The sequence below is a fragment of the Fringilla coelebs genome (assembly GCF_963513975.1).
Source record: "Fringilla coelebs genome assembly, chromosome: 10".
Classification (NCBI taxonomy): domain Eukaryota; kingdom Metazoa; phylum Chordata; class Aves; order Passeriformes; family Fringillidae; genus Fringilla; species Fringilla coelebs.
The window spans coordinates 4,587,224-4,725,187 of NC_140036.1; the positions used below are offsets into that span (position 1 = coordinate 4,587,224).

At 49.8% G+C, this 137,964-nt stretch overlaps 8 protein-coding genes across 8 annotated transcripts in view; 6 read left to right on the forward strand and 2 right to left on the reverse strand.

Annotated features, from left to right (window-relative positions):
* Window positions 1-1,030: 1,030 nt before the first annotated feature.
* On the forward strand, window positions 1,031-3,343 carry NRROS (negative regulator of reactive oxygen species; the record flags this gene model as incomplete). The annotated part of the gene is made up of 2 exons (XM_084212201.1): window positions 1,031-1,153; window positions 1,388-3,343. Exons 1-2 carry the CDS (start codon window positions 1,046-1,048, stop codon window positions 3,341-3,343), a joined length of 2,064 nt encoding a protein of 687 aa, XP_084068327.1. The 5' UTR covers window positions 1,031-1,045.
* Window positions 3,344-6,962: 3,619 nt separating this feature from the next.
* CEP19 (centrosomal protein 19) lies at window positions 6,963-10,654 on the reverse strand (the record flags this gene model as incomplete). The annotated part of the gene is made up of 3 exons (XM_084212146.1): window positions 6,963-7,873; window positions 8,575-8,736; window positions 10,495-10,654. 3 exons carry the CDS (start codon window positions 10,652-10,654, stop codon window positions 7,512-7,514), a joined length of 684 nt encoding a protein of 227 aa, XP_084068272.1. The 3' UTR covers window positions 6,963-7,511.
* A 171-nt stretch (window positions 10,655-10,825) lies between these two features.
* Window positions 10,826-18,018, forward strand: PIGX (phosphatidylinositol glycan anchor biosynthesis class X). Its single transcript, XM_084212183.1, has 6 exons — window positions 10,826-10,901; window positions 11,523-11,586; window positions 12,011-12,143; window positions 12,921-13,134; window positions 15,563-15,663; window positions 16,649-18,018. Exons 1-6 carry the CDS (start codon window positions 10,829-10,831, stop codon window positions 16,790-16,792), a joined length of 729 nt encoding a protein of 242 aa, XP_084068309.1. The 5' UTR covers window positions 10,826-10,828; the 3' UTR covers window positions 16,793-18,018.
* A 1,590-nt stretch (window positions 18,019-19,608) lies between these two features.
* On the forward strand, window positions 19,609-62,592 carry PAK2 (p21 (RAC1) activated kinase 2). The gene is made up of 16 exons (XM_084212627.1): window positions 19,609-19,749; window positions 40,202-40,409; window positions 45,312-45,412; window positions 45,897-46,047; window positions 46,613-46,644; window positions 46,973-47,080; window positions 48,336-48,468; window positions 48,874-48,937; window positions 49,390-49,438; window positions 51,269-51,381; window positions 51,546-51,663; window positions 53,473-53,572; window positions 56,051-56,247; window positions 56,917-57,054; window positions 57,964-58,078; window positions 59,172-62,592. Exons 2-15 carry the CDS (start codon window positions 40,226-40,228, stop codon window positions 58,048-58,050), a joined length of 1,575 nt encoding a protein of 524 aa, XP_084068753.1. The 5' UTR covers window positions 19,609-19,749; window positions 40,202-40,225; the 3' UTR covers window positions 58,051-58,078; window positions 59,172-62,592.
* A 3,732-nt stretch (window positions 62,593-66,324) lies between these two features.
* On the forward strand, window positions 66,325-68,842 carry LOC311157489 (aquaporin-12-like; the record flags this gene model as incomplete). Its single annotated transcript, XM_084212208.1, has 3 exons — window positions 66,325-66,931; window positions 67,757-67,873; window positions 68,661-68,842. The coding sequence occupies 3 exons, from the start codon at window positions 66,325-66,327 to the stop codon at window positions 68,840-68,842; spliced, it is 906 nt and encodes a 301-aa protein (XP_084068334.1).
* Window positions 68,843-99,517: 30,675 nt separating this feature from the next.
* Window positions 99,518-113,085, forward strand: TF (transferrin). Its single transcript, XM_084212247.1, has 17 exons — window positions 99,518-99,628; window positions 101,672-101,835; window positions 102,013-102,121; window positions 103,306-103,497; window positions 104,349-104,484; window positions 104,759-104,814; window positions 105,806-105,975; window positions 106,096-106,282; window positions 107,601-107,755; window positions 107,881-107,974; window positions 108,618-108,647; window positions 109,305-109,463; window positions 110,578-110,722; window positions 111,186-111,250; window positions 111,362-111,546; window positions 112,254-112,440; window positions 112,845-113,085. The coding sequence occupies exons 1-17, from the start codon at window positions 99,586-99,588 to the stop codon at window positions 112,880-112,882; spliced, it is 2,115 nt and encodes a 704-aa protein (XP_084068373.1). The 5' UTR covers window positions 99,518-99,585; the 3' UTR covers window positions 112,883-113,085.
* A 2,141-nt stretch (window positions 113,086-115,226) lies between these two features.
* On the forward strand, window positions 115,227-121,432 carry SRPRB (SRP receptor subunit beta). Its single transcript, XM_084212260.1, has 7 exons — window positions 115,227-115,361; window positions 115,487-115,581; window positions 116,384-116,461; window positions 117,494-117,576; window positions 118,122-118,258; window positions 118,861-118,915; window positions 119,629-121,432. Exons 1-7 carry the CDS (start codon window positions 115,256-115,258, stop codon window positions 119,843-119,845), a joined length of 771 nt encoding a protein of 256 aa, XP_084068386.1. The 5' UTR covers window positions 115,227-115,255; the 3' UTR covers window positions 119,846-121,432.
* A 2,339-nt stretch (window positions 121,433-123,771) lies between these two features.
* The window catches only part of SLCO2A1 (solute carrier organic anion transporter family member 2A1), a 22,288-nt gene continuing 8,095 nt past the window's right edge, over window positions 123,772-137,964 (reverse strand). The window contains exons 2-14 of the mRNA XM_084212527.1: window positions 135,734-135,871; window positions 133,495-133,657; window positions 131,809-132,024; window positions 131,230-131,328; window positions 129,595-129,722; window positions 128,083-128,164; window positions 127,058-127,222; window positions 126,579-126,768; window positions 125,394-125,553; window positions 124,895-125,058; window positions 124,678-124,742; window positions 124,453-124,576; window positions 123,772-124,348 (exon numbers count right to left, since the gene is read on the reverse strand). Of these exons, the coding sequence (XP_084068653.1) occupies window positions 124,228-124,348; window positions 124,453-124,576; window positions 124,678-124,742; window positions 124,895-125,058; window positions 125,394-125,553; window positions 126,579-126,768; window positions 127,058-127,222; window positions 128,083-128,164; window positions 129,595-129,722; window positions 131,230-131,328; window positions 131,809-132,024; window positions 133,495-133,657; window positions 135,734-135,871 (1,815 nt within the window). The 3' untranslated portion in view covers window positions 123,772-124,227. The remainder of the gene's footprint in view (window positions 124,349-124,452; window positions 124,577-124,677; window positions 124,743-124,894; window positions 125,059-125,393; window positions 125,554-126,578; window positions 126,769-127,057; window positions 127,223-128,082; window positions 128,165-129,594; window positions 129,723-131,229; window positions 131,329-131,808; window positions 132,025-133,494; window positions 133,658-135,733; window positions 135,872-137,964) is intronic.

Genomic DNA, 137,964 nt, shown 5'->3' on the forward strand with positions numbered 1-137,964 from the left:
GCTGCGGGCAAGGGTTTCCTGCTAGGGCTGCTGCCTCCTCTCCTGGCTGGCCAGGTGCCATCCCACCTGCTCCAGGGAGCACTGGGAGGATGGAGGTGCTGCTGGTGTTGGGAGAAGCCAAGGAAGGTTGAGGTGGGTGAAGGAAAGTGGGAGCTTCTGCAGAGAACCAAAACCGTGTCCTTTGGGTGCAGCAAGGTCCAGGAGAGCAGGGTCCATCTCCTGCCACCGTGCCTGGGTATGAGCTGCTGCTGGACTCCAAGGACTTGAGAGGGTGAAAGGTGCTGTGTGTCAGTTGCAGCCTGGAGAAAGGGGACTAGCTCTCCATCTCCCCCAGAGTAACAAATCCTGCCTTGATAGGGCACCAGCTCAATACTTTGGCTGTCCCAAGGAAGGACACAGCCCGGGACATGCCCTGCTCCCTCTGTGCTGTGAGGCTCTGGCTACCTGGGCTGCCCAAAATAACCCTGTTTCTCCTTCATGCAGCGGCAGCTGTGAAAGTGCTGTGTGTCAAACACTGGCTGAGCCCTCACTGCTCATTTGCCTGAGTTTCAGCTTTTCCCCAGATGCAAATGCCGTCAGCTCCGCTCCCACCAGGTCAGTGATGGGGCAGCTCCTGCTGGAGAGCCTCAGCTTCCCTGGGAGGGTCTGCAGCAGGGATGGGCACTGGGGGGACTTGGGGGGGTGGGTTGGTGTCCCCTGGGGGAGTGTTTGGTGCCAAGAGGGGGCACACGAGCCCTGCTAGGGGGACGCCCTGCTGGAAGGATGCAGCTCAGTGGCCTCCACGAGCAGCTGTGCAGCAGTGACGGTGCCTTCCCCCTGCGTGCTGCCACCCGTCCCTGCCCTTCCCCTGCCTCCCAGGCTCAAACTGGGGGAGCCCCACCAGGGCTTCTGCTGGGGTGGGTGGGCTCAGTGCCAAGGCCCTGTGCCCCTTCTTCCAGGGGCAGCTCACGGTGGCCCAGGTCGCCTGGGCCTTTTGGGGGGAACAGTTTGCAGCTCCTGACCTCCTCCCCTCTGCCTCCCTCTCCACAGGAGTGCCACCACTGAGATGGAGGCCCCGCTCCCTGGTATCTCCCTGCTTCTTCTCCTCCTGGCAGTGGGATGGGGAAGCAGGATGGACGCAGCCTGGGCATCATCTCCTGGGGGCTGTGAGCTTGTAAGTCCTCTCTTGTGAACCCTCATCCCTCTGAGTGCATTATCCTGCCTGGCAAAGCCCAGGCAGCTCAGCATCTCCAGACCTTTTCAATCCCAGCTACTGGCCTGGAGTGGACTGGTGTGCCAAGGCTACAACCAAAGAGCTGCCTCCTCCCCCCCTCCTGTGCTCCCCAGACTTGTCCCTCTTCACCTCCTGCCTCCCACGGTGGTGTTAGATATCCTCCTCTTCCTTCAGGTGCAGAGCATCATGGACTGCACTGGCAGATGGCTGAGCTCCATCCCAGGAAACCTTCGAGGCGATACTGAGGAGCTGTTTCTTGATGACAACACTATCCAGGTCCTGGGCAATGCCTCCCTGCTCCTGTATCCCCAGCTCTGGCATCTCAGCTTGACCAGGAACCGGCTGGAGCTCATTGAACCCGGTGCCTTCCTCAGCAGCCAAGGCCTGGAGGTGCTCTCCTTGACAGACAACCTGCTCTTCACCAACTACTCTCTGACAGCCGCTGCTCTTTCTGCTCTGCCGGCCTTGAGGATGCTGGATCTGGCTGGAAACCAGCTCAGGGAGGACATGGTATCAGTTTTAGTCTCAAACCTCTCTTCCTTGGAGTCACTATCTGTGGCCAGGAACATCATCATGAGGTTGGACTCATCCATCTTCACAAATCTGACAGAGCTGCTGGAGCTGAACCTGGAGAAGAACTACATCTTTGAGATTGACAATGCTTTCGAAGGGCTGCAGAGGCTGCAGAGGCTCAACTTAGCTTACAACTACCTCCCGTGTCTGGTGGGGTTTGACCTGACCCAGCTCAGGGTGCTCAATCTCAGCAACAATGTCATCGAGTGGTTTCTGACCATGGAAATTGATGACCTCTTTGAGCTGGAGGTGCTGGACCTGTCCCACAACCGCCTCCTGTTTTTCCCTGTGCTGCCCCAGCAGAGCAAGCTGCACTCCTTGCTGCTGCAGGACAACAGGATGAGCTTCTACCAGCGTCTGCCCAACGGCACCTCCCTGGCCAACGTCACCATGCAGTTCCTGATCATTGACGGCAACTCCACCAACATCACCACGGTCAGGCTCTGGGAGGAGCTCTGCCACAGCAACCTCTCCTCCCTGCGCCTCCTGGACATGAGCCAGAATGAGGTCTGGGGCCTGCCAGATGATTTCCTGGCACAGATGCCCTCCCTGACCCACCTGAAGCTCAACCAGAACTGCCTGGAGGCATTTCACCTGTCGGAGGAGGACCCCTTGGCCATGCTGACAGAGCTGGACCTCAGCCAGAACCAGCTAGTGGAGCTGGGGGTGAAGGTGGGCGCTGGGGACATCTTGCCCAGCCTGCAACACTTCAACCTCAGCACCAACAGGCTGCAGGCTCTTCCTCCCGGGGTTTTCACCCACACCAGGAAGATCACTACCCTGGACCTCAGCTACAACCGGGTTCACCTCTGTCCCCAGCCAGGTGAGGCCAAGAGTCTCTCCTGCGTGGACATCAGGGGTGTGGAGACCTTGACCCACCTCTCCTTGGCTGGCTGTGGTCTGCAGGGGATGGGCGGCCGCCCCTTCCAGGGGACATCGCTGATGCACCTGGACCTCTCTGACAACCACCAGCTGCTGTCCGGGGACCTGGGCTGGCTGCAGGACCTTGTCCTGACACTGCAGGTGCTGTCTCTGAGGAACACCAGCCTCTCCTCCACCATGGACTTCTCTGCCCTGAGCAGCCTCGTGCGCTTGGACCTTTCCAGGAATTGCTTGGCCGCGTTCCCCGGCTCGCTGGGCGCGCTGAGGCTGCGCAGCCTGGACCTGCGGGACAACTGCCTGCCGGCGCTGCCGCGGGACCTGCCGCAGGCGCCGCTGGGCAGGAGCCTGCGGGAGCTCTACCTCAGCCAGAACCCCTACAACTGCTGCACGCTGGGCTGGTGGGACGCCCTGCAGCAGGCCGAGGGGCTGCGTGTGCCCGACGGGCCGCAGGTGACCTGCAGGCACGGCTCCCGCGCGCTCAGCCCCGGAGCGCTGCCCCAGCCCGTCCTGCAGAGCTGCCGATGGCAGACGGCCGACCTGGCGCTGCTCTACCTGGTGCTGGCTCTGCCCACCTGCCTGACGCTCCTGGTGGCCTTCGTTGTTGTCTTCCTCATGCTCAAGGAGAAGCTGTTGAAAATGGTGAAAAACCGGTGTGGGGTGTCCAGCTCTTACTAATGGCTGAGGAAGAGGAAGGGCTCGGGAAGAGTCAATAATAGGGGGTGGTCAGGAGTGCAGGTGATAACCCCTCCGAGGTGGTCAAGATGGAAAGCTGATGGATGCAGGACAGGAGGTGCTGGGAGAGCTGCCATTCCTGCCCTAATGGTAGCCAAAGAGTGAGGGCTCTGTCTGGTGATGGAGTGCTGGGAATCCTCAAGGAATACGTCTGCAGCAGAAACCTTCCGCTGGTGCTGGGGAGAGCTGAGTGGGCACGACATCAAACATTCCTTGGCCGAAAGGACAAGTTGCCCAGAAAATCTGTGGATGCCCCATCTGTGGAAGTGTTCAAGGCCAGGTTGGAATGGGCTTGGAGCAATCTGATCTAGAGGAAGGTGTAGGAAAGTATTGTAACCAGATGGGTTTTTAAGGTCTCTTCCAAACCAGACCACTCTGGTATTCTGTGACAGTTTTCTCCAGCACTGTTTTGCCCCCCACCTTCCAGCAGTTCTTTTTATTTATTCCCACCTGTAGCCAACTCAAAAAGTCTTCCAGATCTGCAACCAGCCTCCACAAAGTGCCCCAGGCTGGAGCAAACATCACCTGGGTGCTGTAGAGAAAGGTCTCTGTAGCCACAGTTTTCCACGCTGCTCTTGCCAGCACTGCCAAACTCGCAGGCAAACCTGATCACACAGCATGTGTGTGTGCTGATAAAGACAGGCGCTGTCAGCAGGCCTGAAAGACACATTTTGGGGTGTTGTTTCTTCACTAAGTCACAGTCTGGGTTAGAAAAGTCCATTAGAAACAGCCCAAGTTGCAACAACAGGAAATATTGATTGAAAAGCAGGAGAGTAAATTACATCCCTCAGTGATATTTTATCATGGATTTATATTTCTCCAGTGACTGCTGGATTAAACATACAATGGAAACAAGAGAAATCCTTCCTCCTTGTTGTGCAAGCCCTGCTCCCCTGGGCAGTGCCTCGGGGTTTCCTCCACCCAGCTCTGCTCACAGCAGCTCTGCCTCTCCAGAGCAGCAAGCACTACCTGGGGAAGTGCTGCTCTGTTCCTTGGGGGTCACTGAGGGGAAAGGAGAAGTGGTGGTGGTTTGTGCTAACTCAAAAACCCTTCTGAGAACTGGAGTGGCTTTATTCCTGTGGCACTGTTGGGATTTTTCTAGTGAAACGTGTTTAACGGGAACCGGGCACAGGGAAGTGTGCAGCAGTGCTGGAGTGGGAATTCTGGGGGCTTGTCCTGCCTGGGTGTGGGCAGGCTCAGCTGGTGATGTGGGGTGTGCCAGGGACCAAGCCCAGTGGAGGTGTCCTGTGAGGTGATGGAGGGAGATACCCAAGGCTGGCCTGAAGCCAGGAGGAAGCCGGGGATGGTGCAGGCAGGGAAGCCAAGGCTGGCAGCAGGACAAACCCTGCCCAGGCACGGCTGTGGGCCTGGGGTCATGGGGGAGCCTGGTGTGGCTGGTGTCTGTGCAAGGCTGGAAAATGGATAGGTCAGACCCTGCTAGACCAGCCAGCAGCTCCACTGGGGCTGAGTGCAGTGGAAGGCTCTGGAAACCCATCTGTCACATCTGGCTGGGAAATGACCGCTTTCTGCCCCAACTTTAGATTGAAATGGCCAAAACCAAAGCAGGCCCCAACTGGGGAATCCCTCAGCCTATTTCAACCCTTCTTTTGCCTGTAAGCTGCACCCTGGGGGACAGCAGTGACCTATAAATACATCCCTGCACCATCCCCCAGCTGCATTCCCGTGTCTCCCTGCCACAGGCTGAGCGGTGCCCCCGAGAGCTCCCCTCTCCCTGGGGCTGGGATTGGGGCTGGGCTTGGGAGGGATGTGTGTCCTTCCACACCTCCACAGCTGGAGAGGGATGTGTGTCCTTCCCCACCTTCACAGCTGGAGAGGGATGTGTGTCCTTCCCCACCTCCACAGCCAGTGCTGCTGCTCCATCCGGCGTGGGGTGCAGGGTGCAGCTGTGGGAGAACAGGTAGGGATGAACCCAGGCACCTTGCACTGCCCAGGGCATGGATAAAAAGGGAGTGTTCTTAATTGTATGGAGCTGATGGGGATATTCAACATTCTCTCATCATGGTGCCTGGAAAGCCATGGCTCAGCTGGAGCTGTGCTGTGAATGGGATGTTGGGGCAGCAAGAGGAGATTCCACTTTCTGAGGTGTCCTTACAAAGCTGCTTTCAGCATTTTTGCAAGGCCATGGTGATCAGGGAAGGTCCTTGGTGACTGGAGAACCCAGGGGTCCCACCCAGCTTCAGTAATGGCCAAAAGGCCATCCCAGAGAGCAACAGGGCAGTCACCCTCGTGTTGGGAAAGCCATGGAATGAATGTGCTTTGTTTGGAGCACAGCTCTAGAAAAAGAGGGTGGCTGGAAGAAGCCTGCATGGACGGCTGAGGCTAAGTTATTCCTACCAACCTGCTTTCCTCTCAGGATGGAATGGATGGATCTGTAGGCAAGGGGAGAGTGGTGGATTCCCTGTGCCTCAGCAAGGCTTTGGACACAGAGTCCCACCATGTTCTCCATGCAAGTGCAGATGTCAAAGTCTGGATGGGTGGGCAGCCAGGCAGGTCAGGATCAGCAGGAGTGAAGTGCAGAGGGCTGTGGCCAGTGGGATGTGCTCTACCAGGAAGCTGCTGAGGGGACTCTTTTGGGATCTGTCCCATTTCATGTCTTTATGCATGACCTAAAGCTGGCTGTGAAGTGCCTTCCTGTCATGTTCCCAGAGGATCCCAAAGTGGGAAGACCAGTCTGGCTCCCTGCTGAAGGTCTGGGGTGGGCTGGAGCAATGGGCCAGCAGGAGCCTCACAATCCAGGCACTCCTTTGGCCTCATGTAGCCCTCACTGGAGAGGAGGCCATGCCTGGGGCTGGGCACAGGCCATGTCCTGGTCAGGATGAAGCTGGGGGCAGGCTGGAAGTGGAGGAGAGGCTCCCAGGAGTCCTCTCCCTCCCAAGTGGGAGATCTTCCTGTGTTGTTATGTTGCAATTGTTGAGGCAAGGCCTGTGCCAGACCCCTGCACACCCTTTCCTGTCCCGGGAGAGCTGAGTCAGCCTTTACATTTTTTAAAATTTTGGCAAGTGAGGCCTCAGCTTTCATTTCTCTCCTGACTGAAGACCCCCTTGGCCAAGCGTGAGCTCCTTTGTCCTCTCTAGTAAAGCACTCTGGTTTAACTGACACTTGCTCCATGTTTTTCATAGCAGCAACTCATTTTGGGGTGTAGGAGGAGAGCTCTTCCAGCTGCTCCTCCAGCCACTCCTCTTAGTTATGTCAGGCAGCAGTTTGTTGAGGCCCCTCAATTTGGAATGAAGGCCCATCTCACCCTCAGCCCTCACAGCTGCCTGGGTTCAGAAAGCCAAAACCCAGGAAGCTTTTGGAGTTGTAAAATTTCCCAAAGAATTCTAATCTCAGTCCTCCAGTTCTCACATGAGAGCAGGATTGATCTAGTAGAGAACAGCCAAGGCAGACAGCTGGATTAGAACCTTCAGTGGGATGAGTTTGTCCTACTCTAGAACCACCCCCAGCCTTTGAGCTTCTACCACTCTGGTTTTTCAGATACTTTAAGCACATTCTCCCCGAACTGAGCACTTATGAGGAAGCATCACCCAGGAGTGTAAGGATCCAATCATCCCATTGAAGCAGTTTGAAATCACTGTGTTTTCAAAAGTACTTTCAAGACTAATTCATTTTCAAGATATTCCTTCTCTTACATGTAAGGATTTATTTTTGTGTAAGCTAAAACTGAAGATTTATGCATTGCTAGGGAAATGTGAGAGTAATATTCTCAATGCAGAGTTGATTTATCCAGAATGACTGATACATATTTAACTTCCCAGCAGGCAACAATAATCACCCTATTTGTACAGTACAGCTTTAACAGTGTCCTCAGGACATGAATATTTAATGCCTCCTTTTCAGCCAAAGCTGACTGAAATGTAAAAAATTGAAAGATTAAATAATTTAAAATTCTTTTATGTAGGAAAAGACTAAAACCAGCCAACAATTTCAGCTATGCAGTTTCTATTTAATCATGTCTGGCTTCTTAAATAAAGTTCACTTAAGCCTGGGAGTGCTGTGGCACCTTGGGTTCTCCTGAGCCAATGTATGGTGACATTGTTATCTCTGCTGGGACACTGAGATTTGTCTCTGAACCGCCCATCTTTGTCTGGAATCACATTTCTTCATCTGACTCAGTGTCCCAAGTGCAGGACTCCAGCTGCTCATCCTCTGGGAAATCCACCTCAACGTTGTAAACGAAGTCAGGGTCATCCTGCCTCTTCCTGTTCTTTTCAAAGAGCTCGTCCATGACGCTCTTCCTTCTGGCCAGTTCCGTGTCATCCAGTAGGTTCATATCCTCCTCTGGGTCAATGGTGTGTTCATGATGATACCTTCCCAAGCTCTCAGACAGGCTCTGTCCTTCCAAATGATCTCTCAGCAAGCTGTAGAGCTTCTGGAGCTGGCGCAGTGAGACCCCTTCCAGGTAGGCCTTGTGCCGAGGGTTGTTCTTCATCTCCTCGGCAGCCATGCTGCAGTCTGGGGAGAGCCAACACAGGCACCTGCAGCTCCAACAAACCTCTTCCCACTGACACATCTCCTCCCAAACCCTCCCCAGGGGTGTCTCCAAACCCTCCTGGCTCAGAGAGCCATTGAGATGTGCGCTCCTTGGAGAGGCAACATTACCCCTCTTGTCACATTTCTCTTCACAGAGAAAAGCAAGGCACAAGTCATCTCAAAGATTTCTGAGATTTACACTCTCTGAACTTCAGAGAAAGAGAAAACAAAATTCTCATCACTTGCTGTGCCTGTGTTGTACCAAAGTAGAATGCAATATGGAAATTGTTTACTCAAAGTGAAGATGTTTTGTTCCCTTGGCCTATCAGGCCAAGAGTGTGTGTGTGTGGGACTGTCACGGGACAGTCACGAGAGAATCAGAGATGAGGGCAGTTCTGTGCAGTGTAAGCAGTTGTAAGAGGGAGTGCATGGCAGATTCAGTTCAGATACAATGTACACAGTAAAATAAACTAATTAATTAGCCTTCTGATGATAGACTCAGATGAATCATTGTCTCCCCCTCACCTCTGATTTACAATAACCCCAGCACAGCCCCTCCCTGCACGCTGCTGGGAGGGCACTCAGTGTGCTGCTACCACTGGGCTCCTCTGCATGCAGCTGGAGAAGAGTGAATGCATTCCTGCAGACAGGAAGGAATGCATTCAGGAAGGAATGCCCCTCACCTGAGAACCTGTTGAAATTCCTGACGGGCATGATGCGCTGGCGAGTCTTGCCCTGGATGTTGTCTCTGTAGATGAGGATGATGGAGGGGGGCTGGAAGCAGACCCCACATTTCTGTGCACTGAAAAGCATCCCGGCTCCATAAGAGTCCCCGGCAGCTCTCCCTGGGAAACAGGGAAAAGGAAAACAGAGGGCAGAGTCTCTCAGTTGTGGTATTTTCTGGGGTCCCCCATGGCAGGAAGGGAATGATGAATCTGACTCCATGTTCTTAGAAGGCTAATTTATTATTTTATGGCATTATATTAAATAACGCTATACTAAAACTATACTAAAGAATAAAGAAAGGATACAGACAGAAGCCTTAACAAGATACTAATGAAAAACTCATGACTGCCTCCAGAGTGCCAACACAGCTTGGTCATTAAGTAAAAACAATTCATGTGTTGGATAAACAATCTCCAACCACATTCCAAAGCAGCAAAACACAGGAGAAGCAAATGAGATAATATTGTTTTCCTTTTTCTCTGAGGCTTCTTAGCTTCCCAGGAGAGAAATCCTGCTGAAGGGATTTTTCCAGAAAATAGGACAGTGACACTAAGTGGCGCTCTTTTTGTCAGTAGTTCAGCAAAATCACAGAAACCAGAGTGGTTTGGGTCAGAACAGGCCTTAGAGCCCATTCTAATTCAATAATGAAATTAAATTAGAGGGGACTTAAAAATCCAAATGTGTTGCAGATCCCGTTCCTAGCTCAGTGGACAGCACTGAGTACAGGTGTTACTTTTATTCTGAATAAAATAAATTTGTTAAAAACCAATATTTTTATTGATTTAAATGTTTTTATTGGTTTAAATACTTTTATTGGTTTCAAACTGATGAAAGAAATGGTTTTAAATGAGTGAAAATATATCAAACATGAAGGTGATTTCCAGACTGCAGTATGGCAAAGTAACATATTTTACCCCCAAAAAATCAATGTATTTCTCCACATCAAGAAAAATCGCATTAGTGTTGAAAAGCTGCTTTGAGGCAGAATTGGAAACACTTCCTCCTTTGTAAAAAATCACATAGGGAAGAGTTCGAACATGCAATAATGTCCTTAAAAGTGAAAATTTCCATTGCCGGGCTGGGGGGGATTTGGAGGAACGTGGAGTAGTGGAAGGCGTCCCTGCCCATGTCAGAGGGTGGAACGAGAGAGGCTCTAAGGTCCCTCCAAACCAAACAGTTCCGGGATTCTACGAAGCACAAAGGCGAGCAGCTCTTCGGATCTGCGGCAAGGAGCGTTTGGATCTCCCGGTAACCCGGGCTGAGCCCTTCCCTGCCGGCGTCAGCGGCGGCTCCGGCAGCACAGCCGGGGGTGGCTCAGCGCCCGGGGCCGTTCAGAGCCGCTGATCGGCCGCACGAGCGGCCGGGGGGCGAACGCTGGGCTCGAGGGGCAGCGGGGCAGGGCCGGGTTGGTCCCTCCTGCCTCTCCCAGAATGGGCCAGGCTGGAAGGGACCGCAGTGGGTCCATCTGCTCCAGCAGAGCCATCCCAGAGCCCATCGTGTGCAGACAGCTCTGGGATATCCCCAGCGAGGGAGACTCCACAGAATCCCTGGGGTCTGTGCAGGGCTCAGTCCCTGCCCAGGAAAGTTCTTCTCATGTCCAGGTGGAGCTGCCTGGGCTCAGGCCCTGCCCGTGGCTCTGGTGCCATGGCTGGGCCTGGAGCAGAGCCCGGGCCCTGCTCTGCCCCTCCCTGCAGCCAGGGACAGCCAGGGCTGAGGGCCCCTCTCAGCTGGGGCTCCTCTCCAGGCCGAGCAGGCCCAGCTCCCTCAGCCTTTCCTGGGCACCCAGATGCTCCAGGCCCTTCAGCATCTCCGCAGCCTCTGCTGGCCCCGCTCCAGGAACTCCCAGTCTCCCTTACACTATCGCCCGGTCCCCTCACCTCGGGGGGCGCAGAAAGCGAATTCTTCCTCTTCCTCCTCCTCTTCTTCTTCTTCTTCCTCCTCCAGCTTCACCCTCAACTTCGGTTTCTGCTCCCACCCCTCCGGCCGCTCCCGCTCCTCCCCCGGGGCGGTCCTGCTGTCTCTCCGGGCGGTTGCCATGGCTCCGGCTCCGCCGCCGAGCCCCGGTGGTAAAGGCCCCCTCCGCCCAAGGCCCCTTCGGGCTGCCCTCACCAACGCCTGCGGGACACGGAGCCGCGGAGGAAGCGATGGGCGGGCCCCGCGCGCTCAGGCACGCGGGGGACAGCCCGCGCGGGCCGTGAGGAGCGGGCCGTCATGGCGGGCGGGCGGCGGCGGCCGGTGCGGGTCGGGGTCGGGGTCGGGCTGGGCGCGCTGCTCTGCGCCCTCCGTGAGTGCCCGCGGGGAACCGCGCTGAAAAAGGAGCGCGGGGTGGGTGGGGTCCGGCCACTCTGCTCTGGAGCCAGGCTGGGAGAGCTGGGGGTGTTCACCTAGAGAAGGGAGGGATCCAGGGAGAGTTCAGAGACCCTGTCAGTGCCTAAAGGGGCTCTAGGAGAGCTGGAGAGGGACTGGGGACAGGGCCTGGAGGGACGGGACACAGGGAATGGCTGCACACTGCCAGAGGGCAGGGCTAGATGGGTTATTGGGACGGAATTCTTCCGTGTGAGAGTGGTGAGGCTCTGACACAGGTTGCCCAGGGCAGCTGTGGCTGGAAATGTTCAAGGACAGACCTGGAGCACCCTGGTCTTGGGGATGCGTCCCTGCCCAAAGCTGAGGGTTGGAACAAGATGGGCTTGAAGGTCTCTTCCAACCCAAACCATCCTGAAACTCTGGATTTGGGAGCTGTGGCTCAGTCAGTGAACCAAGAAACCTCTTCTGCTCTTTGATCACAGGCAAATACTGCTGCCCTTCTTCCGGGAGAGGGTTTGCAGTGAGGCATTCGTGAGTTATAAAACTTTTCCAGCCCTTGTGGTCGCTGTGCTGTTACACTGTTGGCTCTGTGTCACCTTAGATGTGCAGGCAGCCTGTCAGGACACCACTGTCACACAGGAGCTCCTGAAGGAGGGGTTTCACAGGTGAGTGAGTCCTCACCCTGCCCTCCATCACCATAACGTGCCACAGGATCTTCTGTTGGAAGAAGCTTCTCTGCTTTTCATGTGCAGTTGGATCACCTCCCTGGGCTGTGATCCCTGGGCACGTGTCAGGAATGTATTAACAGCACCAAGGGATTAACCAGCTGTGGTGGAAGGAAAATAGGAGGCCCCTTTCTAAAACCATTAGTGGAGGCGATTTGTGGTTCTGAGACATTAACAAAGAAGTGAAACTTCATTTTGGCCGTGGATGTGGGGTTGAGGTTAAGAAGGCTGGACAGGGAAGTGTGATCAGAATGAGTTGCACTCGGTGTGAGAGCTCATCTCATCTGAGAGATGTCTTTTGGGGGTCATGTGCCCCACTTTTGAAGTGTGGGTGTAAGTTTTTTGCTCCTGTTGCTGTTTGAAGGGACCTGCTGGTGAAGGTAGAACTGGGGGAGGATGCAGGAGGATGTGCAGTGGCAGCTCAGGTTCATCTGCCACCAGGAATCTACGTGGATCCCTACGAGCTGGCAACGCTGCAGCAGCACAACCTGACAAAGGTAATGGCCCCAGCACCAGGAGATGTGGCAGTGAGTCAGGGAAGGACTCAGGGACTTGGAATGTCTGCTCATTGTCTGGCTGATTGAACCAAGGTGATGAATTCCTGGAAGGGGCTGCCAAGCAATATAATCTGCCTGGTGTCTCCTTGTAGCTCAGCTTGCTTGGCGTCCCCTGGTGCTGCTGGTGATGTACCAGGGAGCTGCTGCTCCTTTCTTAGCCCCAGGTGAGCAGCTGTGGTAAAAGGGTTCAGAAGGTGGAAGGGAGACCCCCAAAGAGGTGCTGGTGAGCTCTTCATTTTCATCCCAGCTTTGTTTTCATCCCAGCTTTCTGTGCTGCTGTCCAGTCTTTGCTTCACATTAGAGAGATGTGCAAAGGCTGTGGCTTTTATCTGCTTAGGTGCTTAATTGGCTGTGGCTTTTATTTGCTTAGGTGCTTAATTAGCCTTTGCACCCCTGTTTTAGGGTCCAAAGCTTGCCCACAGCCTTTGGACCCTAAAACATGGGTGCAAAGGCTGTGGACAGCTCCTGCCCTTGGCATGCCTGACATGCAGGTGACACTATGGTTGACCTCACAGGTCTGGCTGTAGGCACAGTGACACTGTGAACTTTTCCCACACTCCTTGAAGATAGTCTTGGAAAAGTATTTTGGAGCAGCTTAAGGCTGGAATTCCTAACCTGATCATCCTGACCACAAAATCACTCTCAGTGTTAGAACGAGGGGGGGAAGCACTTTCTGATTTCCATCACAACCACTCCTGTGTCTCTCCCTGCTTGCAGGCAGTGCTGTCCCCTGATGTCATTGATGTGGAGGCTCCTGAGTACCTGGCCAAGGCTCTTGTGCTGCTGCTGTTCCTGGAGCCGGAGGCGCGCTGCTCCCGCTGCTTCCGCGGCACCGTGCCCATGCACGCCCGCTACCACCGCCCGGCCCGGGGCACACACCAGGCCTTGGTGGCTCTGGAGAGCCCAGAGGTGCTGCTCTGCTGCTGCCACGGTGAGATCCTCATTGATGCTCCTGGGCAGTCCCAAATCTGGTTGTGTCTCAGGGTCTCTGGCTGGTCAGAGTGACCCTGAGATGCGTTAGAAAGTCTCTTTTCCCAGCCCGGCGCTTGAAGAAGGAGTCAGAACTCTTCATTTCTCAGTCTCAAGGTTGTTTATTTTTCCTTATCTATAAAATTCTTTCTCCTGTCCTGCTAAGGTCCACTCAGCATGACAGTCAGAGGCACTCTGCCTGCCTCAGAGGCAGTGTTATCTTTTTATACTAAAACCAGCATGTAGAATATTTACAATTACTTCCCAATACCTATCACCTATGTTAGACAGTGAGCTTCTACTCTGAACCAATCTAAAAGTGTCAACATCACAGCAGAAGATGGAGGCCAAGAAGAAGAAGGAGAAAGGCAGGACATGCCCAGATCCCTCAATCTTGTCTCCTGAACCCCCATTTTAAAAACCCCAAAATCTACTTTTTCACCCCGTGATAAATTCACTGTCGTTCTACTTAAACTGTCATGGCTTGCAGATCCTCATCTAAGGTTGGTAACTTGCTCCATGGGTCATAATCAAAACCACAGGCATTTTGGGCTCTGTGCCAGGGTCTCTGAGCCCCCTGGCAGGGGTCTTGGCAGTCCAGGACAGCCAGAGGGATGTCCTGAATTCCGACAGTTGTGTCTGAGATGGGGCTCTTGGTAGTTGTGGGAACATAACCAGAAGGTGTGGCCCTGATAAAGACCTTCCTCCCTTCTGATGCTAAAATCTAGAAACTTTTTTCCTTCAGGAATATGATAAAGATTATCTTGCTGGATACTTTTAAGTCATCATCATTCCAAGCGTCAGAACTTGATCAGGTGATCCCATTTCCCAGATTTATAACCACATTTTTCCATAACCAAGCCAGGGGAATTTGGAAGGTGAGGAGGAGGTAGAGGCAGCTGCACTGGATCCTTGAGGTGGATGTTGGACTAGAAAAGGCTGCTGTGGTCCTCTGGATAATGACAGAATGGAGAAACCCCTATGGTCAACTTCCTAGCATCCTCTTCCCTTCAGCCTTCCCTCTGTACCCCACTGAGCCCCTTCACACCTTTCACTTGCTCTGTGCTTACTGTGAAGATGCATTTTCACTGCCGAGAGAGTTTTGAAGTTCTGTGAATTTTTGTTTCCATCCTTTTGGTTCCTTTGGTTCCTTCCTGCTGCTTTTTGGCTGAATAGCCCTAATGGTATGGAAAAAAAAAATCCATGCAGTGCCTCACTGTAAACCTGCCTTTTAGGCATTATATGACTGCTGGTCTGTGACCTCCCATCCTTCTTCTTGTGAATTCTCTGTGATATGATAAAGGTCTTCCTCACTGAGTGCTGCTGCCTGGCCAGAGGCAAGGGGTTGTCAGGCTGCTCTGTGTCAGAGGCTGCTCTGTGTTGTGCTGCTGCCACTGTAGCCCTGTGCTGCTTGGGCTCTTCCAGCTGGAAGACGTGGCAGTTGTCATGATCCGTGTTTGTCATGATCCTGGTTTGCCAAAGGCCCCTTGCTCTGACCACTTTTCCTATGGCTGCTGGAGCTGTGCAGGGTGTGCTCAGTGCCACTGTCACCTATTTATAGTATTCAAAGTGCTCAGATGGTTTCTTACACTCTGTTGCTGCATTCCCTTTATATAAAAGGGGGATGTAGGAAGCTGTGCCTGAAGCTTGGAATGGTTGGAGTCTCAAACTCTGGTGAAACAAGAACATGATATCCACTACGAATAATGTTTCAAGTTATGTGAACAATGAAATCCTTTAATTTTTGTTACAAATTTTGTGTCCCTTCACAAAATCATTCCTGCCAAGTCAAGCACACTAATGATTTTCAACTCCTTTTTCTTTACTTTTTCATAATTTGAGCAATGATTTTTTGGGATAAGCATAGGGACAGGCAGGACTACCTGATCACTTTAAAAAGGGGTGTTAAATCTTCCTGGCACATTTACTAGTAATGAGCAGGAATTCATTTCTTATTAATGATTAATGGAGAAGGATTTAAAGTATTGGAATGGAGATCTTTTGTGTCCTGACAGGAGGCCAAGAGGAGAAATGGCTTTACTTATTTTGGGGGAAATTCTAACTACATGGCTAAAGTTGAGGGGTCTGCAGACTAACCAGGAATTCTTTGCCCTGTTAAGGACAAAAGGGCCAAGATACCACACAGCTGAGATTCTTTCTTGGGTACCTGGTGTATCAGGAAGGGAAGAGTTGTAAAGTCCACAGCAAAGACTGCCCAGTGTCACTTTGGCCATGCAGAGGTGTTTCACCACTTGGCTCCGAGGGAATAGATTCTGTTGAGCTGTTGTAGGGGGAAAATCCCATCTTTGGAAATTCCATCTTTGGAAAAAGCTTGCAGGCTGATTGCTTATCCTGCCTGGCTCCTGGTGATGCAGGAATGCTTTCCCTAGGTCACCCATCTGCAGAGTGCTGGGAACCTGCTGAAGTGGACACTCCCTGCTCATCTGACGCCACCAGTCCCTGTCAGTGGCACACCACAAAACACAGACCTGTGAGTTCTCCCTCTGGTTCTTTTTAACAACTGCTGCCTTTTTGCTGTGATTAACACCTTTCTGGATTAATTTTTAATAATTTTTTCTTTCTGACTGGCTTTTAGTGGGCATCATCCTGCCCTTCTGCTGTGTTTACAGGGATTGTGCTCTTCTGGTCCTTTAGCATGGCTGCTCTTCTGACCTTTTTTTTTTCCCCCTTACTAGTTTACTTGGAATCCTAAGATATAATTGGCACTGATCAAATTAAGAAAAGTCTTTACAATGTTGGTGCTTCAGAGGAGTAGCAAGGTGGAAGATGTTAATCTAGCTAAAGTAATGGTAAAACTGCAAAGATTTAAGGAGTAGCATCCTAAAAAAAGGCCACTTCTGTTTGCTGGGTTGTTACCTGGTTGGGTTAGTGTTTAGGAAAAAGTGAAGTTTCTTATTGTGTTCAAAACCAAGGAAAGTTGGATCTCTAGTGTGGCCAACAACTGTCTTTGATGCCCAAAAGTGCCACAGCAGTGTAGAGATTCAGAAATTCGACTAATTTATATAATAAAATAATCTGTTGTTGTTGTAGCACATGTGCCTTCCTGTATTTAAGGTACCTGCAGACAACTGGCACATCTGTAACTGTTGTCCATAAACATTTTGCAGCTTCCTGTATCAATGAAAAAACCAAATGGTTGTTGACTTTGGAGAAACCTGTCTCCTTAGTGGTCTGAACTCAGCTTGGGAGCTGCTCTCCCTGCAGAATTCCAGACATACCCAGAGTGGCTGCAGTAGGAGCAGAGATTCAGGGATACAGGTGGCAGCAGATCCATTTCCTGAGCTCTGCAGTGCAGCAGTGGCTGGGAATTAAAAGGAGATGTCCCATCCTGGTTCTGATACTGACTCTCAGAAGAAGCTTTAGCCAAGGGCTAATTAAATCAGGGTCTGGTTCCTCATCCTCTCAAAAAGAAACAGCTGGTCAAATGAGTGTTATATATTTATTTTTCTTTGTAGGCATATGAGGAGTCGATGCTGAGGGTTCCTGTGGGGCTCAGGGAGCACAGTTCCCTGGTGTGTGCCCTGACCCTGCTCACCACAGGGCTCTGCTCTGGCCTGATCCTGGCTGCTGCCTGCAAGTATGGACACTTCTCACAGTGAGCTGAGAAATGGGGGGTGTCTGCCCTCCCTCCAGCACAACTAACTGCACATTACACTGGGCTCCTGGGTGGATCCTGCTCTGCTGTTATTTATATCTTAGGGGGTGCAAGGTCCCATGATGGGTTATGGTCCCTTTGGCTCATAATGCTTACAAATGCCTTTCACGGCCCAGAAGATATTCTGGGTGTGTTGTCCAAAGCAGATGGAGAGTAGGAAAAAGCCTCAAAAAGCTGAAAGCACTGCTGTGGGCAATGAGGCAACAATCAGGAGTGGGTTTGGGGCTCCTATTCCCTCCTCCTGGCCCAGAGCCTGCTTCCAACACACTGCTGCCTCTCACAGAGGTGTTTGTATTTCTTGACTCAGGGATTGGTTATTAAGGGTATGAAAAACATCATTGAGTCATTAAAATTTTTGAATTTTAAGCTTGTTGTGCAGATGGGTTATGTATGAATTTGTGAAGAGACATTCTGTGCCTACCTGGAACACCTCAATAATCTCTCCCATCCTAATGACTCTGAGGGATTGGCTGCTCTTGGCCTAATTAGAATCACAGAGTCATTAAGGTTGGAAAAGCCCTCTAAGATCATTGAGTCCAACCATTCCCCCATTGCTGCCAAAGCCACTCCTAACCCATGTCCCCAAGTGCCCCATCCACAGGTCTGTGAATCCCTCCAGGGATGGGGACTCCACCACTGCCCTGGGCAGCTGTGCCAGGGCTGGACAGCCCTTCCCAAGAGTCACCTTTCCCTATATCCAGCCTGAACCTCCCCTGGCACACCTTGAGGCTGTTTCCTCTCGTCCTGTCCCTGTTTCCTGGGAGAAGAGCCCGACCCTCACCTGGCTCCATGTCCTGTCAGGAGTTCTGGAGAGAGTGAAGATTCCCCTGAGCCTCCTTTTCTCCTGGCTGAACAATTGGTCAGAATTAAAAGAGTTTAGAAAATCAGAAGAAATTTCACCTTATTTCATGAATGGAAAGAGACCCTCGGAAGATGAGAGTGAAGGACAGGATAGTGACTAGAAGCAAATATTTAGAAGATGTGCATTCATTCTCCAGGACAGTTGATAAATAGAAGGAAATGGAGAGGAAATGACCTAATGGAAAAGCCGGGAGGCTCTGGAGCAGCAGAGCTTGGGCGCTGTCTGCAGCTGTCAGTAGGTGGCACTGGGAGCCCACGGGAACCCCTGTGTGGAGAAAAGAGATTTTATTCCCCATTAACCTCGAGTAAATGAGTCAAAGCAGGGAGTCTGGGTGAATGTCTGTGTGAGAGGGTGAATGAAAATTCCTTTCATCCATGTCCCCTTGGGCATCTTTCTCCTGCTGGAATTGAACAGCGTGGATTCCTTGGGAAAGCATCAAAGAGAGATTTGGGCTGTGCAGCCCTGTCAGCACTGGGACCAGCACTGTGTCACTTGTCTCCAAGTGGGATGTTTCATTCCCAGAGCTCAGTTTGTGCTCTGGAGGTGACTCTGGGCTGGAGCCTGACCCTTGGAATGGCAACATCCCAGATTGCCAGAGCTGAGGGACAGGATTTCATTGCCTGTGTTTTGAACATCACAGGCTGAATCCCTCAGCTAAATCAATCTCCCTGACAAAACCTAGGGAATGGGAATGGAAATGGTAAAAAAAATATTGCTGGTGGAAAAATATGGAAATAAAGTGTATATCAAGATTGCCATCAATCACCTTTCCAACTGAACCTAAGTAATTGATTCTGATTAATGTAAAATATGAGAGGAATGGCAGGGCTTCACAAGGGGTGGTTTTTGTTGTGGCAAATATTTGCTGTTTTTAATTCCACAGCACTTGTATTATAAATATAGCAGAAACATTTTTCCTTACAAGCTGTAAATAAGTCTGATAACCATAGCAGTGTTAATTACAAAGGAATTTGCCAGTGAATCTCTCTCTCAGAGCAGAAACTGCTGTCACTAAGCAGCAGAGAATTTAGCAGGTGTGCCATGCAGGAGGATTCAAGTGCCAGCTCCAGAGGGATCACAGAGATGAGAGGAGGAGCTGTGCAAAAATTCTGGCAGTTTTGGAGACAGGAATGAAGTGTTGAGGGGTTCTTGGCAAGAAACCACCACAAGGAGGGTTGGACACAAACATCCCCATCCTTAATATGTGTAAGGACTGAATCAGAGCAGGGAAAGAAAAGGGAATGGGGCATTAAAGGCTGAGATCCAGCCCCCAGGGCAGGTGGAAGCTTGGAGAAATAATAAAATATAATAAACCAACATATATTGCATATGATACAACCAATACTATTTGTAATGTATTTTATATGTATTATATAATAAAGATGATGACACTTATATATATAATAAATTTTTATATTTATATATATGTATATGTGTATAATATATATTATGCATAACCTTCATTATATATAATAGATATTGTATATTAAATAACATATATACATTAAAAAGAAGTATTTCATAGATCATATATATATTTTTTTTTTTAATGTTGTTAGGCTCTCTTCTTTTTCTCTGACCCTGGTCCAGAGAAATATAACACTTTTTAATATATATTTTAAAAATATATAAAGAACCGATATATATTTATATACTTTAAAATAAATATTTATATAAAAATTTATTTATATAAATTTATTGTTATATATTTTTATAGAAATATATCTATTTATAAATAAATGCTGGGGGTAGTTTATAGATAGAGAAGACGTTCCCCGCCAGCCAGGAGCGGACTACAACTCCCGTCATGCCTCGCGGTGCCTCAGCTTCCGGCGCACGGCGGGCGGTGCCCCCGCGGCAATGCTCCGCCCCGCCCCCGCCCCCGCGGGCTGTGGCCACGCGCGGCGGTTCCGCTTCCCCTCCGGCCCCGCCGCCGCCGCCCCGCCGGCTCCCGGTCCCGCCGCCGCCGCCCTGCTCAGCCCCGCTCCGTCCGCCCTTCCGTCCGTCCGTCCGCCGAGGCGGCGGCGCCGCCCCACCCGGTGAGTCCGCTCACACCTGCCGGCCGCGCCCCCCGCCCTTTGTGCGGCCCCGGCCGGGCCGGGCCTGCGGCGGGCGCGCCCGGGCCGCGGATCGCCCCTCGCTCCTTCCCCCGCTCTGCCCCCGCTCTCTCCGGCCCGGCCCCGCTGCCCCCGCCCGCCCCGGCCGCGGCCCCGCTGCTCGGCCCCGCTTCCTGCGGGCCCCGGCGGCCCCGCCTCGGCCCCCGCCCCCGGGAGCGGCGCGCCGGGCGCTGCGGGCAGCGGGGCGAGCTCCGGGAGCGGCGGGGGCAGCGCGGCTCCGGGGCCCCGCCGGGAGTCGCCGCGCTCCGGGCCCCGCGCTGTCAGAGCCCGCCGGCCCCCGTGCTGCGGGCCCGCGGCTCTCCGTCCCTGCGAAAGCTGCTGCTGCTCCCTGTGCTCCTGCCTGCTCTCCGCGGCTGCTTTTTGTGTTTCTGCCGTGAAAGCCAAGCAGGACGGGTTAGAGTCACAGAAATGCAGCTTGGTTGGTGTTGGAAGGAACCCTAAAGCCCATCCATTTCCACCTCCTGCCAGCGGCAGGGACACCTTCCACTATCCCAGGGTGCTCCAAGCCCTGTCCAGCCTGGCCTTGGACACTGCCAGGGGTCCAGGGGCAGCCACAGCTTCTCTGGACAGCTGTGCCAGCATCCTCACAGAGAACAAATTCTTGCTAATATCTGATCTAAATGTACTCACAGTAGGTTAACAGCAGTGGGGAGCCAGGAGAGTAAAGCTGGATGTAGCCTGGTCCATGTGGCAAGTGCCCAAAGGCTGATTTGGGAGCAGAGAATTCATCTGCTGCTTTCGAGGAGCAAGGCTGTGCTTTGCTGTAGCCAAAATAAACCAGTTCACCAGCTGCCCTACGGCCAGCAATGTCTGGATATGGAATATAAACATTGCTCTGGATGTCCTGCAGTAGTAGCTGTGTTAGGTGCAATTCAGACGTGGTATATTGTGAAGTTTTTATTGTTTCTGTTTTTCTCAGGTTTTGCCTTTTTTTTGGGTGTTTTTATAATACTTCAAAAAGCAATGCCTCCTCAGGAGAGTCTGGGATTTGCTTTGCAGTTGGAGTGCCCTCATAATGTGAGTCCTGGGGTGGTATCTCCTTAAAAAAACTGGGATTAGCTACTTTGTGCTTCAGTTTGTTCATTTTAGAGACAATAGTAATTAAATTTACAGGGATATTGTGGAGGCTGGTTAAAGCATATGTTACCAGGGAACTGGCTGGTCAGTACAGACTGAAATAAAATAGAAGGAAATTAGAAATAGAAAAATGCAAAGTTGCTTTTTTACGAGCTTTTGAGTAGAATCTTTGAGATAGTAAACAAAATGCTCTGGGTAATGTATTTTAGAAGCAGGAAAAGCCTCACTCTAAAGTTCACTGGTTGGATTTTGCAGTTCTGGAGGGCAGAACAGAAATGCTTGAGGGAGAGTACCTTGGATTTTCTGAGCTAAGTTGCAAATGGAATTTGGCTGGTCTTTGTACAGAGGTGGTTGTTAAAAACACCAGGCTGTTAACTGTGGAGTATTGGCTCTGTCTGTATATTTTGCACTTTTTTTTCACCACAGAGCTTATTCAGTGCATCTGAGGCTTGTGCTCTGCTGGGCAGCTGCTTGTCAGAGGCAGATTTACTGGGATGAAATTTGTGCTGGGATACATCTTGGACCTTTGACCAACAATGGGAGTTTATTCTTGCAGGCACCTGCTGGTGCTCCTTCTCTGGGCTGGAGGCTGGGCTAGGTGGGTGGATGCTTCAGCCACATAAGGCAGCTCCAATCTTGGGCACATTTTAAATTAATACCCTTTTAAAATCCCAAGTTTTAAAACTTGGTTTGTTGTTGGTCAACATTCTGGTTGTGTTTAAAGGGGGAAATTATTCAAGCACCTTTGGTTTCAAAATAACTTCATAATTAAGGGTATTGGTTGGTGCTGCAGTTTTGGTTTTGTTCTTGTGTCAAGAAAAGCTGTAGGGACCCCAGTGTAGGTCTGTGTGTTATTAGTAAGATTCTTCTGCTTCAGAGCCCTCACATCTGTCTTGGGTTGGTTTTGTTTGGGTTTTCCCTGCTTTTATCTGTTCGTGCATGAGGAGGTTTCTGTGCTCTGAGGTTTGTGCCAGTGTTTTCTGGTCGCTCCCAACACACACAGTTCCCGAGTGCCTGTGAAGCAGCTCTTTGTTCTGCAAACAAGCCCCAGTCACAGCGGCTGCTCCGGGTGGCCCGGCCCAGGGACAGCACCAGCACAGCTCCCAGTCCTGCCTCCCACACCGGGACAGGCTTTGGGAGGGAGCTCAGCCTCCCAGGCATCCCTGGGGAGGTGGAAGCAGAGGGCTGGTGCTGGGGAGAGCCAGGGGAAGGAGGGGACATGAGCAGCTAGGCACCTGCAGTGGGTTACACTCATCCTGGCCACTGCTGGCAGCTGGGAAGAGGCAGAAGTGAGGTGGTGGGGGAGCTTTGCCTTCTTTTCCTGGAAGGAGGAGCTGGGATTGATTCAGCAAGGCCTGGACCATGCTCCATTTTCAGTTTCCTTACAGGCACCTCCTTCCTAAATCTGAATTCACAGAATCACCAGGATGGAAGAGACCTTCAAGACCATGGAGTCCAACCCAGCCCCAGCCCCTCAACTCAACCCTGGCACCCAGTGCCACATCCAGGCTTTGTTAAACACACCCAGGGATGGGGACTCCACCACCTCCCTGGACAGCCATTCCAGAGCTTTATCACCTTTCTGTAAAAAACTCTTTCCTAATAGCCAACCTCAATTTCCCTTGGCACAGCTGGAGGCTGTGTGCTCTGGTTGTGTCAGTGCTGCTGGAGAAAGAGCCCAGCCCCAGCTGAGCACAGGCACCTTTCAGGAGCTGTGCAGAGTGATGAGGGCACCCCTGAGTCCTTTTCTCTGAACAAAATGTGTCTGGCCCTGGGCTTGGAGGGCACAATGTCCTCTGGGAGAGGTTTTTGTGCCAGCCAGGCACCGAACGTTTGCAGGTGCCACTTGCCCTCCCAGCAGGGATAACCAGCCAGCTGGGTGCCAGGCTGAGCTGCCAGGCTGGCTCCAAGGAAGGATAAAAGTCCAATTAATGCCGAGCTGGATTGGTTCTGCCTCTTGGCAAGGGCAGTGTGACCGTTGGAGGAGCAGCATCTCCTGCCAGCTCTCAGGAGGAGGTGGGGAAGAGAGGAGTCCAGAGTTCTCACCTGGGGGCAAAGGACGAGAAGCCCTTGGGCAGGGCACTGGTTCATTTTAGCAAGGAAACTCTGCAGTGTTCCCTGGAGGCCTCAGGATTCTTATCGCGCTCTGCTTTTCTGTGTCTCGAGCTTGATAAGACTTTTGAAAGCTCTAATTTGCATTTAAATGCAGGTGGTAAGAGGTAATAGACGCTTTCGGGTGAGAAGAAATCTCCTAGTGACCCACTAGGTGTGAAGTGCAAATGGAGCTTAGTTCAAGCCTTATTTCACTATTCAGGGTTTGTGAGAACTCAGAGCATAATTTTACCTAAAGCTGTTAAAAGTTGTTTCCTTTAAAGGGAAAATACTTCAGTGTTTGTGTTTTGACTGATGTAGTGTCACTGCGAGCTGGAAATGCTGGTTTTGATCCTCCTTCTCTATCTGACTTGCTGGTTTTTTTAAGTGGATCATTCTTAATGTTTTCTCAGCTTCTTTCTGTTTTCTCAGCTGGAAATGGGGATTAACCAGGCTTTGAAAATGTCTCACCTGGCAGGCAGGGATGTGAGTGTTAAGAAGATGATTTAAAACTGAGTTTCAGTTTTTCTGTTGGGATAAATTTTGATTAGATACATTGTGAATTCATAGTAGGAATTCCTCGTGCTCTCTAAAGGTTACAGTACGCTGAAATGCTCCAAAAGTTGGTGAGGCAGCTCTTTACCTTCAGGCAAAACGAGTAGATTTTGACATTTTCAGATGGATATATCTAATTTCTCTTTCTGAATTCGAAAATGCTTTTAAAAATCTTCAGCTTCTAATGATGTATTGGTGCTTAAAATTGTTCGAATGAATACATTTTACTAGGGAAATACAGTATTTTTAATAGTCATGGAAATAATGGGGACTTTGTATAATTTACAGATCATTGTTTCCCAAAAGATCTGAACCCAGCACTGGTGTTGGTGTAGCCCAAAGCTGAGTGATATTTGCACCTTAGGTCGGGGCTGTTCTCTCAGCTAATTAGCAAAAGTTGTTTAATATCTTGAAAGGAGTTACTTTGATAAGAAAAGTTTGATTATTTTTAATTCTGCAGTTTGATTTAACACAGAAGGAGCTGTGGGAAGGAGCCAGCATACTGGGGCAGTGGTGAGTGTGCTTTAAGTGGTGCTCAGTGTTCAGAGAGGGATTTAACATCATGTGAATCAGAGTGAGGGCAGTTGGCAGGTGTAGTAAGGAATGGAAATAACACTGAAAAGTTTTTCCAGTTCAACTTCAACTTTTTTTTTTTTTTTCCCCCTAAAGTTTTCTGCTTCCTGTTTTAGGTGCTGGATGTTTGACTCAGTGTGTACCCACTGTCAGCTTTCCCACAGCTTCTTTAACGAGTAAAATTAGAGTTATCTGATTGTGTGGGGTTTATTTTAGAAATGGGGTGTTTCCTACTCTATGCATTAGTTTACTGTCATTTTAGAACTGCTTTAGCTTGCAGAGGTGTCTCCTAGACAAGAGCAAGAAAAAACTGCTTCTGGAAGATGCTTTTTAAAGTCACCTTTGAATATTGAACCCATTTCCTTTTGAAAAGGTCTCCAGTAAAGTGAGAACCTGGAAGGATGACAGTATCTTTCCCTTAAGCTTGTCTGCAGCAAAAGGCTGTTTAAAGGGATCTGGGGATTTGGGCTCCAGGCAGGACCTGGCTGGGCAGATTCTTGTGGAAATAGCTCATTGGCAGGGGCTTCAGCTTGTGAATTATCTGCTTTACTGTGAAATAACCAAAATAATAAAATAAACCCAAATAAAATAAAAATATATTAATGTTTGAAAGCGAGCAACTTTTAAAATTCAAAACCATTGCTTAAAAGCTAAAGTTGGTATTTTCTACATGTGTTAAATAAGCTGAGTGATTGAGATTTTACCAGGACATTAAATCCACCTGCTGGTATAAATTTTGACAAAAATACGTGACCATGAATTTGTTACTTGGGGCCACCTGGGCAGGTGGCACCAGCCACAGTTTGGGTTTTGCCCTCCCCTGGCCCCAAACCAGTTATTCCAGTCATCCCAAAGTCCCTCTGTGGGAATTGACTGCTGGAAAAGGAATCCCTGATGTCAAACTTGGCTTGGGAATGTTGCTGAGTGATCTGACACTAATGCTCTGTAACAACCTGGGAATGTGTCTGGATTTTCTGCTCCTCCTGCCTTTTTCACGTGTTTGCTGAGCTTTTGGGAATGCTGCTTTAGATCAAACACACAAAAACGAGCAGGATCTCACAAAATACTGCCATCGTTTTCTGTGGCATAGCAAATAGGTCCCTAATGTTGTTAAATGATTTTTGGCTTTGAAACAGCCTTTTAGTTCCAATGTGTGAAGTGCTAGCTGTCACTGCTATAAAAATAAATTATGTGAAATCTTTGATTTGTCAGAGCTGGGGCATTATCACCAAGTGTGAAATACTTTCTGCTTCTACCCCTTCAGTGGAAAAAGCAAAGAGAAGAGGGAAGTCGGGATTTTCAAAGCTCTTTAGCAGCAAGAACAGTTAATTTTAATCTGATGCCAACGTGCTAAGGCTCTTTGATAGCAGTGCCCAAGCTTAGGAATTAATTCTTTGTAGTGGAGAGAGCCTTGACTGCTGCAGCCAGGAAGTTCAGGCAAGTACCTCCTCCTGATTTTTGGGATGAGGTTATTTTACAGTAACCAAAGTATGTGTTGGCTGAGGACTCGTTGCTTTTTCTTTTCAGCCCTTTTGGGCCTATTTACAGGGATTTTATATTTTTATAGATATATTTTTAGAGGGAATTGGTTTTGAGATTTTTAGTTGTAGATTATTTTCCCAGGTAGCTGCTGGAAATGAAAAATAAAAATTCAGGATAGTTCAGTAGAGCTGGTTTGGGTGGTTTCTTCACAAGCAGGGCTGTGTGTTTTAATGTGTGGTTGTGATGTCTTTTATTTCCTTGTTCATTAATAATTATTCCATTGTAAAATATTTTACTTCTGAGAGGCATAATTCTCATTCTCCTTGGCTTGTTGTGTGCATGCTGGAAAGTCTTTTTGCAGCACAAGGAAATGTACTCAGTCTTGGTAAACCTGGATGGAGTTTTGCTGTGGAAAGTTAAGAAGTTAAGATTTCTGGTCAACCTATACATCCACATCAATCTGACTACAACTTGGAACAGCTCATATAATAAAGTTTTAGTGTCTTAAAAGAAATAGAATGAAGAGTTAGGGAATTAACTGAAAGAATGAAGGATAAGTGAAAATATTGAGATGAAATGATTTTTAATTTGGTTTAATTTGTGATAATGATGACTGTTATTTTTACCAACACCATCAGGATTTAAATGACTTTTTTTTTTTTTTTTTCTTTTTTTTCACCCCCTGGTTGCTGCTAAGAGACACTTGTCAGACACATGGCTGGCACTGAGTTTTATCTTGTAACACTTTGGGCAGGGCTCCTTGGAGATCTTTCTTGCTCTGGGATTGAAGATCTTTGGCTGTAAGTCTTTGGCAGCACCTTTGTGCCTGCTTGTGCTTGGCTGAGAGACTGATGGTGGATGCACTTCACTTCCTCAGCACTTCTGAAGCCCATGGACCAAAGTGAGAGGCAGCTTTCTAAATTTAAACACATCTGAACTGGAGAATTCTTTGTTTCCAGGATCTTGGTCAAGATTTGAAGTAAATGTGACTTTCATTCCACGCTGCTCTGCTTAACAAGAGTGACCATGTATCCTGCACTGCTGAAGCAGTTTTTGCTGCCCAACCCTGAAGGGTTTTGTCAAATAACTTGTCAATAATCCTCAGCACTTGGGGTCTTTATTTCCCTTTCTCTTGGCCGTGATTTTAATTTCCTAAATGAGATGAGGATGCCATCAGTGCTTTCTTTTGGGTTCTCACTCCTCTGCTGCTCTCTGTTCTCACACACACCTGGTTGTAGAATCCCAGGATGGTTTGGGTTGGAAGGGACCTTAAAGCCCATCCAGTCCCACCCCTGCCATGTGCAGGGACACTTCCCAGTGCCCCAGGTTGCTCCCAGCCCTGTCCAACCTGGCCTTGGACACTTCCAGGGGGATGGGGCAGCCACAGCTGGTTGGCAGTGGATGATGGGTCATTCCCCAGTGAGCAGAGTGGGACAAGCTGGTGGCAGGGGGCTGCTCTGTGGGCTCTATTTTTGCTGCCAAGTTTAATAGAGATCTTTATCTCTTGTTTTACTCTATTGAAATGGCTTACTGAAATTTGCTTCCTGTTTTCTTAACAATTGAAAGGACCTGAGAAAATTTTCCTTTAGATGACAAACTCTTGGAAAGCTGACCACTTTTAAAGAGATGACCTTCTTCCTTAGTTACAATAAAATTTATTAAGACAATAATTTATTTAATTAAAAAATATAAGCATTTGGATTTTCATAAACACAGAAAGTGTAAGCCTTCCATGCTCATTTGTTCCAGCAAAAACGTTTTATGATCTTGTTTCTGTGTCCATCCTTGCTGGTAGCAGCTACTGGTACTGTGAATTAAAAAGAGGAAGATTTGAAAGGCATCAAATTGTTGTGCTGGGTGATGTGAGTTGCCCCATGTGGTGATTCCAGTATCATTGGGATGTTACCAGCTTAGTGGGAGGACTCTGTTAAATGGGTTTTTGGAGCTGGGATGTGGCCCAGGATTTTCCTGGGCTGCTATTTGTATTTTTCTGGCTGAAAGAATGGTTTATTAGTGCTGCCTTCCCTCACCCTCCTGTGATGAGGGCTCAGTGAGGCTGGAGGTGAAGGCAGTGCTGTGATGTCTGATGTTTTTCCATAATTATCATCATGCATCCCTTGCAGTGGAATCAGACCCCTCAGATAAGTGCTGTCTCTCTTATTTCTATTTAAATAAACAGCTCTAGTTTGGAATTGGGGTGGTGTCTGTGTGTGAGGACATCATGGGCAGACACCTCAGTGTTGTCACCTCACTGAGTTTGTGTTCTGTGGCTGTCAGACATTGGTCTTGGAGGTCTGTTTTACACTAATCTCACCCTCACAAACATCTTCATCTGCTTTAGAATTGCACAGTTGTTACTGGGGCAAGAGAATAAGGTAGAGCAAGGTCTGAGAGCTGCATTCTTTTGGTGTGTAAATGCCTGAGTCTCATGAAAATGCATTTTCTGGAGCTTTACTCCTGCTCTGTCATATTTCACTGAAATCTTCTAATTCTGCCTATAGGAATGGCATTCATTGTTTAATGAACAGGCACAGTTACCTGTGCTTATGTGTTAAACTCAGAATTTGCACAACAATATCAGTAGATTTTTTTTCAAGTCTTTTGCAGCTTTCTAAGTGCAGTATTATGTTTTGTCAACTGTTTCAATATTATTTTAACTTGACAGCTTCCTTTGGAAGCTCTTCAGATTCCCAGGGTGCTGGTTGTAGTTTTCATAGGCCTTCTGTCTATTCAATTGGTGACTGTGTTCTTAATTTTGTATTTTTATTTTTTAAAAAGTATTTCATTCTTGAGGTGTACACTAAATTTTTGTGGCTGTGGTGCTACTGCATCCTATATAAACAGGATAGTAACTCCCTCAAAGTGTACTAATATTGGTGGGATGTATTAAATCACTTTGAAAATTCAATTTGTTTCACCACTCACAGTTGGTGTTTAAAGCATTGTACATTTATTAAATATCTGTGTTTAGGGCATTTTTATTATATATTTGATTTGCAAATTGTAAGTAGTGTATGGGGTACTCATATTAACACAAATGTTGGGTCTTTTCATATTTTTTCCCTACTTACTGGCTTCTGTACTTGTCCTGTAGGCTTGACAAAAATCAATTTCCACATCAGCATAAGAATTATTTATATATTTTGAATTATGATGTAGTTTCAGGCTTTTTCTGGCTGCTTAATATATTTTGATGTGTAGCCTGTGTACAGTTCTAGTTGATTTGGATTATTTTTCTTTGGCATTTCAGATAAAAACCTGTTTATAGGCTAGAAGAGTGAGAGAGGTAGTTTTGCTAGGAATGACTTAAAAAAGAAAAATCAGAAAGTTAGTTTAAAAACTCATTCTGGCAGCCAGCATTTTAAATGGAAATGGTTATTTCCAGTGTCCAAATGAGTGCTCTGGCTCCCTGAAAGGCACACAAGGACATTCCCCCAAATTTCAGGGAATTTGCTGCATTAAGCTGTAAGTGAATGTGTTGCTTATATGTGTGTAAGTAATTTTAAAGTAGAAAATCTGTAAGAGCACACAAGGAAAACTCTGGCAGTGTCACAACAGGAGTACTGGGGTGTGAACTGCAGCGAGGGATTTCCAGAACACCTATGCCTTGCTCATTTTCCCCCCTTTTTAAGGAAAACATGATTACAATGTTTAGTTTTTCTATTGAGGAATTCAGGTCTAATGTTCAAGATTTGTATCTGAGTATTCAGGATAATTTGAATTTGTGGCAGCTGTGCTTTGTACTTTTTGTTATTTTTATTTTGTCTTGAAATAATGAGGAAGGGGTTGCCTGGGGTCCTCTGCACTGGCTGCAGAATTGGTTGTAAACCTCATCTAGGTACTTCACCTCTCCTAATAGACCTAAATATGCCAAGAAAAAACAAAATAAGGGGTTGTAACGTTGTATGAGATCTGTAAACTTCAAACCTCACTGGTGTAATGAAGATGTGTTTCAGGCAGTCCTGAAACACTGGTGCAGGAGTGTGAGCACACCAAGCTCTGCCAGTATTTGAGTAAGATCTGATTTCATCTTGAGCTGCCGTTGGCAGGGAAATATTGGGATGATCCTTCCTGTGTTGCATTCTCATTTAATGAAAAGATCCCACTGGGAATATTGCATCCAGCTCCACAGTCCTCAGCAGAAGAAACATGGACCTGTTCAAGTAAGTCCAGAGGAGACTGTGGAGATGCTCCAGGGGCTGGAGCTTCTCTGCTCTAGGCTGGGAGAGGAGGGGATCTCCAGCCTGGAGGAGGGAAAGCTCCAGGAAAGACCCTCCAGTGCCTAAAGAGGCATTATAAAAAACAGGGAGAGGCTTTTTACACAGTACAGTGGGGAATGGTTTTAGAATTAAAGAGGGCAGATTTGGATGGCATGCTGCAAAGAAGTTCTTCCTTGGGAGGGTGCTGAGGCCCTGGCACAGGGTGCCCAGAGAAGCTGTGGCTGCCCCTGGATCCCTGGAAATGTCCAAGGCCAGGCTGGACAGGGCTTGGAGCAACCTAAGGTGTCCCTGCCCATGGCAGGGGGTAGAATGAGCTGAGGTTTATGGTCCCTTCCACAAACAGCTGTCAGCAGTGAAGTTCCTGGTGCAGAAGTGGGATGCTGCAGGGAACCTGTAGAAGTTTCCATGTGTGAAGAAGCCAGTGTAGTCTGTTGTGACACAAATGGAATAAAGCTCTCCCAGGAGAAATGGTCTCTAGGTTCTGTGTGGTGCTGCTGGAATACACTTGGGAAATGAGCTGAGTCCACCAGAGCCATCTCTGGAGGGGATTTGTTTTTGCCATGCTCAAGTGCTTTTGGTATTTTCACCTCCTGCCTTTGATTTCTTGAAGCCTTTGCTCTCTCTCTGCTGGGTTTGTGTCCAGTGTGGCTATGAGAAAGGAAGCACCTTGAGCTTGTGTGGTGCAGGGGTTTCAGCAAACTGCTGAACCTTTCCCAGGGGCTGTGGCTGTGTGGTCAGCACCTGTGCTGGTGTCCCTTGGCATTTCCCCCTGTGGCATTTTGTGGCAGGTTGGCATTCCTGTGAGAAGAAAGGAGGTTTGGCCCCAGGACTGCTGTGCAGAGCTGAAGTTCCCAGTATCCTCTGGTTACTGTGGTTGGAGCAGGCCTTGGGCAGCCACTAGAGAGAAACAAAGAGCTCTATTCTGAGTGCCTGTGAAAAAAGAGAGCTCTTCTGGAGGGACATGTTTCATCTTTACCCTTTGTCTTCTCCCTTATTATTCCTTTTTCCCTTAGCTGACATTTGACAGCTCTTCCAATGTGATGAGGGAGTACCAGATCCCTTAACCTTGGATTCTTTCTGCTTTTGCCACCCTCATAAACACCTCATGCTATCTCTTCTTTTTCCACTTACCTCTAATCTGGATGGGGAAGCCATGGCCTTGTCTTACCATTGCCCAATAATATTTCTGGTAGTTAAAAAAAAAGCTTAAAAAAGCACTTTCGTTCTGTGTTGGCATTACTGGTAACCCTTCTGCACTTTGCCAGCAGCCTGAGGTTTTTAGAGCTCTGTTGCATGGTGAATCTCCAGATTAAAGAGCTGGGAATGCTTTTATTAACACAGAAATGTCCCAAGCTGTACAGGTGCCTCATGCAGGGCAGCCTTTAGTCAAATAACTTTTGCTCTGGAATGTGTGGTCCCTCCCTGCCTCTAAATGTCAGCTTTAATTAAGAGAGAATCTCAACAATGAGATGCAAACTTTTTTTTTAAATTATTTTTTTTTTATTTTCTTGTAAACTTTCCATAGTTGCCCTTTCCCCTATTCTCCTTTGATCTTTAGAAAACCTCAGCTATAAAAATAAAGGCTGAAAAGCGTCTGCTAGGTGGTGAAATATGAGTAAGCACAAACACCCCCGACTCGACTCAGGGATTTGCATGCGCTGCGCCCGCCGCCGGCTGCCTCGTCTGCCTTTAGTTGACTCAGGATTTTCAGCAGGCACAAGAAGGATAATTTCCTTGTTCGTTGCTGAACAGGCTGGTTCAAACACCTTGGAGCACGTGTTATCACCGTGCATCTCTGCACCATGGTTCCTTGAAGGAAATCTCTGGCTGCAGGCTGGATAAAAGGGAGCGTGGCCTGAATTTGGTGGGTAGGCGGCAAATCACTCCCCAGCCCTGCGGCAGAGGCTGGGAATGGATCCCTCGGATCCCTCTTGGTTTCATTCCTCCTCCACCACGCTCCTCAAACCTCTGTGTTCCTGCAAGAGCTGCCTCAGAGAAAGGTGGGGATAGGACTTTGTGGCCATCAGCGCATCCCTCTGGCTTGTTTCTGTGCGCTGCTCTCATCAGCTGCCTTCCAAAGTGAGCTTTCCTGCCAAACTTAGGGGAAATGGGAAATCAGGGCAGTCAAAGTCACTGCTGTGTCCCATCTGGTGCTGTCACCTGTGGTGTTTGAGGTCTTTCAGAGGCAATAAAGCAGAGAAGAGGTTCCTGGTTTGCTGGTGGTGAAATGCCACCACAGTTCAGCAGAGCCACATTTATTTCATGAAGCAGAAGTGATGACTCGGGTGGCTGTTGAGTGCTCTGCAGGGTTCAAGGGACAAAGTGAAGATGAATCACAGCTTACAGGTGGCCCCAGTGTTCAGTGAGCCAAATATTGTTAATTTGCTTAAATTTGCTATTACTAATAGCTAATAACTTACTGGTTTTCATCAGGACATTTGCACATCTGGGCCAACTCAGATTTTCCCTGTTTATTTTTTTCAGCCATGATCCTCCTCAAAAGATTGAGATCCCTTTTTGATTTCAAAAATGACATTTTTCCAGCCCAGTTGCTCATTTTAGGTGCAAGACTTTGCACATCTGCTCAGTGCCTTACAGAGTCGATAATTGCTTCAGGTTGTAATGGACTTTGGCAGTGGGTTTGAAGAATATTTTCCTTTAGGAAACCTTAGGAACCCTTTCAAATACCCCTCAATACACATTTGTCTTGTGTAACTCAGTTCATGGTAAGCACATTTATTACAGTTTTGGCTATTCCTTCTTCTGTGCTAATTTCCTCTCCACTTTTTTTATTCCTGCCACTCAACTGTGATTTTTATCTTCTTTTTTTCCCCTAAATCTCTTTTATCACTTAGAATTAACAGTTGTTTGTGCTGTGTTTTCCTTCTGTTTGTGTGACTCAGCAAAAATCGTAAGGAAATCAATGGGTTGGAAAAAGAGAAATTGGAAAGTATTTAGCTGGGTATGTTCTGTGTGTCATCCAGTTGGATTTTACCAAGTCAGGCTGAGGTTGTCCTAGACCCTCATTAATGAGTGAGAATATTAAGTGTTTCCTTTGCCACTTGTAGCAGTAAAGCGAAGAGGCAAAGAGGGACCTGACCTGTTTATAAACTTCATGGTAGTTGGTTTGGTTACTGTGTCCCTTTGTAAATCTTAATGACAGATTGGTTTGGCTCAGATATTTTTTATTTCTGGGTTTTTTTTTCAGCTGTTCTCTTAACTGCATCATTTGAAGAGCGAGTGTCTTGCCTGTTTGTGGTTGTAAATCTGAGCTTGGTCAGAGTATTTTAGGTCAGAGTATTTTAGGTCAGCGTAGGTTCCTCTGCGCTCCCTATAAAGAAAAGCTAAATAAAAATAACTTGGTTTTCACGGGTGTGTGGTTTGGCATTGACCAAATCCTCTTTTCTGAGACCCCTTAAAGCCGGAAGGAGAGGTTCCAGCCCATCTCATGGAAGTACCTGCTTTTCCAGGGGAGGGCTGGCTCCGAGCGCCGCGCTGGAGCGGCCGCGGCTGTTTGCAATAACCGTAGGTGGAACAGATGATCCCGCTGCCTCTTCCTGGCCACTATCACAGTTACTCTCGTCCGTGCTTTTGCACGAGTCCTCTCTTGGCAGGCAGAAGATCCAGGACTATGTTTGCCAAGTCTTCAAGAAAGCAATTCTTTGTCTGCCTCTGCTGTTTTTTTTTTTTTTTTTGCAGCGTTTTCTCAGTTGAAATGATAAGTATTTTCAGTCTCTGAAGGTAGTCTCATTCTGTTCCAAAAAACTCCTTTTTGGATCTAATTAAATAAATCTCGTGGATCCAAATGCTTCAAGTTGGAAAGGTACACATCCCAAAAGGTTTGTTTTGTTTTTCATGGAGAAGACAGTCTGAGATGTGCTGGTTTTGTGAATTTTTCTGCAGCAGCGAAATAATTTCAAGCTGCTGAGCTGCTGAACTAAGAGGCTGTTAGTGATGGGGCAGGAAGCTGTGGCTAGGTAGCACCATCTGAATAAAAACTTGTCAGAAAGCTGCTTTCTGCTAATCCCTGGGAGGAAGTGAGCTATAATCAGCACTAAGTGAGCTAATCACAGGAAATCTATTGCTCAACAGGAGCCTTTGAAAAAAAAGGAGGGGGGCAGGGAGAAAAGAAGAATACCCATGGAGATTTTTCATTCTGCTTTTGGACACCAAAATCTGTTTGATCTAAGAAAATCGAATATCTGATGAAGTAAGCAGCCCTCCAATCTCCAGTTTTAAACTGCACCTCTTTTCCAGAATAATGAAATATCGAGTCTTCTCTCTTCCAGTGTGGTGATTTTCAGGTATTAGGAGGTGGTGGAGTGGGGAGGCTGTGTTTAAGCGAACTACCAAAACCACTGGAGTCCTGGGGTGGGGATGGGAATGAGTCTCTAGGCATTTTCAGCAAGGATTTTTATAATATAAAGCCAGAGTGGGACATGCCTACCTTAAATCTGCCTTGTCACACCAGTCTTCCCTTGGAGCATCACACACTAGCTCTTGTATTGTTGTTACTGGCTCTGTGCTCCTTTCCACGTGACACCTTCTGCCTTGGAGATTTCTTTCCCGGACACCTCCTTCTCTCTTTTCCTCTGCTCTGCTTGTGGCTGTCTCTGATGCAGTGACAAGTGTGGCCAGTGGCCCCATGAGGCCCCCGGGGCAGTGGTGAAGCTGCTGCCTGGAGATCTGCAGTGGAACCCTGGTGTCCTCTGCAGGGACTGCGCCCAGCAGCAGCCCTTCCTTCATTTTTGGTCTGTTCTCTTTTCTTCAGTTCCTTCTGTCAGGCCACAGACAGTTTTGCTGTGTTGCCTTCAAGCTGTGTGCATGGCCCGAGTGTTTCAGGTGTAATCCTGCAGCTGTAGTGGCACATTAAAAGCAAAGTGGTTGTTTCTTAATGCCTTACTAGCCTCAAATTTGTTACTCCTCCTTTTTGGTCAGTCATACCAAATGGACTTAAATCTGATGTTTGTGCTGCTCCTTCTGTGTTGTGCTGCTGGTAATAAATGAGCTGAGTAATATTTACCTGCAGTGAAGAGGTGAGTTCAGTGTGCAGCTCTCTGAGGCTCCAGTGACAGATTTATTTGGTGTATTTCACTGATTCAGCTTGGCTCCTCAGAGATCAGTGGCAGTGTAAAGCACAGCATTGTGTGCCAGGAGCAGGAATTTAGGGACATGTTATCAAGCAGCTCTAATCTGGATGTGTTTTGTTTTGGTTTCTTTTTCCAAGCAGTAGCTTGATGTAGTTTTGCATTGCATCCCAGGCAGTGAAATACAGGTGCAGCCTAGACTGCTCAAATTCATGAATTTGAAAATCTTAAGAAGACAAATTCAGGTCATTGTGATGTGAGAACTTCCTACACCAGCTGTTTGGTTTGGCACACGGTGCCATCTTCCTACCCCTGCTCAGGGCTTTGTAAGGCTCATGTGTCTGTACTGTAATCTGGATTTAAAACTGAATCTGCTCAAATACAAGTGCTCCAGGGAAAATGTGAGTGTGCACTAATAGCAGATAGCAGAATGATTGACTTCTATTTTGTTTTATTTCCTTTCATCCTTTTATTCAATTTTCCTTTTATTTCCTTTCCTTGTCTGCAAGCAAGCTGGAGAAGAAAAATGTTTGTTTTTTTCCAGAGTCAGGGAGGCTGAAGAGCAGCACAGAGCTTCAGCTGGGATGGGAGTGCGTGTCAGGCTCCATCCCTATCACGAGGGAGCTGGGCTGGCACAAGAGCTGTGCTTAGGAAGTCCTTCAGGAAGCAGCCAGCTTTATGCTCACACAAGGGGAACTGGGGGGGACAAACAACAAAAAAGGGCAAGTCAAAGCCAAAGCTTTCAGACTGATGTGCTGCTGCAGTGTGTGTTTGTCAGCTTTGTGAAAGCACTGCCCCAGCCTCACTTCAGCTTTTACTCACTGGCAGGGTTATATTTCTCTGGGTGTTTTCCCACCAGGGGCAGGGACAGGAATGGCTGTCTCTCTGCTGTGACCTGGCCATGACCTTGGGTTTTGGGGCCCTTTCCATCCCCAAAAGAGGAAAGACAGTGAGCAGCAGGATGTAGATTGTAGAAATGAAACTTGGAGCTTGGGAACATGGTGGGCAGGTCCCTTCAGGGGCTGGGAGGGACAGGAGGTGGGTTCAACCACCCAAGGAACTCCCTGTGCTTGTCTTGCCTCAGCCTCTCTGGGCAAAGGTGGGAAGGTTAATGGTGCTGAGTTAACTGTTGGACTCAATGATCTGATGGGAGAGAGGAGTTGCAGTTGTGAGGAACATGGTTCCAGGTCTCCAGGCATTGGTGGTGAGGGATTTAGGACACCCAGACCCTTCAGGATGTTCACTGCTGCCTCTGCAGAAGAGCACATTTGTTCTTTGGCTGTGTAGGATGGAGAGATCTTAATTCACTGTCCCAGTGCAGGGCAAGAAACCTTTGTCAAAAGGAGGGAGGAGTGTCATGTACTGGGGCTGAGGACTGAGAATCAGAGCCCTGTGGTCACCAGCACTGGCACCTGTGACTGTGTTTTGTGGGTTAAGCAGCAGAACTGTGGGGAGAAAAGCTTTTAGCTTTTTTTGTCTGTCTTTTTCAGAGTGTAATGGGCTGAAGTTGTGTCCTGTGGTGGGACTGAATCTGTCTGAAGGCTGTAGTTAAGTGTTATTTGCAGCTTCTCAGCTCGTCTCTGTGGTTCAATACATTGCTTTCTAGTTCTTGTACTAAATGTAGTGTGAGTAGTGATTGTGGGGGAGCTGCTGATGTGCTTGAATACATTATTATTACTGGCATTTCCTTCACTGGCAAAGATGAAAGTGAATCCCTCTTCCTTGTATTACCTTTAGCATATTTTTGTAGGGCTGCTCAAATTCAGGTTAACTATTTGGGTAAATGTCTTTCAGCCAAGCTAAAAAACCAACCATTACTTGTGTTGTCTGATTGTGTCAGAGAAATACGAGCCTGACATCCCCTTTGCTGGGTTACAGATTCCTGGCAGGCACTGGAAAAAAATTCCCCATGTCTTTGCAATTCCCTGCAAATCAGCAGGGCAGGCAGTGGGTGATGGTGCAGGAGTGATTCCGTCTGGCTGCTGTGATCTGAGCAGGCTCCTTCTCCTCTTTGGAGCTTGAGAAAGCAGAAACAGAGCTTTGGAGGGTATTTACACTCTTCTTTTAAATTTCTTTTTTCCTTTTTTCAGTCCCTGCTCCAGTCATTCCCTATAATGCCAAACCTATGTAGCCATTTCCAAAAACTTCCTGACACTGTGGAAGCATTCCTTGCGTGATGAAGGCAGGATAAGGATAAAGGAGAGGGGAACTGCTCTCTTCTTCAGCTGAGTGCAGAAGAAAGAGGCCTGTTTGAATTTCAACCTGGACAAAATGATTGATTTTTCACTTCCCATGATGACTGAAGAATCAGAACTGTGCTTCATGATGTTCTTGGCCTGAGTGGATCTGTTGTCATTTATTTAAATGATGAATTGAAAGCTTTGAAATGGGCCTTTGTGCAAACTAGGTTTGGATTCAGCACTTTATTTTATTAATGATCTTTGAAATGGCCACTCAGAAATTTTACCATGTCTTGTTAAATAAATCACAGTTTAAATTTTTCCTTGCAGCTGAGGTTTTCCTAGACCACAGATTTAGTGAGCTAGAAGGGTTTTGGTGCTGGAGCCTGTCCTCTAGGTGGAAGCTGATTCCTGAGCTCTTTCTGTCACTCCAGTTTGCTCCACCAGTCCCACAGGTTGTTTTGCTGCTGTGGAGCTCCTGGGCTGTACTTTGAGTGAGGTCAAGGATCTATCTCTGTGAGCACTTGGAACAGTCAGCATCTGATCAGAGCTGCAGCTCTCAGGGCTCTGCTCAGATGCTCCACATCAGTTCCTTGGAGTGCTGATTTTCTCCTGAAATAGATTTGGATTTCCATATCCTTCCTTCCAACTTGTGATTTCTCTTGAGCGCACAAGATACTAAGGAATAATTTGTTTTGGATCAAGACTGAGTATGTGATGAGTTGCTTGTCACTGAAAATGAAGGATTTTTACTGGAGTGAGAATTTTATTTTAAAATTACATCAGCAGAAGTGCAGTTGGTTGGGTTTTTTGGTGTGTTGCTTTTTTGTTTTTTTAAATCTGTAGCCTGAATAACACATGACAGTGTTGTTAATTTAGTGACTGGCCTCTCTAAGGGAGTGTGTGGGGAATTGCTGTGGGTTTGGAGTCCCAAGTCTGTTCTTGTCCAGTTTCAGATGCAGGTGAGTTGTTTCTCTTTACATCCTGCTCTTGCTGTTATCAGACAGCTCAGAAAAACTGCTCAGATGGAGGAACTAATAGGGTTTGCTTTAGAAAAATACAAAAGGCCACTCATGATGTTGTGTTCTTTGCCCAGTGTACCATTTGGGCATACAAGCAGAAAGGATTATAGTTCCCTGTATTACCATCGCTCCAAGCTTGACTTGAATATATATCTGTATATATAAATATACATGTATAAGAATACATACATATATGAATATATCAGTTTGATTTGGTGGATCTATTATATGCTAATAAAGCAAATACCTGATTTGATTTATTCATCTCAAATGGGTGGCATGTCCTTGCTGCAATGTCTTGTAAGGGAAGCATTTGCAATTAAAATCCCTGTGGGTTGGCTGCTCAGGCCTGCTGTTGGATTGCAAGATACTTAATTTTTGTACCCCATATTATGGTGGAAAAAAGACAATCTTGCAGGTAACTTGCCTCATCTGAAAGAGCAATCAGTAAGTGGATTTGGAAGAGTGTTGGGAATCAGTGCCTGACTCCCAGCTGCATCCCTGCAGCCACGTTCAGGTGGCAGGTCTGTTTATAATTCCATCAGCAGAGAAGGGCTCCAAGGCAGGGCTGTGTAGGTGGGTGCTGCACAGCTTGGAGTGCTCTTCCTCCTGACTTCCAAGTCATGGAGCAACCAGCACATGTCCAGTTTCTGCTGCTCTGCCAGAACATTGTGCTGCTTGTGCCTCTGATGATATATTACAGAAATTATGTTCTTTCATGGTCATTTATGGGGATAATTAATGTTAATCTCCTTGAGCTTCACAACATAAACCAGAGTGCTGCTCCAGTCCAGGCTGCTGGCCTGACTTGTGTCTCTCTGTTGGGATTTGGCAGCATTCAGCCACGCTGTGAAGTGCCAGGGAATGACAGCCCACGTTGTTTTAGTTGAGCTGCTGGGCAGGATGCAGGTGTTGTGCTGTTTGGAGCACAGTAATTGAGAGGGGATGGCACTGCCTTGTCGTGGCTCTTGTGAATGGCACTGATCATGTGAGTCATGCCTTGAGATGTGATGGGAAGCTGGTGGGCACCAGGAGGCCATTCATTTCCCAATGAAATTCCCATTTCCCTCTCCAACTGCTGTGAGAGGAGAAGGAAGTCAACACAAAGATGTGTTGGCTCCTGTCCCAAAGAGGTAGCTTGTCATTTGAGTGAGCAGAGGAACTGAGGGTACATTTGTTACTGTTTGTTACCTGTCACTGAGAAGTATTTTCTGTACATCTTTCTTTGTGCTCTTTACTCTCTAGCAGAGAGGCTGCCTGTTTCCTGGTGATCAGAAAAAAAATCCTGAAATACTACAAGGAGGGAGGAAATGCTAGCAGAGATCTTTCTGAATGGGGAGTGTGTCACGTAGATGTTTTATTGTGCTGTGGTTGCAGCTCTAGCAGCTGTTAGTCCCTGTTTTCACTCATGTTTTTGTTGAGGATTCAGAGCATTGTGGTGATACTATGTGTTATTTTCTGCAAGTGGAGAAAGTTTGGCACCAAGTGGAGAAGCAAAGCAAGCCTCATTCAGAAGTGGATCCTGTGGATCTCAGTGCTGAGCTCTTTAATGTAGGCTGTGTGATTTGGGTAGAGATATTAAGAGTGCCACTTAATGTGGATAGTGTGCTGAATTATGGCTTACAAACATAAGCTGTTCCTTTGTCCCCGAGGTCTTGTCTGATAAATGACAAGAAGGAAAGCATCTAAGGCTTTTAAAGCTGTTTGACACTAGAGCATATGAAGCTGTTTGGCACTAGAGCATATGAAGCTGTTTGGCACTAGAGCTACCCCCAAAGGATGTTGTACTTGGGCCATTTGTGTGAACAGAGAACCAGATTTGGGAATTGTTCATTTGGTGTGGATTACTTTTATCACTGGAAATGTTTGTGGCTCCATCCCACAAATGCTGCTGCTGGCACAAATGAATGGGTGGCCCAGAAGTGGGAATGAGGAAGGGATTTGCTTCCTTTGGTGGAGGCGGCAGTGTCTGCGTTCCTCAGAGTTGAATTCACGCCTCCTTCCCCTCTGCCAGCAGGAGGAATGGTACATTCACGTACTCCATGCTCTTTTCCTGTGTTCAAATCACTTTTATTTTTCTCTTCCAGGGCTTCCCCTAGCTATTGAGAGCCATGTCTGACAACGGAGAACTGGAAGACAAGCCCCCTGCCCCTCCCGTCCGGATGAGCAGCGCTATCTTCAGTGCAGGGGGCAAAGACCAGTTACCCACCAACAACAGCTTTAAACCCCTGCCCTCTGTCCCAGAAGAGAGGAAACCCAGGCATAAAATCATCTCCATATTCTATAATGAAAAAGGTAAGATGCCTCCTTTTTCCACTCCTACTTGTATTCCTTTACTCTCCTTGTAGGTTTTGGTGGTGCTTTAGATGTCAGAACCTGTCCAAGTGTAGGGGATTGGAAAACCAGCTCCTGTTTGCAATGCATTTCCAAACAGCCCTAATCAATGTTTGGCATTCCTGGGGATCATGTTACTTAGATGCAGATTTCTGGTTCAAACTGAGCACCCAGCTGGTTTGGAAATAACTTCATGTTGGTGGTCATTTATGTGGTACCTTGAGGAGGAAAAAAAAAGTCAGTAAAGAAATAGTGGTGAAGGTGCAGTTGCATGAAAGAAAACTCAGAGAAATTACATATTTTTGTGTGTGGAACTGCACTCTTAGGATTGATTACTAGTGGAGATAAATCTGGGTTGCTGTAAAAAAGATGGTTTCTGAGAAAAAAAATTGCTATAATGCATACTAGACTATATTTGTATGTTATTTGTCCTCTTTTCTGTATGGGGAGTGCACATACAGCAGTGGAACTCTTTCTCCTGGCTCTCCAGAACATGTCCATGTACAATAAAACAGTGCATAGATAAAAACACCTTCTGACATCTGAGATGGTAAAAGTGCCCAGGGACTTAAGCCTGACTTGAATCTGCTAAACATTTTATTAATCTGCTGGTTAACATGACTTTTAATATGCACCTTGGAGAGGACCCTGCTGCTCTTGATGCCTTCTGTGCTCTTGGCTCCCTGTGCCTCTCTGCTGGTGTGCTGGGCAGGACTGGTTCAGTCATGCTGACACAGGTTTGGTTGTTTGAAGAGATTCTGCTCCTCTGGTTGATTATTCTCTTGGCTGAGTGTTTTCCCCAGGGCTGGTTTTCACTCTCTCTCAGCTTTGTGAGCAGCTCTGCAGCCTGCCTTTCCCTGGAGATCAAACCCAGAGAGACAGGTTTCCCTCTGTTCCCAAGATCTGGCTTTCTGCTCTCAACAGTAGAAGGTGTGTTTCCTTTTTTGGAGGATGGAGGGATTTGGCCAGTGGAACTTCTGGAGGCAGAATAGTTCTTTCACAAGGTCATTTATTGTGAAATAGCCTGTCTGTGGCTGGCCTACAGAAGTAGCAGTGGTGGTCTTTCTGCTGACATGGGTGAGCCCCAAAGTACAAAGTCTGTAAGGAGAACATGAGAAGCTACCCCAGGTTGGTGGCAGCACCCCAAGAGAGAGTCCAGCCCTTGGGGTGCTGAAGGGGGCAGGTCTGGGTGCTGCCAGGTCAGTGCAGTGCTCTGTGTCTGCAGCAGGTTCTGCCTTAACCCTTCAGTCCTGCAGAATTGGGTGTTTTACCATGTTCTTGTTGGTCCCACAAGGAAATACTGCAAGAAAATCACATGGAAGGATCAAATCTGTCCATCTTCAGGCAAAGAGAACAGTTGAGGAGCTGGGATGGCACTTGTCTTTATGCTGTTGCATTGGTGGCTCATCAGAGCATTTGAGCCCTTTCACAGACAGGGATGAAGTAGAACATAAATCCCACATTAAGGAAGGTTTTCCTTGCTCTGCATTAGTAACAAATGAATTATGAATGCAAGTGAGAGCTTTGTGACATTCTGTGACACTTTTTTTCTCCGTGGACATTTTCTCTTTTCATTTTGATTGTGGCTTTGTTCATTGCTGGAATGGGAAGTGATTGAAGAATTATCTAAAGAAGTATTGGCTCATCTCAAGTTGCTTTGGAGTCCTTTGATGATTATTCAGACCACTCTAGATATTGTCAAGTACCAAATTTAGGTAAATTAATCTGCATATTTATTTAGCCTCTACCTACTGATACTTTGTGTTGCAAACTGAAAGTAGGAGAAAGGATTTCTGCTGAAAATTACATTTTGGAGGAAATGAGTGTCAGTTTGTGTTTTCTAGATGTTAAAAAGTAATTCAACTAATGTCCTCCTGAAAGAAAAGCAGGCTTTCCTGCATGGCAAGATATTAGGAAAAATGGAAATTGCATTACCCAAATTATTCCAGAAACTCTCTGGAAGTTGTATCTTTTTAATTTGGAAGAAACTTGTCTATTGCATGACCTGCAGCAAGGCTTATATAAATATCCAAAGAAGGGATTTTGTCCCTCAAGTCTGCAAAACTGGCTGTTGAATGTAAGCAGAACAGAAGTGGGCACAGTGTCTTTCTGGCACTCACACAATAGTCAGATGTTAGTTGTTTTGTTCATTAGCATGGCTGGGACCCACCCTCCCCAGAAATGCCCATTTAAATCCTTCTTTTCTTTAAATTCAACTGCTGAGAAGCTTTGCAGAAATATTAACTTCATGCTCAGATTTAAAAAATATATTGGGATTGGATAAAAATAATTTGTCAACCTGGGGTAGAAATTTTGTCATGGGAAAAATGTCTGTCCAGGCAGTGTGTAAGTTTAAGAAATCACTACAGAAATGTTCAGTTTTCCTTTTCAGAAAATGAAAAACTCCTTGCCATTATCCAGGAATGTTGTTTGGCTTTGTCTGCACATCTCTGTCCATATGATTTTGCAAGGTCCCTCCTGGCCAGCCTCATCTGCTCCTGGATCCTCTCTTGGGAGGTTCTTGTGCTTTGGGGGACTTGCAGATGAAGAGATGTAGCAATTACACAGTTTCTGACCCAAGTCTGAGCTAGTTCTGTGCTGAAATAATCCTAAGGGTTTGAAGGGATTATTTAATCACCAGTCATGGAAGATTTTTTTCCCCCTGGTTCCATTGTTTAGGATAAATGAAGCGATAGTCATCTTCTTACTAGAGCACTTTATTGCCATGAATTTTCTTGGCCTGACTTCTGAAGTGAAAGGAACCTCTGTGTGGTTTTGGAAAGCTTTAAAATAGTCCCCTAAACCCAGAAATGTTTGTCTTTGAGCAGAAAGTATTGAAGGAGGTGCTGAGGGCATCACCCAGATGCTGCATATCACGTGTTTGGGGGCACATTTCAGTGCGGTTTCAGCTGGAGCTCAGCAACTCCAGGTGCACATCTGGAGCCAGCTGCCTGCTGCCTCCAGCTGTTGGGAAGCAGCTGTGTTTCTTGCCTTGTGGATGGGATCTGGTTGGTGGGAAGCAAGGGCAGCCTGAGGATGGCTTTGCTCTGGGAAGTACCGAGGCTGACACCTTGCTGAGTGCCTGGAAGGGTCCAGTTGTATTTGAGGCACCTTCTTAATCAGACAGAGCCTTTCTCCAGCTCACCCAAATCCTTCCAAAGGACCTGTGTGGCTCTGCAGGGCTAAGGGCCAAATTTTGGCTCCCATGACTGATAACAAAATGGTCAAACAGCCATTTCTGCAGGATTGAAGGGCTAAGGCAGAACTTCCTCCAGACACAGAACCCTGCATGGGCTTCCACCAACCTGTGGTAGCTTCTCGTGTTCTCCTTACAGACTTTGCTCTTTAGGGCTCACCATGTGCAGTTGGGAAGGAGCACTGCCCTGCACTGAAGGGATTCCTGTTTCAATCCCAGGGCTGGGAGGCAGCGTGGCCTCACCGTGGCCTTGTTCTCAGAGCTGAGGATGTCCTGCCAGCACATGACTCACCGGGCTTGCCTCTGGCTGGGGCTGTTTGTTTGAAGTGCTGCTCTGCTGTTCCTGTGGGCAGAGCCATGGGTTTCAGTCTCCTTGCCTTGCCTACTCATGGGATCTGTGTATTTTTGGAAGGAGTGGGTTTATTTACCCAGCACATGCTGAAGGGCTTGAGCACCAGCTCCTGTTCACTGCGTGTCAAGTGCTCCCAAACAGGAGCCTTCCTGAGAAATACAACTTTATTTATATATATATATGTAATGTTCTCCCTTGCTTCCACAGAAAAACCTGCAAGAAATAGATCAGAAATGGTTCTCACAGCAGTGAGAGTCTCTCCTGTGCTGTTAATGAAACATCTGACAGGCTGTTTGCTTTTTGGCTCTGCCCTGTGCAGCCATATTAAAGATATCCTGTTTATAACAGCCGTGTCTTTCCACGGCATTGTTCAGCTGCAGGCAGCCCACATGGCTTTTCGTTTGGAGTATTGTCCTCTCTCCCGTGCTTCCCTTCCCAGCAGGAGGGGATTTCACATGGATTCCTGCCTCTGAGCAGCACCATCTTTGCTTGCTGTCTAGTAACCAAGAGAGTGCTGCTTTACCTGCTTTTTCTATACTCAAACAACAGGACTTTTTAAGGTGAATTTAGAAACAAAGCAGAAAAATTAAATTAAAATAAACCTCCCCCAAGCCACGCCCTGAAAACTCCCAAAACAAACAAACAAAAATCCAAAGCCCGAGGTGTTAGAAAATATCTTATAAATTCAATTGACTCCAGGTTGGATTGTGCATGTGGTCCTGCTAATTATTTGTTCCTGCTTCTGGTACTTATTATGCTTCCCCCACCTTTAATTTAAATTAGGTAATTGCTCTGAGGCTATAAACTCTTATCTTCATCACAGGAAGTCCTAGTTTGCATTAATTACCTTGAATTTAAGCAGTGAGGCAACTGAGTTTTAAGTGTCTTTAGGGTGAACTTGAGGTTGAACTGAAGTTCTCTTTTCTGCTGTTCTTAATCTATATTAAAATGTCCTTTTTTGCATTGTAGACATTTCATATGTTTAGATTTCATATGCTCAACAGAGCACTCTGGTGCTCTTAATCTCTTGTTTTCTTGCTGCCAGAGTATAAATTATTTGAATGGAACAAGGAATCACAGAATCCCAGCACAGTTTGGGTTGGAAGGGAATTAAAGCCCACCCAGTTCCCACCCCCTGCCATTGGGACACCTTCCACTCTCCCAAGTGGCTCTAAGCCCTGTCCAGCCTGGCTTTGGACACTTCCAGTGATCCAGGAGCAGCCACAGCTTCTCTGGGCACCCTGTGCCAGGGCCTCAGCACCCTCACAGGGAAGGATTTCTTTCTAACATTGAGATCTCTGAATGTCTTTTTCAGGAAGCAAGAAGAAGGAGAAGGAAAGGCCAGAAATCTCCCCACCGTCAGATTTTGAACACACCATCCATGTTGGCTTTGATGCTGTTACTGGAGAGTTCACTGTGAGTATTCCTGCCTTGGGACAGCTCAGGGAGCACCATGGGTCAGAGCTGCAGTGAAGCCAAGGCAGAGCTGTAGAATAAAGTGCAATTTAGTCCTTGTTTCTGCCAAGGAACTGTTTTTCCTTTGTGCTTGCACGGCACACTGTGACCTGTTAGTGCTTCTGCAATGCCAGTGGCACATCTGATGCTTTGTGTCACCTGGAAGGACCCTCCCTGACAAACCCTCTTCAGTTTGCCCTCTTTACTGGGTAACACTGGATCTGTTGAGAGTTTTTGTGTTCCCACTCCTCACATCTGGCCCAGCATACCTGGAGGAGTTGTGTCCTGTGATCTGTATTTCCATCTTTGGCTCCCCATCCTGCTCACTCATGTGTGCAAGGCTGTCCTGTTATACTTTTATAGAGGCAAGAAATTTGTTTTGCTTTCAAAAATCCTTTAAAATACAAAAAGGATGCTTTAAATCCCCTGTTGTTTTTTTTTTCAGGGAATGCCAGAACAATGGGCTAGGTTGCTGCAGACCTCAAATATCACCAAGCTAGAACAGAAGAAAAACCCCCAGGCGGTACTAGATGTGCTGAAATTCTACGACTCCAAAGACACAGCAAAACAGAAATATCTGAGTTTTTCTGCTCCAGGTGAGAGCCAAGTGTGCAAGACCCTGGAGTTGGGAGTTTGGAGCACTGTCTTCCTCTATGTCAGAGTGATAAATTGGGTTCAAGTGCTAAAATCAAGGTGCATTTCAATGAGGCACAAGTATACAAAGATGGATTTAAAACTGACTGGAAACTGGCGTTGTCCAGTTAATTTCCTGTTTTAAGTGGAGAGGGGAAGAAAGGGAACTGCATCATTCAGAAGAGCAGCCAAAATGAGCTTGAATGGGCTGTGTTTGTCCATCTGGGGCTCTGGGACTGGGATGAACTGGTTTTGTGCTGGAGGCCTTGCTCCTCACAGCTGTCTCTGAACTTGATGTCACCAGCTGGTGACATCAGCAATGCAGAATAATTTGTGACTCCTACATGGGGGGCTGAGAGAAGGACTGTCCCACAAACAGGTGCAGTTTTACAGCTTTTCTTCTAAATTCTATCCAAAAGTAGTCTAGTAGTAAGACTTTGTAATATTCTTATCCTGTACTCAACAAAGTTCACTTTTTATTACTTCTTTTCTGATGATTTTATGTATTCTGCTATTTGTCCTGTTTAGAAAAAGATGGTTTCCCTTCAGGAGCACCAACGGTGAGTGTGTTTACTATTCTTTGGATATTCTGTGGTGCATACAAGTTCAGGTTTTCTGTACTTGTTATATCCTGAATCTTGAAGTATTAAACTGTACAAAGATTAAAAGTATCAAAATTAAGATTTTTTTTTTTTTTTTTTTTTTTTGTGGAATAGAAACATAAATTTGGGGGGTCAATCACATATTTCACTGCAGCAGCAGTGTTTGAGTCTCATAATAAAATGTAATAACTGAAGGATAGACTGAGTGGTTTCAGTTATTTTCTTTTGACATTGGTAAGAATTATTTTCTCTTAATGTGTCTTTTTTAACTTTGGTAAAAATGTAGACCAATGCCAAAGGATCAGAACCATCAACAGCTGTGGCAGATGATGATGAGGATGATGAAGAGGCTCCTCCTCCTGTGATTGCTCCACGGCCAGATCACACAAAATCGGTGAGCAGCTGTAAAACTGACAGACCTGCATTTCTCAGCATTGCAGAACTTCTGCTTTTTAGGGAAGTGGGTTTTTTTGGGCAATAAGCTGCTGTTAGTTTTTAGGGAAAAGTTCTGTTTCTTGAATTTGCTAAGAAAATACCCAATTTCTGAATATCAGTTGGATTAGAAGTCCTGTAGTTAATAGAATCATAGGATCATTTAGGTTGGAAAAAACCTCTCAGATCATTGAAATTTGTCAATTTGTTTGTCAGCTTGTGTTGAAGACATCCAGTTATGCTTATCCTTCAACCCAACATGTGAGTAGGAGGAGGATTCTTATTCCTAAATAAAACCTGTAGGCAATTTGTGTAACTTTGTGCAGCACAGTGATACAAGTGTAATGTATTTGCTTTCCTTTATTTGATTGGGTTGCAGTGTGGTAGCCCCTCCAATTAAACCACCTAAACCCTAATCAATGCCAATTTTAGATTTGAAAGCTTTTTTTCACTCACAAAGCACTACAGGAATAGTGAAATGCTAGATAAGATATTAATTAAGTTTTAGGGCAGCCCTCATCTGCACACCTTGGTAATGGTGTCCCACGGGTCCCACTTACTCCAGCTCCTTCTTTTGCCTGTGGGAGATGTACATTTTCCCTCTTCACTGCCCACTTTTTCCTGGAGTGCAAATGTCTATTATGTTTATTTGTCTAGGGACATTGCTTTGTAATTTCCCACTCTTGGGATTTAGACCTATAAAAGGTGAGAGGTCCACAGCTGGATATTTCTGGAGTAGCTGTGTATATCTGTGAACAGCTCAGGAGGAAATTAAATAAAGCTCCAAGGAATTAAATCCCTTCAAAAAAACTTAAATTAGGGACAACTGGGAAGTATTTGAGAATCTCAATCCTCCTTTTCATGGCAATTAAGCATCTTTTTCCTTTAGATCTTAGTAGAAGTTGATCTCACTATTAAATAGTGGCTTCTGCTCTGTTAACTAGTATGGATCATAAAGAATAAGCAGATAAAAGTCTGAGAAACCCACTGTGGAATCTCCTGGCATCCTCTCTGTTCAGGAGGTGCCTGGATCTCTTTGAGGGGTCAGTAATGTTGCCAGCATCTTGTTTTATGGAGCTTCAATGTGTCTCAGCTCTAATTTCTGCCTCATACCTGTTGTAAAATGTTGCTTGGGGATCTTTGCAAGGCTGTGGTGGGTTTCAGCTGCAGGTCAGTGGTGGCAGAGCAGGTGCTGAGCTCTCTGGTCTCCCTTGCAGATTTACACCCGCTCTGTCATTGACCCCATCCCTGCCCCGGCCGGTGACACCTGCGCCGACAGCGCCTCCAAAGGAGGGGACAAACAGAAAAAGAAAACCAAGATGTCAGATGAAGACATCATGGAAAAACTACGTAGGTGCCTTCATTTCAGATGAGCAGGGGAGCAGTGTTGGAGTTTTGGCCTCACCCTTGCTTTGTGAGCAGTGCTTGGGTGGCTTTGTGTCCAGCTGAGAGCGCTGCGCTGGCTTGGGGGGTTTGTAATGCTTGGAGCCCTGTGGGGTGGGAAACAAGGAGAGAACAGGTTTGGGATTGTATCATACATGCACATCACTGTGTCACAACTGGGCTTCAAACCACAGTAACACAAAATAGTTTCTGCTGTTGCTTGCTCCATAATCATCTTGGTGATGATTTTTCACTGTGTTAATGTTCCCCTGCAGCTTTGGCTTTGCTACTTGAGCTGACCCACTCTTGGACCTATTTTGGCCAGAGGGCAGTGGGATTGGACTGACTTTTTGGTTGTTTGTTTTCTTTCAGGCACTATTGTAAGCATAGGAGATCCCAAGAAAAAATACACCAGATATGAAAAAATCGGGCAGGGGTAAGTGCTGACCCCAAGTTTTATCCCCAGTGGGCCAGTGTTAGCAGCAGGGTGCTGTTCTCTGCCTCACATCACTTCTGTGCAGGCAGAGATGTTGGCTGCATTCAGCAGTGAGAAATCACAGAATCCCACCCTAGTTAGGGTGAGAAGGGACCTTAAAGCCCATCCCTGAAAGTTTCACCCCCTCCCATGGGCAGGGACACCTTCCACTATTCTAGGTTGTTCCAAACCCTGTCCAGCCTGGCCTTAGACACTTCCAGGGATGAGGCAGCTGTGACCTATCTGGGCAGCAAACAGTAAAGTAAATAAACTGTGAAGGCATCACTGGAAAAGTGGTGGAAATTTTGAATTGAAAACTGAAACAATTTTGTGGTTTTGACTTGGCTGTTCACTTGTGTGTTTGCTACACAGGGAGATGCAACTTGCTGTAACATTTTTCTTTCTCTTCACAGGGCTTCAGGTACAGTTTTCACAGCTATTGATGTGGCAACAGGGCAGGAGGTAAGATTCCTATGTTCATTTTTTGTTTAAATGTTCTTCTGTAGGTGGCCAGAATGATTTGAGTGATTTCCTCCAGTGGCTCCCATTGCTGCTATCACCTGTCAGATCTGTTTGTCACAGTCAGTTGTAAGAGTGTGCCTTGTTCTATAGTAATCAGATGGTGAAAGCTAAAAACAGAGACTTGTCTTTCCAGTGAAAAGCAGAGAGAGTGAGGTGTTCCAGAAGTGAGTTTGTAAAATGGTTTACCCTTCAAGAATTGCAGGCATTGTTGTGTTATGTTTTCAGGAATAAAAATTTGTTTAGTCTTGGCACACTTGGCTGTCTCTAGGGAAGCAGCTTGTCTCATGTGATGCCCTCAGAATGTCTTCTCCATATCCTGCTCTTTATTTTCATCCCTTGGTTTCTCCAGTGAAATCTGTGGCATCAGCAACTCTCTGCATGTTTGTCACCCAGTGGCCATAGCTTGGGAGACAGAGGGCTTTTGGGACTCAGATTTGAGGAATTATTTGTCTCTGTTTAACTTCAGATTTCCTTCATTTTCTTTCAGTGTTTTTATTTAAATTCTTTCCTAAATTTTCCTTTAAATATCCACAAGCAGGCATTCTTTAGGTCACTGATAAGTAAATGCTCTTTCAGCACTGACCACATTCAGCAGTCCTGCAGTGGAGCACTACATCTTGATGAAACATGAGCCTTGCCATCACCTCAGTGTCTCTTAGTGTGCTCTCTACACACTGCATTATTTCATGTCCTCTTACTGATTGCAGAGTGAATTTTGGGGTCCAGGGCATTTCTTTGACCTGCTTTGCACTTTGCCACTTCATGCAGTGCTCAGGTTTCCTCTGCTTAATGCCTGAGGATAGAGTTGGGTTTGTTCAGTAAGAGGAGCACTCCTCTTAGAGCTACACAGTGACAGGACAGGAGGGAAAAGACAAAAACTGCCATGAGGGAAATTCTAGTTAGATATTGGAAATGTTTTCCCTCCCAGGCAGGCACAGGAGCTCAAGAGGGGTTGTGGAATATCTCTGCTCATTGAGGCCTCCATTCCAAACTCCCACAAGACCCTGCTCCACCTCCAGTCATAGTTATTTTGTCACTCTGTGCTGCAGAATGATGAGAATTTCTTCCTTTAATGTCTTTAGCAATATAATAACAATAATTTCTACAGGAATATGTTGGTTCTTGTGTTTGCTTTTGGAGTCAGCCCAGGTTGTCTTGCAGAATTCCAAACTGCCTCCTCAGAGTGTTGGAGTTAACAGAGCTGGGATGGTTTTTCCCCATTGTAAACTCTGTACTTGTCCTTGTTACCTTATTTCCTGGGTGAGGTTGGCCTTTATCTTCCCTTTTCTGTCTTGGATATTTCATTAATGGCTTTGAGAGGAATTCCTTCTGCCTCCCAACATTCCTTATACCCAAACACCAGTTTGGTCAGAATAAAGAACAACAAATTGTCTCATCTTGGATTGATGGGCTCCAATTTTATCTCTGAGTTGTTACAGGATTCTCTTCTGCTTCAGGCCTGTTGATGTGGAATTGAGTGAATATCCTTCTATCTCCTGAGTGCCCTTTGCTCTCTGGTCTGGCCTCTTGCTGTTTGTGGATCCTTTCAGCTGCAAGAGGATGATGTTGGCCATGAGTGCAAGTTGTGTGCTGATCAAGCTGGATTCTTTTAAGTTGTATGCTGATAAATTAACAACTTGCCAGCCACAAACTGTTCTAAACTCCTTTAACACTGTTACAGGATTCCTTCTGCCTTTTCACTGTATTAAGTGTGACTGAAAGGTTTGGGTACTGAGGTTTGAGATGGCTGTTTTATTTTGCCCTATTCAGGTGGCTATTAAACAGATCAATTTGCAGAAACAGCCCAAGAAGGAGCTGATAATTAATGAGATCTTGGTAATGAAAGAGCTAAAGAACCCCAACATAGTCAACTTCCTGGACAGGTAAATGCAGCCAGCTGGCTGATTCCTCATCCCAGGGGTTGCAGGAGGTTATCCCTTGCACAGACCTGCTCTTCCTCTACCTAAGGGTCTTGGAAGCAGATGAGGCTCTGTGTAGACTGTCACCCTGGTGGCACAGAGACATGCTTTTGGTTCTCTCTTTGTAGTTACCTCGTAGGGGATGAATTGTTTGTGGTGATGGAGTACCTGGCTGGAGGCTCTCTAACAGATGTGGTCACAGAGACATGTATGGATGAAGCACAGATTGCTGCTGTCTGCAGAGAGGTGAGTGTGAGGGGCTGGGTCCCCTAAATTTTATGGCATGCTCAGGTTAGCACTAATTGCCACAATTGCTGCTGAAGCTGTTGAGTAAAGAAGGAATGGTACCATGAGCAGGAATCAAAATTGCAGAAAATAACAGAATTAGGTTAACTCAGAAAACTGGGGCTTTGCAAGTTGTAGGAAAAAAGAGCTACTGTGGTTTTTGAGAATGTTTGGTGATGGAGCAAATAAAATCTCTGGGCTTGGTACCTTGGGTGCCTCGTCCTGCAGACAGTGTTAACAGAAAGATATGAATAATGTGGACTGTTATTAACAGAATAATATGAATAAAGTCAGGGAGGAGCAATACAGAAGTTTAGCAGCTGGAAAGAATGGCTTTTTAAACTTGGACTAACAGAGAACATTCAGAGGCACTAAGAAGAAATCTGCATATTCGTGTATGGGTAATAAAGAAAGGAGAAAAATAAAAGAAAAATAAAAACTCCTGAAAGCTTTGAAGTGTTTTCCAAAAAGAGGAAGGGGAATGATGTTTGCTCACAGTTTGAAAGTGGATCTGCTGAAACAGGAGTATATTAAACATACACTAAAATAAAGATGAACTGGGTGCAGACCATCCCTTTTCCACTTTAGTCATTCCCATAGTGTGGCATCTATAGTTCTGTGCCAGCTAAACTTTCTTGATGGATTTCTCAGGAAAATAATGCTGCAGAAGGCTGTAGATGGAATAACTTTGAGGTTGCAGTAAGATTTCAAATGAAAGTGTTAAAAGCAGCCAATATCACATCTTATCAGTGATTTCTGCCCTGAGCAAGTGCCAGTATCCAGCTCAGGCTTGATTTTATCATGGCAGAAGGAGAATTGTGTTATCTGCTGTGCAGGAGGAACTGGAGGCTTTTAAAAAGCCCATCTGACTCCATCAGCATGAGGAGAGGTTTTGTGACTCACCCCAAGGGAGGGGAGGGAAAGCAAACTTGCACAGTAACGTGTATGGACAGGGAATGGTTTCCAGAGAAACCAGAGCTGGAAGCAGAGAACCAAAAGAGTAACTATTTACTGTGACAGTAATCAACTTTTGTGAGGAAGAAATCACATACTGAACTATTGTACTCCATCAAAACTCTGCTGCCCAGTGTTTTTAGATACATTTAGTTTTGCAAATCAGTGTCACTTTGTTAAAGCAAACCAAGGTTAAAAAAAAAAACCCTCAGTGGGGACATCTGTGCCAAGCTGCAAATGGCAAATGTTCTGCTTAGATGGAAAGAGAAAAATCTGGCTTTTGTTCTTTTGCCTTTTATTCTCAAATAACAAAAGTAAATTTCATTATGGTTTTGGGCAGCAACTTAGTGTGAAAGGTTTTCATCTGAAAACAATGCAAACCAGTATTAGTGCCTTTCAGAATGGAGATGTTTTACAGCCTTCACTGTAGAAGTTGTGTGGAGGTTGGACATGAAGCCTCACCAATTCCTCTTGGTGAGATCTCAGCCTGAAAAGTTCTCACTTAATCCTTTATGAATCTTTGGGATGTGCTAAAATTAACATCAGGGATTTCTGAGAGCATCTTGGGTGATGAGGAGTTAAAAGGATGCATTTGTTAAGATAGAGAAACTCCATGGTGAAATGATTTTTTGAGCTCCTGAAATCCAGAGTGTATTTTTTTAGCCCAAGAGCTTCCTCTGCTGGTTATTTTCAATAATACCTTTCTATTCTTGCACTCAGAGCTGGCTGAGGGTGTGAACTTGGCTTTGAATTTGTGCTCCAGTGCAGCAGCTCTGTTCCTGGATGCTGAGTGGTGTTTTTTTCTCTCCTATCCAGTGCTTGCAAGCGCTTGAGTTCCTCCATGCCAACCAGGTGATCCACAGGGACATAAAGAGTGACAATGTGCTGTTAGGAATGGATGGATCAGTTAAATTAAGTGAGTAGCAGACAATTGTTCCACGTTCTGTTTTCCCTTTTCCAGCAATCTCTTCCTAAGAGTGTGTAAATCAGTAAAAGGAGAATTGGCAGAGAAATTTAAGGTGGTTTTTATTAATTATGATAATAGAAACCAATTCTGTTATACAATATGTATCAGACAGCAGGTGCTGATACTCTGAGGGCCCTCAGATTGGGGCTGGGAATGTGTTAGCCCAGAAGGATGATGAAGCAAACCTGTGGCCCCATGAATTCGTTGGTAAATGGGAAGTAACTGGCACAGACAGTGAAGCAAAAATGGGAATGACTGCAAGAGCAAAGTTGCAGCAAACTGCAGTGGCTTTGTTAGGATGCTGGGACTTGATATTAATGCTTTGCTCCATACATGAAAAGGCCACTAACAGGAAAATTGGGCTTTATTGGTCATTTATTGCAGTCTAGTCTTACCCTGTACCTTTTCTTGGACTGGAAGTGTAACACTTTTATGAATATAATCATGACAAAACAAACTACTTGGTTTTCAGGTAATGGTTATGCATGTATGGCCTTGGACAGTAAATCCTTTTCTGGTGTGTGTAAATAAAAATGATGTGAAAGCACTGGTAGCTGTCAAGACTGTTGAGAAAGAGGTGCATTATCTGCCTTTCTTGTATGTAGGAACATACGAAGCATATAAAAATCAAAGAGTTAAGGCAAAAAGGTGTGAAGCAAAAAGTGTTTTCAGTAGGAATTCGAAGTGCCATGAAAATGTGTCTTAGCAACATTCCTACTCTAGATGGTTTGCAGTCTCATTTTATTTATGAGATGGAGTGTGAAGAAAGATTATCAGCAATCTGATTTGCATGCCAGCATTGTTTGCTTGCTTGCACAGGAAATTTTATTTTAAAGATGTGGTGGGTCTGTGCACAAACTGTGGATTCAGAGGCTGAAGAGAAGTGGACAGTTACAGCAGAGGATGTGGCTGAGAAGAGTTAGCTGGAGAAGGATCAAAATTGTAAAAGAGGTGTCAAAGCAAAGTGGCCAGAGGACAGAGTTAATATCTGAGTCAAAATCATCATGGCAGGAGTTGGGGGAGGATGAGGAGGAAGGAGACACAGGAGAAGACAGGAGTCAGCTGCAGAAATTCCCTGTATGAAGGGGAGGTGGTGTAATCAGTGCTGAACAAGCTGTTCTGGGGCTCTGTGGTTATAGTGCTTTGGCAGAAGTTTAGGGTGGGAGAAGCTGCACCTTCTTTTTGAATTCTTGCCCTTCTCTGAGGGAGTCTGCTGTCAGGACAGGTGTCACCACTGCAGCTGCACATGCTGCTGGTGGGTGAGACTGGATTCCTGCCTGTCTTCTTCCTCTGTGCTGGTGGCTGGTGCTGGAGGCCTGGCTGGAAGGTCTGGAGAACACAATGCTGCTGCTTGCCTGGGCTGGTCACGGAAATGGGCCATGCTGGGAGGTGACTGTGACACCTTGATAAGGCCAAAAAGTGCAGGAGGAGCTTGCTGACTCTTATAGGGTTGGTTTTGGGGTTTTTTTTTTTAAGGCATCATTTTGACTGTCAGGGTGGGTTAGTTCTGTGTTAAATGGTCTTGGTACAACTTGGCACTTCCATGACTTGGCTCTTTCCTTAGCACTGCTTGGCATAACACTTCCAAAATCGCCCTGGAATTTAAATTTCTCTCTCTCTTCTCTCCCCCTCTCTCTCTCTCTCTTTCTCTAACTTAGTGTCAATGATAAGGTAATATCTGTCTCCTGCCTTAACTTTGTTCTTATTGATGCTTTACATGCCTGGGAAATGGGAGTGCTGCAGCTGGATAAAGTAACATGATGGGACATGCATTGCTGCTGCACCTGAAGGCTATAGGAATAGGTGACTTTTCTCCTTTTCTTGAGTGTGGTTGTTCTCTTTGGTAGTTACCTTGTGGAAAGGTTTGTTTGTCCAGGTTCCTGCTGCTGAGTGGGGTAGCACTGCACTTCCCTGGAGCCTTGTTTCCATGTTTGTCGGCTGTAGTACCTGTATAGATGGCCAAAGTGCTGTGAAATGTTGACCTCAGTAGCTGCACAAGTACAATCTGTTTAGCAGGGCAGAAGCCATGGATTGTGGATGGAATTCTTCTAATTCAGGCTGTATAACACCCCAGATGCAGAACACTCTGCCTGTGTTCTGCCAGATTGCTTATTTTGGCTGTTACCATTGTAGAACTCTTGAAGGAAGGGCTGGGCAAAACACCATTCTTCTGCAGGGTAATTCTTGTTTCCAGAGGACAAAAGCCTTGTCTTCACTCCATGGAATTCTGCCCTGCTTAAGCACCTTCAGGTTTTGTATTTTCATTGCACGTTGGCTTTTTAAATACGGAGAATGTAATGGGGGAGGAAAGAAGAAACTGCCCCCAAACCCCTCTCAATGAACTGTATGTGTAGCAATAGAAAAGTCTTCTAGAAAAACTTCTTGGGGTGCACCAGTTTAACCTGTTAAACTTCTGTTGTCCTGCAGCTGACTTTGGGTTCTGTGCCCAGATCACCCCTGAGCAGAGCAAGCGCAGCACCATGGTGGGGACTCCGTACTGGATGGCTCCCGAGGTGGTGACACGGAAAGCCTACGGCCCCAAAGTGGACATCTGGTCCCTGGGCATCATGGCTATTGAGATGGTGGAAGGAGAGCCCCCATACCTCAACGAGAACCCCCTGAGGGTAAGAAGTTCCTGGTGTTGCTGGAACTGGGTGTTCAGCACTGTCAGTAGTTCATTAATTGCATCTGCGTTAAAAAGAAAATGAAATGGAAAAGCCAACAAGCTTCAGCAGTACAAGAACATTTCTCCAAAGGAAGACAGCTGTCTTGAGTTTGCAGTCAGCCTTACCCTGACTCCCCATCCCTGGAAGTGTCCAAGGCCAGGTTGGACGGGGCTTGGAATAACCTGGGATAGTGGAAGGTGTCCCTGCCCAAGGCAGGGGGTGGAACAGAATGGGCTTTAAGGTCCATTTCAACCTAAACCAGTCTGGGATTCTGTGATGGTACTTAGAAGATTTGCCTGCCTGTAGATAAAACACATGACTTTCACCTCAGACCTCTGATAGTCTGGGGAAAGTAAACCCAAGATATTGTGGAAAGTGCTGCTGTGTCACAAACTGATGCTTTCTTTGCTAAGGTCAGTATCTATTGCCAAAAGATATTGAACTTTATTTTGCTACTGGCAAGAATAGGTCATGAGTGCCTACACATGTGGCATTTTACAATTCTAACCTCTGAAGTTGAGGAGAAGTGGCTGCAGAGCCCGCTCATCTGAGGGCTTGCCACAAGGCAGGTCAGTTTGGCATCTTTTAAAGCTTGGTTTGGGCTCTATCTTATTCTTTATTTTACAGGCTTTATATTTGATAGCAACTAATGGCACACCAGAACTCCAGAACCCCGAGAAACTGTCGCCAATATTCCGGGATTTCCTGAACCGATGTTTGGAGATGGATGTGGAGAAAAGAGGATCAGCCAAAGAATTGCTACAGGTGAGACTCTGCTGCTTCTCACAGTGAGGTCCAGAAGGCAGAGTATGGTCAGCCTGAGATGAGCCACACCACAGACTGACACCCTTTCTTCTTTTTTTGTGTGTGTTTTCTCCTGGGAACTGTAGTGAGAGCAGTTGGCAGGAAAGATTTATATAACATACTCCAAAGTTACTCCATCGTAATCTGTGATTTCACTCTGCCACTGCCAAAGTGTCCAGCAGTTTAGGAACTCCTTTCAGAGGGTGGCCATTGATAGCATTTGCATTGCTTTTCATTCTTCCACTTGCAAAAGTCCCCCTCAGAACTCCTGATGAAATAATCTGCTGGTTTGACACCAGTGTTCAAGCCTTGAAAAGAAAAGTTTCCTTTCTCCCTGCTGGGTTCTGCCCTACAAGCTGAGCAGCTGGAGCAGTGACACCATTTCTCCTTTTAGTTTGGATTTTAAATACTTTCTGTGCACTGGAAAAAGGCTGGTTTGGTGCTTGAGATCTGCTTGTAGGCAGCATTGTGTGAAGGTGTGAGAGAATCACTGATGCCATTTCAGGGGGGAGAACAAGGAGTTGCTCTCAGGCAGAGGTGTAGAGGCTTTCCCAGTAAAGCCAGCTGCTGCTTCTTATCTCTCTGTGATTATTTCTTGTTTAGATCTTTGTTTTGCTCATTGCAAGTGCAGCTTCAATACTCACCTTTTCCAAAACCAGTGAGATATTCCAGGAGAAACTCTGTTGGGAAAGGCAGTGTGATCCCAGCCAGCTTGGGATCATGTTGTCCTTGTAACCATCAGGAGAAACACGTGACACAAGTTAAAATGCAGTAATTGCTGCCTGGCTCCATGGAAACATGAATCCTGCTGGAAATCAAACCTTAAAGTGTGTCTTTCACTGATTCCTCATGTTTCTGTCTTCCTGGCAGCATCCCTTCTTGAAACTGGCCAAACCTCTGTCCAGCTTGACGCCACTGATCCTGGCAGCCAAAGAAGCAATGAAGAGTAACCGCTAACATCCTGCCACAGCCTTCTTCCTTTTTTGTTTGTTTGTATTTTACAAATCTTTATAATATATGAAATTGTTACACTTCGGGGGGGGAGGGAAGGGATTTTTGTGGGGGTGGGAAACGTCTACAAAAGGGAAGAAACTCTCATCCAGAAGACACCCAAATACATTGTGGCGACTCTAGAGATCCCTGTCTGGGGTCCAGAAGGAATTGAGGGCTGAATTACTGGCCTTTGTGGGGTTTTTTTATTCTGATTTTTGTTTCCCAGACAGCCCAGAAATACCACTTGCTGTGCCCGGGGCTTCAAGGGGTTTTAACGACTTCGCTGTAACAGCTCCCGTTGTACCCTCTGGGTACTTTCAATACTTGAATGACAGATTCAAGCTTTCAGAGAGCAGTACTAATTTTACCTGCTGATCTCTTTGACTCTCCTCTTCCTCCCCTCTACCTGCAATCCCTGTGGGAAGCTCCCAGTGACCAGATTCACGGCAGGTGTGGTGAATGTGAAGGTACATCTTGCCCCTCATTTCTTTTTCGGATTAGCTGTCGCTGTACTGTAGAATCAACAACTCGGTTACTTAAGGAATCACAATGTATGGAGATTCTTTTCACTTTTTAAGATGAAAAAGGAGAGAGAGAGAGAGGGGGAAGAGAAGTATTCAGCTGTTTCTCATACCTGTGCTCTGTGGACATTTTTTTAAATCAAAAATGTGGCCTCTTTGTAGAACCTTAATGATCGGTCAAGTCTTTGGATGTGGGTTATGGATGTGTAGGTTGGGGTCAGATACTTTATTTATGATCAAATGATCAGTTTCTAGTCAGGGCAAGAAAAAATTCCAGCTGTCTTCCTGTCTGCTCTTTTTTTCCCTGTTAGACTTGCTGGCCAGAAGCTTGAGGGATAACGTGCTTGGTGCAGTGGGTGGTTCACAAACTTGTATCTGTGCTCTGACTTGGGCTTTGGAAGTTATGCTGGTGCCTTTGACTTTTTTTATTTTACATTTCCCTTCTTTGTATCAAATACATTTTTGTATATGTTGTAATTTCCCCCCTCCTCCCCCCGCCGAGCAAATAATGCATCAACCTATGGAGTTGTCAGAGTTTAAAGTATTAGAGCTATTTTTTTCCAGTTTTGTATGTGCTCCATTTGTACTAATGAAACCAGAAGAACAAATAACCAGATCTGAGGACACTGACTATACAGGATTTTGGAAACGTGATCTGAACAGATGATGATGAACACCTGGAGATGCCAAAGTTGTGAGATGAAGCAGAGGGGAAGCAGTGCTGTCAGACCATCGTGGGGCCTGTTGGACTGGCTGGTGTCACTCTGATCCTTGTCCCTGAGGACTCTGTGCCAGCCAGGATGGCTGCAGCCAACCCTTCAACACAACAAAAAGTTCCTCCTCCTGAAGGACAGCGACAGCCCGAACAGTTGAGTTCTTGGGGTGTTGCCAGGGTTGAGTTTAGCAGAGCCTGTGCCCCTTCTAATGCTACAGTCTATGCATTTCAACCTCCCCAAGTGTTTAAGGAAGAGCCAAGTAGTGCCATTGTGCCAAATGAGTCTGTGAAAGAATAACCATGACTTTAGTGGGATTGTATTGCATTCCCAGTGGGGCAGGCCCTGGGACAGACACAGCTACGGTTGGGTGTGGACAGAGGACCCTGAATAAAAATTTTTGCACACTTTTCCAAACATTGCTGGCAGGAGATAGAAGTTATTTTCAGAGAATTTCAGTATCTCTATAGAGAAAATGACATTTTGGGGACTGGTAGCCAAGGTATGACAAAACAAACTTCCAGGTGAGAGCGGCCGGGCAGGATGGCAGAGGCAGTTTGGGGGGATGGTGGAGGGGAGCAGGGCTGGGGTCTCACAGCTCCTGGGGGTCCTGTGGGGCCAGCAGGGTGCCTTGTTGGGCAGCTTCAGCTTGTGTTCTGCTCCTGTGAGGTAGTTAAAATCTGTGTTGGGTTAATTATCTTAACTATTCCTCACAGGGATAAATCTCTCTTGCTGTAAGTGTGAGAACAGTTATGGCTTTAAATTTGAAATTCAAGGAAGTGTCTCATGCCAGGTAAGGCAATCCAAGTGCATTTGCCTGGAAAAAAGTTTATTATGAGCCATGGGCACTGTAATCACCCTGTTTTGAGTGTGCCCCAGCTCCCTGGTCAAATGGAGCAGTGAGGAGGCTTGGCTGAGGAAAAAACCTGTTGTACCAGTGGTTCCCTCTTTGTCCATTGCTGGCAATGGACTTGGTGAAACTCCTTGTGCCAGAGTTAAAATGGGAGCTTTTCTTTCTTTCATCTTTTTTATTTTTTTTTTTTAATGGCACAATCTAGATAAATTTAGCTTTTGTAATAGAAAACAAGAAATGATAAGTAATTTTAACTTATTAGTTCACTTTTACTGGCGAATGAGAACAGTTTAAAACATATCTTGCAAAATTTGTCCAATTTAGGAGACGATTTCTGAAGATTCAGCCATCCTAATGCACAAAACTTGTCCCAGTCCCAAGTTCCCAAATTGTGTGTGTGTGACCTGGGACAGTGTTCAGCTCCAAGGCTGGGAAGTGCCAGCATCTCCCTGGCCCCACGCAGCAGCTGTTCTGTGGTGAGGTTCCCATGGGGATCAGAGGTGGGGCTGGCAGGGGAGGAGAGCCAGGAGAAGGTTTTTGTGCTGTGCTTTTGTGTCTGGAGGGTCAGGCATCACTTTTCCGAGGGTGTCTGCAAGGTGAGAAGCTCCAAGGTGTGGGTTTTCCCTGGTGGGAGCAGAGCAGAGTCCTTGGGTGGGTGCAGGGCTGAGAGCTCTGCTGTGGCATTGGGGCAGGTGGGGACCAGCCAGAGCTGGAGGAAATGATGGGAAGGGATGAGTTGCATCCAAATGTGGGGATTCCTGTGCATCCCTCTTGGGTGCTCACCCAAGATCCTGAGTGGGGATCAGATGTGCACACAATCCCTGTGAAGTGTCAACTAGGCAGCTTGTGGCTGAGGTGCAAGTGTGCAGGGAGTGTGAGATTCCTGGGATGTTATCATAGAACAAACCTGAGTTGTTATTAAAAATAACCATGGGAATGAGCACTTTGCCCTGCCTTAGGTGTTAATGAGACTAATTGGAGCCTTCCCCCCAGCTCTCTGTGCAGGGAGGTGCAAAGTTTTGGCTACAGCAGATGGGTCCCATTGTCAGAGGGGCTGGGGAGGGAGCAAAAATGTGATTAAGGGTCTCTCCAGCTGGAATTGAGTCAATAAATCTCTCTGGTCTGTTTTTCCCTCTGCTCCTTATGCTGTTGATGGGAATGGAAGTAGGTGCAAGCTTTCTTTTTATTTTTTTAACTGTCTTCAGATGTTAATGTTGCCTTTTGTGTAATTTAATCCCATTATGTTATTTAATTGTTACTGCAATATTAACTACTGTATTTGTTGACTTCGTTTAATAACTGTTCTTTCAGGGCTAGAAATAAACTTTTAAAAAACCTTTGGGGTTTTTCCCCCCTTTTCCCTGTCATGAGTTTGTACCTTTGATAACAAGAGTATCTGAAAGGGTTCACGTGTCAGTGTTTTACTGAGATTAACAGAATGTATTTGTAATTAAGCTTTTTATGAATGCTTTAATGATTGTGGATATAATTTTATGCTATACCAGCCTGTTTCTTTAAAGTTTCATTACTCATCAGTGTCAGTACCAGCCTTGGGATCCCCACAAGCTTTCCTGGATGGCTGATGGGAGGAGAGCAGCTCCCAAACACCCTTTTCACCCACTGTGGAAGAGATCCCTCACCCTCCATGTGAAGGGAGCAGAGCAAACACCAGCCTGGCCCATCCCAGCTGCATCTCCCCCTCCTTGGCCAGTGCTGGGGTGGGACTGATGGGCCCAGTGACCTCTGGAGATGTGGTGGTGATTCAGGAGCTGCTCCCAAGAGCTCTGCTTTGTTACACCATGGGCACCATCCACTACCCTGCTTATAATGGCACAGGATCCATGGGAATTGAGCTGTCCTGCTGGCTGCTGGGAAGATTTGAGCTGTCCTGCTGGCTCCAGGGTTTGCTCCGTCACCGCTGATCAGCGTTGGACCATGGGAGTGAGGGCAGTGGGTGCTGACAGCTCTTCGAGGACTTGGGATGAGATCCATGGTGCTGCTTGGCCTCCAAGGCTGCAGAGAGCCACTTTTGTTTTCCACTGGACCTACAAAAAGGCTGTGGGATGTTGGCCTGCCAGTCCAGCCAAGGACAAGGAGGGATTTGCTTTGGGGTTGAGTCCGGGTCAGTTGGCTCCAGATGAAGTTCCTGCCTCAGTTGTGAATGGTGAGGACTTGGCATGTCCTGTGTTCCCTGTGTGTTGCTGGGAAATGGGCTCTTCCCCTTTCTTGCAGGTTGTACAAGCTTTGCTGCTACACTGACAAAGGGAGATGAAGAAACCACTCATCTCCAGCAGCTGCTTCACCCACACATGAGGATGTTGGTTTGCTCAGAGCCTGTCTCTTCAGGGTTATCAATTTGTTGTAGTATCTTTGTCTTCCTATATGATCCACTCTTTGTGCATTTAAACTGGTGTTCTTTAATACTTCATTTAAATGATTTGGCATTTCATTTCTGGGGAAAAAGTGGACAAGAGGAGAAGGTGCTTAGTGGAACTCTGGACTATTGGGATTTTGATACTTTAAGGGAGACCAGGGCTTTGACTGATTTTGGCTTGCATGGCTGAAAGTTGCAAGTGCTTGGTAAATCCTCCTAAGTCTTCTGTGAATTTGCTCATCCCTTGCACTGAGCCTGAGACTTGGACCTGCCTGAGACTAAACTCAAGAGCAGCCCCATTTTTTGAGATCAACTTATTCCAGATTGGATATTTAAAACATAGTTCTTGAAGGCAGTAAATTTGGGGTCAGCAGTTTCTCCCTTTCAGGGCTGCTGTTGTGCTTCTGCAAAGCTGAGCCCAACTGGACTGCAGCATGAGCACGCTGGTTAAAACCAGGGTGGGGGAAAAGTGAGGATCCTCATTAGCAGCATTTTCATGCTGGTGCCTGAAGAGCATTGTTGGGTTTGAGTGCAGTTCCAGTGGCTCCTGTGCTGGAGCACTGTGCTGTCCAGAGATCCCTGCTCCCAGGGATTGGTACTGCATTTTTTTTTTCCCTTTTTAAATATAACTTGCATTTTGCTCTCAAGATTATTTTTAATAAAAACAGCTGTCCTCAGTCATGTGAGAAAGCAACATGAAAGCTTGCTGAGCTCAGCCAAACTCTGGCTGTTGCTCTCCAGATGTGTGGAGGAAGCAGGTTCTCTAAGAGCTGTTTGCCCTGCTTTGAATCCAGCCTAAGGACAGATTTCTTTTCCTTGAAGGAGGGAAATACCACCAAGTAAGAACAATGACTTTCTGTGACTTCTCAACCTGCAGCCAGTTAGGAGGGAGCAGGGCAGCACCAACCCAGCTTGTTTTGCTTTTTCCAGCTGGTGTCTGCAGTGGGAATGTCCTCCAGCACATCCTCACTTCAAATCACAGAATCAGTAAGGTTGGAAAAGACCTTTAGGATCATCAAGCCAAATCCATCTAGATTTCAAATCCCTGTTGACCTGAGTGTTAAAACAGCCCATAAGGACCAGTGGTTGGGTTTTTCTACTGGGATTTTCCCAGTGGGAAGTTAGGAGTTGCTCATTCTCTTTCAGGGCCCCCAGACTTGTGCTTTGGAGCTGGGTTGAGTCAGTGCAGAGGAGGGAAGAGCAGACAGGCTGTGTCAAGGCATGGATGTGTCTCAATGCACAGGCTCCACACCCTGGTGTTCCCTGAGGGCTCTGGACAGTGAATCCAGCTTGCTACAAGCGTGGATCAATGCTGAGGACACTGATGGGACTCAGGGCAGCTCCTTGGCATGGTCTGGAGGGGAGATGCAACCACACCGTGTGCAGGGCTGACCTTCCTCAGCACAGACGTCTCCTGGAATTCCTTGAGGTTTCTAGAGCCAAGGATGACCCATTTTTGCTAATTTTTCCTCTCAGTGAATGCTTGTTCTGAGGATTTGGGATCTTTCACAAAGCACAATTAACTCTTGGATCCCCTGGAGCCCTTTTCCTGCCTGACCATGAAGGGAAACCTGCCCCAGGTTCCTGCTGCCTTGTCACAGCAGCTGGGAACATGTGGCTGCTCCTGGAAAGCTCTAATCCACCCTCTGCCCAGTGAAACTTCCCTTAAATAACCTTATAACTCTTTTTTCCTGAAGCTGTTGCCTCTTTGAGGGCAAAACCAGTGAGGGAGCCAGGGTAGGTCTGCTCAGCTCTTGTGACTCTTCAGTATTTTTGGGGAGTTTATTTTGCTGATATCTGGAAGTGCCACTTGTTCCTGTCCAGTGGCTAAACTTAAATATCTGCCTTTTAAGCCCTGAAAATGTGTTTGGTTTAGAAGGACACTGATGTTCCAGCTACAGAAAAGGGTTTTTTTGGTGGGAATATTGGAATTTTTAGATAGTTTTGTTCCTAGAAAAGCAGCCCTGCAAATCTGCATGGAGTCTGCTGTCAGAACGAACACAAATGAGGGAATGAACCCCTGGCTTTGTTTAATCCCATAGTTATCCTTGGAATCAACAGCTCCCAGCTCCTCTCTCCTGCCTGGGTTAAATGTCCCACAACTGTGCCATGGGCAGAATTGCAAGCAATGGGTGGGAAATAGTTTTTAAACCTTGGAATATTTATTTCCTAAGGCCCAGTTCTTACAATCGTTGAGAAGAAGGGGAAAATCCATTTCTGGGGGAAAGAAAAGATGTTGGAATTTCTTTCCCAGTTTTACCAGTCTGTGTCCTGTGATCTGGTGGTTCTTTTCCAGGGACTGGATTTGGGCTGTGTTGCTGGGTCCTTGTGAGGTTTTGTTTCTAAAGAGGGAACTCTGCTGGTTCCTCTACTCTTGAGAAACACAGGAGGAGGGAGGGGAGGTGGAAAGAATTGAGCTGGATTGTGATGTTAGGTATTTTATGGTTGGTTTTGCAGTAGCTTTGACCAGCACTTGGTTGCTGCCAGAGGTCAGTTTTCTTGAGGACAAAATTACTAATTTATGAGACTCTTAAAGAATATTTCATCTTCTGTAATTCAAGCAAAATCATTTGTTCATTTGAGGTGAAAGATGGGTGCTTGTCTTGCATCTGGAGGGTGAATTGTGGCAAAAAGGGTTAAAATGGGAGAAGTTCTGAGGCAGGCTGGCCAAAAGGTTTGGGGGGGATGAGAGGAGGGCTTGGATGATGGGTGGTTGGCAGCTGCTCCCTCTCCTTGCCCAGACTTCTCGTGGTTCCCAAAGGCAGGGCTGTGAGCAGTGATCCCATGGAGCCTTCCCAAAACCACTGCAGGGTGGGCACTAGGGGATGGAAAGGAGTGGGCAGGGAGGGTGAGAGGAGGGAGGTGGTGCAGGGGAAGGTGCTGAGCCGTGGCCTTCACAAGCATCCCCACAATGTCCTGTTTCTTCTCTGCTCTCAAGGACTGTTGAGAGAGAGGCTCCAATGCATTTGAGGCATCTGCTCCTGCTTTTCACGGCTTGGGCTGCACTGCTGGAGCCACCTTGAACTGTGTGAAGAGCCTCATCCCTGCCCAAGTGTGCTTCAAGCCTGGGTTTCCTGTAATTTCTTTTATGAATGACACAAGGGGAAATAAAATGGCCCAAATCAAAGCTGTTGGCTCTGTGTGTGTGACAGGGCAGTGAGAGGAGCTGGGTTACCTGCCAGCACTGCCTGCCCTCTAGGGATGGCAAGTGGGGGCTCAGAGTGGTGACACTTCTGCTGCAGATCAGGGAAATGACCCAGAAAACCTATCATATATTGTTTACCCTGGAATCCCAGAATGGTTTGGGTTGGGAGGGGCCTTAAACTCATTTCTTTCCACCCCTTCCATGGGCAGGGACACCTTCCACTATCCCAGGATGCTCCAAGCCCCATCCAGCCTGGCCGTGGACACTTCCAGGGCTGGGACAGCCACAGGCTTTGGAGCCAAGCAGAAAGAAAATGAAGTTTTCTGTTGCTTCTGGAAGAGCTGTCAGCTCTGGGGGGCTGCTGTGGCCTCTGAGGTGTGAATGCTAGGGCTGGGGGCTCAGTGCCTGGATAACACCAGGATTTCCTGGGACAAACAGCTTGGTGGCTGCTCCAGCTGCTGTGAGTCCAGCAGCTCCCTGTGGCACTGGCATTACCCCATGGGGGCCACACGTGTGGCCCTTCCCAGGCCTGTCGTGCTGTGCCACGTTTGCTTTTGCTTGGCTTTATAAAGAGGAGGTGCAGGAGCTTCCTCTGCTCCTTCCCAGACTCTGCCCCCAGCACAGCCTTCACTATGGATGGCTTGAATGTCTCCATTGCTTTTTTTTTCCTGGTTTTTGGGATGTGCCAGGTGCTCAGGTGGCTTTCCAAGAGGCTCCTGTCCCCTGGGACACATGGCTGCCTTGCCAGGGAATTTGCTGGCTCGTTGCAGCTGTGCATGAGCTGGCTGGAGCTGAAGATGCTGATGGACATCGGCCCCTGGGATGGTGGCTTCGGCCTGGACGTGGTCCTGACCCTCCTCTTCCTCCTCTCCGCTGTCCACGGTGCCTCTTTGGACGGAGCATCCGCCAACCCAACGGTGTCCCTGCAGGAGTTCCTGCTCCTGGAGTCCAGCCTGGCAGCCACAGCAGCCAAGCTGCTGGCCCAGGGTGTGGGTGCAGGGACAGGCTGGGCTGTCACCCGGCTCTACTGGTCCTGGGAGCTGACACAGCTGCACTTCATCCAGAGCCTGATCACTCCCGAGTGCAGCTCCTCCATCCGCGCCTCCCTGCCCCACGCTGCCTTTGTGGAGGGCTCCTGCTCCTTCCTGTTCCACCTGCTCCTCCTCAGGCTGCGACAGAGTCACCCCCTGTACCGGGTCCCTGCGCTGGCAGCCACTGTCACCTTCCTGACCTACACAGGTGAGCAGCACTGGCGTTTCCTCTCCCTGTCATTTGGAAAAGTTCCTCATTTGTGGGGGAGGAACAGCCCCTGTTTTACATCTTCCAGGACTGGAGAGGTAGGGGTTAACAAGGTAATGACTACTAAGGTGTTTGTTTTCTGTTATTTTGGGGAGTGTTCATTTTGGGATGAGGATGGCAGCTTGGGCTGTCTGGGCTGCTCTTGTGCTAGCGGGGTTTCCAGACAAAGGGAGGAATGATGAATTTCACTCCGTGTTCTCAGAAGGCTAATTTATTATTTTATGATACTATAATATATAAAAGAATACTATACTAAACTATAGTAAAGAATACAGAAAGGATACCTAGAGAATGCTAAAAAGATAATAATGAAAACTCCTGACTCTCTCCAGAGCCCTGACACAGCTTGGCCACAATTGGCCAAAGAGTGAAAACAACTCACAGCAGAATCCAATGGAACAATCTCCAAACACATTCCACATGAGCACAACATAGGATAAACAAACAAGATAATATTATTTTCCTTTTCTCTGAGGCTTTTTAGCTTCCCAGGAGAAGAATCCTGGGCAAGGGTGTTTTTCAGAAAATATGACAGTGACAGGCTGCAGGTGAATTTTGGCTCACAGCCGTAGCTCAAGACTGGGATCGCTTCCCTGGAACTCCCCTACTGCAGTCCCCCAGTCCTGCACTGAGCTTTTCTGCTTCCCACAAAGCTCAGGGCCACAAGGGTGGCATTTCCCCAGTCTGAGAAGGCAGGCAGGAGGGGTCTCAGCCCTTGGTCAGTATTCCAGAGGATGCTGTTGCCATGTTTCTTTTCCCACGCAGCCGGACCGTACACGGGGGCCTTCTTCAACCCAGCCCTGGCCACAGCCACCACCTTCCACTGCTCGGGGAGCAGCTTCTGGGACTACATCCTGGTCTACTGGCTGGGGCCCCTTGCAGGTGAGATCTTCCTGGGGGCAGGAGCTGGCACAGGGACAAGGCAGAAGTGCTCAGTGTAACGTGGACTGTTCTGGCAAAGGGCTGAACTTGGGGTTGCCAGTGGCAAGTGTCACTTTTCATCCTGCCTCGTTGGCTCTGGGGTCATCTCTGCTATCCAGTTTTTTAAAATCCAACTTCTGCGTGTTTCAAGGGCAGAAATCTCCCCCAAGCCAAAGTCTGGGGGAGGTTTAGCCAAGGTGTTTTAGGGCAGTGGCTGGCTGAGCTGTGCTTTGGGGTTGTCCCCAGCTCCAGTGTGGTCATGGGGAGCTGGATGTGTGCTGAGAGTGGAGCCAGGCGGGGTTGGGCTCTGCTCCAGGTAACTCTGATGGGACAAGAGGAAATGGCCTCAAGGTGCCCCAGGGGAAGTTTAGGTTGGGTTTTGAGAACTTCTTCCCTGAAGGGTGGTCAGGCACTGGCATCCTGCTGAAGGCAGTGGTGCAGACACCATCCCTGCAGGGATTTAAAAGCCTGGATGTGGCACTTGGGTCATGACCAACGGTGACCTCGACAGCACTGGGGTGGTTTATGGGCCAAAACAAGCATTGTTTGTTATGTTAAGGACAGAGTGATAAATTCTCCTTAAAGCAGTACAGTGAGCCCCCCTCAGCTCTCGGTGGGGACTTCAGTGGTGCTGAGCTGCTTTTTGGTCATGGTGAAGGTTGTGACAAGGACCCAAAACCGCTCTGAGCTGTGGGAGGATGGAGATTCTCCACACAGCGCTCGGAAGGGGTCTGTGCTCTCATTGCAGGGATGCTCGCTGCCCTCCTGCTGTTCCAGGGCAACATCCCACGCCTCTTCCAGAAAAACCTCCTCTACAGCCAGAAGAGCAAATACAAGGTGCCCAAGGCAAAGGTGACAGCGCAGGTGGAAGGTGACAAACCACAGAAGAAGAGGAAAGGGGAGAAGAGCAACTCGGAGCCCCGTGCCTGAGCCCAGGGGTCGTGGCAGCCCTTCTCCTGGGAAAGGGTTTCCCGGTGTGGAGGATTTTGCAGCTCGTTCAGTCCTTAAAGAATCACAAAGGAATTCTGCAGGATGCCTGAGCCCCTGAGCTCCTTTGGGAATTGCTTTGAAAGCCTCCCTGGAGAGCCCGAAATGTTTCAAGCCCACACCGCTGGCTCCGAGAGAAAACACAGAACACTTTTGCATAAATTGCCGGCTGTCTTGTACTGCCAGGAATCTTACAGGGAGCTGGGACAGTTCCGCGGGCAGGCTTGAGCAATCCGGGGTTATTGCATCGTGCAATGCCTGCAATAACCCCACTGGGTCTCTTGCAGCCCTAAAAACAAAGTATAAGCCAGTAACTGCCTTGGACACTTGGGATGGGGAGGAAACAAGCTTTGATCTTTCAAGTTATTAATGGGTACTGGTTAAAAATTGGTGGGTTTTGAGTTAAACTTGGCCTGAAGTCCTTGAGTTGCACAGGCTGAACCTGGCAAGTCTTGGAGATGAATTAAAAATGCTCCAAGGCAAGAGAGTTCACTGCTCCTCTGGGGCTGCGCTTAGCCTGGGTTTTGGTGCTGTAAAGCATCAAGAAATGGTGTGCAAAGGGTCTGTGGTTAGAAAAACAAAAAAAAAAAGAAAAAAGAGACCCAGGCAGCTCCTGTGCATCCCTGGGCTCTGCTCCATGTTTAGGTGAAATATTCCTGACTATAAAATTACTGTTTGGTGGGGGGGGGGGGGGGGGGGGGGGGGGAAATTGCTATGGCTGGCATTTGGATGAGTGATGTCATTCCTGGGAGCCCTGCTGAGAGATATCCCTGAAAATGGGAGTCACTGTGATACCCAAAGCACCTCTGCCCTGCCTGCTGCCTGCTCTGGAAAGGGGGGAAACACCTCCTGGAACTGGGGATCCCCCAGGGCTGTGCTGGGGCCAGGGCACCCCATGGGAGCTGCACCCTGGGTGACAGCACAGGGACATTGTGCTGCTCTGGCTGTTCCAGTATCTCTGCCCTGGATCAGAGTTCCTGACAGGAATCACCTGCTCCTATTTCCTGAGGTGCAAACAGGGAATAAACAAGTGGCACCCAGTGAACACCTGGAGTGGAGGTGTCAGATGCAGGTTGGGTACCCAGTGTCCAGCCCTGCTGCTCCCTCCCCTCTGCTGTGTCCATGGGGAGACAAGCCCAGGGTGCTGCTTGGCCTCTGGGCTGCCCATCCCGGGTGATTTCCTCTGGGATTGCCCTCTGGAGGGACCTGCAGGAACCCCAGACCTCTGACACCATGAGCCCACCCCAAATCCCAACAGGAGAAACGAGGGAAGGGACCAACACAGCCATACACAGATGTGCCCCAGAGATGAAACTTCATGGAACAGCCCAAAGCCACGGAGCAAAATCCCCAAATGGTTCCCTCTCCTTGTGCCCTCTCCTTGTGCCTGGCTGGATGCTTGGCACTGCCCTGGGAAGGGCACTGGGAGCACAGTCTGGCTTTTTTCCTGGTTAAACTGAGCAGAAGGCCTTTGAGTGGAAGCTGAAACCTTTGGGACTCTTTGCACCTGCCCCAGGGACACCCTGGGATGCTCAGATGCCCCTGGGCAATTTTTTCAGAACCTTTTTTGGTCTGGAAGTCGTGCTGAAAAGCCACAGATGGGGGCCCCTGTTTATCCCAGCTGATTTGCTGGCTCTGCTTTTCATTCAAGGAGAAGTGCAGGATGGAAAAGTCAGGCTGAGTTGCCCTCCACAAGCCATTCCTGCAGGATCTTTCCCAGGGCACAGGATATTCCTTTGGCAGGTGAGAGTGGTGGGTGAGGGTGTCTGGCTGCAGAGAGGCTCATGAGATGTGTCCCTGCCACACAGGGGTGGAACTTGAGTCTTACACTGCAGAATAGGATCCTGATCCTATAAATTCAGCATCCAAAGGCAACCTGTAACCACAGAGTCAGCACAAAATAATGCTGGGGGAATCCCTTTTTTCTGTTCGTTTTTTTGTTTTGTTTGTTTGGTTGGTTTTTTGGTTGCTTGTTTTTTTGTTCTGTTTTGGAGTTTTTTTGTTTTTTTCCCCCCCCACACTTTTCAGGACATATTAGGACACCTTCAAATGTTTGGGGTGTGCTTTTGGGGAGGTCATCTACTGGGCAGACTGATGTAATGAAGAGGAATTTAAGGAGTGACAGTGACTGTCATTTTTAATTAAGAGGCTGCTTTTCCAGCATGGTAACATCACCGGAGCAGGGGAGAGGTGCAGCTGCACAGACAGACTCATTCCCACGCTGTAAATCAAACCTTTAGGGACTTTTTGGGAGAGGCAATCCTGCTGGGATTTGTTTGGGAGAATAAATCCTGCTGGGATTTTTTGGGATCTTTTGCCCACAGCTCTGATTTACAGCTTGGCCCTCTTCTGCCGCACTCTCCGCTGCGGGGCTGAGGATTTGGGCTGCCCTCCCGGACCTGCTCCTCGCTGCTGGAGCCGGTGCTGTCCTGAGGCTGCAGCTGCTCTCTGGGGGGATTTCCCTCTGGAAAAGTCCTGTCCAGCCCCTGGGACCCGCTCTGCAGCCCGGAGCTTGTGCCCAGCGGGGCACGGACAGCGGAGCACCCTCAGCCCCGCAGGGCAGCCCCGGCCGGCGGGGCCGAGCCTCGCTGTCCGCGGCAGATGGGGAAGGATGCCCGAGGGGCCGGCGGGGCTCAGTGTCGGGTGGCCTCCGGCCGGTGGGGAGGATGGAGCTGGGGAGGCAGCGGGCCGGGGGCTCTCAGTGCCGGTGCGGCGGGGCCCGGGAGGCAGCGGGCCGGGGGCTCTCGGGGGCCGGCGGCGGGAACTGCTTCTTGTAGAGCAGCGTGCTGTACTGCAGCTCCGGCGTCACCAGCCGCCGGCAGGTCCGCTCCAGCTCCCGAGGCAAGCCCTGCTTGAGGTTATAGCCCAGGATCCTGGCCCCGCCGTGCTGCAGCGGCCGCAGGGAGGAGTCCTTGATGTCCTTGGGGCCCACGCTGCCCGTGCCCTGCAGGCAGGCCCGGGCCAGCTCCGCCTGCCGCTGCCGCAGCGCCCTCACCTCCCGCCGCAGCCGCTCCCGGCCGATGTGGCGCTCGATCCTTTCCCAGAAGGTCCTGTTAAAGTGCGTGTAGATCTCCCAGTCCAGCCTGTTCCAGGCCTTCAGCTTCTCCACCACGGAGTCCGGGAGCAGGGACTTGGTGCTGCTGTCCCTGCTGTTGAGCGGGAAGGAGACGACGCTGTCCAGGTCCCAGCACAGCATCTCCTTCAGCAGCACCATGGACTCGTCGAAGTACTCGGAGATGAGCAGGAAGTCGAAGGACGCCTCGATGGCCTTCAGCATGAGCTGCACCCGCTCGGGGGACGCGTCTCCGTCGGGGTTGAAGCCGAAGTCGAAGGTCATGAGGTTCCTGGCGTAGTGGCGGTCGCCGCTGGTGGGGTCGTAGTAGCGCCAGGGCTGGCTGAGGAACTCCTCCAGGCTGCGGACGCGCGAGAAGGCCGAGGCGCCCTTGTAGTACACGAAGGAGGACTCCATCAGCTGCACGGGGTTCCTCAGGATGGAGAAGTAGACGGCAGAGCTGGGCACCACTTTCCGCACCTGCGGAGGAGGAAGAGGAGGGTTTGAAGGTGGGGCAGGGAGAAGGGACCCGCTCGCCCGCAATGCTGGTGAGCAGAGGCAGCTGCTGGGGCTGGGGGGGTGCTGGGGAGGGTTTCAGGGTGCAGCTCATCCAAGGAGCTGTGGGGAGCTCCAGAAGAGTGATGCAGGGAGAGCAGTGAGCAAAGCTCCCCACAGTGGGCTGTCACAGCTGTGTGGCCGGGCTGGGATGGAGATACTGCCCATCTCCTTCCCTTTGTCTGTGTCCACCTGTCCTCAGGTGGCACCCAGAGGGGTAGGTGCTGAGCACGGCTGACCTGAGCTGATGTACTTTGATTGTTCTCCTCTTAGTCCCCTATGGGCCTGTCCAGGGAGCAGGACATGTCCCAGGGCCCACCAGATAAGAAAGAGATGAGGGTTGTTGGCTGCCACAAATGCTTTCTCCCACTTTGCCGTGGCTCACGGCACAGGGCTTCATCAAACCTGCTCACAGAATCTCTCAGGAGGGGCCAACAACATGCCAGGTACCTATGGGCAATCCTGGCTCTCTTTAGGTCATCCCTGCAGAGTTTATGTGCTTGACAGGTGCCCCTCCTTGTGCCCCCCGAGCCCCTGTCCCCGTCCCCTGCCCGTGCCCCCAGGGGTGGCAGCTGTGCCCGTACCTCCGGCTGCAGGAAGCGCATGTGGTGGCAGAGGATGTTGAAGCGCCGGGGGCTCAGAGGGGAGAAGCCCTGCACGAACCTGGCCAGGAAGTGGTAGGGGTAGTAGAGCTGGAAGCCCCCACCCTGGGGGAAGGCGAAGGTCAGGTTGTGCATCTCCCCAAAGCGGAATAGGATGTTCATGACCGTGCTGCTGGCGCTCTTGTGGACCTTCAGGAAAACGATGTCAGTCTTGGGCTTGCATGTCTTCCCTTGAGAGGTGACTCCTCTGGCCTGCTGGCCTTCTCCAGCTTTTACCTCCTTCATCTTAAATGCTTCTGTCCAGCCTGGGGGAAATCCTGTCTCCAGGTCTGTTTTGTAAGAATCCTCTGCCTGCAGAGGTTGAGGTGAGTTTGGGATGGGCCATGTAAATGACGTGCCCCACTCAGGGTGGGGAGAACCCACAGCTCGAGGCTGAGTCTGGCTCTGTACCTCCACCTGCACCATTCCAGGTGGGGACATTCCTCTCTGCTCCTCTGTGCTCGGCCTGTTTGCAAAGATGATGAACTTGCTGGTGACAGCTTCTGCCAAATCTGCAGCGACCTTCCCGGGAGGGCTTGGAGAAGGATTTTCTCTGGCTGCATTTTCCAGGCCAGGAAGCTGGGGTTTCAGCTCTGTGGGTGACAGATAGGCTCTCACCTTCTCACTGCTCTCCCCAGGCTGCTGCATCCAGTCCTCTTGGCTGCTGCCTGGGGGAGTCTCCTGTCTGAGGTACAGATGCATCCTGAAAGCATCCTCGGTCGAGGCGAGGGCTGGCTCAGCTTCCCTCTGCCCCTGAGGGGAGTCATCTTCCCACAGCAGGTCAGGGCTGTGATGGGCAGAGCTGAGCTCGTGGCCCATGGTCTGCTGCAGGCCACGCTCCAGCTCACACTGGCAGCTCCTGTGATGGGGAGGACACAATGCTCAGCTGCAGCAGGAGGGAGGACAATGCAGAGGCAGCTCCTCTACAGCCCAGTGAACACCCTGACTCCCCAAAGACACCCCAAAACACGTTCCCTCCTTTTCCTGGGGTGGCTGGCATTGCTGATGGGCTTCACTGCTGCCCTGAGGGGTGTGGGGGGGGGGGGGGTGTGTGTGTGCAAGAACTTGGGCTTGATCATCGTGATGTGGCAGTGTCTCTGTCTTTATGGAGGATGACAGGATGATGGAAGGGGCAGAGCAAGAGGAGGCAAGGAGAGAGACGAGCTGGTGGTCTGGACAAGCTGGAGGAACGATTGCAGATAACCCCAGACTGGGAGGGCTAGGCTTAAGGGCTGTAGGGTTTTGTGGTGAGCCAGGACAAGGCCCAGAGCAGCCTTGTCTGACCCCAGGGTGGGCTCAGCTCTGGCCAGGGCATAGGGGTGAGATGTGGGATCCCCAGAGGGCCCTCTCTCCCCTGGATTTTCCCCCCTGTCTAAGGAAGACCCTGCTGGGTGGTTTTCAGGAGGGCAGTTCTGAGCCCACCTCAGTGGCCAGCAAAAGGCTGGAGAACGAGGTGCAGGTGTATAATTCTGCTCAGGACCTACCCAGGAGGCTGCAGCTTCTCCACAACCTGAAGCGTGACCAGGAGGAGGATGAGGAGGCTGAAGGAGATCCAGAGCCGACCTGGCTGGCACCTGTAGATTGCACTCAGCTTCCTGCAAGGAAACAGACATTTGAGCCCATTTGTGGGGAGGAAAAGCCAAGACCAGGCGGGAGAGGCGCCTTGAGGCTTTTTTATTTTTATCTTTATTTAAGGTAAGGTCAGATTTTCAGGGGCGGAAATGATGCAGAGGCAGCGATAACCGGGGAACCTCCAAGGCTGTGCCCCAGCAGTGCAGCTTCATGGAAATTTCCAGATGGGCCACAGGCATTGTGCTGAAAAGCAAACAGTGATAACCACTGAGTCCCTTGGCTGCTCAGGGACGCCTTCCTGGAGCAGCCTGAGCTCCCCCAGGCAGCAGGAACAGGGCACTGCCTGTGTGCTCCTTGCCCTGCCTGGCCAAGAAGGATCAGGATCTTGTCTTTATCAACATGGACAATAAAACTCTTTTTTCCCTGCTCTCCCCACTCTCTGCTGTTGGACTGCCATCTGCACAGGCTCCAGCTGTGGCTGCAGATGTGATGCCACCATGGGGGCCCTAGCAGTGCCTGGATTTTGGTCTGATTTTAGGCATGTCTACAACAGCAGTGTTATTTCTACAGGCCATCAGAATTGTGCTGTCAGGCTTTGGGTTGTGTATGGTGTCATTAAGGCCATGGAAATGCTGCCACAGGGCTCCTCCTGTTTGTAGGCCTTGCTGCAAACCCTCATGGAGCTTGATTGTAGCTTTAATCTTCAGTGGAACAGTTGAAGGGCTGAGTTTCCTGGGAAAAAGGATTTGTTTGTATTTTTCTTTTCACAGAAAGGTTGTCCAGTCCCAGGAGATGTGACACTTGGAATCATGGGTTAGTGGTGGCCTTGGCAGTGTTGGGGGAAAGATTGGACTCGATGATCATTGAGGGCTTTTGCAACCTGAATGATTCCATCATTTTTCTGGGTTTTCCCCAGGGAGCTCATTGTGGCACAACAGGAGATGATTTGTCCTGAGGATCTGTCTATACCCTCTGGGATTGGGCTCTGCTGTGGGGGAGGTCCAGCCAGTCAGCCCCAGGTGGCTGCTCTCCCCTCTCAGGGAGCAAGGATCCAAATGGGAGGGATTAATAACAGCAGAAATCTGGGCAGAGCCTGCTTGGAAGCCACATCCCACCAGCCAACAAGGGTTCATTGGCATTTCTGCCTTCCTGCAGTGGTCAGCTTTGGACCAGGACAGTGGGACTGCACAGACCTGCTTGTCCCAGAGCTTCCTCACCTCCATGGTGCTTTACCTCCTGCTCTGGGCAGTGCTGTGACACTGGGAGCAGAGCTCTCCTGGTGAGGCAGCAGTGACACAAATGTGGGCTGTCTGAAGGGCTCATGTGCATCCCACAGGTCAGGAATTTAGGTTTACTACTGAGAAACTGGGTTTGTTCCAGAAAAATCATCAGCTGTCATGATTAAGTAGTGGTTTGATAATGACAGCACTGCTTGCAGTGTTTGGACACTCATGGACACAGTTCTGCCCTGCTCCCAGAAATGTCCCTTCACTGAGCTGAAACTCCCAGCTCCTCCCAGGAGGATTTTAGTGTCTGAAGTACTCAGGACTGGAAAGGCTGGGAGGTCTTAGGCCATGGCAGTGCTGCTGAGGATTCAGAAGGTATCATCACAGTAGAAGCTCAGATGAGACAGGAGGTGGCAAATGCACGTGTGGGTCACTGCCTGGCCGTGCCAGTAGCACAAAGAGACCCTCGTGAGGTCAGAGATAAGCAGATGTGACAAAGAGCAGAAAAATGCCAAATGCTTAAACACAGCTTAAAATGCCAAGAGGTGTTAAAGAGGGAGGGTTGAAGCAGAGACCTGAGGCTGCCTCAGAGCCGGTGAGAGGAAAGGTTTGTTGAAATAACTCCATGTGGAAGATTAGAGAGACCACAGAGGGAGAAGGCAATGAGGGAGGAGATGCTCCAGAATGAAGTGATGATTGGAGACTTGATCCAGCTCTCCCATCACTCCAGGCAAGGCTGGTCATCATTTTGTCTGGCTGACCATGGCAGTCAAGCAGCAATGAGGGAATGAAGAGCTGCACCACTGTGATATTCAGTGGTACACACAAACTCTCAGGGGGACCTGCAGGAGCACACAGTAATGAAGGCAGAATGATGGAGCACTTCCTCCCAGACAGGGCTGGGGGCAGCACCCTCTGCCACTCCCTTATCTGTATCTGGTGTAGGTATAACCCTGGCCTTGCTTCCACAGAGGACCTAAACTTTCAACCTGTGAGAATCTGTGAAAGATCCTGGTCCTTTGGCTCTTTTGTGGTGGCTGGTGTGTTGGTGGAACACACAACACGTGTTGGGCTGACATGTGTTGGGGCTGGCCAGGCTGGCACAAAGCCACAGCCTTTCCTTCCTCCTCTGGGCTGGTTCTGTGGGATACATGGACACCAAGGAGGGTGTGCTGAGAAAGTGGCAGCACTCAAATTGCCAAGAAGTTGCACTGAAGGCAGCAAAACATCCATTAAATGGCACATGGTGCATGAGCAGCCCTTGTCTCGGAGGCTGGAGCAGGTTGGCAAGAGGTACCTGAACAACAAACCTTCAAAAGGCTCAGCTGCCCTCTGTGGGTACCCCCTGCACAGCCTGCTCTCCATTTACAGTCTGGGATGGGATCAGGGATGTGTATCTTGGGGCAGAGTTGAACACCTGAGACCAGAGCACCAGGAAGGTGTCCAGGTTGCACTTGGGGCCCTGAAGGGCAGATTGGGCTGCAAGAGCAGCAGAGCCTTTGGAGATGCCTCCATCTGCAGGCAGGCTACAGCTGAAGAGCCCCCTCAGACCAGAGCCTGGGTGCTGTCACCTCCAGAAGTTGCATGCAGGGTGCAGAGCTAGATGCAGCACCCCAAAGATGCCTTTGGCTGCAAGGGCTCAGTGGAAGAGCCAGAGCAGCTGGATCCCCCTATGCTGGCTCCAGGAATTGAATCTAAACCTGAGCTGATGGTCAAATCTTTGCAAGGGATGGTGCTCCAGCTGTCTCAGTGCCAGCCCCAGCAGGGCAGAGGGTGCCACTTGTTCTCAGCAGGGCTGCAGATTTCCCCTCTGTTATTCCCCCACTGCTCCAAGCAGATCTTCCCTCCAACCCATGCCCTTTCCCTGTCCAACCCAGAGACAAAAGCCCCAGGCAGGGTTGGTCTGTGGCTGGAAGTTTCAGGGCCCTCAGGGTCCCAGCCAGCTGTGGGTGCTGCAGGAGGTGCTGAGGCTGAGCTCACCAGGCAGGTGAGTGGCAGAAAAAGATTTTACTGTTTTGCTGTGCCCAAATGTTCTCCAGGCTGTGAGCAAAGTTGCACAAGGAATTACTGTACACAGTATGTACACCAGCCACTGCCTGCTCCCTCTGACCAGTCACTGGAGCCCATTTTTTTAGCAGTAAATGAGAAATTGGGCAAAATGGTCAGCAGGATGCTCTGGTGGCACAGCAAGGGCTCAATGGCACTGCCTGCCTGTGTCAGTGCCCACCCTACACTTGACACCTGGGTTGGGAATAACCCCGAGCCCTCTCACCCTGCAGCTCTCCCCCAGCCAAAGGACTCTGCTGCAGAATCAAGCCTTGCCCTTCCCTCATCCCTCCTGTCCAAACCAGAGCCTGTGGGAGAGGGCACCTCACCCTAGGGGCTGCCACGTGAAAAACTTGCCCAGAGACACATTTCCTGCTCCACATCTACTACTCTGGGATGCTGCAGGGGGTTCCAGCATCCCAGTGCCCTGCCAAGGGCTGTGCCATTCTCCTTCCTTTGTGGCAACAGCCTCACGAAAGATGCTGTTTTCCAACTGCCCTTGGAGCATCACCAGAAGGGAAAATCCCCATCACCCCAGACTGCCCTGCAGTGATGAGGAGCAGAATCATATGCCTGCCCATTCCCAGCACCACTTCAGCTGTTTCCCAACACGAAGGGATCTGCAGGGACATCAGGACATCACCTCCAGGTAGGACAGAAAGAGAATTTTACTCATGGAAATAGTATTTGACTTAAATAAATACATAAAAATATTCCACTTACGTGATCAAATACCTCTTGAATTTCAGCATGGTGAGCTGGAGCCTTGGCTGGGAGCGGGTGGTTATCACCCGCCCGGGAGACTGGAGAGCAAACACCTGGAGCCTGGCTTGTGTGCTGTGGCCAGAGGCCCCTCCCCGGGGGGGCCACCAGGACAGAGATCCTGTCAGACCTTCCCACCTGTGCCCTGTGCCTGCCCCAGGGAGTGCCCAGCCTCTGGGAGGGTGAGTGGCACCTTCACCCCTGCCACACAGAGCGTTGGGCAGGCTGTCCACCCATGCCAGTGTCCCTGCCTCTCTCCTTGGTTTCACTCAGGGCTATTGGTGTTCCACTTTGACCTTCTCTTTTCCTTCCTCATGTCCTGATTTTGCCTCTTGAGGAAGCTGAGGGCAGAGCTGGTTGTGACTGCTGAGCTCTTGGCAATCCTGATGTCTCCAGGTTGGTGCTGCTGAGGCTCTGTGGTGGCTGGGTCACCCCTGCATGGCAGGGACCTTGTCCTCTCCAGTGCACCATGGCTCCATCCATGCTGGGCTGGGGGTGTGGCTGTCCCCAGCTCTCTCCTTTGCTGGTTTGGGGGGCATGGGGGGCCAGTCTGAGGATGGCACATGAAAGACATCAATGTGTGAAGTGGTGTCTGGAGAGGTGAACGGGATGAGGGAAAGCAAAGTTGTCAACCCCCTGTGCTGGGACTGTGCTGTGCCAGGATCACCAGCCCTGCCAGGAAGTCAGCTGGCTGCCAGGACCACTGGGAAAGTGGTCACTGGCTCTGCTGGCTGATGGGCAGTGTGAGCTCAAAGGAGGACAGGGAGGCTGCCCTCCACCATGGAGGTCCTTTGGCCACATCCTTCCCCTTCAAGGCTCATCCCAGCATCCTGCACAGCATCAGCCATGCCCTTGTGTGACTGGGGCCCGGGCAGTTTGGCAGTGACCGTGCTTCTCCTGTTTGGGCACAGACTCCCACGGTGGTGTGGAGGTGGAGAGGGTGGCTGGGACGTGGGACACGAGTGGCTCCAGCTGTGTCACACACTGTCTGCAGGAGCAGGTGCCCCATATGCCTCCTGGCCCTGGAGGAGATGACCCTGGCCATGTGTGCTTTCCCTTGACCTGTGCCCACAGGGCTCAGGAAGTGCATAAGGGGTGGATAAGTCACTTCCAGCTGGACCCTGGCTCTCTGGAGGGACAGAAGGGCCCAGCTCCCTGCTTCCCTGCTGCCAGCAGGGAGGTAGCTGTTCCCCTCACTCACCCTGGCACAGGCAGGCACTGCCTCTCCCTGTCCACCTCATCAAAACCACAAGTTTCCTGTGGGGCTCTTGTGTTCTCCACCCATCCTGGGCTCCAGCCCTGTGCCACGGCTGCCAGCTTCCCTGGGAGTCTGGGACTGCCTGAGAGCCATGCAAGAGCTTGCAGGGATCAAATCCTCTCTGGTGCAGGGGCTGAGGGTCAGGGCTTCTCCCCCTGCTTCCCTCTGCACAGCCATGCTCCAAGCTGGATAAGCCTGCTTGGGGTGGATGGCAGAGGGCTCTGTGAGCATCCCCCATGCTGGATCTCCAGGGAACATCCTATTGCTGCAGGGCATGGGGCACCTTTGCTTGGGAGCATCCAGAGGCTCATCAACATGAGGGTGTCCAGGCAGGCTCACACCTGCATGCTACAGAGGCTGTGCTGGACTGACCTGAGCAGCACCAGTGTCCAAGGGCCTCTGTGGGGGTGTCATTCCTCTGAGACTACACCTGGTGGTCTCCTCCCTCCCTCAGGTTCTGGAGTGGGGGTCAGGACACGGCCAGGTAAACGCACCTTCCACAGTTGTGTCTCTTGAAAAGCAAAGGTGCCCTTGCAGGAGGGACTGGGCACCTCCTCAGATGGAGGTGAGCTCATTTACTGCTGACCTCAGCAAAAGGCAGCTGAGGGGCCCCAAAGGCTCCAGTCCCTTCCTGTCCCTGTGCAAGATGATGAGCAAGGACAAGACCCTCAGGTCCTTGCCACTCTCCGGCAATGGCTTCCCTGCTTGGCCTGTCCTTGGCCCAGAAGAGCTGCTGGTGGGATTTCCCAGGATTGCTGGACAAGCTGCACCTGGAGAGCAGCCATCCCTGGTGCAATTGTACCTGGGATGGCTGAAGGGGAGCACATGGGAAGGTGCCTCTCTGGTGAAGAGGAAAGGAAACCTGGGAATGTGGTTGCCCTTCCAGTGAGGAGGAGAGCAGACCTGTGACCTGGATTTGCAGCCCTGGGCTGGACCAAATGCCAGAGCAGTGGGTGGTGCAAGGGAGAGCCCTGGGGTTTGCAAGGGCATGAGCCTGGCTGTAACCTCAGCCAGCCATCTGCCTCCCTTCATCCTCCTCACCTTATTCCTTTTTCTGCTGGATGTGGAGCACCCCAACATGAGAAGAAGCCGGCAGAGAGCTGTGTGTGGGTTTTTGTTTGGGCTTGCTGAGGGCAGGTTCTGTTTGCCATCAATAGCACTCCCTGCTGAGCCCCGAGGTGTGAACAGGGCTCCTGGCAAGGGTGACAGCCAGCAAGGACCTTCCAGGCAGGAGCAGGGGAGCTTTGTTCTCCTGAGAGATGGCAGGAAAATGCTGCAGCAGTGAGGAGCAGGAGAAAAGCCACTGTTGCTCCCTGGGACAATTCCTTGGCTAAGGAGGAGTCTGACATCCTCATTTGTACTGGCAAATGGAGGCAGCTGGAGGGTGCAGGCAGCCAGGGAGGAGTCTTTGTTAGCAGCAGAGTCTGGGATCCTGGGGAAGATGAAACTGCTGTAGGGCTTTGCCAACTGGAGCAATATCTGGGAATTTCCTGGGTCTGGAATGACCTGCAGGGGTTTCCTTAGTGGGGGGTGGAGAGTGATGGAGCTCCTGCTGGAAATGGCTCCTTGCTTTGAATATCTGCAAAATAACCAAAAACCTCAGGAAGGAGTCCATGTTGCTTAAGTGAACCCATTAGCTGGAGCAGGTAAACTGGAGAGGTACAGGGTTAAAATTACTCTGGGAAGGTCCGGGATTTAGAGTGCTACTCATAAACTCATGTTAGAGGGGCATGGAAGATCTCTTAGCAGTGCTGTGATGGTGAGGCAGACTCCAAAGAAGCCTGCCTGGTACAAGGGGACGAGGAGCCATCCCACAGGGCAGTACCAGGGTGGCACTGGCTGCCACAGTGGCAGCCCAGGTGCCTGAGCCCAGAGTCTTCTGGCTCCACACTTGTCCCTTTGCCTCCTGCAGGTAGCCAGAGACTGAGGACCTGGAAGGAAGTTGTTGCCACTGGGATAAGACAGGAAATTAATGCCTGATGTGGGACTGGGTTCCATTCCTCCTTGCAGATGACCACAAGGACCCTGCTACATTGTTTGTGTTTTTCCCTTGTATTTAATTCTTTAATTTTTCTTTTTGTATTTATGTTGTGTTTGCGTGTTTGCATGTGCACTTTGCTTAAACAAGGATTTATCTCCATCATTTTCTGCCAGCCTGTGCTCACTTTGTCATTTGTACCCTGGCAGCCTGGAGCTTGCTGGATCATAAAGAGGGCTGAAAAGACATGAGGACTGTGTGTGCTGTCCCAGCAGGAGTCAGCTGGCAGTCCCAAATGCAGGGACAGATTGGGGAAGCTGAATTCTGGGACACTCCAGTTTCCTGGGTCCCACAAAACTCCCAATGGTGAGAAACTTGAGAAAGGTTCCCTCGCTGCCAGAGAACCAATTTTCTGTTTGCTTTTCAGACCAGTTTCCAGACAGACCTGTTCCTGGACTGCCCCATGATAATTTCTGGATGACTCTCTCTGGGGTATCCAGCACTCTGCTTTATCAGCAAGGTGCAATTTGCTCTCCCAGTCATTCTCCAATCTATCAGCCCCTGGGCCTCCCCTTCCGCTGCTGGGCACCACGTTCCAGCAGCACCCACCTAAATTGATCTCTAGTTAATTTTACACTCATCAGAGAGAGCAAGGCATGCTCATTTCTCATTAACTCCAACAGCTCTCCTGGACTCTGAAGGGAGCCTGGCCTGCAGTGGCCATGCCCATGGATATCTCTGAAAGGATGCTCAGGGAGAAAATGCATCCAACTGGGAATTTGGGAGCAGAGCGTGGTGGGAGCTGAGTGCAGGAGCAGTGCTGTGGCTGCTGGGCTGTGTGGGACATCACTGTCCTGGGGACTGTGACCCAGAGACAGGGCAGAGCCTGTGCCAGCACTGGGCAGAGCTCCTCTTGGCTGGGAAGGCTGAGGAGCAGTTGGATAAGCGTGGCTTTAGGCAAGGAGTGAGTTGTTGCTCTGGCTGTATGGTTTTGGCTGGAGTTGGGACTTTGGCCCTAATCGTACTTTCGTTTGTTCTTTAATCTCAGTCACCTTATCAGAAGCCTTTGAACAACCAAACACATCTCTGCTCAGCTGGAGAACAGGCTTTGCTGTGTCTTTTCGGTTGGTTTTGTTTGCTTGCCAGAGACCTCCAGGAGATTAAGTGATCCCTCACAAACCTGGGCTTTGCCTTGAGGCCTCTGGAGGCTGCAGCACTTGGGTGCTGTGTTTTAGGGTGACTAACATTGGATCAGTTCCCTCAGGGCCTTGTAGGATCCAGGATGTGAACCATTCCTGAGACTGTCCATGTTGTCTTCATCAAAGACATCAGGTTACGTGTTACTGGGAGCACTTGCTGGTCTGTCAGAAGAAAAGGAAATGAATTTCATACAGTTTAGTTTGCTCCCATTGCTTCCTGTCCTGTCACAGGGCACTGTTGAGAACAGCCTGGTTTCCTGCCTTCACTCCCTCCCATCAGATGTTTATGCACATCTACAAAGTCCCTCCAAGACTACTTTGCTCTGGGATGAGCAGCTCCAGCTCTCTCAGCCACTCCTCACATGAAAGATGCTTCAGACTTTTGTGGCCTTGGACTGGACTGGCTCCAGTCACTGCATCTCTGTCGTACTGGGGAGCCCAGAGCTGGCCCCAGCAGTGCAGGTGTGGCCTCACAAGCACTGGGCAGAGTGGGAAGGGAGGCTGCTGGGGCCAGGGAAGCTGTGTTTGACCTATGGATCACCAAGGATGTGTTTAGGACTCTCCATGGCCAGCAGGAGCCGTGTGCTGTGTCTGACCCTGAGGAGTGGGAAGTGGTAAGGGCTGGGTGCAGCCCCAGAGCTTGGTGCCCACAGGAAAATAGTGGACACAGAGAGAAAAGCTGTATTGATCGAGGGAAACTGGGTGATTGATCGAGAGAAACTGGGTGGAGCAGGTGTTTACAGAGCAAATGCCTTTTGAAACCTATCAGCAGGCAAACAGGGTGGGGACCTCACAAGCTGATGCCACCTCCTATTTATGGAAAGTGTGACAGGATGTCCAGATGAATGTGATGCCTCACCTGGCGGGAAAAAAACAACAAAACAGTGAAGTCTAGGAGAGATTTGATGGTTTCTAGGAAAGTTTAGCATCTCCATGTGTGTACAGAACATTTGCTTCCGTCAGTACAAGACAGACAGTGAAGGGCTGGAGTGTCCAGGGAAGGGAATGGAGCTGCTGAAGGGCACAACCAGGACCCCTGTCAGCACTTTCCCTTGTCTTTACTGGGCTCCACGGTTCATCCTCCATGCCCAAGGGGATTCCAGCCAAATGGGGCCTCTTTGGACCATCACCTCCCTGCCTTGCGCACCCGCACACACCGCCCCCGGCAGCACTGGAGCGCAGCCCCTGCCCGGACAGAAGGTGGGAGAGCAGCCACCACGGGAGCCTGGCACGGTCAGTCCCTTCGTTCCTCCCACCCGAGCCTCTTCTGGCAGTAGCCAGGGACAGTCTGCATTAAAAGTCACCTGCAAGTCCTGCCCTTGGGGCGGGCTGGCAGCAGCCAGGGCTCCCGGCCCTTCGGCTCCCGAGCTCAGCTGGAGCAGCTGTGCTGAGCTCCACAAGCCCGGCCAGGAAGAGGGAGAGTTTTATCCCAGCCCATGGGAGTCTCCCCCGGCAGGAGGCCAGGGGGAGCTTTCCTCAGCCCAGACTCTCCCAGCCCTGCCCACGGGGCTGTGGGCGCTGCACAGCCAGCCCTGGGCAGGCTCCAGAGCAGGCAGTCCATCCTCCTCCCAGCCCAGCTCCCTTACACTGCTCGGGCTGCAGTCTGAGCCCCCAGGCCACCCCACGTACACAGGGGCTCTCTTCTAGACATGCCAGGGGACAAAAGGCCAAACTCTTGCCAGAACACCCAGCTCCTTCCTTAGTGAGCAGCCTTACTTCCATCCCAAGCTCTTCCTAACACCTGAACATCCCTGGGAGCTCCTCCTTTCAAGCCCAGCAAGATCCCGAGGCAGTGCCCATGACCACACTTCTAGGTAAGGAAGGAATTAAAACTCAAGACTGTTACTGCTTGTCCCTGCAGGGGTCATCAAAGCAGCATGAAAATCCAGGTGTCTGCCCAGGGAACAGGCACAATAAACTAGTTCCTGCTCTGGGTTACTTTTTGTAGGAAATAAAGCCCCTGAGATTTGTGTTTTCTATCCCCAGTTGCAATGGAGGAATATTGACATATTTTAAGGGCAAGAAAATTAATCTTTGGGCCTTGGAAACCTGCAAAGGGGATAAAGTTCACAGCCAGCCTCACTTTACACCTTTGCTTTTCCAGGTCTTTTGTGGCCTGGCTCCTTCATCACCATCACCTTCATCCCAAGAAGGAAGGAAGGAATTTTAAATGGAATCCTCACAGGAAGTCTTCAGGTCTGAGTTGTGCTGGTCCCTCCAGCTTTGTGGTCTGGTCTCTGGAGCTCCCACAGGTGAGTGTGTGACACTCTCAACCATGAATGAAAAGCTGATGCTCTGTTCATATAAGTGCTCTATCACACACATAAATGACCCCAAAAGGTAAGGGTGGCCAGTCCTTTCTCCAGCAGCACTTGAAGCTCTCCTACAAGGGCAGTTGGTCCTTTGTTAACCTACTGATGGATTAATTAATTAATTAATTAAATTATTTATTAATTTTTGAGGCTTTTTCATGTGATGGTGCTGCCTTAGGGGAGTTATTGGCTCAAGGTGTCAGTGGGGAGTGTTTGCCCATGCAGGAGCTGCAGGTCAGGCTCCTGCTGAGCTCCCAAGCTCCCTGCTTGGTTCTGCTGGCATTGAGGCTGTTGATGAACCTCATTCCCATCCCTTATTGCCCTCAGGACAATGTTGATATGAGGGGGTATCCAGGGCTTGGACATTGGCCATGTCACTGTCATCTTTTCCAAGACCAACTGAGCCCCACTGGATGATATTGTCATTGTTTATGGTTAATTAAACCATCAGCCATATGGTTAATCAATGTGGTGTTGTGAGGTCCCCAGGATGAAGTGAGAGATGAGAATTTGACTCCATGTTCTCAGAAGGCTGATTTATTATATTATGATATTATATTAAAAGAAATTATAACTATACTAAAGAAAGAGAAAGGAAACATCAGAAGGCTAGACAAGAATGAATAATAAAACCCCATGACAGACTCAGAGAGTCTGACACAGCTGGACTGGGATTGGTCATTAAATAAAAAAAAAACAATTCACATGGAACAATCAAAGATGCACCTGCCACATTCCAAAGCAGCAAAACACAGGGAGAAATGATCAGGTAAGATTGTTTACATTTTTTTTTCTGAGGCTTCTCAGCTTCTCAGGAGAAAAAATCCTGGAGAAGAGATTTTTCAGAAAATGTCATGGTGACAAATTCATTAACTCTAAACCAGTGTTTATGGTTGATTACCATATCCAGCTCCAGTAACTGACCCAGCTGGGGTGTCAGTGCCCTGTGGGACAGTGTGGGTTAGTGAGGAGTCACGAGGTGAGCCTCAGGGGGAGCCCTATGGCCACACATGCTCCTACGGGTACCTGAGCTGAGGTGGAGGTGCTCAGTGCTCCACTGTGATCCTGCCATGGACACAGGGAGGTGGTGGCACTGCTGGGGGGCTGCAGAACCAGCTCTGGCCATTGTGTTTGAGCAAGGGCTGTGCAAACAGCACTACGTGCCGGGCCAAGGCTGCCGCTGCCATTTCTTGTTGGCAGCAGAAGGTCGCAGGTTCAGAGGGACAGGTTTGGGTCCAGAGTCTATGTGTGAGGAGAGCTGTGACTCATCAGAATCATGACAGGTGCTGGGGACTGAGAGGGGTGGCCTCAGGAGCAGAGTGGGTGCACCGTGTAGGGCTCTGGGGCAGGAGGGGATGAGCAGATTGAGGTGGATGTTGGGAGGAAGAGGAGCACAATCCGCTCGTTTCCTTCCCGCGGGTTTGCCCGCGCACACTCTGCACCAGGTCTGTGGCTGCCTTCATTCCTTCCTCCTGCCCTGTCCCTCTGATGTCCCTTCTCATCTGGCTCCTTGGCCTGGAGACATCTCTCTTTTCAGTCTGAGGTCACTTTTGTCCCACAGGAACTGAAGGGAGTCCTACAGAAAGCCGAGGAGCTGAAGAAGGTTGGGATGGAGTCCCTGCTATGCTGTGGGACAGTGAGGAGGATGGGGTGCACTGGGGCCGTGTGTGAAGGTACACCCTGCACCCCACAGTTGCAAAAGTGGCCCAAATACCAGTTCTTTGCAGATACCAGTTCTTTGCAGATGTTCAAACATCCCCTTCTCCAAAAATGCCGTCAGGGCTGCGGCAGCAGCAGCAGCAAGGCTGGGGCAGGAGTGTTTGCTGAGCAAGCAGCTGCTGATTGCACAGATGGGACTCATTAGGCTCCAGGTGGGTTGAACTTTGTTCCAGGAATCACCTGTTACAGCTTGTGCTCCCCTCACCTCTGCTGCCTTAGCTTTGGATTCTTGTCTCTGCTGTGGGCCAGGGGAATGATCTGGGCCATTTGTCATGGAATCACAGAATGGTTTGGGTTGGAAGAGACCTTAAAGCTCATCCCATTCAGCCCCTCTGCCATGGGCAGGAGCACCTTCCACTATCCCAGGTTCCTCCAAACCCCATCCAACCTGGCGTTGGACACTCCCAGGGATGGGGCAGCCACAGCTTCCCTGGGATAAGTTCTATTTCTATCTTTGCTGCCTCATGGTTCTTCCTCACAGTTATCTTCTGTATCCTCTGCAATACCCTGACCCAGGGCAGCTGGCAGGACTGCTCAGAGGGGCTTCTGTCCCACCAGACATGGAATTGGGTAGAACTGATGCATTTTTTGAAGCCTGTCCCTGGATGCTGTAAGGATGCAAGAGCTGATATTTAGGAAAACATCCAATTCCCTGCAAAACCAGGGAATACAGATGGAACATAATGTGGGTGAAAGCAAGAGGTGTGTGCAGGCATGGGAGGCATATTACCACAACTGGCACTGGTCATGAGACACCTTTCCCCTGTCAGATCCATGCTGAAGAGTCCTCACCATACTCAGCAAAGCTTGGCTGGGAAGCAGGGAAGAATGGAATAGAATCTGTTGCAAACAATCAGCTGGGACACCACCTCCCAAAAGGATCTGTCTCCTCTTCCCAATGGTTGAGCCCATCTTCAAAAAGGAAATTTCTGAGTAAGGAGAATGCAGGTCCAGCCAGGGGAGAAGTGAGGAGATGAGGAACTGAGCCCCCAGAGAGAGAGACTGGAGCACTCTGAGCTGTTTGGCATTGAAGGGGCAGAAAGGGGAAGCCACAGACACACAAGTGGTTCAAAGTGTCTTAGGATGAATGACAGCTGTGAGGGCAGGTCACAAGGAGTGGAGGAACTCTCTGGGTGTCTGTGTAGCTGCAGTGGTTTCCACCAGCCTCGGAGAGCCTGCAGGGCTGGTCTGGGTGCTCCCATGTGTGGTAGCTCCACAGAGGGTTGGGCATGATGCCCCTCCAGAACCACCCCTGCACCCAGGGAGTGGATATGGACTCCTCAGAGACCTTCAGACCACTGTCCCTCTGTTGGTGCAGGAGGTGTCTCTTTCCAGGTGTTCCTCAGCCAGTCTGGGAGAATTACTTTCTTTTGAACAACCAACACCAGGAGATAGTGCATAAAACCATTCTCTGCCTTTACATTGCTCCTTAACCTAGTTAATCTTACAGATCAAAACCTTCTAGATGTCTCCTGCCTTCCCTTTCACCATCCAAATCTCTGAGTAGGAGGTGCATGAACAGAGTTTGCCAACTGTGAACTGAGGAAGGGATGAGTTAAAGAAGAGGGGATAGTTCCTCAAACTGAGAGCCCAAAGTGGGAATCCTGCAGTGTGTTAGAGCTCAAAGAGCAGCCCCAGGTCCAGCTGTATGTGCTGTTCCTGGGGGAGGGCTGTGTCTTGTGCCTGAGAGCTGGAGTTCCCTTTTTGGCTCAGCCAAGAAGATTGGAGATGGAGGAAAATTGCTTCAGCAGAGCCAGCACCCCACTGAAATCCTTCAGAGGATGATCCAGGGTTTGGATTGGGATACTGTCCCCTGGTTTGTCCCCCCAAGCCAGGACCCTGAGTGCTGCCAGGACTGGGACAGGAGCTGGCCACAGTCCCAAACTCCAGGTGCCCCAGCTGGGGGCAATGTCCCTGCCACAGGACTCTGGCCATGGCACATCCTCTGTGTTCCCTTGGTGCCCTTTCTGCTTAGACCTCTTTTATTTTTGGTTGGTCACCTGTGACCAGGAGAAACTGCCCTGTGGCTGCTGGACAAGTGAGCAGCCTGTACTTTGGTATTTGTGAGCACAGCAGACGTAACCCTGAACTGCTCCAGGTGCAGGCTCTCCTTAAAACCAGAACAGCTCGACTTGCAGTTAATCCTTTAATTCAGCTTGGATTGCTGAGGGTGGAACAACCTCTGAGCCACCACCTGTGCCCTTTTACAGGGGATACTCCATGGTACCCCTACTGTGATTACCCTCTGAAGGTGTCAGCACTCTGGAATGAGAGAGGCAGCTCAGATTTATCTTTTAGGGTCTAAACCAGTGCAAGCTGCTCCCTTCTTTTGTCTTCTCTAGTTTAGTAAGTCCTCTGCCACAGCCAGAGCCTGCAAGGGTTGCTAATGGAAATATTATGCTAATGAGAAAAAAGGTGATGGCTCATTTGGTGTAAAGCTCTCTCTTGGGAAGCTATTTGCTGCTGTGCTCTGAAAATCTGTGCTGGCATCCTCATGGTAGACAAGGAAGGAGACACAGGTTGGTGGCTCCAACTTCCCCGAGCCTGCTGTCATTACACAAGGCTGATGACCTTGACTAAAGGCCCAGTCTTTTTTCGGGGATTTCCCACCTCAGAGAATGTGCAAAAGGAACAAAAATATTGCTTGTAACAGGATCTACACAAAGCTCTTCCTGCTGTTTGTTCATGTTTTGTCTCCATGGCATGTTTATGAGGGTGATGTTGATGTCAGCCTGGGGCTGTGGGACTCCTGTGAGAGCCAGGACTCAGTAGAAACTGAGTTTGGTTTGATGGAAAAATCTTACTGCTGCATACAAGAAACCACTGCCCAGGATAAAGTGGGATGGAAATGGGGTGAGGTATGGAATCAAAACCCTGCAAGAGTCGGGATCTTGTTTCCCAGTCCTTGGTCTAACCAGGGGAGAGCTTTGTGTTCTTGCCTGCATGCCAGGGTACCACAAGGGCTGATTGCTCCCAAAGGAATGGGGACCCCAGCATAATCCTTGTCCCCCACAGTCTCCATCCAAAGTGATCAGGATGGGCTCTGGATAGCAGCTGGACTCAGCCCAGAGTCCAGATCTCCTGGGATCTGTAGGTGACGAGGAAGGTCTGAGCCTGGGATCAGATGTGGGGACAGTGGCAGGGTTGGAGACACCCTAGGGACCACCAGGTAGGTGTGAGGTCTGTCTGAGGAGTCTGCCTGTGTGTTGGGGTCAGGACCAAGAGGACCAGGCAGGGGCAGAGCTGAGGTGGAGCTGGGGACCAGTGCTTCTCCAGCATTTCTCAGGCAGGGAATGATCAGCTGAGCATGAACAGACTCCTGGAAGATTTTAGTGGAGGTCCCCAGTGAGGCTGGAAAGGAGAGAGGATGGTGTTGCAGGAGCAGGTGATGCCTTTGGTAAGGGATGTCTCTTGCACAGGTGACCAGTGTTTCTCCAAGCTTTGTTCCCTCTCTTTGCCCCCAGCATGTGGCCCTGGCCCTCTCAGGCTGTGCTGTCTGTCCAGGTTCCACCTGGCAGAGGTGTGGCAGGACCTGCTGCCTGCAGTGGATGACAGGAGGAGGATGCTGGTGGCCAAAGATGTGCAGGTGGAAGGGCAGAACCTCTGGTGAAGGGGGGAGCAACAGATCTCAGATCAGGTCCTGCACACAGGGACACAGCCATGCTGAGACCCTCAGTCCCTGGCAGTGAGCAGATTCCCCAAAAGGAGTTCATTGCCCTTTCCCACTGCAATTAAAAGGGAATTGCAGTGGAATGAAGCAATTTCTCCCCATACCTTGCCTAGGATATAACTGATCTTTGCTGACCAATCTCCACTGTACAACAGCAATGGTTGATCTTGCCCAGAGAGGTTCTGGACCCCCCATCTCTGGAAGTGTCACAAGGAGTCACTTGGAGCAACCTGGGATACTGGAAGTCCCTGTCAATGGCAGGAGGGCTGGATTAGGTGAGCTTTGAGGTCCCCTCCAACCCCAGCCATTCTGGGATTTTATGATTACACCTACAGAGTGCAGCCACGTCCCTCCACCTTATGCAACCTTAAACAAAGCATCTGAAGGAACAATTTTTCTGGTTCCTTCCTTATTCTTGCAACAGTTTTCAGGAACTGTTAGAGCCATGTCACACTATAGCTGGCCTTTGCCATCACATTCCCCAGTGCCACAGCACCCACATGAGCAGAGGGTGGGGACAAGGACCATTGGATGTTGCTGGGGGCTCTGGGAGGGCTCTGCTGCATCCTGATGTCCACCCCAGCCCAGAGCTCCCTCACTGAGACCAGCCCCAGCTGGTCACAGCCAGACCTGTGTCCTGAAGCCCCCTCATCTCTGCCTATGTTTTCTGCTCCTTTATCCCTGCAGCTGGAAATGCAGTGAGGATTAAAATGCCACAGGAGTCTAAAAGCCCTCAGGAGGGGGATTGAAATCTGCTCAGCTGGGTCTTTTGCTCCCCCCTCTCTTCTCCTTCCAGAGCTCTTAACAGTCCCAGGACTTTTATTATTTTCCACATTGCAAAACAGTAATTACTGGAAAGGACGAGGTTGTTTGAGAGCCAGGGTCCAGCAGTGCCTCGAGGCTGTGCCAGCCCTGGGTGGCCCCGGGGTGAGGACGGGAGGAACTATTCCCCTCAGATTTTATCTTGATGAGAACATCTTGACCAGCGAGCAGGAAACAAATTCTTCTGACACTTAGGAGTGAGAGGAGGCACCAGAAGGTCAAGCCTGCTCGTGGGCTCCTCCTCAGTGATGCCTGGGCAGGGCAGGGTTTCACTGGTGGTGTGGTGGTCACCAGCACTGGGCTGGCAGGGAGCAGATGCCCTCCCAGATCCTGGGGCCAGTATTTGCTCACTGGTGTCATACTCAGCTCTTGACCTCTGAAGGGTGAGATGTTTGCGCGGCTCGTGACAGATCTGTCTTTGAAAATCTCAAGAGCAGGAGGGAAATTATTTTAACTAGAGTTCAAAGGGTCTCCAATAAAGACTAAGCCTTGCTGTTATTCTAAAGCGTTATTTCCATTAATTCCCTTTTAATGCTGCTTTAAAATTACAGAGTGGAAGGGAATGTTGGCCAACACATTTTTTGGTGGTTTCAAAACAACCCCTATTAATCAGCAGGGAATTACATTGGCAGTAAGAGTGTTTAAATGGGAAGGTGGCTTCAACCAGGACACATGTAGCAGCGTGTAGCTGTGGTGACAGATTAAAAATTAGCTATTGTGAAGCTTCCCGCATGGACAGGGGCTTGGAATTAATGATTACCATAAATTAACTAACTGGAAAGGGGTTGAACAGCAAGTGGTAGAGTTCAGCTTGACCCACTGGTGAGCTGACCCTTTTCCCATTCATTTAATGCCCAAATCTCATTTCTGGCCAGAGCAGCTCTTGGGTGCAGCTCTGGGTGGCCGTGCCAGCCCAGCTGGGCTGCCTGGCCACTGTGGAGGATGAGAAGTGGAGCAGTCCCTGCTCCCTGGGTCAGATCCAGCAGAGAGAGCTGCTCCAGCAGATGGACAGTGCTCTGGTCCCAGGTCTGGTACTGCTGGCACTGCTCTGGGAAGCTGCTTCCCCAGTTCTTCTGGGTGTCTCCCCTTGCCTTCTCCTTTGTGTCCTCTCCTACCTGCTCTGCCTGTAGCTCCATGCCCACAGCAAAGTCAGTTGCAAATTTGGTCCAGCAAAATTCCCAGCATCACTCTGCAGCAGGCTCAGAGCTGCTCCCCTGGCTGCACCTGCTTCAGTGATGTCTCCCTGCTCCCTTATGGTGGTGGAGTAGCAGTGCCTCACCCCCAGGTTCACCTTGTGCCGCTCCACTCTTCCTCCCCTCTCAGTACCAGGTCTTCTTGGTCATCTCTGTCCCCATCCCAGTGTCCTGGGCTCTGCCACTGCAGGAGAACATCCCTGGATGTATGCATGGTATCACACAAGAGCCACAGCTCCCTCCTCTTGGAGATAAGCCGCTTTTTCTCCTGTTCCCAGCCAGCCACATCTCTGGGATGGTCTAGCATCTTGCTGTGGGGACATGTCCCTGTGGAAACTGTCTGGCATGTCCCAGGGAGCTGGACACAGCCACTTTGTGGACAGAAGAGTTGTGCAACTGCCTGGTGCGTGCCCTGGCATGGGACCTGGGGTCCTGCAGGAGAGGAGCAGAGGGTGCTGTGGCCACGCAGGGCAGCTGGCACTCCTGCCATTTCTCTCCCAGATAGCAATATTTACTCGTTTGTTCCCACAGATCTTTGGAAAATATACAGGAGGCAAGGCTGAGTGTTATCAGGCTCCAGCTGCTCTCTTTACAAGAGTGTCTTCAGCAGGAATTCACCACCTTCCCTTCCAAAATCCAATTCAGGAACATCACAGCTCCTGCTGTTGCACAGAGTTGCTGGTAATCCCGTTAACCTTTGGGTTAATTAAGCAAACAGAGACCCTTCATTAGGAGGAATGGCACTAATTGCATGTCTGAGAGGGTGAGTTTTGCATGGACTGCTGGCTGGTGGAGCAGAAGCCACTGCTGACTTCAGCAAGGGGGCTGGGGAGTTAATGGGGGCCTGCTTGGGAAAGGAGGTCAGGAAAACCTGTTTCCTCAGCACTGCTGGGCCAGCTGGTGTTTGCTGGAGAGGGGGATGTGCACGGGAGGATGTGGGGCAGTGGCACTGTCCTGCAGAGCTCCCATGCAAGGCACAGAGGGTTGAGTTGCTGGCACCTGGCTGTTGAGCTGCCATTAATTTCCAACCTAAAAATGCAAATCTATATTGGTATGACCTGGTAAGCTGCTCTGGACAAGAAGCCTCAGTCTGCAGCTGAGCTTAGCACTCCAAGCTGGGAAGAGCAGCTTAAAATCGACAGAGAGCTCTTTGTTTGCTGTGTGCAGTTTAGAAATTAGGCAATACTTAGAAGCAATACTTAGGAGCAAATATTGGTTCAAACAACACCAGCTCCAACTCTCCAGTGGCTAGTTTGGCTCAATCCAGGTAGAAAACAACATTTTGCAACACAGTCAAAACCTGATACCGAATATTTCTCCTAACCAGCAGGGAAACAGGGTTTGTGGCGTTTCCTTAAAAATAAACTAAGCGCAGTGACTCTGCAGTTGGAGCATGGCCCCAAAATTGACACATGGGTCCAAACACGGTCTGCAAGCCCGTTTCTGGAAAGCCAGCCACAGCTCTCCAGGGATCTGTCAGGCCTTGGGAGCCATGGGGAATGCCAAGCTGGTCCCAGTCCATTGCCAGCCAAGGCCATGCTCTCAGAGCTGGCACTCCCACAGTGGCTTACAGCTGCTGCAAGCCCCATGCTGACCTGGGCTCCAGGGCAGGAGAGATTTCCTCTTCCAGGAGAGGCTTGGCATCAGGCAGCAGGGCTGGGATTTCCCCCAGGTTCTTACACAGGTGAGATAAACAGTTCTGCACAAGCCCCCTGACTTCTCCCTGCCCCTCCTGGGTACTGAACATTGAATCCCAGAATGGTTTGGGTTTGAGATGACTGTTAAAGACCATCCTGTTCCACCCCCTGCCGTGGGCAGGGACACCTTTCACTACACTAGTTTGCTCCAAGCCCTGTCCAACCTGGCCTTGGACACTTCCAGGGATCCAGGGGCAGCCACAGCTTCTCTGGGCAACTGTGCCAGGGCCTCCCCACTCTCACAGGGAAGAATTCCTTCCCAATATCCCATCTAACCCTGCCCTCTGGCAGAGGGAAGACATTCCTCTTGGCTTGTCACTTCATGCCTTTGTCCAAAGTCCCTCTCCAGTTTTCTTGGAGTCCCTTTAGGCACTGGAAGGGGCTTTAAGGTCTCCCCATAGCCTTCTCTAGTCCTGCTGCTCACACTACTTTGGATGTGGCCCTGCAGACACATGGCTGCCATTGCACAGTGCCAGCTCATGTCCAATTTATCACCATCAGTTCCCCAAATCCTCCTCCAGGGGGATGCTCCCCATCCATTCACAAACCAGGGGCACCATCTCCCATCTCTTGAGATAGGCATCTTTGCCACTTGAGTGCCAGCCTCAGCTTCTGTCCCACCCAGGCTATTGACAGAAGATGATCTGGGAAAATGTGTTCCTGTCAGGCTGCTCTTCCTGCCTTCACCTGCCTCCACAGGCAGGCCCAGGACAGGACAAGAACTTGAGCCCACCTTTTGTGGTTGACCATGCTGACATCCTTGTTTTGGGCATGCTCCAGCCTTCTCAAAGCCACAAACTGGAAATTCCTATTTTCTGAGGGAGACAAGTTAACTCTGGAGAAGCTGTAACTCCTGGTGAGTGTATATTTTGCGCTCTTCCTTCAGCCCACCCCATCTTGAGGTTCAGCAAATTCCCCTTGGGCTTTTTCTCCATTTTCTGGGCATTTTCTCCTTAGTCACTCAAGGTGAGCTGGGTTTTCATCACAACTGCCAGCCTGGTGACTCTTGGGAACACCAACCTTAGCTGCAAAGGCTTCCACAGCTACCTGGGAGCACCTTTGTGGAAATAACTGCTCCAAAGAGTTGGATGAGATACCTGTGTGGTGCCTTGATTGCAGCTTCCCCTATTTCCCTGTTTTTTTGGTGTTTTCCACAGGCCCAAACACAGCCAGAGCTCAGCTACAGCCCTGTTCAGCTGTGGGATGAGCTGTGCCGTGGGCAGCAGCCAGCTCTGTGACAAAGCCAAGCCTTCTCCCACACAGCCCTGCCAGCTCTAACTTTATCCCAAAGTCTTTAGGACACAACCAAAACTCCAGTGCAGCCTCATCTCAACCACAAACCACAAGGGCACACACATGACCTTGCAGTAATGAGGGAGATGTGAAAATAAACAATATTATTTTACCTTCCCTTTCACTTGGCATTGTTCTTTCCCCAGGGTTCAGCTGTGTTTATACATCACCAGTGATCCGTGTTTGGGCAGAGGGTGTGTTAATTGGTATTTCTTCATCAGCCATGTAACTTTGAGCAGCAGCAGCAGCATCCTCTTTTGGAAAACACAACGGCCGGTGTTGCAATGCAACGAACTTGAGACGTGTGACAATAATTCAGGTCATTCCATGAAGATGTGCACTACATCTTCATGGATGGGTGTTTCTGGGTAACTGGGATGGGTGTTTCTGGGTAACTGGGACAAAGTCTGAGGGGCACTGACTTGGCTCTGTCCTTTCTGGTGAAGCTGCTCCTGCTCACATGAGCCTGATCATGGAGCTCTTGCCTTGAAGCCAACAAGAGTTTCCAGTGTTACTAAAATTTGGCCTTTGCTGTTCGGTCTCAGATGAGTCAGCCAGACATGGGCATTTGGGAATGGGACCAACCATGCACCCAGGCAGCCTGGTATGAGTCAGACAGAACCTGTAGAGGGAGGTGAGCGTACTTAGCAAGAGGCAGGATTCACCATGTGACTAAACATGCATTTTCTAATACAGAATTTGGCAAAGCAGATGTCTGATGGATGTTCAGGGGAGGAAATTGATTGCACCACGCAGTTCATCCCTCCTGGACTCCAAAACAAATGGCATTTTGCAGCTGGAGGCCACCCAGGACACTTTCCTTTTCCTTCCAAGGCTTCCCGTGGTGGGCTGTACGCCTCAGAAAGACCCACCTTGTTGGGTCCTTTGGAGAGCAAAGCCTGAACCCTCAGTCCAGGTGGCCTGGAGGACACAGCCCTGCCTGCTGTGCTTCTGCCATGGGGTACCTCTAGGGAAAGCTGTGTGCTGGAAGAGTTTCTTCTCCACAGGCTTGGCCACGGGAGTCAGAGCTGTCAAAGGAGCATCCACAGGGAGGATGCACACCAGGAGGAGAGTGGAATCATCATGGAGAAAGGTAGGATTTGCTAGCACCAAAAAGAGAAGCACCTCTGCATGTGGCTGGTGATTTTCCAGATGACTTGTGGAAATGAAGGAGGTTGCTGTAGTACAATAGGTATTGCAATCCAAGCATCTTGCTTCACCTCTGGATTTGCCCTGATGCCATCTGGGAGAGCAAGGGAAAGAGATGTGGAGTGAACACCACCCATCCCATCAGCACATCACAGCCATCCCCTTGGCAGGCAGAGAAGGCATTGAGATGCAAGCATAATGTAAGAAGGGAGAGAGGAGCAGTGAGTTGTCCATGGAAAAAGGTCTGGGAACCATGTGCAGAAGGCAAAGATAGTTTGGGCTCTTCCAGCAACTGCTCTTCTGTTATTTGAGTGGATCCTTTATGTTTTCCAAGCTCTCTTCTGCATCTTTCCCCTTCACCTGTCCTGTGGTAAAGGAATCTTTATCTGGGCAGCTCTGTAACTACTTGTGGAGTCAATATGCCCAAGCATTTCCAGCGGTGTTTAGATGCTCAGGTGTCTTTGTTGTTTCAGCTGCAACTTCAGTTTCTCAGTATGTCTGTTGGAAAAGGCATTTTGGAACAAATCAGCAAAAGACTCTGGAAGAACCATGTGGGACAGTCTCCTGCAAGACCTTGTGTTTCTTCTTCCCATGGATGGGGATGTTGCTAAGGCTGCATGAGTGAGGCAGGGATCAGTGAGACCTGCAGGAAGCTGGGGATGGATTTCAGTGGCTTCTACCTGTCTTGGTGGAAAAAAGACCTTGGAAGGCCACAGCTTGCTGGAGTAAATATGGATGGCAGATCTTGTAAAAGGAGAGGCTTGAGGTGGGAGAAAGTCAGTCCTCCTACTAGCTGCAGTGTGTTTGGAGACACTCTAGACAGAAGAAATTCTGCTCTGCTGGGAAAGCAGGGGATGAAGGGATGAGAAATAGGAACCAGCCATGCTGAAGGAAGTGCTACAGATGATGCTGAAATAACCAGTGTGGCCAGGAGTGCCTCTCACTCAGCAGGCAGGGTAGGCTCCTGGTGCTCCTGGTGGTCATTGCCTGAGGGCCTCCACCCTCCCTGGGTCACTCTGTAGAGCCAAACCCTTGGCCTGGCACTGGGCTCCCACCTGTACTGAAGCCACTCTGGGTGCCACCACCACCTGCAGGTCGCTCTGCCCTGAGCCTACTGGGAGAAGGGACAAGAGCCAACCCAGGTGCTTTCTGTCAACCTCCAGCTGTGTAGAGAGTGAAGGCTGTAGGGGAAGAAGAACCTGTGCAGGAGATCCAGGAGATCCTCCCTCCAAGGGAGGCTCATGCTCTTGAAAGCAATCCTGGGAGCTGGCCCTCCTGGTTGGGCTTTTTACTCTCTTCCTTCAGCCTGCCCCACCTTGAGGTTCAGTAAATTCCCCTTGGGCTTTTTCTTCAATTTTCAGGGCATTTTCTCCTTAGTCACTCAAGGTGAGCTGGGTTTTCATCACAACTGCCAGCCTGGTGACTCTTGGGAACACCAACCTTAGCTGCAAAGGCTTCCACAGCTACCTGGGAGCACCTTTGTGGAAATAACTGCTCCAAAGAGCTGGGTGAGATACAGCTGTAGCTTCTGTGGAGTGGACTTGGTGAGTGGACCAGCCCTAGCAGTGGTCCAGGGATGCTGTTTGGGCTCAGGGGCTGGCTGATGTGGTCCAGGGAATTCTGAAGTTTGTGTGCATGTGCCAAAGGCTGAGGCTGGTCCTGTACCTGGCAGCAAAGATGGGGATGTGAAGGCTGGGACAGCATCACAAGGGCTGCCCTTCATAGACCAAGCCATGCCTTCTGGCCCCAGGGGGACAGGCCAGGATGACACAATGGGATGGAGAAGCTTTGCAGAGGAAGTGGGAGGAGGCTAACTGCTAATCTCAGTATTTCTTCCCAGGTTCATCCCAAAAATTTACCAAAAGTGCAGCGTGATGCTTCCTTCTGTCTGCAGGGCACTTATGGAGCTGTCTGGTCACTGCTGTTGGCTTTTTTTTTTTTTTTTTTTTTCCAGATCATGAGATCATGTGTAAGAATCATTTACTGCCTTTCAACCCCGCTGCCATTGCCAGGAGCACTCGAGGGAGCGGGCAGGCACTCGGTGCTGCGAGCCAAGGGGCATCGGGCACCCCAGCAGCAGTTCCTGGCAAACACACAAAACTCGGCTCTGGATCCAGCAGGGACTTTCTGAGATTAGTTCTGGGCAAGGCAGGGGGTGGGCAGCACAAAGAAAATCGCCTCTCCTGCCGCGTTTCAACCCGCAGGAGAATTCAAATGTCACAACTTGGGAATTTTCCATCTGAAGCCCCTGGTAAAACGCAAAGCGCTTTGCCCTGCTCTGACTCCCGCCTGCGGAAGGGTTCAGTGCCAAAGTGAAAGGCTTCCTAAAAATGGGCCGATCCAGGGAGGGGGGCGATTTAGGAGCTATTGAGAAACAAGGAAGGACAAACAGTGTTAGGTCATTGCTTCTGCAAACACAGCCAAGGCTGTTCCTCTATAAAAGGGGCAGAAAGCGGTTCCAGAGCCATCACAGACTCGGAGGGGACGGTCTGTGACCAAGGCTGCTGCACCCCTCCCACGGCATCCGACCCCCTGCTCAAGCATGAAACTCGCCCTCTTCACTGTGCTATCCTTCGGGATAGCGGGTAAGTGTCTGCCGAAAGCAAACTTTGGGGGGAAGGAAGTCAAAACCTCCGTGGACCCCAGGCTTCCCCCGGGCGAGGCTGTTCCGGAGGAAAGGCTGCTGAGGAAAGGCCGGCACACGGAGCGGTGCTTGCTTCGGCAGCCGTGGATCTGTCAAGGAGGACGGCGTTTTGATGTCACTGACGGCAGCTCTGTGGGATGGAGGGAGGGTTGAGCTGCCCACACTGCCCACCCTACAAGGAGGAGGGATGCTCCGCTCCCGCCAGCACGGGGGAGAATGCTTGGGATGGGCTCTGCGCTCCGCTGTCACCGGGTGAAGGGAAAAATCATCCTCCGGCCAGTGCTGTGCTGGGAGAGGAGCACGGGCTCAGCCAGGGGGGAGAAATTACAGCAAGACCTGCCTGTCAAGCTTGTACATGTGTTTGGTTAAACTTGAGGGCAGTGACAGTAAAATAGAGCTTAAATAATGAAAGATGCCGTGTGCTTCCCACTCCGTCCTGCCGCTGCAGCTGCGCTTTGCTCAGGCTCCTGCCTATTTTATGCCAAATTTGTGCTGCTGCAGGGCTGGCTCTGCTTGGAGCGATTCTTTCCTCTTTTTGTGCTCACAGCTCTGGCTGGCAATGAGCAGGTAGCCGTGGCAAGGAGACTGCTGGCTACATCTGGCCTGGGGACTGATGCCTGGACAGGGAAAGAGGGATCTCCTTCCTGGAGCAGGCAGCAGGTCTCTTCTGATCCCCCATAAAGTGTGGTGGTGATTAATGTCCTCTGTTAGGAAGTGCTCCCTGTGCCTCTGGCATCAGGAAATCCTTCAGCACCTCTGCTGAATATTAGCATGTAAAGATGGTTTTTAATGGTTCCTCCTCTGCACAGAAAGAGACAAGAAGTCACCCACAAGGTCTGTGACAGTGGCCAGGGCGCTCAGGCTGCCATTACCTTCTCAGGGTCACCAGTACAGCTGGGTTGACTCCCTAAGGAGGTCTCCACCCAGCCTCTGTCCCAGGCAGGATGCTTGCCAGCATTAGTTAAGGTGATCATGGCTTTGTGCAGTCAAGACTTGAAAAATGTATGATGAACTTGAAAAACATGAAAAAAGAGGTGGTGGCCATAGGAGTTGAGGCTAAGGATTCTGCCTGTGGCCAAATTCAGCATGTCAACTGGGAGGCTCAGGAATCAGGTAAAGAGAGACTGTTTCTGAGATGGAAGAGAAAATGGAAACCACACAGGTTAATCTGGAGTGTTTGGATGAAATGTGCCATCGAAGGTTGGAGGGAGAGTGGGGTGCAAGTGGCCTCTTGGTCTGCACAGCCCTGCCCAGAAGGAGCAGAGTGCAGGTGAAGTGACAGCACAGGCTGGCCACATCCTTGAACTGCAAATTTCCAGCATTCCTGGGTTCAGGTTTCTGGAGGAGACTTGAATCTGCATCCACCAGAGGCTTTTGCTTTGTTCTGGTTCCCCAGAGCAGCCATTCAGCTGCTTTTACTGCTTGGGGCACTCATGGAGGGACTGTGGTGGTGCTGTGGCATCTCTCAGGGGGTGCAGTGGAGCAGGTGAGACATAGAGGCAGTTCAATAGATCAGATCATTCAGCTGCCAAGGAGGTGAGAGAGGCAGGGCACTACACACAGCCTGGCCAGGTCAGAGCTGCTCCCCCTCTGGGGTTATTGGCACAGGCACTGCTTCAGTGCTCCAAATTTTCTCTCTGTTTTTGCAAAGGCTTGAGCTGGATTTCTATTGAAGTGTGTGGATTTGTTCTCCTAATGCTGTGGATGTGGCTGTGAGTCCAGGCTGCTTGAATCACAATAGTCCAGGGACAGGAATGGGTATCCCAGATGTTCCTGATGGGGCACAAGTCAGGCAAGAAAGAAAGAAAGGACCTTCCTGTGTGGCTTGGGAGATCCTACACAAGGCCATCACCCATGGCCACAGGGAAGCAGTGACCTTGTGCTCAAAGGGAACCATTGACCCTGTGCTCACAGAGATGCTGTTTCTCTCCAATCAATGCCTTTCTGCCTCTCTGAGACTATTTATTTCTGGTTCTTTCTACAGCTCTGTGTTTTGCTGCTCCCCAAAAGCCAAGTGTCAGGTGGTGCACAATATCCTCAGCAGAAGAGAAAAAATGCAATAGCCTGAAGGAACACATGCAACAGGAGAACTTTGCTTTCAGTTGCCTGCAGAAAGCATCATACCTCGACTGCATAAAAGCCATTTCGGTGAGTGGGCAGCAAATTCCTCTGCTGGGATGTTTCAGCAGCCTGTTAGACCTGGAGATGGAGTTTCCTTTCTGGTTGTTACCTGTGATCCCACTGTTATACACAAGGATCCAGGAGAGACTCTGGGAAGTGCTTTTCCTGCTCTTTGTTAATTGATGAAATGTCTTTGTTGTTTAGAACAGTGAAGCAGATGCCATTAGCTTGGATGGAGGTCAAATTTTTGAGGCAGGCCTTGCTCCCTACAAGCTGAAGCCCGTTGCTGCTGAGGTCTATGAACACAGTGAAGGTACATTTCCATGCCATTTTTTTTTTTTTAAGCCAAGTGGTGGTAACAAACTGAGAGTGCAGAGGCCATCCCTTGCATGCAGAGTTCCCACTTATTTTGGTTGGGGGTCCAAGATATTGCCCCTGGTTTCCATGTCCCAGAGGGGAAGGCATGGGGAGGGAGTTCAACAAAATGTGAATCATCACCCATGGTCACAGGACCCAGTGCCCCATTTCTTGTCATTTGCTGCAGCCCAGGTCTCTGATCCCATGAGCAAAAATCATGGTCCTCCTGAAACATGGCATAAAAATGGTGCTGGTCCCAGAGATCTTCTGCTTTCAGTGGCCTTGAACTCTGTGGGTAAAACACAGAGCTGGGAGGCACAGATAAATTCTGTGATTTCCTGTGTAATCATCCAGACAGAAAAAAAAATTATTGGAACAGCAACAGCATTACTAATGGTTGGGGGGGACACCCAATGAGATCACTGAGGCAAGAAATGCAGGCAGTCCCCAGGAAAAAAGAAGCATAAAAAGGGCTCTGCAACAATCCCTTCTGACTGGAGTGAGATCCATGGCTCCATCCCTGTTCACCCATTGCACCATCCTTCATCTCCCCCCTTTTTCTTGAGCCAAACAGATGCCATTTCCCTGCCACATCCAAAACTCCAATCTCTTTTGACCTCTTCCTTGGAGTTCAGCCTGTTTGTACACCATATTCAGGATCAAAGCAACACAGCAGAGTCATTCCCAACGTGGCAGTTAAGAAAAAGATCTTAAACCTTAAAGGCTGAGGTCTGTACCAGCCCCAAAACTCAGTCATTGTATCCATATATAGCATGTGACAGAGTGGGTAAAATTCTAAAGATTAAATATGGAGTTTCAGTCTCACAAGGTGTCTGTGGCCAATGGCATTTGAGAAGAGACTTGCAAATATATTTGTTGAAGTTCCTTGCAAAACTATGGCACCTTGAGTGTGATAGCATTTTCAGGTCACTTACTGGGAGTTGTAAGGTGCAGCATTAGTTCAATATGGGCAGCATCAGCTCACCCCCAAGAAAATGAGAAAACCACAAGTGTTCCACCAGATTAGCTGATTGTTTAGAAGCGCAGCACTTTGCTCCCTGAAACTGGGAGTTTAGCAGGATTTGAAATGTCCCTAAGTCCTCTTTTCCCATTGCTCCATTCCTTTTTCCTGCACTGCAGGCTCCACCACCAGCTACTACGCCGTGGCCGTTGTGAAGAAAGGAACAGGCTTCTCTATAAATGAGCTGCAGGGCAAGACCTCCTGCCACACGGGGCTGGGCAGGTCGGCTGGCTGGGTCATCCCCATCGGGACGCTCATCCACCGCGAGGCCATCGAGTGGGACGGCAAAGACTCGGGCTCCATCGAGCAAGGTGAGACTGGGCTGGGAGCTCAGCCAGGGCTGGTGAGTGCAATGATTACCAACACAGCCAGACAGGACCTGCCTGGGCTTGTTTGGCCCTTGCTGCTTGACCAAAAGGTGGCAGCGGTGGTGATTTCACCCCAGAGACACCTTTGGCAGCTGGGCTCATGGAGACAAGTTCAGGTTTGCAGGAGATCAGGTTTCCCTCTGATGGAGAAACTTTAAGGTGATGGTGAAGGAAAGCAGTTGGTTCTGATGGAAAGGAGTCAGTTCTGATCCAGAGCTTTATTCTGGCCCACAGGAATGCAGTAACAGCTCCAAGAGAACTCCCTGAACCGTGTGGTTGCTGTTCCTTTTAACCCCAGGGAGAGGGGGAGGGAAGGAACACAAGGGACCACCAACCAGATGGGGGGGGAAGTCTCAGGGGACAAATGACATCTGGATGGCCCAGTGTCTCCTCAGGAGTGGGGCATCTTTTGAATTCTGACAATCACTCAACACCCTTGTGGAATGCCAGGATTAACCAACAGTGCTCAGCAGGGGTCAGGGTGTGGAAAGGAGGGATGATTGACACACCTGGCAGGGAATAATCTGGGGGGAACCTGGGGTATCTGAGGCAAACCATGACATCACACCACAACAGCTGGTGTCATGGTGGAAGGGGTGACACCAGGTGTCAGGGTGAGACTGGGGTGTGGGAGCTCAGCCAGGGCTGGTGTCACGGTGAAAGGGGTGTTGCCCAATCTTCTGTGGGGGTCTGGAGGTAGCTCGCAGGGCACTGACATTTCTTGTGGGTCCCCTCCCTTCCCAGTCCTCCTAAAAGTGAATTTTTGACCAACTGTTGCTCCTTCTCATCCATAGCTGTGGCCAATTTCTTCTCTGCCAGCTGTGTTCCTGGTGTCACCACTGAAGCCAAACTGTACCGTCAGTGCAAGGGGGATGCCAAGACCAAAATGTCCCGCACAGGACCTTATTCTGGATATTCTGGAGCTTTTCAGTGAGTGACAGTTATTTTTCCTTTGGGGGAATATTCTGGCCCTGACACATGCAAGTTCTTGTTGTACCAAGGAGGGCTGTGTTGGAATCATAGGTCCTGAGGAGACTGAATTACTTCTCTGCCACTACAATTTCTTCCCTTCCAGCATAGCTTTTTTTGGGGAAGACCATCATTCTATGCCTGCAGTTTATGCCAAAAATAATTTGTTGAAACAGGAGATAGGGAGTCACAATGTCAGTTTTTCTAACTTCTCTTCCGTTCCTCCCACCTGCAGGTGTCTGAAAGATGGCAAAGGAGATGTGGCTTTTGTGAAACACACAACTGTTCAAGGTACACCTGCAAGATCCCTCATTTCTCCTCTTTCTGGCCCCACCTCTCACTGCCACTCCATCCTGCACAAATCTACATTGTGCAGTTTTCATTCCTCTCCAGGCCCAAATGCTTCTTTCCTCTCTTGAAAAAAGTTTTGCACATTGTGAACTGACTCATCCTTGTTAATGAGAAATGGGATTATGGTGGATCCACTTTTTCTTCTCTGAGAGTTGGAAAACTTGCTTGGTGCCATATCTCAGAGCCAGCTGTAATGTGAGCAACTGAGCAGGTCACCCATCCCTCTGGAAGGGATTTTGGGGGGAATTCAGCCCACAGCAAGAGTTCATTAACTCTGTGGAGACCAAGGGTGACCTGGCAGACCCAGGACATGCAGTGAGCTCAGTGGAGGGTCACCAAGGTGCTCATGGGGCAGGGATAACTGTCCTGCAAGGAGGTGCTCTGTGGGATGGGCTTGATCAGCCTGGGGACTGGATACAAGGGGAATTCTTTTCTCCTTGAGGACAGTGAGGTAGTGGGGCAGGTTCTCCAGAACAGCTGTGCACTCTCCATCCTTGAAGGGTTTCAAGGTCTACCTGGAACATCCTGCTCTGTCCCTGCACTCCTGAATTCTCATGTAACCTTGTGATCTCAGTCCTGGGCTTTGTCTGCAGCCTTGACATTAGTCACCTACTGGCCTTCACAGACCATGTGCAGCTCCTGACCTGCTCAATCCATTTGTGTGGGATTTGTAAACCTATTTGTATCCCTTTGTGCAATAATCCTTGTACTGTTGGGTTAGTTATGGCAGAGGCTGAGGTGATCTCTCTTCCAAAGGCATTGCCTTCATATGCCCAAGATGATCCCATTGCAAGGGGATGCCTGCAACCTGCCTTCTGCAAAGAATTCCCCCTGGAGCTTCCACAGAAAAAAACTAATTACAAATCTTCCCAAACTCACTTTTCTGTCTATTTTTATGGTGGTGCAACTCATGGTTCCTCCCTTCCTTCAGAAAATGCCCCAGCTGAGAAGGATGAGTACGAGCTGCTGTGCCTGGATGGCACCCGCCAGCCCGTGGACAACTACAAGGCCTGTCACTGGGCCAGGGTTCCTGCTCATGCTGTTGTGGCTCGAGATGACAGCAAGGTCAATGACATCTGGAACTTCCTCTCCAAAGCACAGGTACCACCAGTCTCTCCTGTCCTTCCTCTAACATCCCCTGTCCTCCGGTTTTGATTGCTTTCTCCAGCTTTCTGAGAGTTTTTGTGTGGTTGTTTGCTGATTATTTTTCCCTTGTGGCAGGAAAAATTTGGAGTGGGCACAACCAACTCCTTCCACCTCTTTGGGCCACCTGGCAAGAAGGACCCAGCCCTCAAAGACTTGCTTTTCAAAGACTCTGCAGTACAGCTGAAGCAAATCCCATCACTGATGGATTCTCAGCTCTACCTGGGCTTTGAGTATTACAGTGCTGTCCAGAGCCTCCAGCAAGGTAGGCACGACATCAAACACCAGTGTCATGTCAGCATGGGCTGTGTGGAAGAGTTGGCATTGGCAAATACAGCCAGGCAAAAAGAACATGATTTTTTCAGGCACAGATTGTGTTATCTGCAAAACATTTTGTGTGAAATCACAGAACCTTCACAAACTTCACTAACATCAACAAAGGAATTTGTTGTATCCAAACCCAAATCACCACGCTGACAAACATGGAAAATCTGCACAAACTCTACACCAGTTATTCAGCTGGTGGTAGAGACTGGGCATGGTCAAAACTGCTGCTTAGAAAAACCATTTCTGGGCTGTAAAAAGAAGGAACATCCCAGGACACCAGGTTCAGACACTTGAGGGAACCAATGTCCTCGATTTCCATCTAGACACATCAAGCATTTTGTGATAGCTTTCTGAGAGTCAAACATCCCACAGATGATCTCTGAAACCACTTTGAATTCATAGTACAATTTAAAATACTTCACTTCTGTCAAGTTATATTTATGGAAGGGGGTGAATGGACTTCACATAGCATCAAACCAGATTATTCAAGTGCTGTTCTACAGAAACATAACTCGGTTTCCAGTTCACTGTGGTCTTAGTCTCATGGCTGTCTGGGCTGTGAGGAGTGCAGAAATGTGGGAAATTTTACAGGCAGCAATTCCACAGGTGTTTAGTGGTTGTGCTGTTCTAGCTAACAGAAATCTGCCTGAATGGCTTGTGTTATGCAGCAATTCACCTTTCTGAACTGTAAGTTGATTTTTGAGCCTCCAGCTCAAGAACCATGTTTTCTATTCTTGCCAGCCCAAGGCTTAATTAACAAGAACTCCTTGCCCCGAGCAGCAGCAGGTTGGTGTGTACAGGTGGTTTGTGGCCAAGTCCCTCACACCAGGATGTGGTGGTGTTTGCAGGGGTCCCAGGAGGAGGGAAGAGATGAAAATCTTGACTCAATGTTTCAGAAGGATGATTTATTATTTTATGATATATATTATATTAAAATAAAATGCTATATTTAAACTATACTAAAAGAATAGAAGAAAGGATTCTATCAGAAGGCTAACAAGGAAAGGAATGATAATAAAATCTTGTGACTGCTCACAGCCCTGACACAGGTGGCTGTCATTAGTCATCAAGTAAAAACAATTTCACATGCTGGGTAAACAATTCTCCAAATCACATTCCAAAGCAGCAAAACATGGGGAAGCTGAAGCTTCCCAGCTTCTCAAGAGAAAAGATCCTAATGAAAGGATTTTTCAAAAAAATATGTCTGTGACACCAGGACGTGGCTGGCAGGGCTCATCCCTGTTTTCCCTTTGCAGATCGCCTGAGCCCCAGCCGCAGAGACAGCAAGATCCAGTGGTGTGCCATCGGCAGGGATGAGAAGAAGAAGTGTGACGTCTGGAGCGTGATGAGCAACGGGGATGTGGAGTGTGTTGTGGCAGAGGACACCAAGGAATGCATCACAAAGATCATGGTACAGCTTTTTTGTCCCTTTTCTTCTCACTGTGAACTTCTCAAGTGCTTCTTTTACCCTCTGAGCTCTGAAAAGGGCTGGCCTGGGGGTGTGCAGTGTTTCATTTCTGCACCTTTCCATTTCAGAAAGGTGAAGCAGATGCCATCAGCTTAGATGGAGGCTTTGTCTACACTGCTGGCATGTGTGGCTTGGTGCCAGTGATGGCAGAGAGCTATGAGGGTAAGCACAGCTCTGTCCCAGGGTCCAGCTGGTGGGGAATGGGCTGGTGCCAAAGTGCCAGTTTTATTCTGGAATCCTACAAAGCAGCTGCAGTGCTGCATCCTGCAGAAATCACAGAATATCCTGGGTTGGAAGGGACTCACCAGGATCATCAGTCCAACTCATGGCCCTGCACAGACATGCTGACAATCCCAGCCCGTGCCTGGGAGCTTGTCCAAAGGCTCCTGGAGCTCTGGCAGCCTTGGAGGTGTGCCCATTCCCTGGGGAGCCAGGGCAGTGTCCCACCACCCCACTCCTCTGGGGGAGGAACCTTTCCCTCATACCCAGCCTAACACACGGTGCTCTGAGGCAACTCTGCTCACCATTGCAGGCCTTGTCTTTCCATGAAAGCAGAGCAGGCATGGATAGTCAGGAACTCTGTTTTAATTAGGATGCCCTGGTCCTTTAGCACGAGCCTTGGTAAAACTGCTTGTTTTAGCTCAGAGGAGCAGCTGGAGGCTGTGCTTTGTTCTGCTGAGGCACAAGGTGTTACATGAAATGGTCACTTTTGCAACAGAGTTTCTCCAGAAATTAGTGAGCTTGATTCTTCTTTTGGATTTGAGGTGTATTTAACTTAACATCTTCTTCTTCTCCCCTCCCACAGATAATCACTGTGACTCACAAGAAGAACCAGGTAATTCCTGCCAACAGAGGGACAGAAAACAGTCCAGAGGGATATAAGTAGAAAAGTAGATATGAGTCATAGGTGGGGAATAAATGGCCAGTCTCCACCCAAAGAGTGTCCAGTGTAGATATTAGAATTTTGGGAAATAGGTTTAGCAGTTAGAGGGAAAATTAGTGGCTGCAATAAGATCAAGGTGAAACATTTGGTGGTGGCAGAGATTGTTGTGGTCACACTATAGCAGTGTCAGGGCTGTGAACAGGGGAAGAGGGTCTGGGCTGCAGCATTAGGAAATTGTTCTTTCTAGAAATGGAGAGAGGAGGGGAGGGTTTTGTCCTTTGCTAAGGAGAGAGTAAGAAATCAGGAGTGGATACGAAATCCTCACGTGTGCCTTGCCTTCTCATAGGTTCCTCCTATACAAAGGTGTCAGAGCTTTGGAGGGCAGGGAGATGCCAGAGAGCATCATTTCCCAGGAGTGTGATGGAAGTAGATCCATCACATCTACAAACTCTTCCATTGTTGCTGCCTGGCCAAGTATTTTTAAGCACAAAGTAATTCCGTGCTGTTCATAGGTGCCTTTTCCCAAGTGAAGCCAATGCTCTCTCCTAAGGGATCACAGTAGGATCCTTAGGTCAGACCTCAATTCTTCTTTATTTTATCTTCTGAAAGCAACCTACTTTGCTGTGGCTGTTGTGAAGAAGTCTGACAATGATATCAGCTGGAACAACCTGCAGGGTAAGAAGTCCTGCCACACCGCCGTGGGGAGAACTGCTGGCTGGAACATCCCCATGGGCCTGATCCACAACAGGACAGGCAACTGCAACTTCGGTGAGTCCAGCTTGGAATCCATTTCTTTGAGCTGGGAATCTGCTCACAAAAAAAATGTTTTACCATCCTTCATCGGGTTTTCAAAGTTTCTTGTGCCTAAAAGATTCCCTCTTGGAGGGAGAAAATGGAGAAGGTGCTGTTATTTAAGGTTTCACTGAGCAAAATTTTAGGCTGTTGGCATTTGCTTCAGAGTAAGATACGGCACCTCAGCTGCTTTGGGGGTCTTTGCTTTCTTTTCACATCTCTCCCCTTCCTTTTGGGGTTCCCAAAAAGGGAATGTGGGCTGCCCCACAAGGCCTGGTGCTTGTGCAGGGTGTGGAGTGGGGATAAAGGGAGGGGAAGGGCTGAGAACAGGGGATAGAGGCTGATCTTCAAGAAACTTAAAGGGTCTAATCTGACTGCCTGAGACTTCACTGAGAGTTATGGTCCAACAAAAATTATTTGGAAACATCAACGTTAACAACCAAGACAAAGTAATCATATAATTATTAAAATATTGAAGATATTAGTAAGTTTTATTCTTGGCTTCTCTATCCTTGTGCCTTCATTTCCCACTGTCCCTTCCACCCCAAGAGCTCTGACACTGCTGCCAAATGCACCTCTGCTGACCCATAAAGGCTGTGGAGGCTCGAGCTGGCTCTGTGTGAGCTGGGAATGACTTGCAGGGAAAAAATTCCTCTTTTTATGCCAAGACAGTGCCTATTGCACTTGAGCCTTAGGCCCTGCTTCATCACAGAATCATGGAATGGTTTGGGTGGAAAGGGACCTTAAAGCCCATCCCATTCCACCCCCTGCCACGGGCAGGGACACCTTCCACTGTCCCAGGTTACTCCAAGCCCCGTCCAACCTGGCCTTGGACACTTCCAGGGATCCAGGAGCAGCCACAGCTTCTGTGGGCAACAATAACAGTAATTATCAACAATAACAATAATTATCAATAATAACAGGACCCAAGTTCCATGGTCAGAGCTGGATGCATGTGATTTGCTGCCCACTCAGTCGTGCTCCTTCTCCCAGCCCAATTCCAGCTCCCCAGTGGGCGAGAACGTGTTAATACAATAAAACCTAACTTCCCAGGGCATGAAAAGTGAATTTCTCCTATCCCTGCCTCCAGATGAATACTTCAGCCAGGGCTGTGCTCCCGGGTCTCCTCCCAACTCCCGTCTCTGCCAGCTGTGCAAGGGCTCAGGGGGGGTCCCTCCAGAGAAGTGCGTTGCCAGCAGCCACGAGCAGTACTACGGATACACCGGAGCTTTACGGTATGTGCTGGGGACAGCCAGGCTGCCTCCGTGCCCTGGGGCTGCTCACAGAGGGTAGGCCACAGCTGAAGCACAGCCTCATGTCCACACTCACTCTCTTTCTTCATTACACCACTGAAAGGGCATGTCTCTGTAATACTATACATGTGTCACATGCTTTTGCTTTGCTTTCTGAAAATTGATGTGAAATAGCCTCGTTCTGTAAAACTCGTGTCCTGGTGCCTTCAGACAAACCCAGAGAGGCACAAGCCCGGCCACAACGGCAGAAGTGCTCCTCTTTAAACACAATAAGGAGTGTAAAGGCTGTGTTTCAGATATATTTAAAATATTTGTGGCAGGACTGCTAGACCTGGATGTCCTTGGAGATTAATTGTACTGAATAAGACTCAAGTCTAAATCAAATCTGTGGGAAAGGGACAGGATTCAAGCATTTACATCACTGGCCTCTCTTTCTTCTTCCCAGGTGTCTGGTTGAGCAGGGGGATGTGGCCTTTATCAAGCATTCCATCGTTGAGGAGAACACTGATGGTACGTGGGCAGGGCTGCCTTCCCCATCTGCATGATTGCCTAGGTGGTGTTGAGGCTGATGTTCTCCTGCTATGCAAGCTCTCTGAATCTCCAAACCCATTCTCTTTAAAGGCAAAAACACAGAAAGCTGGGCCAAAGATCTGAAAATGGACCAATTTGAGTTGCTGTGCACTGATGGGCAGCGGGCAAATGTCATGGATTACAGAAGATGCCACCTGGCCAAAGTCCCTACCCACGCTGTGATGGCACGTCCTGAGAAAGCAGAACAAGTCCGTGAGATGCTGGAGAACCAAGAGGTTTGTAGTGCTGAGACTTGAAAAAATATTGTGGGGTTGCTCTGATTTTCCCCAAGTCAGTAAGGTGGAAGCTTTTACCTCACTGCTGTGAGGTGACAATCTTGTCCCTCGGCCTCCCCCTTCCTCCATCCCTTCCCAAGTGCTCTTTCTCCTCTGCCACCTTAGCAAGCACACCTTTAGGTAGCAGTGGGATTGCAGCTGTTGCTGCTGTCACACTGTGCTTGTGTGACATGAGTTTATCACCTCCTTTCCAGCCTCTGCTCCTGCTGGGGTGTTTCAGAAGCTCCTTTGTGGTACCTGGTCTGTGCCACAGCTGGGTCAGGCTCAGCCCCAGCAGCAGGCTCCCTGCACACACACAGCTGACCAAAACCAGGCTGAACCATCTCTGTTTCTCCCTGCAAACATTAATATTGGTTCCACTATCAGGGTCTGGTGAGAGGTCTGGTCTTTTGCTTCTACTCATGGTTAAGTTACAGGACCTGCTGGCAGCATCTCTGCACACAGGGACATGTTAAAATGGGGCAAGAAATGTGCCTACTGAGCACACTGAGTGATTGCTAGTGAGCAATCCCTCCTCTGAGCATACAGACAGAAGGTTCAATCCTGAATTTCCAGAGCCTGGCTTGAGGCTTTCCAGACTGATGGTGAAGAAGCAGGAAGAAATAGGCTATCTTTCTACTTCTCTCCTCTTTGTGCCTTTATTTCAGAGGCTGTTTGGACCAAAAGGAACCAGGAAAGATGATTTCAATATGTTTGCATATGAATCCAAGGATCTTCTGTTTAAAGACCGGACAAAGTGCCTGATCAAGCTCCGTGAAGGAATGTCGTACAAGGAATTCCTTGGAGATAAATACTATGCTTCACTTGCCAGCCTCAACACCTGCAATCCATCAGGTAACTGGAACAGCCCCGGAGGAAGTCCTGAATTGCAGTTCTTACCTTGCAGGCATGAGCAGTTTCTTCTGGAACTGTCCATTCAATGCCTTTAAAGGAAAAACATGCCAATATTCTTTTCTCAAAGTTCCTTGGGTGAACTGAGAACAGACTTAAAATCTGCTGCTCTGGCAGCAAAGTGTATAAAAGACTTTTCATCACCTTTAGAAAATATGGACTTTGAGAAACAGCACAGAGAACCCCCCCAGAGTCAGCAGTGTGGGATTTGTGGTTAAAGCTCTTTTTCTGTGGCACACTGTGGATTTTCCATGGGGTGACATTGTTGGCATGGCCGGGTGTGTGCTGGTGGGATGGGAGTGTTTAAAAGCAGGACCTGAACTTCTCCCTGTCCTTTCCCTTTCCAGATCTTCTCCAGGTGTGCACCTTCCTTGCAGACAAGTAGTGAGATGGGAAGGATCCTCGAGGTGGGGGAGAAAACCTCAAGCCATGACTCCTCTCGTGCCCTCAGCAGCGAACACTGACCCACGGAGGGCCCTCTGCCTTCACTGCTTTCTCTGCCCTCCCTCATCACTCTGAAAGTAGCTCTTTGACACTTTACAATTCTCTGCTGCCAGCACAGCAAAAAATAAAATTTTAAATCTAAAAGGGTGTCCTGAGATTTTTCCAAATGGTCCTTAAGCCCATTCCTTCCCTAGTGCCTCCCACTGTAGGACAGTGACAGACACCAGCGTGGCTCTTGTCACTTACTGCTGCCCTTTAGGGAAATTTATTGCACCATTTGCCAGAGCAAAATGGATTAATATACCCTGGAGCCTAATTAACAGATGTTTTGTACTCTCTGTGCTTTTTGTTTGCCCAGATTATCCCATTGTCTCCCCGGCAGGTGAGGGTTCCCCAGCGTGGTTGGGACACAGGAAGAGGGAGAATGTTTGTGTCAGGAAAGCTGAAGAAGGAATAAAAACCATTCCAAACCAAAATAATGCAGTGGGAGTAAGATGGGAGGTGTGAACAGAAGCTGCTGTGTCTCAGATCTCAGCTGGCTGGCTCTGAGTCCCTCCCAGCAGGCAGCACTCATTGAGCACATACATGTATTGATGGGGAGAGTCCAGGCTTAGGCTGCCTTTCTGGAGAAATCTAGGATTTGCTCAGAAACCTGTTTGTTTGGGCAGCCTGTCTGAGTTTGTGCTGCTGACCTGAAAACAAACATGTAGCTTGTTTTGCCTGATTATGAACCACAGTGAAAATAAACAGGCAAGGCAAAAAGGGCTGCTGGAGCTCTCTGCTCCAGAGGAACAGCCTGGGCTCATCCAGGGTGTCCCAGTTCTGCTGTCAAGGCAGGTGTGGAGGAGCTGCTGAGAGCACAAAGCCCTGGCTTTGGGGGAATGAATATATTGATGATTTTTGGATGCATAGGCTAAGTGTGGTGAGAAGTCCAGCAGCCTGAAAACCTCCCTGGATGGCAGAAATGCAGAGTGTGACAGGAATGGATGAAGTGTAGTCCCTCAGTTTAAGCAGGATGAATGCACTGGACAGGTGTTTTTTTAACCCATTCTTCAAAACTAGCAAAAAAAGAGAATCAATGCCTCTAACAGGCTGTTTCTACAACTCAGTTAGAGAACTTTCCCTAAAAAAAGCTGCACCATCTGCATTTCATGTCAGATATAAGTTCTTGTGACATAGGTAGAAGGCATTAAAGGATAAAAGGAACCCCACTGGAGGGTCACTCAAGCTGGAGGGACCTCTGGGGGTCTCCAGTCCCATCTCCTGCTCAAGAACAGTGTGAAAAACGCCAATCACTTGTTTTTAGAATTTTAAAAGTTTAATAGTAATAAAATGGTTATGAAAATAGTAATGTTATTAGAGTAGTAAAAGTTTAAACAGTTGGGATTAGGACAATATGAGACAATAAAAACAAAGAGTTATGGACATCCAGGTACCTTTTCTGGGCAACATAAGCCCAAAAAAGGACCCAGGTTAACAGAGGATTAACCCTTAAAAGCAACAGCCTTTATTGCATAAATATGCATAAATTCCATTCAAACACAGGATTCTGTCTGGACAGCATCCGCTTCTTCCTCTGAGAAGGCACCCAGATGTCTGTAACTCTTTGTTTTTATTGTCTCATACTGTCTTAATCCAAATTGTCCAAATTATTATTACTCTAATTGTATTACTATTTTTACAACTATTTTATTACTATTAAACTTTTACAATTCTAAAAACAAGTGATTGGTGTTTTTCACACCAGCCATGGTGTGTCCAGCAGGCCAGGGCAGTGACTGTCCCTCTGTGCTGGGACATGTGAGACACCTCCAGCCATGGGGACAGTTCTGGGCCCAGCAATTCAGGAAGGACATCGAGGGGCTGGAGCGTGTCCAGGGCAGGGAACGGAGCAGCAGGAGAGGCTGAGGGAGCTGGAAAGGGGCTCAGCCTGGAGCAAAGGAGGCTCAGGGGGGACCTTGTGGCTCTGCACAACTCTCGACAGGAGGGGACAGCTGGGGGTGGTCAGGCTCTGCTCCCAGGGAACAGGGACAGGACAAGAGGAAACGACCTCAAGCTGTGCCAGGAAAGGCTCAGGTTGGAAAATTTCTTTGCAGAATGAGCTGTCCAGCCCTGTGTATGTGGCACTTCGGGACGTGGCTTGGTGGCGGCCCTGGCAGCGCTGGGGTCAGAGAGCTTTTCCACCCTAAACCATGCCATGTCCCTCCAGCCTCCTCAGGGGAGAACTACAGCTCCCATGAGCCCCCGCGCCCCGCCCTTCCCGGCGTGCCGCGGGGCCGGAAGCGGAAGTGCGGCGTGGCCACGAGTGCGGGCCATGGCGGGCGGGCTGGAGCCGCACCTGGAGGCGCTGCGGCGGGAGCTGGGCGGCCCCGCCGTGCTCTCCGTGCTCGTCGCGCTCATCGCCGTCGCCATCACCTTCCGTGAGTTGCGGGAACCTCCCTTTCCCCCCCGCCCCGCGGCCTGCTGAGGGCGCGACGGTGCCGGCAGCGGCGGGCTCGGGTGTCCCCTTCTCCTCCTCACGCTCCTCCGCTCCTCTCTCCCGCAGTGCTCTGGCGGTTCGTGCAGGGCAGGAAGAGCAGCCGCAAGGCCGTGCTGCTGCTGGGCCTCTGCGACGCGGGGAAGACGCTGCTTTTCGCTCGGGTGAGCGGGGAGGGCGCGGGGGCCTCTTGTACGGAGGTGAAGGAGTTGCCTTCAGTTCGGTTTTAATCTTTTAATTAAAATCTTAAAGGTGGGGCTTATAGGGGTGAGGAGGGATGGAGAGCGAATTTTGTCCAACACGCAGTGTCCAAAGAAATTGCGGTTTGGTTTGAATTTGTCATATAATAAAAGGCTTAGGGATGTTTGAGGTCACCGCAGTGTGCAGCTCCAGTCTCTGGGACCAGGGACAGCACCCCAGGGAACGGCTGGAGCTGTGCCAAGGAGCAGAGGTTGGATGTCAGGGAAAGATTCTTTCCCCAGAAGGTGCTGGGGCACTGAACAGGCTTCCCAGGGAATGGGCACAGCTCCGGGGCTGCCAGAGCTCCAGGAGTGTTTGGACAATTCTCTCAGGCACTGCCTGGGATTGTTGGGGTGTCTGTGCAGGGGGTGGGGGGTCCCTTCCAACCCTGCATATTCTGCTAAGTCTGAAAAAGAAAGGGGCACAGCCATGCTTGCCCTGGTCCCAGCTGGAAAACTCTGAAGGATTTGCAGGCACACTTTCTTCCTTCTTGTTTTAGTGGAGATTCACAATACAAATATTTATTTTCCTAATGGCCATTTATTAATTAGCTGGGGAAAGTGACCCCAGGTGTAGCTCCCTGCAGGAAACTGAGATCAGATCTCTGCTGCCCATTACCCTGTGAGACCATTTCAGTTTCTGAGGGGACTGAGGGTGCTGCTGGGGCTGGTTTGGGGCTGGGGAGCCTCTCAGGTGCTGGTTCTGATGCTGTGCCTGTTCCCCCAGCTGCTGTCGGGGCGGTACCGGGACACCCAGACCTCCATCACCGACAGCTCTGCTGTCTACAGGCTCAGCCAGGACAAGGTGAGTGCCCTGCCCCAGCCTTTTCCTGCTCCCCCTCATAATCCTGGGGATTTCTGTGCTGCTCAGGCCCCAGTTTGAGTGCAGGATAGGATTTTTCCAGGCAATCCATACTGAGAAAGAAATACTGGGGTGTGTAATGTGTTATTGAGCTCCACAGGTTCTTTTTTCTTTGCTTGTAAAATAGTGCAACATTTCTGACTGAAAATCACACCTCTGAGTTGGGGCAGGAGGGAGATCTGGGGGTTTCACTGTTCTGTTGCACTGGTTTATTTCCTCAGCAGTAATTTCTGTTTCTGCCAAGAAAACCTGAAATTAAAAGCTTCATCAGGTTTAAGCAGAGGCTCCAGCTGGACTTTATGTGGTCCCAGAAAGGATTTTGTTATTTTTAGGTCCACAGATCTGGTAGTTTTCAGTTTTTGGCAATTCATTCATTCTGGAAATCTCTTGTGTTGGATGCACACGTGGCAGGGAGAGCACAATGCTGGCAGCACCTCTACTGCTGGTGAATTGTGAAAGCAGAGACAGGTTTTGTGGCTTCACCTTCTCAGTCATTCTCAACAACAGTGTGATAATAAGGCTAAAAACTTTGTAAAATAACGTGCCGGGGTTTTGAAAAAATTTTTCCATTTTTGTGTCTCTTTAATGGAGCAGACAAGTATTTGCAGGGCAGATTGCTTTTTTGATTCTTGATTTAACCATAGCCAAGGTTTCCAGTGAAACCCAAGAGCAGTGGGCAGGAAGGGGCTGCTGCAGCCTTATCTGGAGAGCAGTGACGTGGCCCTGCTCAGCTGAGTGTTCTCTGCCACCTCCTGCCTCTGGCTGCTTCCTTCCAGTTAAAAAAGGCTCTTGCAAAGGCACTTTTGTGTTATTCCCAGCAAGGTTTGGTGTATTTAGGGAGGCTTGGTGTGTGTGAGTAGGTGAGGCTGTTGTGCCTTCAGGACACAAATCCAGGGTCAGACTGGTTTTCCCCAGTCTGTGATCACAGGAACTCCTGGGTCAGGTGGTGTTAATTCCTTCTTGCCTGTGTTCCAGAGCACTAATGTGACCCTGATCGACCTTCCAGGCCATGAGAGTCTGAGGCTGCAGTTCCTGGAGAGGTTCAAAGCTGCAGCCAGGTAACCTGGAGGGGATCAGCAGGGCAGGAGGGGGCAGGTGATCCTTTGGAAAGGGACAAACCAAATGATGGTGCTGGGAATGCTGTGAGCTGGCCTGGTGGTGCCCCCAGAGTCAGAGCTCTGTGGTGAGGGGCTGCTGCTGGTTAATTTTTGCTTTGCCTTCACAGAATGTCCTGAGTGGGAAGGGGCCCACAAGGGTCAGGGAGTCCAGCTGCTGACCCTGCACAGGACAATCCCAAAATCGCACCATGAATTTCTTACTTACCCGTGCTTGTGGTGCCCCAGGAGACAAAGCCACTGCAGCAGGGAGGTCTGGGGGGTGTGGGATATCCTGGGACAGACAGGGGAAGAATTCCTGCGGGGGCTGGAGCTGATGGAATGAAATACACGAAATACATGGGGTGTATTTCATCCAGCACACGCTGCCAGCCTGCGCTTGGGCTGGGTGAGACCAGATGTGGAGATCTCAGCCCAGGCTGGAATGCCTGCAGGGGAAGGTGACTGCAGAGCTCCATCCCCATCCCCTGTCCTTCCTGTTGCCCCAGAGCCATCGTGTTTGTGGTGGACAGCGTGGCCTTCCAGCGGGAGGTGAAGGATGTGGCAGAGTTCCTGTACCAGGTGCTGGTGGACAGCACCGTGCTCAGGAACGCGCCCGCGCTGCTCATCGCCTGCAATAAGCAAGGTACCCTGGGCTGGGCCTGCCACTCCTGCTGGGGCTGGGAGCTGGCATGGCAGCTAAAGGAAGGCTGGAGTTCAGGTTTAAACTCTGCAGGAGTGTTTGAGGAGCAGTTGGGAGAGCTGCAGCTCTTTGGGTGGGTGTAGGTGATGCAGGTGGATTTTGTGTGGCTTTTTGTTTCTGCTGGCTTTGTGCAGAGCTGTTCCTCAGAAATAGGATCAGCTCAAGCACAGTGAACTATCCCTACACACTTGGCAGTTTCAAAGTTACAATGTTCAGCTGCCAGGGTTCTGTGTTTTCTCTGGAGTAACCAGAATACCCAGCTACTAAAAAAGACTTGATTTTCAGATTCCTACAAGTTCTACAGTGGAAGTGGGGGTCCCTCTGTAGCAGTTGGATGTTTTGGGGCAGTATCACATCTGAGTTTTGTAATTATTTATCGCCCTAACTCAGGAGTTGCCTGAGGCATTCATGGCTCTGTGTGCCACAGATGGAAAGCACAGCACAGGAGGGAGTGCTGGTGCATCAAACCCATCCTTACTTTAGGGGGAGGAACAAGGCTCTGAATTCTGACAACCAAAGAGCTGATTTCTTTATTTTCTTTCCAGATGTCACAATGGCAAAATCAGCAAAACTCATCCAGCAACAGCTGGAGAAAGAACTGTAAGTATGGAACGGGATCTCAATCCCTCTGGGCTTTTCCTCTTGTCCCTTTTTCTTACCTTACACGGCTCCCTTGAGCCGTGTCTGAGTTCCCTGTGGAGCTGGGAACAGTCTGTTCGGTCTGGGGCTTGGAGTGCTGGGTTTACAGTTGGACTCCATGGTTTAGAGGGCTTTTCCAAGCTAAATGATTCCCTGGATCTATAACCCCTTTGGCCAGCAGACGGCAGCAGGGCTGTTTGTGCTGTGCCTCCTCCAGGCTGAACACCCAACCTCCTGGCTTTCAGCAGAGGAGTTAGTTGCCTCATGTTCACATTCTCCAGGAAAATAAGGGTTGCTTGTTCTGATGTTGAGCATTTGCCAACTACCTCTGTGAAGATGTTGGATTTCTAGGGAGTTGCTGTGCCCTGTTAGGCACTGTTATTCCAGTGTTACCGTGGGCAAATTGGGATAAGGATATCATAATCATCATTATCATCTGACTTCTGCTGTCCTTTATTATAAACCAAATCTGAGTGCCCTCCTACTGCCTTGAGCCTCTGCACTTGTGCCTTCCAACAAAGGCCCTGGCTGAGCCTCACAGGGCAGTGCTGGGCCTTGTGTGTGTCCTTGGTGTAGCTGGCATGCTGCTGGCACCCCAGACATCCCAGAGCCATGGTGCAGGTGATGCTCCCCTGGTCCCCAGTTCCTGACCCTTTTTCCTTCTCTCCCTGCAGCAATACCCTGCGGGTGACACGCTCTGCAGCTCCCACCAGCCTGGATGGCTCAGCTACAGGGGGCCCTGCCCAGCTGGGGAAGAAGGGCAAGGACTTTGACTTCTCCCAGCTGCCCATGAAGGTGGAGTTTGTGGAGTGCAGTGCTCGAGGCAGCAAGGGAGAGGAGGGAGAGGCTGACTTGGAGGCCCTCGAGAAGTGGCTGGTGAAGGTGGCCTGAACACAGATGGACAGGACTGGGGGGCTGAAGGGAAAATGATGGTCTGGAGCACTCAAATCTCATCTTGATGTAAAAAGAAGGAACTTCAGCTGGAAGTCATCACTGTGGTGTGTTCTTCTGCTGCTGGTGGTCTTGGGAGCGACATGACAATGGCTGGTGTGATTCCCTCTGACTGTCCCTTCATGCTGCAATGTTTTTATCCTCTTCCCTTGCCCTCCTCTGGGCTGCTGAATCTCTGGGCTTTTCTTTTCCATAATCTTTAGGCTTTTCATCCGGTAGTTGCCAAGCAAATTAGGAAGGAGTGCACTGGCAGGTGAGTTTTAGAGACTGGAGTGAGCCTGTTGTTTCCTGCCATGGTTTAGACCCCTGTTGCCTCAGAGCCACTGACCACCTTATGGCTGGGGCTGCTGGGGAGCACTGCACAAGCTCCCTAAGTTTGACAGGCACTGAGAGAGTAGAAAAAGCTGGTTTCCTCTTTGTGTCTGCCTTCCCACTGTTCCAAACTGGTGCAGCCCCATTTCTGTGAGGCAGGAGGAGAGTGAAATGCCCAAACCAGACTGCCTGCCCTGCTTTGCTCCCTGGGCCCACCTCTGTGCCCATGTCTGGTGAATTCCCCTCTTGATCAGCTCCTGGGAGTTTTTCTTCACTTGAGAGCTGTGTCCTGAAAGCTTCACTCTGCTTCTCCTTCCAGGATCTACTCCCACAGCCAGGAACAAAGAGTGGCAGAGCTACAGGGGGTCATGGCATGAAACTGAGAGATGGGCATGCTTTCAGATCTGTACCTGCAGCTGGGACCTGCCAGGCATATTGCTATGCTCCAGTGGCTGCAGGAAGGTCTTGCTTTGTGTGTAATTAATTAGTCAGCACTAATGGCAGAGTGAGAGGGAAAGTCAGGGAGCTGCCAGCCCGTGGGTGTGCTTCCTCCTTGTGGCAGGGATGCTCAAGGAAGAGGGGAAAGAAATAGGAGATTTGCCCAGTTTGTGTCTCACTGCCCATTGCAGAGTTCTAGTGCAGTGTCACTTTTCCTTTGTGGCTACCCCTGTTGTTTTAGGGTTGGGGCATGGCTGGCTCCTGGCAGACCCTTTTTGTAGTTTGTAGCCCCCTCTCCCCTGTGCTTTGATGCCTCCTTCATCCCTCAACTCATCTATTGTGTTCTTTTCCTTCTCTGGGGCTTTTCCTGCCTCCCTGCAGCATTGCCAAGTGTTGGGAAGAGCAGGAACAGCCTTCAGCAAAGGCCTGTGCCTGTAATGAAGCTGGTCCTTGCATTTCCAGCCTCGGGAGCAGTCCGTGCAGGAGGTGGGGAGGGTTATATTTACCAAACATGTTACATTCTTCTGTTTCCTGCAGGCAGAGTCCTGTTGGAACCTGTTTGTCATGCTTTGAACTCCTTTAGCTGGAGGTCTTGGGCTGCCTGCTTCAAATCCATAATGCTGAAATGATTTTGGGGCAAAAAATTGAAGTTTCTTTATGTGATTGTTCTTGCAAAGAGGCAGAAGCCAAGCACCAGCCTCAGCTTAAGGGGGGAGGTACCATGGTGGGTTTTAAGTTATTATTTTTAAAGGTATTCCTTAAGTAAATTCTTTTATGCTTGAATGTTTGTTCTCAAGTCTTGCTTCAGTCTGTGTGTTTGCCTTGGCTCTTCCCAGAGGGGTCAGAGCCACTTGGATGGGGCTCTGCTCCTGCTTAGCACAGTGCTGGGGATCAACCTTCCTGCTCTGTGCCCAGGTCTGTGTTGTTAAAACCTTTGTTTTCTGCACACAGAGGGCTTTGGGGTTGGTTTGGTTTTTTTTTTTTTGGTTTTGTATTTACTTCTTGGTCGGACTAATTGAGAAATTGACAATCACATAGCAAAGATCACCCACAAATCACAACTGAAAGGCACTTTGGTGATGTGCACAGGAAAGCTCCAGCCAGCTGTGGTGGCAGAGCAGCACTGCTGTGCCCTGGAGGTGGCTGTGGCACCCACCCTGTGGCTGTGCTGGATGGAGATAAGATGCCTCAGCTTTCCCAGGCTGGGGAGTGGCTGCAGGGCCATGGCTGAGCTGGGGCTGTGCCCAGAGCCACTTGTGCTGGAGCACAGAGCAGAACTCCAGGAGTTTTTTGGGCCTCACTCCATGATTTTTTAAATATTTAAATATTTAGGGCTCATTTTCCCCAGTGGCTGAGGGAAAAGAGCAGAACTGGAAAGTCTGAGTGTTGTTTTCTTGTTTTTCTTGATTCCCCAGTCATCTCTCTGCTTTGTTCTTTGCTCTCCTGACCTTGTTCCCAGCCCGAGGCTCTGCTGGCTGGGAGTGCTGCTCCTGAGGCTGCAGCTTGGCAGGGCTGTGTTGGGATGGCTTTGGCAGGACAGTGAGATGTGATAAACTCGGCCCCTTCTTGCTGCAGCTGCCTGACCCTGAGTCAGGAACCTGCTGTGTTCACACATCCCCAGGGACTAAGGCCCTCACTGTGCTACAGCTCTTTTGGTCAGTTTTTTGCTATGGATCACACTCTGACTTGTTCCCCTGTTAAAGACAGATGTTTTTGGAGGAGAATGATGAGCACAGTGATTACTGGGTTAGCAGAAAACCTGAAAGAGGGGGAGAGGTTGCTGAAAGGCAAAGAAAAGCAAAAATAGCCATGCCTGGATAGCAGCAGTCCAAGGGGGGGTTTCCAAGGCTCCCCAACACAGATGTTCCAGCTGTTACCTTCCCTGTGCACAGAGCCACCACCCTGGCACCTTTGGGGCCAGGAGCTTTTGTTGGCCCCATTTGGGCCACCTTGTGTCCTTTGTGACCAGCCCCTCCTGGGGCTTGTCCTGTGGGATGTTACCCCTGGTGTGAAAGAAGTGGAGAAAGTTACAGAAGGTCAGGTGGGTGTTCAGGGAGAATCTGCCAGGTAGAGGTGGAAAAGGAATAAAGTTAACATGTAGAGAGATCTTTTTTGTGAGGACTTTGGTGATCCAGGGCTGGTTCCCCCCCTGTCTTCTCCTTTCCCTCTGCTCCCTCCATGAACATGGATGCAGCAGGACCACAACCACAAGGACAGCAGGTAAGGACAGCAGGGCCTAAATGCATTCAACCCATAAAACCCCTGAAAGAACACCCCAAACCCACTGCCCCCTGCCCAGAGCCCACTGCATTGAAAAAATTACAGGATTTTGAAGTAGCTCAGTGCTTGACATAAGTAGCTGGACTTGTTAGGCCATGGGTTGAACTTGATGTGAAGCCTAAGGCTGTGCTGTGTCAGGCAGAGATGGATCAGGAGGAAACCAGGAGCTGACAATCTGATCAATAATAATAGTAAAGATCATTAATAATAGTTAGAATAGGCAAAGCTGCAGTTAAATATTACTTTAAAATGCTGGAGCAGATTGTGGTCTGTGTACTGGTACACAGTATGGGGTTCCATCACAGTGTGGACTAACAGAATCCACCCACCAAAACCCACCTGAGGGGTGTGAAACAACCCAAACAGCAACGCAGTGAAGGGTGAGAAGGACCCCAGGCTCTTGCTGAAGACTGTGGTGTGAGGGAGAGGGTATGAAGCTTTCCAGTTCCCAGGCATTTCTTTGTTCATGGTTCCTCTGAGACACCAGCTCAGGCAACTGAACGCCAGGACTGATCTGTGCCAACAAACCCATCGGGGATGAGAGCCTCAGGTAGAACCTTCTGCTGTGCCTGCAGCCCCTGCCTGTGTCCCTGTGCCCCCGTCTGCAGGCAGGGCTGGGCAGGTTCCATGTGACTGCAGGCAGGGCTCCTCAGCCGGGTAGCCCCTACCTGCCCTCCCCCATCACCGGTGGAGCTGCAGGAGCATGTCCCCATCTGTCACCATTTCTTCCCCCTTCCCAGCTGGAATGTGCTCAGCATGGCCAGGCTGTGACCTGCAGCCTCCCCAGGGCTTGTCTTGCTGCTGGGGTGAGACCAAGAGCGCACCACGGTTGGAAAAGTGACCTTTATTTAAAAAATAAAAAGAGCAACAAACCCCAGATGTTCTACAATAAACCCCTTGTGCTGTCTTGTCCCAAGACGTGTGCGGTGTCCCTGCTGCCCTCTGTGGGGGCTGCGGGCGGGGGGACACCGGGCTGGCAGCCACCTCCCCTGCTCCTGTCCCGGCCGGGAATGTCCCACCGGAGCGGGACCATGGCCCGCAGCAGGCACTTCTCCGGGGGTTCCGTGTGTTCCAGCCCTCTCTGCCTCCTGCTCCGGCTGGCCGGGGCTGCCCCTGCCCGGGGTGACGGGCTGGAGAGCCCGGGAGATGCCGTTCCCAGGGCGGGGCCGGACCGGAGCATCCCTCGCCGGGAGCACTTGGGCTGCGGAGTCGCTCCCGTGGGAAGTAGAACAAACCCAAACAAGATAAAGTAGTGGCCGTGGGTGATGGGGGTGCGAGTCAGTCCTCGGGGGCTACACCAGCCCCGCCGCCTTCTCCTGCACATTGTACTCCTTGCTCCTCTTCACCTTCCAGCTGATGAGGGCGAGCAGCACGGTGCCCACCACCTTGTAGCCCACCTGCAGCCCCAGGTATCTGCCGGGAGAAGAGCAGGGACATGCCACCTCTGCAGCTGGCACTTCCAGCCGGGCTGGGCTGGGCTGGGGGCCGTGCTCTGCCCGGGGAGGGGCACAGGGTACCTGTTTCGGAGGAAATCGTTGTTGTAGTAGGCGCAGAAGCGGCCCGGGGCGCACTGCTGCTGCTGCCAGTAGATGCAGGAGGAGTCGATGAGGGCTCCGAACATGGCCGGGGCCGGCAGCCAGGCTGGCGGGGGGAGAGGATGGAGTCAGTGCTGATCCAGAGGAGGCTCAGCGCCTCCTGCAGCTCCAGCAGCCCCCCAGGCTCACTCAGGGACCAACACTCACCCAGCAGTCTCATCAGCAAGAACTGCACTCCGATGGCAAACGACTTCTCATCCTGGTTCACCACCCTGCAGGGGAGAAGGCACGGGAGGTCAGAGCTGCTGGCCCTGGGTTTGGCCAAGACTTGGGCTGGTTGCACGTTTATGACATCCTGTTGATCCCAATGTGGGAACCATCACATCAGCTCCCCCCTGGGCTGGGGACCCTGCATGCCACTCACCGTAACACCATCATGTAGAGGGGGTTGTGGGACAGGCAGGCGATCAGGGCAGCAAAGGAGATGAGGAATATGGTAGGAAGGAGCATATGGGAGCAGCTGACTGGACAGGAGCCCGTGTAGGTGGAGAACAGCTCATTCCCATTCAGGGAACAGTTGTGGTAGATCTGTTGGAAACATTTGGAACAAAACGGACGTCAGACTCCCAGCGCCAGAAGCAGCTTTCCCGGGACAAATCATCCCACATCCCTGTGCAGGACACCCATAAGAGCACCAGCTCCAGTTTTAAGGCACAGCCATGGCATCCTGTAATGGGGTTTACCACCATCCCTGTTCCTCCAAGCAGGTTCTTGGGCCTTACAGCAATTCTCCAGGGCACCTTCCCAGGGCTCAGCACGCTGTGTGGGAAAGGTTCCACCCGCTTGTTGCATTTCTTGGGCTCCTGCAGCGTCACTCCACTATTCCCAGCAAGGCTGCTTTGCTAACCACTTGCTTTACTCACCTTTTGTTTGGGGTTGGAGGGGTTGGTGGTGCTGTTGGTGCAGCCAGCAAAGCAGGGAGAGATGTATTCCGTGGTGTTTTTCCGGCAGACGGGGTGGAAGATCTGCTTAGAGCATTGGCACCCAACCCGTGCCTTAACCTGCTGCTGGGAATTGGGTGTACTGCCAGAAAGGAGGGGGGAGAAAGTGGTAAAAAATTAAGAAACAGGACAGGAGGAATTAAAAAAAAAAAAAAAATTAAAAAATCCTTTTTACTAGTTGAGCAGTTTTCCTGTTCCTGTTTGGGCTGGGACACTGCCAGCAGCAGCCTGGCCTTCTGCCAGCCCCTGATCCCTGCAGGTACCTCTGGAAGTGTGCAGTGAATGTCACAGGAATTATGTTATGTCTACAAACAAGTACTGACACACTTCTTTTCTCTTTTTTTTTCTTTTTTTTTTTTTCTCAGCTGAAAATTAATCAGCCAAAAGCCTGTAGAAATGGACCTGGGCTCCATCCAGAGCTGCACAAACAGATGTGTGAACAGCCACAGCTGGAAACACCGCACGGACACAAACTGAAAGTGGGCATGTTCCCAAACAAGCCTGATGGCTGTGGAAGTGAAGAGGAAAAACCCAAATCTGCCCAGTCTTTCCTCCCTCCCCCAAGGAGTGCATCTGCTGGAGTCACACAGCCTGAATCCTGCAGGGATGTGGCACTGGGGAGCTGCCCTTGGGCAGGGTGGGATGGGGCTGCTCCACCCCTGTGGAGATGGCATCAGAAATCTCTTCCTTGCTGGCAGTGCGCTGGGAAATGAGCTCAATGCACTTGACATCAAGCCCTGGTCGTATACAAATGTCATTTTTATCTTGGGAAGTCGTGGTAAGAGCCAAAAATATGCACTGAGGTGAGGAGAAAGATGATGTCCAGCTGGAACGCTGGGAGCGTGCGAAGTGATGTGGACACAATGTTACTCATTTTCCCCTAAAAATCCAGAGTGAAAAATTACACCCTGCTTGTTTGGCCCAGAAAATCATGGCTAAACACCCTCCCAAGGTTTTGGGGCTGTGAAGCACCCAGATCTCCTGCATGCAGCGGGCATCAAGGAACAAGAAGTGCATGGTGACCTCTTCTGCCTCTCCACCTGCGTGTATCCCTCCCCACAGATAAGAGCAGGAGATAAGAGGAGCTGGGAGCAGCCCCTGCATTACCTGGGGGTGTAGATGCCCTCAATGTGCCCTGTGGAGCAGCCCATGAAGAAGATGGGCAGGCAGATGAGGATGGAGAAGACGAGCACCACCACGGCAAAGCGCGGGATGGCGCGCAGGGAGAAGGAGAAGCGCTTCATGATGATCCCCCCCAGCAGCATCCCCAGCGCTGCTGCTGGCAGGTTCACAGCTCCTGCAGAGGAATGGAGCCATCAGGGGGGTCCTGCCTGCCCAGAACCCCTCCGTGGGCTGGGCACAGCTCTCTGGACCCCACGGGAGTTGGGACAACCCACAGATCCAACTGGTGTCCCAGACAGGCAGCTGGGGAACTACAGGTCAGGAAAGTCACCAGCTACCCTGAAGTGCACCCCTCACCCAAAAATGAGCTTTCACTCACTTCTTCTCCAGGATTTTAAAAGCCTGGAGAAAATGGGCAGTTGGCTCCCTGCTGATGGATATTTTTTATCTCCATCCATGCTCACCTATGAGGAAGTTGGCCTGGGAGGGGGAGGCACCGTACTGCTTCTCCAGGAATTTGTTGAGGAAGGTGGACAGACCCGCAATGACGGAGGAGAAGCTGCACTGAGCCAGCACCAGGAGGATGAAGAGGGGGTTGAGCAGCAGCCTGAGGAAGATCTTTGGGAATCCTACAGGGAAAACGTAGGAAAAATGTCTTTTAGCTATTTGTACTGGGAATAACCCCCCCCTCAGCCTGTTCCCAGTAAGGATGTCTGTGGGATGATGTTGATCTGCTGGGGATGTCTGCGGGCATGGGAAAGCAGGAGGGGAGACACCCTAATGTGTCCCAGCAGCTGGCAGCACCATGGATGGGACATTGTGTCCTCTGGCCCCATCCACAGAGGCAGATGGACCCTGGGAGCAACTCTGTTTATTTGGTCTCTTATGAGTTTCCTAATTAGCAGAGAGAGTGGTGGAGAGCCAGCATCCATTAAAGCCCAAAGAGAGGAGAAGAGGGAACTGACAGCTCCAGGATATGACTGCAGTGGAGGAAGAGGCAAGGAGGGAGGGGCTTTATCTGGGAAGAAATCCTCCTGGAGCTAAAAGAGTCATTAATCTGGTGCCTCAGCAGTGACATCCCCCTCAGGCCTGTTTTGGCTCCACATAAACAGGGTCAGCTGCAGTGGGGTGACCTCGTCGAGGAGCTGGTGGCGCCGGCAGCCCCATGCCCGCTCCTGGGGCTGGGGTTAAACCTCCAAGGGACCCTTTTCTGACACACTCTGACCACTTTAGGGTCCTCAATGCAAAATTTGGAAACAATTGAGGCCTCAAGAGGTCTGCAGCCAGAGGGAGGCTGTGCCCACCTTCCCCAGGTCCTTACTCCCTCGTGGTGCTGGAGCTGGTCCACACACGGTGCTGGGCTCCCAAGGACTCCCAACAAGCCCCCTTGGGGTGAATCTGCTGGAGTGGGGGTCCCCACCCACCCCACATGGCCCAGCCCAGCCCAGCATCCCCGTCCACCCTCTCCTGGGCCCCTCCAGGAGTTTACTTTTGATGAACTCCAGCAGGGAGGTGTCTTGAGCAGCCCCTGTCTCCATCTTCCTGAGCATCCCGGTCTCCGTGTTCCGCGCCTGGCAGGGAGAGAGGAGCCGCCTGTGCTGAGAGGGGCTGGCACTGTCCTGGCACAGGGAGGCTCAGCAGGGCCAGGGTCTGTCCCAGGGGACTTTCACCCCCAGCCCAGCCTGACAATTCCAGCAAAGCCCCATCCCACATGCCCTGAGCGCTTCTCCAGGCTGGGAGAGCTGGGAGTGCTCTCCTGGAGAAGGCTCTGGGGAGAGCCCCTTCCAGGTCCTAGAGGGGCTCCAAGAGAGCTGGAGAGGGACTTGGGACAAGGACCTGGAGTGCCAGCACAAGGGGGAATGGCTTCACACTGCCCTTAGGGTCAGATGGGACCTTGGGGATGAATTCCTGCAGTGGGGAGGCCCTGGCACAGGGTATCTGGAGAAGCTGCCCCATCCCTGGAAGTGTCCAAGGACGGGTTGGAGGGGTTGGGAGCAGCCTGGGATAGCGGAAGGTGTCCCTGCCCATGGCAGGGGGTGGAACAGGATGAGCTTTAAGGTCCTTTCCACCCAAACCATTCCAGGATTCCGTGATTAAAGGGGTGAATTATTTCAAATAACACTGCAGCCCCTGAGCAGAGCAGCGAGACAACAGCTTGTTGTTGGGAGGTTTTAAGAACTTGGAAATCTTTCCTCCCCTGAACCCTGACAAAATACCTCCCTTTTAACTCTACAAAAAGCCTGAAAAGGAAAGTTAGAGATAGTTCAGCTCAGTTCTGGGGAGTCCTTTAGCCATAACTGTGAAATATTTTGGGTTTGATTTTAACTTTAAAGAATCAATGAGTAAACAATTTCAAAACAGAACTAAAGTATTTCTGTAACAAAACCAGCAAGGTTTGGCTTTGAAAACACCAAAATTATACACATTCATTATTTTCCACTTTTTAAACTTTGTTTTAATGGGAAAGGTTTGCTGGACTGCCTTCCTCCCTCCCACCCCTCTCCTCTGGGGACAGGTATTCCCTCCCTGAGCACATCCTTGTCACTGATATGTTTTATGAAAAATCCTTTCCTTAGGATTTTTCCTCCTGAGAAGCTGAGAGGCCTCAGGAACAAAATGTAAAGAATGATTGTCTGCTGCTGTGGGATGCAACAGGTGGAGCTGGGATTGGTCTCATGTGGTTGTTTCCAATTAATGGCCAATCACAGTCCAGCTGTCCGGGCTGTTTTGGTCAGTCACAAGCCTTTGTTATTCATTCCTTTTCTACTCTTAGCCAGCCTTCTGATGAAATCCTCTTTTCTATTCTTTTAGTATAGTTTTTAATATAGTAAATATCATAAAATAATAAATCAGCCTTCTGAACATGGAGTCAACATTCTCATCTCTTCCCTCATCCTGGGACCCCTGTGATCACCGTCACAGATGGTGACCCCGAGTGAAGAAAGAACCACCACACATCCCTGGCTCCAGAACATTCCAGCCTCTGGAGATGAGGTCTCACCTCTCCTTTCAGCATGTAGCGGGGGAAGAAGAAGTAAGGGATGGAGGTGAGCACCAGGCAGCCCGAGGAGATGAGCAGCCCCAGCCACCAGGCTCCGATCCAGCGCTGGTCGCTCGGCGTCAGGTCCACTGTCAGCAACACACAAGGACACTGTGAGAGCTCCAGGGGGGACAGGGACACAGCTCCACGAAAATGGGGGCTGGAGGATATGAGGAATCACTGTGGGCACAACCCAAGGGTGTCTCTGCTGGCATGTAAGAGCAAATGGATGGAGGTGGGAGCTCCCACCAGTAAGACTTGCCCTGGTTATGTTTGACCTTTGTTTTCCCTGCCTAGGAAAACAACCACTGCCACTCATCCCAACTGTGCCAAGCCTCCCAGGTGAGTGCAGGATGGATTTGGTCAGCATGGAAGCACACTGGTGGCACAGGCTCAGCTCTAACCCCTGAGCCAACCAGTGAGGCAGAGATTATGGGAGCCTGACTCCATCCTCTGCCCGGAGAACACAGTGGCTCTGACCATGCTGATGGCAGCGGTGCTGAGCCAAGACAGGGCCTGAGAAAGGCTGTGCTGCTTTCCTGGAAAAAGTTGCTCTCCCATTGTTCCAGGCTGGGTCACTTTCTGCTCACAGGGACCGAGGGAAGGCCCTGTGCTGGCAGAAGCTCCTGGTTTCCGAGTGGACCAAAGTCCGGGCGCCATCTCCGGAAAAAGGAGGAGAAGGTGAGAGCCTCTCTGTCTCCAGCACACACATCCTTTGCCTGGGCCATGTGATGCTCATGAGAGGTCTGACAGATTGCCTGGCTTGGCTTGGGGACACGCTGCCCACGGCCGGGATGGAGCCACAGCCAGCTCTGGGTGGGAGCTCCGTGCCAGGGTGTGACAGGAGAGGAGCCCACACCCCACAGGAACAATCAGCCCACTTCCCCAAACAGGACCACTCCACTCTGGAGCCTGGACACCGTCATGGAGCCACCAGGCAGAGGCTGCTAAATCCGTCTGCAACCGTGGGGAGTGGGCCAAGGCTTTTTGGCATTTCCTGCCCACGTTCATTTTTCATTCTTATCAGGCACCGGACAAAAATGTCAGGCAGGCTCTGATCTCTCTAAGGAAACACAGGAAGAGCCACGTTAATGATGGAGCTGGGGAGAATTCTTTAGTGATTAAGTTACCAGAAATAATAAGCACGTGACATGGATAAAGGAAATTATCCCTGTGGTGGCCTCAGCTCAGCCCCTCTCTCTGCAGGTGCAGGAGGAGAATGCGTACACTCAAGTTCTCTGTCTATCCATGGGGCAGTGGTTGCTCTCTGGTTCCCTTCTCCATCCCTGGATTCCTCAGATTTCCCTGTTCCTCTCCACCACCACGCTGGGGTGTGGGGTACCTGCTCAGTGTGCTGGCAGTGAGCCAGACCAGCCATGACCTCCAGGGCAGCGCCGTGAGTTGGGCACTGGAATGTCCCTGCCCCGACCTCTGGACCACCTGCATCTTATGGGGTGATGGAGTGGAGTATGCTGGGGGTGCTTTTCCAGGGTTTTATGTGCCACAGGACTGGTGGCTTCTGTCACCTTTCATCTCAGAGTGACCTTCTGGCCCACAGAGGGTCTTTAGGAGCCGTGCTAGCTGAGCAATACTCACCAGTGTCCACCCTCCCGATATCCACGAAGAGCCGCAGCACCACCGAGCCCAGCAAGTACCCAAAGGCAGGGCCAAACACAGCAATGGCAAAGAGGATGGCTGGGAAAAGGGAGCAGAGAGAGCCCCTGTGAGCAGGGAATTGTAGTTCCCATGCACATATGGCTTCTGTCTTCCTGGGAAATGCAGGAAAGGTGGCACAACGCACAGAGGGGAGAAAGCAGCCTTCATCACCCTTCAGATGGTGAGAAGGTCCCCACTGCCCTGACACTGAAGGTGGGGTTTGCCTGACAGGAGCAGAGGGGGAAGGCAGCTGCCTGTGGACAAAGTCCCTCTGCTCTGCTGCCATCAAGGCTTTGCTGACACAATACAAGCTGTCAGCTACATCGTTAATATCCGTGATATTCCTGAACCCCAGGGAGCAGCAGGGCACTGACATCCTGGGCTCACATTGGTGATTGAGACCTTCATGTCCTCTAGGACAAGAAAACAAACACATACTAATCCTCAGATCCAAGGAAAAATATCTGGTTCAAACGTCAGGAGAGGTGAAAGATTCTGAGGGCAAAAAGGCCCACTTACCAACATAGAGTGGGGAATTGTTGGAGTCTGCAAAGTCATCCACGTAGGATATCCCAAAGGGCTGGATGGGCACGGTGCCAATCCCAGCCAGCAGCTGGGCAATGACCATCATGGCCCACACGCTGCTGGCCTCCTTCTCAGGGTCCTGGGTGCTGTTTGAGCACACAAATCTGTTGTCTGCATAACACAGCTCATCCTGCCCCTGGCTTTTGTTACCTGGAAGGGGGAAAAAAAATGAGCATTTCAACGCTGGGTACATCCCCTGCCTCCTTCCACATTGAATCCCCAAATAGCAGGAATCTCCCAAACTCACTGAGTAGGCACAAGCTGCTGGATTTTGGATGGATTGCTCATTTTGTTCAGCAGTTCTCATCAGCCTGCACATCCTTTGGAGTATTATACTGAGGTCAGCAAACAAAGTGATTTCAATCACACTTTTAAAGGCTTCATGCCATGGAGTGAGGGTGCTCTGGGTTTGATGAGAGCACACCTAACCCATGGCTGGTTTTTGCTGTCTGTGGTCTCTGCTCCCTTGTGGTACCCAGGCAGGAACAGGGAGTGATGCCCTCTGGGGTCAGCTGGCTGCCCTCAGCAGGACACCCTGCCCTGAATCCCTGCTGCCCCCATGGCTCAGGAGGAGCCCAGCTCCTTCCAACACATGGCCCTTGCTTCTTGATACAGCCCAGACATTGGGGGTCTTCACCCTGCTCCAGACTGCCCTGGAAACTCCAGCCAGGACTGAAGCATCTTCAGGGGCTGTTCACAGACTGAATGTGCTCTTTTCCATCAGGCAGCCCACATAATGTCAATATCTCTGCCCTGTCCATCTGTTTTTGCAGTCCATCCTCTAATCCTGTTCAGTTTAGCAAAGGTGCTCTGCAAGAATTGTGTTCTGCACAAAACTTTTGGGTAATTTCCATTCTGCATGGAAAACAGAGCTGTCATTGTTCCCATGAGCTTGTTCCCAAAGCCTTCCCAGTGAAAGCAGCAGCCTTCCTTGGACTGGATCAGATCAGGATCCTGGCCAGAGCAGGCCATGGGGGCAGGGAAGCTTTGCTTTATCACGGAATTCCAGAATGGTTTGGGTTGGAAGGGACCTTAAAACCTGCCTCATTCCACCCCCTGCCATGGGCAGGGACACCTCCCACTATCCCAGGGTGCTCCAAGCCCTGTCCAGCCTGGCCTTGGGCACTTCCAGAGATCCAGGGGCAGCCACAGCTGCTCTGGGCACCCTGTGCCAGGGCCTCAGCACCCTCACAGGGAAGGATTACTTCCCTAATATTTAATCTAAACCTGCTGTCTCAGAGATGGCTGCCCCATCCCTGGAAGTGTTCAAAGACAGACTTGGAGCAGCCTGGGACAGTGGAAGGTGTCCCTGCCCATGGCAGGGGGGTGGAATGAGATGAGCTTCAAGGTCCCTTCAAACTCAAGGCATTCCATGATTCTGTAACAGCAGCTGGAATAACATGTGCAGGAGAGGCAGAAGAAACTCCACATGTGATTCTTGCATTCAGAAGGGGCTCCAAAGCTGTAATGCCATCAGGTTTAACCAGCAACTGCCCAGGCTCTGCCTTCGCTGTTTGAATCGCGCGTGCCCTGAAAACACCGCCTTGCTTTGGTGGCAGTCACACATCCCCATCTGGAGCAGCTGGGTCCGGGTTTTGGGGCACAGCTGGGGGCACTCACCCGTGCTGAGGGCCGTGTACTCGTAGGGGCCCGAGAGGAAGTGGGGCAGGGTGACCAGGAAGGCGCCCAGGGCCAGCAGCAGCCCGCCCAGGCCGATCAGGCGCGGGCGGTGCACGCGGCTGCCGAAGTAGCTGACAAAGATGATGAGCACCACGTTGCCAATCTGGAAAAGGCACAGAGGAAGGGGAGGAGTGTGAGAATCCACACAGGGTCACAGAATGATGAGGTTGGAAGAGACCTCTAAGATCATCGAGTCCAACCCATGCCCTAACGCATCAACCGGACCACAGCACCAGTGCCATGCCCAGCCTTTTTATAAACTCATCCAGAGGTGGTGACTCCACCACCTCCCTGGGAAGAGCACTCCAGTCCTTTATTATTCTTTTGGTGAAAGAGGACATCCAGGCTCTATGGCTGTGTCTGGGGGCTGGACAGAGGCTCTCATCAGGAGGTGTTTGGCCCTCACAGGAGCAGGAGCATCCCCTGGCCCTGCGTGTTCCCAGCACGGTGCTCCCTTCTCATCTCCAGCCACAGGGTCACCTCTGGGTGAATTCCTTGTTGGCATGACTGACATCACAGCCTCCTTGTGATCTGCTGGGGCTCTTTCAGCACCCATACCTGCCCCCCACCCCACAGCCATCCCAGAATCACTTAGGTTGGAAAAACCCTCCAAGACCACCAAGTTAACTGCTCCCCGAGCACTGCCAAGGCCAGCACTGCCCCATGTCCCCGTGTGCCACATCCACACATCTGTTAAACCCTTCCAAGAATGGGGACTCCACCACTGCCCTGGGCAGCTGTGCCAGGGCTGTGCAGCCCTTTCTGGGAAGAAATTTTCTCTCATACACAAACTGAACCCCCCCTGGCCCAGCTTGAGGTCAGTTCCTCCTGTCCTGTCCCTTGTTCCCTGGGAGAAGAGATTGACTGATGTGGCGTAAACTGACGATTCCTCCAAAACCAGCAAGGAATGAAACATATTGCCTCCACTCCTGTGACTCAAACAGACATGAGCCCTGCTGCAAAGTCCAGCTCACTGCAAATATTTATGACCCTGGGCATTTGCAACTGCAGACAGCATCAACTGAAAGCCATGAAACCACACAGCAAGTGGGTGAACACCACAAAATTCCCATTACATGGGCTTTAACAGGACAATAACCTAAACATAATTTTAACTTTGGCGTTTTGAAGCTGTCCCTGCTCATTGCAGGAGGTTGAGCAAGATGGCCTTTAAAGGTCCCTCCCAACCCAAACCACTCTGTGATTCTATGTATGGCTAAGAAAACTTTGTATTTATGCTTGTGTGGGCTCCCTTGTTTGTCTCTTTGTGGGTTTTGTTCTTGGAATTGCTGTAGGCACCAACGCACTAAGATTGTTGTCCTGGACAGGCAGGGCACCTCACACAGTCACAGGCAGCAGGAAGTCTCAGTGGGCCCTGAGACATCTTTTTAATCCCAAATGTCCATGCTGGTTGAGGTAAGACTTGGGCATCCACTTCCCCAGGGGTCCATGAAGATTCCCAGTGCCCAGCTTCTTGGTGGAGCATCCCCTGTGCTCACCAGGGAGCTCATGAACAAGTGTGCTGCCTCTTGGTGCCAGCAAAAAAATCTCTGCCAGCAGATCTTTCCCTGTCATTTCCCTGGCCTCGAAGAGCTGCTAGGAAGGACAGAATTCCTGAAAATGTAAACGAGGAAACTCATTCCAAGGGGTTTCTTGATAAGCAAGTGTTTGCGAGAAGATCCTCAGCCAGCTCAGCGATATGCCTTGAAGTGCCAGAGGGCAGGATTAGATGGGACACTGGGAAGGAATCCTTCCCTGTGAGGGTGGGGAGGCCCTGGCACAGGGTGCCCAGAGAAGCTGTGGCTGCCCCTGGATCCCTGGAAGTGTCCAAGGATAGGCTGGACAAGGCTTGGAGCAACCTGGGACAGTGGGAGGTGTCCCTGCTCATGGCAGGAGGTGCAATGAGATGGGATGAACTTTAAGATCCCTTTTGACCCAAACCATTCCAGAATTCCATCTGACAAGTCTGCTCTTGTCCCAGGGCCACCACCACAGGACCCCCCATTCCCCCCAGATGTGGCAGAGCAGAACCAGGTGTGCCGAGGCGTCCCAGAGCACAGCACAGCCGCTCTCCCAGCACGGAGCTGAGGGAGCCCTGGCTGTGAACAGCCCTGAGACCCTCTTTTGGGAAGGTGCCCCCAGGCCCTGGCCACCCCTTGGGTGCTCCTCTCCCAGTTACCTCGTGCAAGCTGGAGATGAAACCTGAGGAGAGGCTGGAGAGCCCGAAGCGCTTCTCGATGGTGGTGAGGCTGCTCTTGAAGTTGGCGCTGTAGAGGAGCTGGGAGAGCTGGAGGAGCCCATGGCACAGCACAAACACCTGTGGGCAGACAAAGAGTGCCACCCCAGTGAGGACCCCGCTGGAATCACAAACTCATTGAGGCTGGGAAAGACCTCCAAGGCCATCAGATCCAACCTTTGACTGGGTACTGCCATTCCCACCATATTGAGAAGAGCCACATCAACTCGCTGTTTGGACACTTCCAGGGATGGTGACCCCACCACTTCCCTGCTCCAATGATCAGCCTGAAGAATTCTCCCTGATATCCAATGTGAGCCTCTCCCTGCACCCTTTGAGGCCGTGTGAGACCGCAGTGCCCTGCTACTGGCAACCACATCCTGCATGAGCGTATTCCAGCTGGCTCTGGCCAACGGCTGCACCTCTGGCATGGAGCATCCTGGGATTCACTCAGCTGGAAAGTCAATTTGCTGAACCTGCTCCAAGGGGTGTTGCTAGAAAAAGTTGAAAAAAGGCGTTAAAAGCCCCGGAGGGAGAGGATGAAATACGCACAGCGTGGTCTCACGGCTGGAAGATTCCAAAATAGTATTCCAAAATAGTATTCCAAAATAGTATTCCAAAATAGTATTCCAAACCCAGCATCTTCCTTTGAGCTGGGCAGTGAGCCGAGCCAGGAGCCAAGCTGAGCACAGGCAGAGGAGGGAATACAGAGAGTTTGGGAAAAATCTGGCTGAAATAGCCTGGGTGGGCTGCGAGAGGAGAGCACTCTCAGCCAGGGATGCAACAGGCAGCTCACAAGTTTCTTTTGATCTATATTTAGTCAGAACGGTTTTGCTTTATTTTTCTTGGAATGGAATGCATCCATGCGGTGCCAAATGCATTTTAAAATCAATTTTAAAAAAACCCCAACAAACAAATACAAATTAAAAAATAAAAAACCCAACAAATGGGGGAAGGTCTTTTAATTTAGATTCACAGGAAATCAAATATTTGCTGAATACCGGAAGAGTGTCCCTCAATGATAACGTGGGGAAGTGCGAGATGATGGATGGGGGATCAAAGGGACTGCAGGGCTGACAAAGTCCTGATGTTCTTGGCCAGGAGAGCAGCAATAGTCCTTATGAGTATTTATCTGGAAGGGCGGTAGCGCCCAGTAGCCCTGACCCATTAAATGATTAAAAAAAAATAAATCAAAAAAGACCAGCTTGGAGGATGCAAATTCCATAAGTGGGTGGAGTTGTGTTTAGGGAGCAGAGGATGATGCATGGCCAGGCCCAGCAATTGTAGCAGAATTTGGGTAGAAGATGGGAAAGAAAATGGTTTCTTGGGAGTCTTCTCCTGTGAAGGAAGAGAGGTCCAGCCAAAAGACTTGGCTGGGAATCTAACAGCATAAGGGATGGGAGAGATGCTGACAGACAGCAGAAGAGAAGAGGATGGAGATGAAAGGGAAGGAGAAAATGGAGCCCTGGCAGTGTGAGGGCAGGCTTGGAAAAACCTGGAGACCATGGAGAAGATGAAGGAGAAAGGCAAACCCCCAAAAATGAGGAAAGAAGGCTCAGAGGCACAAGCTGCCAGCACGGAGTCCCCAGCCACATCTGGGAGGGGTGAGAGCAGACAGGCTGGCATCAGGCTGGCATCAGGCTGGCATTGCCATCGCAATAACCAGGAGAGGACAAAGTCCAAGCTGGGACTTTGCCCCGACAAAAAGCTGCAGAACAGGAATTTGGGGTGTAACGTGGGAAATCCTCCCAGACAGGGCCAGAGTGGAAGTGAAATATCTGCCAATAAACTCTTGAAGCTGAATGACCTCTCCATCCTCCCACCATTAGCTCCCACACTTGAAATCCCATCCCAGGACAAAATCCTGTGGGTGGAAGGCGGATCCACCATCCTTCCCAGGCCTGACCTGGAATCACCATCTGGAGCAGAGGGGTGACTCCTGTGAGGATGGCAACTGGAGAGGGTATCTTGTTGCCAGAGGTCAATTTTTGTCCGTGGGGCTCTGGGCAGACTTTACAGAAGCCACTGGAGCAAGGAAGTGGCGGCGGAAGAGCAGCGGTGCGGGAGCCGCGGAGCAGCTGGACACAGAGCTCTCCTGGAGCCAGGCGCCAGGCAGAGAAGCAAAGCTGTTTACCAACAGGGAGGGAAGAGGGTGGATCACCAAGGCTGAATTT

What these genes read in the sequence shown, in the direction of transcription:
- PIGX (XM_084212183.1), top strand. Translation starts at nt 10,829, where the DNA reads ATGGCGGGCGGGCGGCGGCGGCCGGTGCGGGTCGGGGTCGGGGTCGGG. An exon ending in CTGAAGGAGGGGTTTCACAG is followed by an intron (nt 11,587 to 12,010) that starts GTGAGTGAGTCC and finishes TGCTGTTTGAAG; the next exon opens with GGACCTGCTGGTGAAGGTAG. An exon ending in ACACCACAAAACACAGACCT is followed by an intron (nt 15,664 to 16,648) that starts GTGAGTTCTCCC and finishes TTTTCTTTGTAG; the next exon opens with GCATATGAGGAGTCGATGCT.
- PAK2 (XM_084212627.1), top strand. Translation starts at nt 40,226, where the DNA reads ATGTCTGACAACGGAGAACTGGAAGACAAGCCCCCTGCCCCTCCCGTC. An exon ending in CATATTCTATAATGAAAAAG is followed by an intron (nt 40,410 to 45,311) that starts GTAAGATGCCTC and finishes TGTCTTTTTCAG; the next exon opens with GAAGCAAGAAGAAGGAGAAG. An exon ending in TCTGAGTTTTTCTGCTCCAG is followed by an intron (nt 46,048 to 46,612) that starts GTGAGAGCCAAG and finishes TGTCCTGTTTAG; the next exon opens with AAAAAGATGGTTTCCCTTCA.
- TF (XM_084212247.1), top strand. Translation starts at nt 99,586, where the DNA reads ATGAAACTCGCCCTCTTCACTGTGCTATCCTTCGGGATAGCGG. An exon ending in GACAGGCAACTGCAACTTCG is followed by an intron (nt 109,464 to 110,577) that starts GTGAGTCCAGCT and finishes CCCTGCCTCCAG; the next exon opens with ATGAATACTTCAGCCAGGGC. An exon ending in CAACACCTGCAATCCATCAG is followed by an intron (nt 112,441 to 112,844) that starts GTAACTGGAACA and finishes TTCCCTTTCCAG; the next exon opens with ATCTTCTCCAGGTGTGCACC.
- SRPRB (XM_084212260.1), top strand. Translation starts at nt 115,256, where the DNA reads ATGGCGGGCGGGCTGGAGCCGCACCTGGAGGCGCTGCGGCGGGAGCTG. An exon ending in AGACGCTGCTTTTCGCTCGG is followed by an intron (nt 115,582 to 116,383) that starts GTGAGCGGGGAG and finishes CTGTTCCCCCAG; the next exon opens with CTGCTGTCGGGGCGGTACCG. An exon ending in CATCGCCTGCAATAAGCAAG is followed by an intron (nt 118,259 to 118,860) that starts GTACCCTGGGCT and finishes TTTTCTTTCCAG; the next exon opens with ATGTCACAATGGCAAAATCA.